Below are 144,179 nucleotides of genomic sequence, written 5' to 3'. Positions count from 1 at the left end.
CAACAACAACACATCAATACAGGACATCAACAAAATGAAAGATAAAAATCATCTGCATCATCATCTTGATAGATAAAGAAACTACATTTGACAAAATTCAACATATATTCATGATAATAACTCTCAAGAGTGTGGGTTTAATGGAAACTTCCTTAACAGAAAATATATAACAAGCCATTAGCTAACATCATATTCAATAATGAAAATCTGAAAACTTTCCCTATAACATCAGGAACAAGACAAGTATGCTCACTCTTCCCACTTTTATTCAACACATTACTGGAAGACCTATCCAGAGCACTTATGCAAAAGAAGGAAATAAAAGGTATCAAACTGAAAAAGAAAAAATTGTCCGTAGTTGCAGACAACATGATTTATATACGGAAACCCTAAAGACTCCTCCAAAAAAAAAAATAATAATAATAAATTCAATAAAATCTCAAGATACAAAATCAATATATAAAAACCAGTTGTGATTCTATACACTAATAAGAAACTATTAGAAGGAAAGATTAAGGAAACAATCCCATTTATAGCTGCATTAGAAATAATATCTAGGGATAAACTTAATCAAGAAGGTAAAAGACCTATACCCTGAAACCTGTAAGACAATGATGAAAGAAATTGAAGAAGACAGAAACAAATGAAAAGATATTCCATGCTAATGGATAGGAGGAATTACTACTGCTAAAATTTCCATATATTGCTGTAAAGCAATATACAGATTCAATGCAATCCCTATCGAAATTCCAATGGCATTTTTCACAGTAATAGGACAAGAAATCCTAAAAATTATGTGAAACTACACAAGACTCCAAATAGCCAAAGCAAACTTAAGAAAGAATAACAAATCTGGAGACATTACACTCCCTGATTCCAAACTATATTACAAAGATATAGTAATCAAGATAGCATGGTATTCACACAAAAACAGACACATAAATCAATGAAACAGAGTAAAAGGCCCAGGAATAAACCTACACACAAGGTCAATGAATTTACAACAAAGGAGGCAACAGATAACAATGGTGGAAAGACAGTCTTTTCAATAAATGGTGCTGGGTAAACTGAACAGTCATATGCAAAAGAATGACACTAGGCTACTATTTTATACCACAACCAAAAATTAACTCAAAATGGATTAAAGACTTGAATGTAAGGCCTAAAACCATAAAACTCTTAAAATAAAACACAAGAAATAAGATACTTGACTTCAGTCTTGATACATTCTTAGCTCTGACTCCAAAAGCAAAGACAACAAAAATAAAGTAAACAAGTGGGACTTCATCAAACTAAAATCTTTTCACAGAAAAAGGAACCACTAATACAATGAAAAGGCAACCTACTGAATAGGAGAAAATGTTTGCAAATCATATAAAGGGTTAATATCCAAAATATACAAAGAACTCATATAACTCCATAGTAAAAAATAAAAATCCAATTTAAAAATGGGCAAAATTGCTGAGCAGATTATTTTTTCAAAGAAATACAGATGCCCAACAGACACATGAAAAGATGCTCAATATCACTATTCATCAGGGAAATGTAAATCAAAACCAGAATGAGCTATCAGCTCATACCTGTTAGAATTACTATCATCAAAAAGGCAAGAAATAGCTAGTGTTGGCAAGGATGTGGAGAAAAAGGAACCCCAGTGTACCACTGGTGGGAATATAAATTGATGTAGCCACTAAGGACAGGGGTGCAGCTTTCTCAAAAAATTAAAAATAAAACTACCATATTCTAGTAATTCCACTTCTATATATTTAACTGAAGAAAATTAATTCAAAAAGTAATTAGAAAGGATATTTGAACCCTTGTGACACTGCAACTTATAATAGTCAAGATATAAAACATCCTAAGTGTCCATTGATGAATGAATAAAGAAGATGTGGTTTGTGTGTATACACACACACACACACACACACATACACACACACTGGAATATTATTCAGCCATAAAAAAGAATGTAAACTTGCATTTGTAACAACATGGATGAACCTAAGTAAATTAAGTTAGAGAAAGACAAATACTTTATGATTTCACCTGCATGCAGAATCTAAAAAAAAAAGAAATAACAACAAAAATCATTTTAAAAAAATCACATACAGAGACAAAAAGGTGGTTGCTAGAGTCCAGGAGTGGGTTTGGAAGTGGCTGAAATTGGGTCAAAAAGTATATACTTCTAGTTATAGAATAAATAATTCATGGGGATGTAATATATACCATGGTGACTATAATTAATAGTAGGTAGTTATAGTATATAGTTATAGTTAATAATACTCTACTGCATACTTGAAAGTTGTCAAGAGAGTAAATCCAAAAAGCTAACTTTCTTTATGTATGGTAACTAGATTTATTGTGGTGATAACTTCACAATATATACAAATATCAAATCATTATGTTGTACACCTAAAATCAATATAATGTATGTCAATTATATCTCAATAAAAACTTTTAAAAGAAGAAATGAAATATAAGACATAATTATCAGTGAAGAAGACATCAAGAATTGTAAAACAATACTAAGTACAACACAAATAGATTTTTAAAAATCCTAGAGGAAATGTTGGAATTCCTTTAAATATATAAACTTAACATTCTCAACCCTGAATACTCATTACAATCACTACATAGAATTTGGAACAAAATATTACCAATGTTTAGGCCCTACCACAGATCAATTAAATCAGGATATCTGGGAATGGAGCCCAGCTTTTTTAAAACTCCTCAGTTGGTACTGATGGATGCTGAAAATTGAAACCTTACATTTTCATCAGAAGATTCATTTCCTCTGTTCTCATATCCGTTGTCATTAATTTACTTCATATTCTCTTGCTGTAGAATATATTGAAAAGGAGGTTAAAAATACACCAATTAAAAGATACCAGAATCACATGAAATCACAGGTGAATTCCATTTAACTTTTTTTTCTTTCTAACTTTTAAAGTGAAAGGTGGAAAGTAATTTTTAATATTTTGTTTCAAGATGAAAAGCCTCCCAATTCATTCCATAATAACAGTAGAAACTTAAAACTAACACTTGATTAAAATAATAATAATACCCAAATAGAAAGTTTCCATATTCAAAAATGAGACCCAGGACCTATGCAGACAAATTAAAAGAATTAAGCAGCAAGAAGGCATCTAACCTAATTTTAACTGTCCTATTCAGGAGGAATTCCATCATGGCCTTTCTTTCATTAATAGAGAGCAGCCAGGGAGAGCTGCACTTTGGAAATAACCCCATGGAAAGAAATCTAACAGATTCTCCTGGTAACATTGGAAGCTAGCCTGTGTAAAAGGCCTTAAAGTCATTTTATCTAACCCTACTTTTTTCACATTTTGCCATTAAAATAATTTTTAGTAACTTTAGTTCCTTTTATTCATAATTATCCTGTGTTTCATTAAGACAGAATATTAATTTTATGTCAACAAATAGGAATTTGCATTATGGGACTCTACTAGATATCCAGATAGCTGGAGTCTCCTTATAAATGAACAAAAGAACAAACAAAAACATGTCCTTTTCCCTGTGTACATTACTATTATTATTTAAAATCTACACTAATTATTGCTCTAATTTTTCATTTGGTATTTTGTTTGTAGAGCTATAAAATTAGTTTTGTGCCTTTCTCCTTTGATCTTCACCCAAATGGTTCCTAAGAAGGCATCCTCAGATTGTGAATTTCTATATAATACATATCTGTGTACAACATATCTAGGCATAAGGAGATAAGACACAAACAGTGCCAAGAAAAAGATATTTTGCAAAGGTAACAAGGGAAGAACCTAATGCAAATTTGTCTCATTTAACAAATTACTCTAACCAGGCCTAGAATATAAACAAACGATACTTGTCTTTTTAACGGGCTTCTATGGTTTTTCAACACACAGAAAAATCACAATTACTTAATTGATACCATCACTGAAACTTTGAAGTTTTTACTGTTTTTAGTATTATGAATCCTATAGTGAGAAGGTCTTTTGGTTAGAATCAGTGAAGTGGGCAGATTTATGAACATAGTTAATCAGGTTTTTTTTGTGTGTGTATTGTCCAATCTCAATTCAAAGAAATGCAGCATTCTCAAAACATTCTCTACCACATTCAGTGTTGTCAATATTTTATCTAATATGCCAGTTTTCCTCTTTTAGTAATAATTCTATAAGTGACCTTTTCATATGCAAAAACTGTGGTGCTATTCAAAGCAACCAGAAAGCAAAAACTGTACATAGGCCATGACACTCGAAGTTCTCATTCCTATCAATGAGTACAAAGAGGTAAAAAGTTGACAAGTGTTATTTAGTAGAATGTTACATAAGTATGAACGTGAATGTCTATAGGGTCACAGACTTAAACAGATTCCTAGCCAGACATGAAAGGGAGACTGGGAGAAAAAAAAAATCTATTGTGGCAAATAATACTATATAAACGTTTCCTACAGCTTATCTCCTAACACACCTGCATATTTTAGAAGATATGAAAGGTTGTGTTTCAGGAGAGAAATTGAGAGAGTAGAAAACTAGTAATTTCAACAATGTATGTATTATTCTTGGGTTATGTTAGCCACATATTGTAGTAAGCTAGAGAACAAATATGAATAGGTTCATGAATATCTTCTTGATTTGAAGAGGGATAATGCAGCATTGAGTTATTGAGCAGAAATGAAACAGTAGATTAGGATAAACTGGTCTAGATTATCTGCATTTACAGATATTATTCTGTTTGAGCCAGCCTTGTATTGATTCCTGCAATTCCTATGAGGAGCAAAGGGAAATACATAAAGAACTGAAGCACTTGTTTATCTTGTGTTTAAACATCACATCAACAGTATTTTTAAATCTCTGAGTGAATTTAGTACCATTAAGTATGCTATCAAACATCCTATCTTGATTATTCCCTCAGCCTTCATAGGTAGCAGTGGCATTGTTGTCATAAGGTAGGACATAGGAAAAAGAAGTGGCTAGACTGAAGGCTCTTAAATGGAGGGATGAAGAGGCTGTGGTTGCTGGAGATACCAGAAATTCAGACGTCAAGAAACTAGAATATCAGGAGGGAAGATTCCTAAGGACAAAACTGGAAGTGACACATATGTCATATAGACCAGTTCATCAGTAAGTTTTTGAAGATAGATACAAGCGGGGAACAGATCAGTAATGTTAATATTCCAAACCAAGAAAAACCAGGGCAGAGATATATTAGTAACAATGTATTGAATAACTACAACTTATAAATAAACAAAATTAATGATGGCAATGTCATAAGGAAAAGGAAGGAGGAATTAGAAACACATAGTTTAAAGTATGTTTACACTCATGAAGTGATATATACTATTACTTGAGAGAGGGATTTAGTATTCCTGTAATGCATATTATAAACATTTAACTTGTATATATTATAAAGTATATTGTATAATATTCATTATATTATATAAAATATATGCCACGTGTTATATAAATGTGTATTGTAGCAATATATTGTGTATATTACTATGTAATGTAACACATTAATGTAAGCATACATTTAATTTATAGATCTTACAAAAACTTATTGTATAGTTGTAAATGTGTATTGCAAAATCTAGGGTAACCACTAATTTATTTTTATTTTTATTTTTTAAAGATGTTATCTATTTATTCATGAGAGATACAGAGAGAGAGGCAGAGACATAGGCAGAGGAGAAGCAGGCTCCCTGCAGGGAACCGGATGTGGGACTTGATCCTAAGATTCCAGGATCATGCCTTGAGTCAAAGGCAGATGCTTATCCACTGAGCCACTCAGGCTTCCCAAATTTTTTTAAAAGAAGTATAATCAATATGCTAACAGAGGGGAGAAAACTGAATCATATAAAATGCACAATTAAAATTGGAGAAGGCATAATAAGAGGTGAAAAAAGAAATTACTAGTATAATGAATAGAATATGATTAAAAATGGTAGCTATAAATCAACTATATCAAAATCACTTAAATGTGAATGTTCTAAATACACCAATTAAAATGGACTATCAGATCTGAATTTTTTTAATTTTTTTTTCTTTTTTATTTATTCATGATAGTTACAGAGAGAGAGAGAGGCAGAGACACAGGCAGAGGGAGAAGCAGGCTCCATGCACCGGGAGCCCGATGTGGGATTCGATCCCGGGTCTCCAGGATCGCGCCCTGGGCCAAAGGCAGGCGTCAAACCGCTGCGCCACCCAGGGATCCCCAGATCTGAATTTTTTATAAAAAAGATTCAAATATAGGTTGTCTGTAAGAAATCCACTTTAAAATAAAGACATAATAGGGGCTCCTGGGTGGTTCAATTGCAGTCACCTGTGGATTTCAGCTTGGGTCAGGATTTCAGGGTTGTGAGATTGAGCCCCCTTTCATTGGACTCTGCACTCAGCACAGAGTCTGCTTGTCCCTCTCCCACTGCTCCTCCCCAACATATACTGTCTCTCTCGAGTGAGAGCTCTATCTAGAATGGATGAATTAAATCTTTGAAAATAAATACATAAATAAATATGTAAATAAATAAATAAGACATAGATATGTCAACAATAAACAGATGGAAAAATATGCAACATGGTATCGTTAATCAAAAGGAAGCTGGAGTAGCCTATTAATTCCAGACAAAGGAGTTTTCAAGACAAGGAAAATACTCAGGGATAAAGAGAGGCAGTACATAGTGATACAGTCAATTCTGTAAGAATACAAAACAATGCTTAACATATATGCTCCTAAAATGAGGATCAAAGTATGTGAGGCAAAATCTCATAGAAATGCAAAGAGAAATAGATTAATCTGTTCTTATAGTTTGAGATTTTAACAATACTCTTTATTATTGGCAGATGAAACAGGCAGAAAATCATTAAGGATATAGTTGCCTTGTATAGTATCATCAATCAACTTGATTTATTTGACATTTATAGGATATCTAATCCAATGACATTACAATACACATTATTCTCAAGTTCATACAGAACATTCAGCAAGACAGATCACATTCTGAGCCATAAAACACACCTAAATTAATTCAAAAGAATAGAAATCATATAAAATATATGATAGGCCATAGTGGTATTATACTAGAAATCAATAAAAAGAAAGATAGATAGTAAACCCAAAATATTTGGAGATTAAACCACATACTAATAAATCAAATACAGGTCAGAGAAGAAGTCTCTGGAGGAATTTTAAAATATTTTGAGATAAATGAAAATAAAATGTGTTAGATGCAGTAGAAACAGAGTTTAGAAGGAATTTTAGAGCATTACATGCATTAGTAGAAAAAAGATAGTTCTAAAATCAATAATCTAAACCTCCATAAAACTAGAAAAAGTGTTTTCAACTTAAAGCTAGCAGAATAATTAATAAAAAATAAAGCATAAGTCAATAAAATTGAAAATAATCAATGCAGGAAAACAACACAACAGAAAGCTTGGTTTTTTGAAAAAGTGAATATAATTGACAAGTCACTATTATCTGGGCTAAGCAAGAAAAAAAAGAGAAAATAAGAATTATCACTATTAGAAAAGAGAGATCATCACTACTGATCCCACAGTCCTCAAAAGGGTAATAAAGGTATAGTATGAACAACTCTATGTTCACAAATCTGATAAATGAGTTGAAATGGACCAATTCCTTGAAAGACACAAATTCCTAAAACTTACACAAGGAGGAATAGGTCCTCTGAATAGAGCTAGTATCTATTAAAGATACTGATTTAGTAATTAATAACCTTACAAAAAAAGATACTATCAAACTCAAGTGATTTCCTGATGAATTCTGTCAAGAACCTAAGGAAGAATATACGACACTGTACACTTATCAAGATCCACAGATTTTTATAGCACAATAAATAAACCTTAATGGATGCATATTAAAAATATATATTTAGGAGTGTGAAAGAAATGCATACTGGGATAAGAGCAACCACCTGTATTACAAATGTATGAATGAATCTCACTGAAGTTAAGGGGGATGAAAAACGTCCTTCAGTGAGATTGGGAGTGGGGAGGAAAGGTGCTGACCTAAGTAATATTGGAATGAGTGAACTCTGTAAGGTGAGAGGCAAAAGAACTGTACTTTAGCTTATAAAGTGATCTCCCGGGGGGTTATGGGTTAACAATTCGGATGCTTCGGTTCAAGTGTACTGAAATACAACAATTAAATGACTGAATGGCAGAAGGTAGCAGTCAGATTTCACAGTTTTGGAGTAAAGATAAGCATGGGGAAGAAACAAGAATGATCCATGGGAGTAGATTAGATTTAGACACATCACTATGGACTTATGTTAATTTATTACATACAGATTGTTACATATAGGAATATTTAGAGATATGTCCACATGCACATAAAATAGTTGGTTATCTGAGAAATAAATGACACCCTTATAGTAAAGAACATGTCCAGTGTCTAGATATTGGTTTTGATACTATTCTATACCAATAATAGGAACAAGAACTCCTTGGAGAAATGGCTAATTCCAAGACCAGGGAAGGAAGTATGTAAGATGAGCCTGGAGTTTCTTACAGTGCTAACACATAAGGAAGTGTGTTAAAACTTCCACTTTGGAAGTGGAAAAAAACCCACTTTGATGAGTGCATGTCAAAGGTACACAAGAGCCAAGTGAAAGAGCTCCCAATGACCAACACCATAAAAATCTGGCAAATAAAATAGAATCATGTTGAATTTTAATCCAGAGTACAAAATAAGTACTGTTGCACTGATACATTTAAAAATAAATTACTGAATAAAAAAATAAGTGAAGAAGAAGAGATAAATTTCCCATGCAGAAAAGTTCCCAATAACCTACATAGATACTCCACCCTCAAGGAGGGGGAACATAATCCCATGCTTTAGGTATGGTCTGCACATAGAGATTCCCTTACAAAGAGTACAATATGGAATGAGGGAAAATAAAGATTAACTTTACATTGGAGAGGTCTCAGCAAAGGTGATCAAGGCCAACATCAACAGTCATAAATCATGCTGATAGTACATATACTTGGTGAAGTTACAGTTTGTTTCTGTGATCTTCCTTCCAATAACCCATAACACCAGTTTTACCATAAGAAAAACATCAAACAAACGCTAATAGTGGGGCAATCTACAAAACACCTGACGCATGTTCTCAAAACTGTCAAGGACATCAAAATCAGGGAAAGCCTGAGAAACTAAGGAGACATGTCTTAAGGAGACATGACAACTAAATGTTGTATGCTATTCTAGATGAGATGCTGTAACAGAAAAGGGACATTGGATTAAAAACAAAAGAAATCGGGGATCCCTGGGTGGCTCAGTGGTTCGGTGCCTGCCTTCAGCCCAGGGCGTGATCCTGGAGTCCTGGGATCAAGTCCCACATCAGGTTCCTTGCATGGAGCCTGCTTCTCCCTCTGCCTGTGTCTCTGCCTCTCTCTCTCTCTCTCTATCATGAATAAATAAAATCTTTAAAAACAAAAAAGGAAATCTAAGTGAACTATGGATATTATTTAATAATAATGTGTCAGTATTTGTTCATTAGTTGTTAATAAATATCCTAATCTAAGATGTTAATACTAGAGAAGGCTGAGGATGGGATAAGAACTCTCCTCCCAAATTTTCTGTAAATCTAAAACTATTCTAAAAGATCAAAACTTACTAAAAAGAAAAAAAGTTAAAACAAAACTAAAGGAATGAAATACTGACATGTGCTATAACCTGGATGAACCTTGAAAATGTGAAATAAACCAGGCACAGCAAGCTACTTAACATATGATTTCATTTGCATAAAACATCAAGAATAGGCACATCTGTAGAGATAGAAAATAGATCAGTGATTACTAAGATTTGGTATGAGGAGAACATTGGCTACTAATGGGAGTCATTGCGAAAGGTTATGGGGGCTCTTTGTAAAGATTTAAATGTTCCAGAATTACATAATGATGATCGATGCAGAATTTTGTAAACGTATTAAAAACCACTAGATTTTACACTTTAAGAAGATAAACCTTACTATATGTGAATTATGCTTTAAGAAAGCTATTAAAAAAATTCACTGCAAAGATTTGTTTCCAAAATAGGTTTGATTCTGGGTCCAGATTGTACTCTTGGTACTGCCAAAAATCTAATGACCAATAAAACTACCTGAAAACTATGAACCAGGAAAAAAAAAATTGTCACTAATCCTTATCAGATAATTAAATATATGAAAGTGTGTCTATACATAAAATAGTGCAATTATATGCTATATTTTATTATTAAGAAAACTGAGGCCAAGAGAAGTAAAATAACCTGTTTAATAATAATGAGACCATCAATTCTAGACCACGACTTTCTAGTAACCACAATTTCTCCTTGACCATGGTATTCATGTCTCCTAATTTTGCTTCTTGTCCTTTCCTTGAAAGAATACTTTGAAAAAAAAAAAAAAAAACTTTGGCAAAACTCTTCCCTTGCTTGTATGTGCAGTCTATAATGTGGTGCAAGGTTGTCACTTGCCAGTTTGCCTGCTTTAACTAACTAAGCTGCCTCTATTTGTGTGGCCTGCTCCAATTCTTTAAAGTGCAATGTGTTTCCTTTGGATATTATTAATATTATTTACACACTTGCTTAGCATATTGCTGTCAAATAAAATAGTGCTAATAAAAATAGGAATTTGATTATGTGTGAAACAAGAAAATGAGATCTGACAACGACTTATTGTCACATTTTATTTGGCAAAGATATAGAAAGTTAACAACTAAATTTACCTACTTTACAACTTTGCATGGTAATATATACCCTGATGTGTTTTAATAGAGGTGAAACCCATCACTCTACATTCTGGGTTTTTAAGTTAAAAAAATTCTTGTTCATCTCTTACAAAATTGATGATAATCACCACTACTTTAGTAATATACCCTTAATATTTTTTTAAAAAGATTTTATCCATTCAATCATGAGAGACACACACACAGAGAGAGGCAGAGACACACAGGCAGAGGGAGAAACAGGCTCCACGCAGGGAGCCCAATGTGGGACCCGATCCCAGGACCCAGGATCAGGCCCTGGGCAGAAGGTGGCGCTAAACCCTTGAGCCACTGGGGCGGCCCTACCCTTAATATTTGAATTCATACTGATTGATTAATCTATAGAGATACTATAATACAGCATGTGTGGGGTTGGGGAGTTTATAAAATAAGAAAATTACTTTCCAATAATTCAAAAAATAAATTACTTAAGTGTACAGATATTTTACTAGGAACTGAGTATAATATATTCAGTTAAGTGATTCAGCAATTTAAAGTGAAGAAAATATCCCGCACAAAAACCCAAAATATCTTAATGTAACTGCCTTTAAACTATTAAAACAGATTACATTGTATAAACCCGGTTAAAATTTAAATCCAGTGTAAAACAACAAAAAATGAAGTCTTAAAACGATATATAGTAAAATCAATATTGCTCTTTCAGAGTGGAAGTATTCTCTTGGAAATGCTCAGTAAACCATTAAGGTATCAGGACAAAAAATTTCGAGTAAAACTCCTGTAAATTTCAAGAGTTTAATTACTCAAATGCTACTCTTCATTCCGGAATCTTTCCAACCAATTTGGGAAGTAAGCTAAAGGAGAAAAATATCTCTACATCAATGACTATTCAAAATGTCTATGTTAAATCACACCACCAACACACAATATATATATATATATATATATATATATATATATATATATATAATAAAGCTATTTCCACCTAAAAACAATTGCATCAGGCCAGATAGCTTACAGTTACTCCAGTGGAGGCTTGGCTACTAGTAGGATCCAACTGCCTTTTTAGACTTGTGTCAGTATAAGCAAAATTATTGCAATTAAAAGAAAGGAAATAAATGAATGATTAAACTTGAGGAGAGTTTTTAAAAACAGTTTTGAGGTTTCTGAATCTGCAGTCAGGGGATATCAGACTTACAAACATGAGAGATTGCAGAAACTATCTTCTATCATGCATTATAGATAAGAACCTAATTTCAAAGTTTTATTTCATTTGTAGTAACTGTTTTTCAATGTGTCCATCTCTAACTAAACTTGTAAATAGCTTTTGTAGATAGATAAAATTATGCGCTCAATTAGAAATCTCTGATCATTATTTATTCTTCATTTATTGAAATAATAAATACAGTAGTGAAAGTTTGAATAGATGACTATGATGAGTTAAACTAGGTATTGTTACAGTTATGGGTAATGGTTATGGGTGTTTAAATACTGTCTCTGCAAAATCAGCAGGTATAAGTTTATGGGCTAGTCAACTTCTATATGCTTCACCAGTCTTACCTGGCAAATGGGGATGATGGTGGTGATGATGCATATAACAGTCATAATAACTTTGTTATTAAGCTTGTTATGAAGATCAAAAAATACTTGCAAGTTGCTTATCACAGTGACAAATTGAATAGGATAAATTTAGCCCCTCTGCCAGACTCATAGCAAGTATTTTAATAATTTAACAAGATATGCATTGTTGCAGGTTGTATTAATTAATAAGAATCAGCCCACAGAATGAAACACACCAGCAATTCATTTACTAAGATGTGTAGCTACTTGAAAATAAGTCTATAAAAATTTTACAAACTTTATTTTTTTTTAAATATTACAAACTTTATATGAAAAAACTGAAACGATTTGTGATGGCACGATAGGAGACTATTCAATTTATTTCTAGGCAGTGATAAATGAAAAACCAGTTGCAAATGATAAGAAGCATAGTGTTACAGGAACATTTGTATGTGTCCCTCTATAGCAATGCAAAATTCAAGAAGGACGTTTGCCTGAGAATTATACCCACACCTTCAAGTCTTTGAGATCAACTCAGTTACTATGGGCCATGAGGGATCTCAGATTCATTTAATTCAGGCTCAAGACCATTTTTTTTTTTAGATTTTTTGTATTTATTCATGAGAAATACAGAGAGAGAAGTAGGCTCCATGCAGGGAGCCCGATGTGGCACTCAATCCACATAGGCCGAGGCAGAAGTAGGCTCCCCACAGGGATGGAGGACTCAATCCCAGGATTCCAGGATCATGCCCTGAGCCAAAGGCAGATGCTCAACCACTGAGCCACCCAGGTGCCCCTGCTTTGTGTTTTATTTTTTTTTTATTTTTTTTTTTTTTTATTTTATGATAGTCACAGAGAGAGAGAGAGAGAGAGGCAGAGACACAGGCAGAGGGAGAAGCAGGCTCCATGCACCGGGAGCCCGACGTGGGATTCGATCCCGGGTCTCCAGGATCGCGCCCTGGGCCAAAGGCAGGCGCCAAACCGCTGCGCCACCCAGGGATCCCTGCTTTGTGTTTTAGAAAAAGAAAAAGGCTGGGATAAGGGAAGAAAGGACACAAAAGATTTTGGTTCTGTTACAGCCTGACCAATATCTTTTGTAGAATATTTACATATGAACAGATGAAAGTGGAGTTATTCCAATTAAGAAATTTAGGGCCTTGGCTACTTTGCTTCAAGACAACACATAGTGGTGACATAAGTCACTGCCACAGAATACTATTTCCCTGATAAAAATATTTGTAAACCACTGGATAGAGTCTAGGATTCTCTTCAGTTCTAATATTTCATGATTTCAAAATTTTTTTATTTGAAAAGAATCTTAGAGATCATCTAGATTCATTGTAAGACACATATTTTAAATAGAAAGATTAGAATTATCAGTGTTTTATAAACTAATGGAAGATTACATTCATTTGGGAACTCTTTAAATAAATTACACAAACAACACTCTCCTAGTTGTGAAGCAGTGAGTACGGTTTGAGGTACCAGAACCTGAATGTTTTTAAACCTATTAAGGGAGTCTAAAAATCACCAAAATGTGAGGACCAAAAAAAGAAAAAGTGAAAAAAAAAAAAAACCCTCCCTCCATTTTCAGTACTAAAAGACACTAGAGCATAAAGGACTATCTGCTTGACTCTTTTAGAGATAGTTTTAGAAAAAGCAACTGTGTGGGAAAAAACATTTTTGTTGGCTGAAGGAAAAAGAAAATAATAAAATAAAATGTGCAGAAAACATCAGATAGACTATATACCCCTCTTTATTTTTTTACTCAATTATTGCCATGGTATAATATGGTAATTCAATGATCATCTTTATAAATTATGAGATTTAGAGTCAGAATATCCACAGCAAAATTTGGCTCCACTATTTGTTTGTTTATAATTAAACAAATAATATTGAACAATTAGTCTCTTAACCTTTACTTCTAAGATGGGAATGGTAATAGACTCATGAAAGTGCTTTGTAAAATGTTAAACAAAAAATGAATATTTCTAAATAACAAAAAAAAAGACCTGAAATAAATTACTTAGGCTAAGTAATATTTTAGATTCAATTTAATTTCATTTTTTGTGCTATACAATGAGCTTCTCACATTGGAAAGCTGAAGTTTAGTGAAGTTCAATGAGTTGCCACAGTCAAAAATCTAATAAATGGTAGTTAGAATTTGAACACAGGTTTCTATATTTCCAGAGTCCAGGCTTTATAATCTATTGTACTTTATTATTTAGTAGTGTTTTAAAGAATATACAAGAAATAGATTTCTCCCCAATTTCATATAACTTGCATTTGCCTCAGTGTATCAACAAACAGAATATAAACAAGTGCTAAACCATTCTGAAAGCCTTCACAGCATATATTTACCTGCATAAAAGACTATCCAGAGAAACCTTAATAAACACTGGGAAAAGGAAAGATTCACACCCTAATATATATTCATGATCTATACCTTGATTTCATGTTGTTTACTGTGACAATAATGACTGAAAACTCTACACATGGTATAGATTTGCAAGCTTTCTAAAACTGACAACTAATAATATTTTTTAAGACTATTTCTATTCATGTAGTTTTAATACTTATTGTTTGGTCACATTAGCCCCTAAAAGATGTCATTAATTATTACACACTTAATTATTCACACTCTTTTTTTCCCCTATTATTGGGCTCTCCTTTCAGTTGTTATGGATCCCTTGAATACCATGCACGTAATGGGCGTACAAAATTGATATGTTCTGTTACCTGATGCTCATGTTATATACTATATGAGCTTTCAGGATCTGTCTCTCATTCTTCACTACAAGGTATGTGATTAATTTGCTTAAATTGTTTGTGCAAACAACGTGAAACTGCTTTATACTGAAAATCTGCTTGATTTTATGGAAAATATATAATAATATATAACTGATATTAGATGTCAATTGATTTTTATTACTTTGCAATTATATGTATTTCTATATAAATATTTATAAATCTATAGTGTAAATATTTGTAAACATATATATTTATATAGGTATGGACCATTTTATTAGATTCTTAAAGGTTTATAATTTTTATATTTGTGTAATGTATATTCCTTTTATTTTCATGCTGTGTCTCTTTTCTTTAGATTTTATTTATTTGAGAGAGTGAGTAGAGAAGAGCACAAGCAGGCAGTGGTAGAGGCACAGGGAGAAGGAGGCTCCCTCAGACATAGGGGACATAGGGCTGATCATCCTCAGACATAGGGGACATGGGGCTGATCATGACCTGAGCCAAAGGCAGACACTTAGCTGAATATGTGCCCCATGATGTGTCTTTTCTGCATTAAATTATATATTGTTATCTTACTATTTTTTATTATAACTTTTTCATTTACTTATTTCAAATTTTCTGTCAATTTTGTTTTTGGTATAGCACTCTTAAAATGACAAAACTACTTAATTTAAATCCAATTTTGGTTTTTTACTGTGGGCTTAGTAAATTTAATTGTTTAAAATATCATTACTAATAATACACTTTTAAGTGATCTTACCTTGTTTTACATTAACCAAGTGCTTTTTTCCCCTATCATTTCATATACTTTGTAAAGTTTAAAAATTTTTCAACATTTTTTTTGGCTTTATTTAGGTAATTGACATATAACTTTGTGTAAGTTTAATATGTACAATGTGATGGGGTATTATTCAACCATAAAAAAATAAGGCAATCCTGCTATTTGCATCTTCATTTCCTTTTTATCCTTTTTTGGTCTGAAAGCTATAAATTACTTACATGTTTCTTATTACATTGAATTGATTTGAAACCATATATAACTACAACTTTCCAATGTCGTGAAAAGTTTTTAGTAAATTTTAATTATCAATCATACAATTCTCTTCAGCCCTTGATCCCTGTAATTGCTCTCTGGAATATTACATCAACTATTTTTAAAACACTACTTACTTGTGATTATGTATGTATGTATGTATGTATGTATTTCAAAAATATTGCGAAGGTACTTATTGTCTAACCACGTGGTTTCCTAGTCCCCGTTTTCACCTCTCATTCATTCTCACTTCTCTTTTTACTGAAATATTTACTGCAGTAGTTCTCTTAGGAAAAAAGATTGGGACAGAAATTCTGCCCCATAATGTTTCTTACTCAGGCTATTTTGCTCATTTATATTGCTTTGTGGGCTTCACTAGTCATAGATTTCATTTATTCTAAGATACACTTCACATCTTAACTTTTCTTATCACATCTTTTCTTAGATTGAGATGAGTTTTACAGTTGATGAAATCTTACCATTGGGTCATAGTTTAATACCACAGTGTCTTAGTGGTAACTTAGAAAAATTGTTTATCTGGTTTAGGTTCCACAAGATATGGTATTGCATTTATTGAGGGCTTTATCCCAGGCATTACTTTTAGCTTTAAGTAATCTTTTTAAATTACTCCCAAATTCAAATAACTGGTAAATAAAGCAACGTTGGGATTCAAAACCTGTCTGATTCTAGAGCCAACTTTTTTAACAACTATAAAACATCTGTTGTTTGTGAGCCTGTTTTCCAACTTGATAGAATCTCTTACTCCTTAGTTTTCCAAACTCCCCTATGATAAACATCCCTTGGCAAAAATAATGCCAATTCAAACTCCTGCCTTTAAGGGTTACTGAAACAAAACCTTCAGAAGAAGGGCAGATATGCTGTGCTTTATCAAATGTTTCCAAGTGATTTGAATCTTCAGGCAAGAAAAAAAAATGTCATGACTCAATTATTCCGGGCTAGTTCCTTTTTTAGGCTTTAACTCCTGACCAATAAGCAAAGTACCAGCTACTGTGGACCATTGCTATTTACCTTGGGAGGAGATGAGTTTTTAATACCAGTTAACTGCCTCCCTGAAATCAAAACCAAAACCTACTTTGATCCTTCACTGTCAGGGAGGGATATTCCCATTTCTGTATCTTTGGAGTCATCAGGCCACCTCATAACTTTTTTTATTTTTATTTATTTTTTATTATATTTTATGATAGTCACAGAGAGAGAGAGAGAGAGAGAGGCAGAGACACAGGCAGAGGGAGAAGTAGGCTCCATGCACCGGGAGCCCGACGTGGGACTCGATCCCGGGTCTCCAGGATCGCGCCCTGGGCCAAAGGCAGGTGCCAAACCGCTGCGCCACCCAGGGATCCCCAGAACACCTCATAACTTATGTGTCACTTGGATCCCTAGTGAGAACTACTGATTTACTAACATGGATGATAGAATGCTGACTTTAAGCCACTTTGGGTTTTTGGTCTTTGAACTTGAAGGTCATCTGTTTATAAAATGTCATACAGTTCTAAAAACTATTTGATAAACATTGATCTCCTTCAAATACTTTTTTTTTCCTTCCTTTTCCCTACCCCTCCTCTCTCTCTTCTTTTTTGTGTGTATCCTGTGGCTCAAAGAGGAAAAGTGGCTTTTATATTTTATAAGTTAGTGTCAGACCTGGCAATAATACTCATGGAAGGACTCTCAAGTAGATTATTGCATTTTTTTCTGTACAATGGAATCTTTGCTATTTTAGTATATTACTTAAATGAATACATAATAGTTTCCACATTCAATTCTAAGCAGTGTATTGAGCTAAATGTATTAATATGAAAGACTGTGTCCGGTGGAACTCAGTTGAACTTTTAGGTTCATATCAAATTAATTTGAATGAAATCAAGTTTAGACTTTGATATGACCTTGATGTCAAGCAAGATTCTTTCAATTTGGCTGGAAAATTGTGCTTTCAAGAATCAAATTCATTTTTAGCTTTATTTCATTTCCCTCTTTCAACTCTATTTCCCTTAAGTCAAAATGAATCAAACCCAGCAGTGTCTTTATTATTTTAATTGGATGATATCAATTGACAGATTGTGTTTCAAAATTCTAGTTCCAATCTATTATATCTGAACACTGGAGAACTCCTTGGACAAAATCATCTAACAGAAAAGATTATTATTTATTTAAAAGAATGAAAAGGAGTACAGGTTTTAGTAGGTTTAGAAAAAATAAATACAATTTGAAAATTAGTAATAAAGGGGCACTTGGCTGGCTCACTCAGTAGAACATATGACTTGATCTCATGGTTGTGAGTTCGAGTCCCATATTGGATATAGAGCTTACTAAAAATAAAAAAAATAAAAATAATAATAATAATAATAATAATAATAAAAGAATATTCAGGGCAGCCCTGGTGGCTTAGCAGTTTACTGCTGCCTGTCCCTAGGGCATGATCCTGGAGACCCGGGATTGAGTCTTAATGTCGGGCTCCCTGCGTGAAGCCTGCTTCTCCTTCTGCCTGTTTCTCTCTCTCTCTCTCTCTCTCTCTGTCTCAAATAAATAGATACAGAAAGAAATAAAAATATTCAAAAATTAGTTATTAAGAGTCAAGGGTAAAAATCTGCCCTGGTATCTCAAAAGATCTCAGCTAACCTATATGTAAAATTAAGTAGTCAATATGATCTTCCTTTTAATATTCTTTATAAAGAAAAAAATTAGGAAAATGGGCCTTCAAATATAAAAGTGAATTAAAACATGTACTTTTCCTTCTACATAATGATCAACCAAATAAAATGTTAATTACATTCTAAGTTTGTGAAGAAATTTGAGGTTGTAAGATCCAGTTTTTTTTTATCAGATCTGGGGATCTGAATGATGGTAAGGGTGAAGGATTCAAGACTGTTATATCCTTAGTTTGTATACATTGTTTTGCTCATTTTAAAATCTCAAATTATATTTTCAATGTCAGTCTCTAGTAAAAACTTTAATATTCAATTTTCTTATATTTTTCCTAACTTTTCTTAAATATGCAAAATTTGGCTGAAATTGCCTTGTAAATTTTTTTTTTAAGAATTTATTTACCTCTTTTTTAAAGATTTTACTTATTTATTTATGAGAGACACAGAGAGAGAGGCACAGATACAGGGAGAAACAGGCTCCATGCAGAGCCTGACGTGGGACTCGATCCCAGGTCTCCAGGATCACACCCTAGGCTGAAGGCAGTGCTAAACCGCTGAGCCACACGGGCTGCCCGCCTTGTAAATTTTTAATAAACTTTGCACATACCTCTCTAATTCTTTGTGTTTTCTTTTCCTTTTGATTCAATACTCTTTACCTACACTGCTATTTACCTACATTTTACTTAGAAATCCCAGAAAATGACAACTTTGAAACATGCAGAGATAAATTTGGGTCTTTATATAGTGTACTGACACAACTCCTAGCCAAGACAGTAAAACTGATCATATCTTCAGTTTAACATTCATGCCTGAATTTTTCATTGTTTTAAATATTTTGACTGCTTTGTATTTGAGAACATTACCTTTATTAATTTTAATTTTTATTATCTCTATTTGATTTTTCAGACAGATTCTTGGCTATGGCCCATTACTTTTCCCAAATTTGATACTGTTAACTGTTATTTCACAGCATATCAAACCTTATTGTTTGATAGCCATAATCTTCTATATTTACTGTCAAATCATATCTAGGTATTATTTCCATGGATCTACTGATCTGCACTAATGTCCTTTTTAGTAATAGTGACAATGCTTTTGTGGGCTCTTTAACCATGCTTGGTAGCAGGACTACATTTACACTTTTTTGGAGTCATAGATTCTTCTTCTTCTTCCTCTTTTAGAAATTTCTCAACTAACTCTAAAATATTCTTCAATGGCACATTCAGATGAGGTTAGGAAAACTACAAAGTTAGAGGCCACAGTGACCTAAATAAACTACACTCACTTTGGACGCCAACTGCAAGTTTTGGGTTGGGGAAGAACTGGACCTAACCATCTTCAGGTTTGATAATTTGCTAGAATGACTCACAGAACTCAGTGAAGACTATTATTATTCATGCTTATGATTTAGCACAAGAAAAGGACATATACTAAAATCAGCCAAAAGAAGAAAAACATAAGGAGAGTCTGGGAAACTACCAAATGCAGGGCTTCTATTGTCCTTTTCCACCATTTATGTATGACAGTATGCATGGAGTATCATCAGCCTGGGAAGCTTACCTGACCCTTGGTATTCAGAGTTTTTATGGGGCCCTATTATATAGACATGATTGACTGTTCATACAGTTGATCTCAGGCTCCAACTTGACTTACTCTAGATTGACTCAAAACCCTGACCCTAAATCATAATCTTAATTTTTCTGGAATAGCCAGCTCCCACCCAAAATCACATTGTTTGGCTAGGCCTATTTGGCTAGGCCAAAGATCCAAGACAAATGAAGATTACCTCCCAGGAGATGAGAATAAAGACTAGATCTCTCTGTGCAAAGTTAAATTCTTTACTACACAGGCTTTCCTGTGTAGTTCTATAAAATAGAACAAGTCTATTTTATAGCAAAACAATTATATTTTTCTGGGCATCTACATTTAGTATATAGTGAATATAACAGACACAGCTATAGTAGGATTAATATGCCCATAGTTTGGATGAACCAGTGTTGGGTAGGAATAGATTTAAAGATAATAAACCAAAAAAAAAAATAATAAAGATAATAAACCTGTACTATAAGCCACTACACACATTTTCATATTTTTGTTTCCTGATCTACCACTGTTCATACTTTATGATTGATTACCTCTTACAGAACTATTTAGCATGATAATTATTAGCTAAATCTTGTTCTTCTTTAGGCCAGACATTTTCCATCAGCGTTGCATCATCATGAGTCTTTACTCAATTTCCCCATACATATGACCATCAATATCAGTACTGTAATTTTACCAACAATGCCAGTATTAGGCCAATATGAATATAGCAGTAGATATAACTTGAAAAATGAGTCAAAAGATATGCACATGCTAAAATCACACTTAGTCATTAACAATTAGTCTAGTCCATCATTATATTCTTTGACTAAAGTATCTTCCAGAGTAATGCCAGTCAAGTTTGCAGGCTTCCATTTTGCCTGGGCAGGTCCCAAAAAGCATAAGTGGCCTCAGTGAATATATGGTTTCATCCTTTCAAAAAACTAGTATAACTGAGGTCACAAATGGCATCTAGCTCTGAACCTCCTTTGAGGCATCAGTGTAACACCGGATTGTTCTCAGTGTATACCCCATTTATTTATTTTTACTCACAGTTACATTTCCTCTTTCTTTCCAGTTACATTCAAAATTTTCCACCTTTGGAAGGTGGATTAGGTTCAGCTACTGTGCTGGTTCAAACTGCCAGGAGCACTATTAGTCTAGCAAGTGCCTTCCCCTCAATCTACTCCTATTCATATAGGGTAGCATTACATAGAAGGCAGTATTGCTTGGATTTCCATAGTGGGCTATACTCATCACAAGACAGTAGAGCTGCATTCACTGCATGCCGTAACTTTGCCAGATGGAATGAGGGTAAAACTCACTTCCTCATGGCCCTTATTGATTCTAACAAAATTTAAAGATCTATTTACAGTTTCTTGCTTAGAAATTATCCAAGCTCTGGCACACACAGAGCTTGGGTCCTGGGACCACTGCATCACATAGGAAAAAAGAGAGCTGAAGTGATCTTTGGCGGCAGTGGTGGGGGATAGTATTGTCATACCAGCATCCTACCCTATCTCCTCATCCCCAGCTCTCCCAAAGTAGAGGAAACTATCTGGCGAGGATCCTCCTTGGCTCCCTCTCATATTGAGTGTAAGCATGTATTTGTCAAAGTATATAAACCACCCTTCATACTTTCGTCTCCCCTAGTTTTAGACAACAAATGTTTTAAATGCTCATTCAACTGCACTCATTAGTGTAAGGATAAAAAGGGGTTCCTTGCTCTGAGAAAATGTGATTCAGCTGTCTAAACTGGTAAGCTATCTTTTATAATATAGTGAGCATCTATCCCTGGGTTAGTAAAGCCCCATCCTGAGTATACCTGTCAGGTCTCATTTATAGTCTCTTTGGTACTACCAGCATGAGTTCAACCAGCCAGATATGTCTGGATCTTCCCCTTCCCTCAGCATTATTTGCCCATAGCTATCTCCAGTTTCTGTCTCGCCTGCTGATTGACAGAACAGATCTTATTGGTATTTTGTTCCCCCCAAAATGCAAGAGGAATATATCTAAATTCAGGTAATCTCTGTATTGTTACATCCTTGTGAACCCAAGTGCCCACCTCATGTGAGCACATCAAGATATCCACTCACCCGTTCTAATCAACTTCCAGTCCTGGATGTGATTCTTCATGTCATGTCCTACTTAAAGTCCTATTTTAATACAAACCTTAAATTTTCATAGTGATTTTCATAAGGCTGTCCCCCATATGAGCACCCCTTCGATAAGCCTGTTTTCTACTGCCCTTCTGCCTGACCATATGGCTAGACCAGTCAGCCACTGTCCATGAGTCAGTTAAAAACCTAAATATAGAGGCAAACCACATGCAATTCAGCTCACTTTACTGATTCTTCTTTACCTTCCCACTGACAAAAGCAACTCACTGGAGAGTTTTTACTGCCATTTATATGCAGGTGTCCACATCAGTCACTAAATCTTATTCCTAGGTGAATTTTACATTTATGCAAATGCCTAATTCTCTAAGAAGTAATATAACTTTATTTCCTGGAAAAGTGGTTAACATATTTAACAAGTCTGATGTACATAAAGGAGTACACTTTTCGCAGTCTTGAAAGCACACTTCCCAGGCATATGCTTTCTTTCTTATCCTCTGGGCAACAGGTACAGAGTCTTATTTGCACTCATGTTTTACTTTTCTTAGTATTTAAATATCATTATGTGTCATTCTCACTTTAAGCCTGTGAGGGTAACAGAGAATGTATCATTACATATACTTTGTAAATAGGAAAATAATACTCAGAGAAGACAGTTGATATGCTCGAATTAGCTAACAAATGGCATGTAAATCATCAAAACTTAAGTTCATTGTCTTGTTTTAATTTATGATATACCCATTTCTTTTATATATATATATTTTTAAATTTATTTATTCATGAGAGATACAGAGAGAGAGGCAGAGACACAGGCAGAGAGAGAGGCAGAGAAAGAGAGAAGCAGGCTCCACACAGGGAACCCAACGCAGGACTCGATACGGAGTCTCCAGGATCACACCCTGGGCCGAAGGCAGGCGCCAAACCGCTGAACCACCCAGGTGTCCCTGATATACCTATTTCTAAACCAAGACCTGCTTTATAAAAGGTTCTAGAGTTTTCCTAAACCTTCATTCTGTCTGTAATTCCACAATGGCATATTTCCTACAGATAATGTGCTAACTGTATAGAAACCAGGAAAGAGAATTAAATACAATATGGACCCTTGTGAAGCTTGGCACAAGTAATTGAGGTAATTCCTCATATAATATAAGATAAGGAGAAACCTATCTCTACTTGTAGAATTGAATTACCAGAATAATATATAAGAATATTTGAGCATTTTCTGATGGGTAATTGGGGGAGGGGTATGCTTATAAGATTGTAAATTGAAGAACACCAAAATAATACCTGTTGTCTCTTCCATATTATAATGGCAGAATGAACTGCAAAGATAGTGTAAGAAAAACTCCAACATTTAAAGAATGTTTTAACCCCAATATATTTTAAGAACTACCAAATCAGAATAGACAATTGAACAAAAAAAAATTTATCATCATTGTTATCAGAAAATATAAAACACTTGCCTTATTGGCATAGTATTTTTTGATGCCTGAGTATCATAAATAAATTCAAGTACCATCTCAAAGGAATTAGTAATAATTTTTTTCATGTTATATAAAAATGATTTTAAAAATCTGTGATGAAGTATCAGTATTGCACTGTACTTTACATTTTCTTGTTTAAATAAGGAATTCCTAGAATCTAGACACTTGGATTTTTAAGTCAATTCTTTTGATAGTTAACTGCTGATAGCCAATTTTTAAGTATTAAACACCACACCCAACAACCCCATGCAGCTAAATAAAATGTGCCTCTTTGCCGTATCTGGTGAGCTCTAATATGTGACCTCTATTCTGAATACAGTTTATTTAACAATGTGTAAAATACTAGATTTGTCCTCTCACCATAAATAATTGTAACAGGCTGTAAAAAAACAGTGTCTGTATGAATTAAAATTTACTAAATAGACAATGAAATTTGAAAATATAACTCATTAGCAGGAAAATAAGCAGTCCATAGAAACTGATTCTGAGATAATAGAATGCTGGAATTACCATAAAATAACTCTAATATAGCTATTTTAAACACTATCAGGGACTCAGAAGAAATATGATATTAACAAATGAGCAGATGAAGAATTTAAGTAGAGCAGTGGAAACTATAAAAGAAATTTAATTAGAAATTCTAGAAGCAAAAAGTAAATTCTCTATAATTAAATATTACTGGATAAGTTTAACAGAAGTATAGAAAGAGCAAGAAGAAAAATAACAGAACAATTTGGGGAAATGAACAAAATCTCAGTGAACCAAGGGAAATACATCTTCCAACATACATATTATTACTCCCAAAAAGAAAAAAAAAGGAAAGAATTGGGCCCCCCAAAACGTTTTTTCAAATGTTTAAAAATTCCTTAAAATTTTTTAGGAAAAAATTGAAAAAAAAAAAGACCTAATGGAAAAAATCAATGGCATACTGATGAACATTTATTTTTTTTTTCTTTTTCTGATGAACATTTAACTGTCAGTTTGTTGAGAATAAAAACTTATATTGTAGCATTTCCAACATCTCTGGTGTAAATATTCCAACCAATTTCAAGCAACTCATGTGATTTAACAAGATACCAACATTATATAACTAACATTTCTAATAGTAAAGCATTGGATACATTTTCCTCTAAGAGTGTGTATGTTTATTTATTATTGATTGATGATTTTGTTGTCTTATATCATCAGTTAGATCTTTTAATACTATATATATGTATATATAGTATTGGAAGTATATGTGTGTGTTTGTGTGTGTGTGTGTATCATATAGTATGGGAAGACTTAACTAATGATATAAGGCAACAAAATCATCAATAAGTGATAAATCCACTGGCTTGATTAAGTACACACAATATCACTCAGTGATCTTCCTGCCATAAACTATCAAACACAAATTGAGGTTCAGTGTTGAAAACAAAAAGCATACCTTCTTAAAGACAGTCAAGGTCCAGAAAAAGACAGGATATGCTATTGAATGTTCCTAGGTTAAAAAATTAAATTTTGAGATTAATGTAACTAGATGTTACACTTGACAATGAATTGGACCTCAGACCGCAGAAAAAATTAACAAAATAACTATTAAGGACATACTTGTCATGACTGTATGGACTTTGGATTTGATAATAACATTGAATCAATGTTAAATTTCTTCATTTTGATAGCTATTCTGAGTTTGTGTAATATAACAATATTGTTCTTAAGAAATAACAGTGAAAAATTTAGAAGTAAAGGGAATGATTGTTTCAACTTATTTTTAAATGGATCAGAAAAAAAATGATTTGTCATTCTACCAATATAACAATATATCATATACTGAAATACATAGAATGTATATACAAACATATGTAACCATTTATAAAGAAATTCAAACATAAATGATTGATAAATTTGGTTAAAAGTAATGGGACTTCTCTGACCTACTTCTGTACTATTTTTTTAATATTTGAAACTATATCAATACATAATATTATAAATTTCAAAATAAACAAACATATAACCAAAAATGTGGAGACACATGGTAAGCATTTCCTTGAGGTAATAATTATCTGAATTATTATTTGAATTCCATTAGCAGCAAGTCTCTTCCTATGAAAAGAAATTTTAACACTATCATCCATCATGTTTTCTGAACCATAAATGTGGTACTAGTTTTAATTACACCTAACTTATTTCACCCATTTATGTGCTTTACACCTAAAGGCAGAAGAGTCTGCAACACTTTGTTGGAAGTAAAGATTGCTATAGGCCAGAATAAATAATGTTCTAGATATAATATTTAACAATTAGTTCTCTGTGGTGAAAAAAGTTCATATTTGTAATATCTGCCAATATCCATAGTGTAAATGCTCCCACTATGGCCAATTTTAAGCAACCAACATGAAATCATAAAACAATGCTAGGAGGTGTTGCACAAACAGCTTTTATGAGCTTGTGCAAGCCAGTTGCAGCACATCACTGGCTAGAACAGCCAAACTTCCCAGATTTCCATAGTTTAACTTAAAGATCATGCAGACTTGAAGAAAGTATAATAGGGAAAGAGAAATTACATTGCCAGTGATGGACAGAATAATACTTATAATCTTGCGATGGGAATTTGTAAAATGGTATATATATATATATATATATATTTATATATATATGGAGGAAGAAAGTTTAGAACAGCAATTTAGAAAGTTTAGAACTACAGACTTTCCAATTTGAAGTATACTTAGCCTTCCTGAATATTTTAATCAGTTGAACTGTTATTTTTTTTCAACTTGCCATTTCAACATACTATTTTCTAAGGTGCATTTTATTTTCCCTTTTGCTTTCTCATTTACAAAACTTATCTAATTGCTTTCAAATACTTAAGTGGAGCTATGCTTTTTTCTGTTTTTGTTTAATTCTCTCCCATCTATTAAAAACAAACAAATTACAGACTAACCCCTATCTATTTGAAAGACAGTTTTTGGTTGAAGGCACTTAAAGCAATCCAGACTTGAGCTAATTTTCTCACTCTATGGGACTATAAGATTTTCCACTACCTTCTGTGATTAATGAGACACTATATAAATAAATAACTAAGCTTGTCAGAAAATAAGGTGGAATGCAGCAAAGGCCCTGAGAAAAACTGATACACTTATGCAAATTTATAATTGTAATTACATTCTTTATTATGTTGAGCTTCTTTGGTTTCAGTTCCTTAACCAGATTCATTGTCTTACTGTTACATAATATGGCATCTTAGTCCTGGTAGTTGGTAAATTAGTCTCCTTTCTTGGCCTAAATTACGTCCTTTTGTTTTCTAATATTTTGTTATATTCTGTCTCAAAATGTCTCACCTTGTGTAATTTCAGGGTTAAGCAGGTCAATAATTCTGTCAAGCATTGTAAATGGTTTAAAATTCTCCCTGTTTGCTGCTAATTGGTTAACCTCCCACAATTTCATAGAATCTGGCAGAAGACATGAGACTTGTGAGACAAGGAAAAGGCTTTATTACACCCAGCACACCACCCAACATGGGTTTCTTGTTTACCTTCTGCTCCTAAATCTCCTGAGGGTGACAGGATATAAGTTTCAAGTGCAGTGGCTTTGCCTCACAACTGAAGAATCCGGAGATTAGGGGGCCTTGATCTTTGATATTTGGCTTTAAGCAAACTTTCATAAATGCTCCAGTGCACCGCATAGCCCGTCTGGGCTTGAGGAACACAGGGCTTCTGTAGGCAGGGCATCCAAGGGTAGCTCATCTGAGGACTCTTTGTCCCCTCCCACAAGGGCTGTGAGTTCTTGGGAGGTTGGGCTGATGCGCTGGGAAGTGGTCCAAGCTGAGTACCAGCCTGTTTCCATCCTGCGCTGAGATGCCTCAGGCCCTTGCTGTCAACCCTGTCCCCATCCTTTTTGCTGCCCTCATGCCAGGCTGGGGTCACTCTGGAGTTCTGCCTATCATAGGGATCATTCTATTAGACCATGTAGGATAGTCTCCCTGTTAGAAAAACAAAACAAAACAAAACAAAACAAAACACTTTTGCCAAATAAAATAACCTAATCGCAGATGGGATGTCCCTTTATATTCACATATCACCCTCCCCTCTGGGGAAGAGTTACACAAGTGAATATGTCCTTGAGTTTCATTTTAGAATTCTGTTACCACACCTGTTGTACAGCGAAGTTGTAACTTTGTACAGTTGTAACTTAGTTAAAGTTTCTCATGAAACATCTGGAGTTTTACTTTTTAAACTAAGAATCAAAAAAGTAGTATTTTCTTTTATGATGAAGCTGTTTCATTTCTTTAGTAGCCAAAAGGACCTGCCAGGACACGTGAAACAATGATTCACAGCAGAAACGTGCAAATCCTCATTATTGTATAAAACTGTCTAGCATTTCAGAGTTTGTTGCCAATGAATAAGTAGAAGATATAATCCTTGTTCTTGAAAATATACATTGTTTTCTAGGAGAAGAGAGATGAATAGACAAGAATTTAAAGCTGGCATAAGAAAGGTTAGTGCATCAGTAAAGGTCATTAAGTATATTATTAACTGAAACTTGGGTTGAAATGACATTTTTTTATGGGGAGTACATTATATATTGCTGGGTAACAACATTACAACAAACTTGCAAGCTTAAAACAATGCACTTTTATCTCAGAGTTTCGGCAAGTCAGGACTATAGGTTCCTCCGCTTAGGTTCTCAGAATGTTGCAAAGTGCTGCATTCTCAACTGGTGGCTCAATTTGGGAAGAATCCACTTCTGAGCTCACTTGACTGTTGACAGGATTCATTTCCTCACAACTGTAGGACGGAAGGCCTCACCTTTTTCGTGGCTGCTGGCTAGAGGCTCTTAGAGGCTGGTGAAATTCCGTATCACATGGACTTCTCCAACATGACTGCTTACTTCAATTAGACAGTTGGGAGTCTGTAACATGAGTCTGAGAGCAAAACAGAATCTTATATAAAGTAATGTAATCACAAAAGTGATACCTCATCCCCTTTGATATATTCTACTAGTTAGAAGTCACAGGTACCACCCACAGTTAAGGACTATAGGTTATATAAAGGAATTAATGCCAAGATGTATGGATCATGGTGGGGAGCATTTTAGAGTCTTTCTGTCACTGTAAAACAAAGGTGGGCAGGTCCTTATAGGATAAAGATGGCTGAGAAGGAAAGAAAATAATGGTTTGGAAAGATAGATTTTGAGGTTTAAGGCATGAGTATTATTTTGAGCCCAGATTTACCAAGGAACACCAATGGTCTTTGCTTTAGAAAATGGTAATGTAGCAGCTCTATCAGATGAGTAATAAAATCAAACAGTGCTGATAGAGAAAACCTGCAAAATGTCAATATCAGAATAGTTATGTTCATGAGCAAGTGCACTAGAAGTCTGTCTCAGAAATGAGCTGAACTTCCTCATGTTCAACGAATCAGTCAGGTCTCAGAGATTGTAGAATTTAAACCCAAACCAACTTAAACACAAAAGTTTATTAACACAACTAATGAAGTCGATAGGTGGCTTAAGGAGTCTGCCAGGTTTCTGTGGCAAAACTAACACTGACTTTTTTTTTTTTTTTTTTGAAAGAGAGAGAGTGAGCAAGTAGGGAGGGAGAGGGAGAAAAAGAATCTTAAGCAGGCTCCATGCCCAGTGTGGAACCATTCTCAGGACTCTGAGATCATGACCTGAGCCAAAATCAAGAGTCAGACTCTTGGGGCACCTGGGTGGCTCAGTGGTTGAGCATCTGTTGTTGGCTCAGAGCGTGATCCCAGGATCCTGGGATCGAGTCCCATATTGGGATCCCCACAGGGAGACTGCTTCTCCCTTTGCCTATGTCTCTGTATCTCTCATGAATAAATAAATAAAATCTTAAAAAAAAAAAGAGGGAGAGAGAGATTGTTAAGTGATAAAGCCACCCAGGCACTCCAAAACTGACAGTATTTTATGAGAGAGAGAGAGAGTAGAAGCAGAAGGAGCAGCAGGCAGAGGGAGAGGGAGAGGGAGAAGCAGACTCCCCACTGAGTAGGAAGCCTGATGCAGGGCTCAATCCCAGGATCCTGGGGTCATGACCTGAGCTGAAGGCAGATGCTTAACTGACTGAGCTACCCAAGTTCTCCTCTTGTTTATCATTGGTAATTGGCTTTCTTTTTTAGGTTTCATTCTTAGATAATTTCTTCACATAGGGTAACAATGATGATTTGCATGTTCCTCAACTCTCATCACATCAAAATCAAAAGAAGAATCTCACTCTTCCAGAGACCAAAGTCTTCCCTGAAAAAATAATCACTGTGATTTATCCTTCATAGATAGGATAAATCAGGATTTATCCTTCTACACCAATGATCTTACCTTGTGGGATGGAGAACTATAATTGACCAGATAGCCTGCGTCATGTACTCTTTTTTGTGGCCGGAGGGCCCGATCATGTGATCAGCAACTTCAAAAGCTGAGAGAAAAATAAGTAAACTCCATATTTAAAAAAGAAAAGAAAAGAAAAAAAAATGACAACATTTCCTAAAAGTATAATAGATATTAAATTATGATAAAGTCATTGTAAGATTTACACATATTTGCACTAAATATTCCCACTTATATAACAAGTTAAATTTAAATATTCAGCAGAACAGTAATCATCAGGAACACTCAGCAGCATGTGAAAGTACCTCACAAAGTATAAAGTAGCCTAAATATGTTATTTTTATTAAATTTTTTTAAATTGAGAAATTTAAGGGTTTTTTTTCAACATTAAGGATAGTGATATAGAGTTCTATATGTGACTTTTAGATATAATTCAATGTAGTAAGTTCAATGTGACTTTTAGATACAATTTAATGTAATAACATGGATAACAGCAATGGACTTATTTTCACACAAATATCTTGAACTTGAACTATCTTGAACCTATCTTGAACTTCTTATCATAACTAACCATACTTCTCTCTGAAGAGCTGAACTAGTAACCCCCAGTATAATATCTAGTAGAGAGTATCTCCTGAACAATATTATTTGTTTTATACAGAACTCTCCAGAAGAAATCCTGCAGGACTTCCTATTCCAGGATGATTAAATAACAATATTAAAAATATGAGGAAGCTACCACAGTGAGCCAACATGTTAAATAAACTAAGTGAGATTTCATAGCAATAATGGCTTTTCAAGAGAATGAAACAAGACTTAATTTGGTAGTTATGGAGTACATTTTTATTTCTAAGCAGTACTGAATATATTGGGTGATCAAATAATCAGCATAACATAATATTTCATTTTTTCTCTCCCAATTTTTTGGTTTCTGTATAGCAGTCAGAAGAATCACTTTCTCTTAAATTGTCCCTGTCATAAATATTCTAATTAAATCTAGATAAATCAATATAAATTTATTGACTTATATACAAGGTATTCTATTTAAGGCCATCCACATAGATATATAGTGGGTAGGGCCACCATACCTTCTGTTTTAGCAGAGACATACTATATTTATGCATGTTGTCCCAGAAAAATTCCTAAAAGCTCCTCCTTTCACTTTCACTGTGTTGTATGAAAAGTTATATAGGCTCCCTAGCACTGCAAACCTACCATATGCTCTGAGATTGAAACTAGATTACTATTTTTTAAATCTTAAATGTCATATAATTTTATCTTTAACTCTTCTATAAGGACATTTGAAAATATCAACCATACTAGTAACACAACAAGAAAAATAATAATTCCTTAAAACCAATACATATCCAACCAGTGTTCAAAATATCTCAAATGTTTAATATGTTTATAGCTTGTTTTATTTAGGATCCAAATAGATTCATTACATCGCCATTAACTTTTATGTCCTTTTGCAGTAGCTCTCATCTATATTTATCTCCAGGGATGTCTGGGGCCATACTAATGACCATTGGTCAAGATAAGAAGGAAATGTCCTAGCTAGTTGAAATGCCCTCACTAGCTAAACAGTTGAACTGTTTACTGCCCTAACACTCACCTAGAAGGGCTCTGTGCCAGTTTATCCACATGATAGTTGATCTACATGATAATTGAAAGTGTATATATTGATGATCTGTGACCTGATTTATCTGGTTACACAGCTTGATTTTGGCTTTGTAACCAAGGAAGTATAGAAGATCCCTCAGTAAACATGTGGCTGAGTTTTCCTGAGACCAAATTATCTCACATATACCTTGGTTTGTAATCTAAAGAAATGAATCTGGTATACCTGAGAAAGGACATGGAAGCCCACACCTGAAAGTGTGCCTAGGCTTTCTTTCTCCTGGTATATTGAATTCCTTATCTCTATTAAAGCCTTAATTAAGTTCACCAGGGTAGGCCATTATAAGTCTTTTCAATTATTTGGGGTGATACATAATTACTACAGTAATAGTAGCTGCCATTGATGATTACTGCTTAACTCCATTATGTTGTTAAAAGCTAAAGAGGATTTTATTAAATTTTTTACATACCTTATTCATTTACTGGATAATGTACATCTGTAATTATTTTTCTTGATTTATTATTTAGTTACCATGAAGTACCATTGGTAATAAAAGATAAATGTTTGATATTTTTGCTTTATTAAACAGTTTTCTAACTTATGAATTATTTCTCTTGTGATTGCTTGTTGGCAGGATATAGGTTGTTAGACTGAGAGCTTCAGTTCCTCACTGGCCATTGGTCAGAGTTTTCTTTTAATTTCCTTCCCATTGACCCTCTCCAGTAAGGCAGCTTGCTTCATCAAAATGTGGAAGAAAACAGGGACAGTCAGCTAACAAGATGAAATTCAAAATCTTTTGAAACTGCATCATAGAAGTGATGTCCCATCGCCTTTATTGTTTTCTACTGGTTAGATGCAAAGTATTATAATCAGTGCATACTTAATTAGAGAGTATTAAACAAGACTTAAAAAACAGGATTTGGGTACTGTCTTAGAAATCTGCTTATCACATATGCATACACATATAGTCAGAGATTCAGAGAATATCTTGAGAATGAGAATGAGGAGTTAATACTCTAAGAGTTTATGAATAAATATTTTTAGAAGGAATGAATTCTATAAATCCATACAATCAGAAAAACACAACATGAAACAAGATAAATGTACTGAAAACCACAAGCCACGAAGAGACACAATGTAATCAAAACTGTAAAACACCAAAAATGAAGAGATTTTTCTTTAAGATTTTATTTGAGAGAGAGAGAAAAAACATGAGCAGGGGGAGGAGAAAGGGGAAAGAGACAAGCAGACTTCCCACTGAGCAAGTAGCCAGACTTGGACTGAAAAACTCGGGGCTGAATGACAAAGGGCTCCGTGACCTGAGTCAATGTCGTCAGATGCTTAACCAACTGACACACTCAAGTGCCCCAAAATTAGAGATTTTTAAAAAGTTTAAAGATGGACCGCCAACTGAGGATTAGTATTTATGCTGACAGTAGATATCACATCAGCAACAAAAAAGTTAGAAAAAAGTAAAAAAAATCTTCAAATAGATAAGCAGAATTTCAACTTAAGATTCTTTGTTGAATAAAACTATATTTCATGACAAATGGTGATATATTTCTTTTATTTACTAAAGGAATTTCTAATGTACATATTTCAAGAAAATTATTATTTCCCATTTAAATTTATTATTTCCAGTAAAAAGTTCAATAAAAATGTATAAGATGCAATGAAAAATATTAGCAAATTAGCTAGTAAATGTTGACATAAATCTAACAAATTTTTGTGTGAAATAATGACAGTTAAGTTTATGACACTAAAAAATAAGACTTGCTTGAGAAGAGCAAACAACTCAGGAAGAAGTCAATAAAAATATTCTTCTGAGATCCATGTATCAGTTGTGAGAAGATTTAAATACTGATTAATGTTACTTTGTTGCAAACATGGTAAAAAATTAAAGTAGCCATTAAAATAATGAAAATAAAGATGAAATTAGTATGAGAGGAAACAAAAGAAGATATTACAACAAGAAAAAAAACAATGGAAAAACAAAAATGCATGATATTAAATCATAATTATTTGCAAGGCATTAAAGTGCATTTAATCCCTCATTTAAGAGAAAGATCTCAGATTTCATATAAAAAAATTCAGCTAAGCTTTTATAGGTGGAACATATAAAACCTAATAATGGAAGTGATAAAAATAAATAATGGAAAAATATTTTCCAGGAAAATATGATAAGAATGAAACTAGTGTAGATGTAGTACTTTTAGTTAAATTAGACTTTGATATGAGAAGGATTATTAGGATTAAAGGTTGTCATTCTATAATGACAAATCAAGCCGTTCAAATCCTAGTCATCAGTAAGATATTACAATTTTAAACTTGTAGGTTCCTGAAAAAAATTAATAAATCAGAAATAAATACAAATTAATGGATAAAATGACAAAGCTATTATCATCATAAGAGAACAGGTCTTGATTATAAATCAAATATACTAGACATTAGTATCTATATGAAAAATAAAAGTAATAAGCTTGATAATGTAGGCATAAAGAAAATCCTGAACTGAACAACTGAAAAATGTAATCTTTCCAAGCTTGTACCGTTAATTGGTAATCATTGATTTTGTACATTATTATAAAGCAAGTACATTTAATTAAAACTATTTTTATTATAGAACCCATGTCTTTCATGACAAGGCTGTATATTATATCATACAGGAATAACAAAATGATACCTGAATGCCCACCACCATGACAAAGACTGATAATCTCCTACCAGTTTTCATTTTCCCCTTCTATTTTAAATAATGAATTATCACATAAATTTAGAAAAAGAGATAGATGCTCTGTGGAAGAATTGAGTGTGGCAATGTGGTCAGGTTCTTGTCAGAGAATTTTGAATGGAAATGATATGTGTAAACTCTACATCATTTCCATAAAAGAAAATTGCTTATTTTTTTGTTTTACAGTCTCCTACTTTTCATGGGTGCTGGTGAGCCAAGCCAGGACTGATCATTCAATGTAAGAAAACATGCAAGGTAATGAGAGTGCAATAATAACACAAACAAAAGACATGGGCGGGTGAATAATGGATGTAGCAAAACTTTCTACTGGTTCTGAACTGGCTATTTATCCCTAAATGTTAGGTGATAAGAAGTAAACCTCTACCTTATGTAAGCTATTGATTTGCAAATTATCTTTATATATTCTTGATACTAGTTAATTCTTTTCTCTGTATAATGGATTAACTTCTCTGAGTTTTTGGTTTTATATTTTATTTTGATGCACAGAAATTTGTAATTTAAAACTATATAGACATACCAATATTATCTTAATTTAGTTTTTTTGAGTCTTACTGATAAACTCATCTCTTAAGGTTATGAAAATATTACCTAATGTCTACATGACATTATATTAGGTACTAATATACCTAACTACCTCCTGAAAATTTAAAGTTGAGACTCACACTGTGGTCAATCCACTCCAGTTATTTTTATGTACTAGGAAAAATAAAGATGCAACTTTATTCACTTCAAATGTAGAGTCAGTTACTTACAAATGATATATTGACTGTCCTGACATTTTTGCATCTTTGTTATATGGGAGTCTAAAGGAATCACAACTTCAGGAATTAACACTGCATTATTTTGTAATCCTGATAAAGTACGTACTCTAGGACCCACAAACATTCTTCTAAGGCATATTATGTACAGAATTCTTGTAAAGTGAAGTATGAAATATTTTAGAAAGTTCATAGCAGTGTTGTTTATCATTATCAAAGAATGGAGAATTCAAACGTCAGTTAACAGGAGAAAAGTAAATATGATTTACTCATTTAAGTATGAGGAAGGTGGGAACTCAACATTAACAGGAACAGAATGTTACGTGACAAAATATAATATGAAACCATTTTTATTAAGTTATAGAAGTAATCAAAACTAAATAATTTACTAGCTTTATTGTTTAAGGTACACATATTATAAAACTGCTATAAAGAAAAATAAATGTTAAAAAATTTTGGAGAGTATGCATGTAGAAAGAAGCTTGACTCAGAATTTATTTTTCTTTTAGCAATTTTTATTTTGGTATAATTTTAAACTCAGAGAAAACTGGCAAAAATAACACAGAATAACTTCCACCTAGATTCAAGAATTGTTAATATTTTATGCAATTTTTTTTTGCCATTCTTTCTTTGCTGGTGTGTGTGTGTGTGTGTGTGTGTGTGTGTACACACAGAAATACACACATACACTATTATGTGTGTAAAATAATAAAAGTTTTGTCTGGATCCTTTACATTTCCATATACATTTATAAAAAGTTTGTCAGAAACTGTGAGCAGTTTATTGAAATTATGATTTGGAAGGCATTAGATCTATAGATCAACTAGTGGAGAACTGAGTTCCTGATGATGTTGAGACATTCATATTTTAAACATATCTCTTGGGATCCCTGGGTGGCGCAGCAGTTTGGCGCCTGCCTTTGGCCCAGGGCATGATCCTGGAGACTCGGGATCGAATCCCACGTCGGGCTCCCGGTGCATGGAGCCTGCTTCTCCCTCTGCCTGTGTCTCTGCCTCTCTCTCTCTCTCTCTCTCTCTCTCTCTGTTACTATCATAAATAAATAAAAATAATAATAATTAAAAAATAAATAAACATATCTCTTTTATTAAAATTTTCTCATTTTGTAGTTTTTATTGTAAAAATTTTGCATGTTTTTAATTTTATTCATATACATTGAGTGTTTTTTTTACTTTAAAAGGTAGTTTAGTTTTTATGTTATTTACCAATATTTGTTGCTACGATATAGAAAAAAATTAGTTTTATTTTTGACCATGTAGTCTGCATTCTTAGTAAATTAATTTCTTTGTAATTGTTTATTTCTTAAGGATTTCTTTATCCTTAATCATACCTTCTGAAAATGGAAATAGTTTTACTTTTTGCTTTTCAAACTTTATGCATTTTATTTATATTTTGGCCTTATTGCTAGTATACTCAATGCAAGGCTATACAGAAATAGAGAGAAAGGACACCACAGCCTTCCTTGTTCCTGAATTTAGGGGAAGCATTTAATATTCCACCTTTAAAAATGGCTGTAGGTATTTTAGCTTTAGGTATTTTGTGGATGTCTTATCATATTCAGAAGTTTCCTTCAATTCATAGTTTACTGAGATGTTTAAATAATAGATAGAAGCAGAGCTTTGCCAAATGATTTTTCTGTATATATTGAAACAATCCTATCTCCTTTGTATTCAATAGGTAAATTATTTTAAGTGATTTAAAAATTTAAGCCAATCTTCCACACTTGGAACAAATGCCACTTAGTGGTAAGTTATTTTACATTATATATACAGCTGGGTATATTTTGATATGTAGGAGTTTTAAATCTATTGTCATGATATATTATTTTTCTTATAATGTGTCAATTTGGCTTTCATATGAGGGTTTGCTGGCTTTATAAAAAGAATTCAAGTTTCTTTTCTATTTTCTGAAAAATGTGATATTTTATTATCCAGGAATGAGAGAGCTCAACGGTAAACTCTTAAGAACCTGTTTTTTGTGATGCTTCTGATAAAAACTGTAATTTCTTTAACTGATATAAGATGTCTTTATATCAGTTGTTAAATTGTTCTTCAAGGAATTTTCACAGGTGGTATAGAGTGGTAACGATATTCTTTTCTACATTGTTTCTTTTGGCCTATAGGATGATCAATATTGATATATTTCTTTTTATATCAGGAATTGGTAATTTTGTTCTCTGTCTCTGTTGCTCTTTTTCTCTCAATATGTTTTGCTAATATATCTTTTTACAAAAACCTTTTGTTATTTTTTAGGTTACTGTTCTGTTTTCTATGCTCTTATTTTTATTGTTTTGTTTTAATTATGTTACATTTAAATTACTTCTTTTTATTTCTTAAGGTAGAAGATCTTTACTTTTCTAATATAAGAATTTATATCTATAAATTTCCATCTAATCACTGCTTTAGTTGGATTCCACAAATGGATATATGTTGTAATTTTACTACCAATTGATTCAAAATATTTCATAATGACTCATGTGATTGTTTTTAGACACAAACTATTTTCTATTGCATTTTAAACTTTCCAAAAATATGATGCCTTTTAAAAACTTTATTATAAATATTAATTTAAAACTATTTTACTATTTTCAGAAAATACTATTTTCAGAAAATACCCTTTGTAATATTTCTATCTTTGCTGTTATTGAGATATATTTTATCTCCATTTATGTGGTCAACCTTAGTTAATACTCTATGTGTACTTGAACATAATGTATATTCTGGAATTACTGGGTGCAGTGTTTTATAAAAGTCAATTGATTCAGGTGATTGATAGTGTTGTTTAGTTCTTTTATATCCTAGCTGCCTTTTTGTCTGTTTATTAATCCCAGCAAAGGGTTTGTTACAATCTCCAACTATGATTTTGGATTTATCTCTAATTCCCTTTAGTTCTATGAGGTGGTTTTTAGCTTTTGTTTTTTAAGTTGTGTTATTAAGAGAATTTACTAGGAATTTACTAGGAAAATTTACTGATAGTTATCCTTTATAATTTGTCGTAGTATTCCTTATTTTGATACCTAATATTTTCCTCAATTTTTGTAATCATAGTTTTCTAATATTGCAGGATACATTTCATTTTTCATTACTTTGCTTTAATCCTGTCAGTTTGTAAATTCAAAGTATGGCCCTGCAAATAGCATATACTTCTCTAGCTTTTTTATCCATTCTAATTCTGCCTTTTATATTAAGTCTTCATACCCTTAAAAGTTCAAAAAATTAACATAAATTGTTGGATTGAGGTCTATTATTTTACTACTTGATTTCTATTTGTCCAATCCTCCTCCACCTAATCCTTCTTTTTCACCTTTATTAGGGTGAATCCATTGTTTTGTTTTGTTTTTACTATTCAAGTGTATTCCTTCTATTGACTCTGTAGCTATGCATTCTTACATTTTTTAGTTATTTCTCTAGAGGTTAAAAAAACACACCCTTACCCTATTACATAAAATCTAAGAACCTTGCCACAGATAGATATAATCCCCGTATTTTGTGCTCTTGTTTTCATGTATAATACATATACATATTACAAACCACAGAACACAGAGTTGTATATACCATTTTGAGTGCTTCTCATTACTTCCTATGCCAATGTTTCCATCTGGTTTTATTTCTCTTTATCTTAAATAACCTATTCACCATTATTTGCTGTGCAGTTCCACTAGCTGCATATTTATACTATTTTGTTTATCAAAAGAAGCCTTTATTTTGCCTTCATATAAAGGACAGTTCTGCTGGATTTGGAATTTTGAATTAACACGTTTTTGTTTTGTTTTGTTTTGTTTTTTTACAAACTATAAAGATTTGTTTTATTTTCATCTTTTATATTGTTCCTAAAAAAAATGTAGCTGCCTTTCTTATTTTAGTTCCCCTAAATGTAATATATTGCTTCTTTGGGGATGCTTTAATGATATTTTCTTTATTTTTGGATTTTGAAAATTTGACCCTGTCTACCTAGGTGTTATTTTCTTTGTATTTATAATGGTTGGGGTTTATTAAATTTCTTGGATGTAAAATCTATGCCAATCAAAAAATTTGGGGAGTTTGGGGACATTGATTCTTCAAATATATTTTCTACCTTTTTTTCTTCTTTCTCTAATTTCATTTCAACATATACTAGATGGTTTATATAATCACACAGGTCATTGGAAACTTCTAATTGAAAAAAAAATCTCTATTTTTTTGATAATTTCTGTTGGTCTACCTTCATTTAACTGACCTTTCTTCTGATTTTAATCTGTATTTAAATCATCCAGTAAAACTTTAACTTCATATTTTAATAAATTTAACTCTATAACTCCCTTTATTTTAAAATATATTTGCCTTTTTTTTGCAGGAATCTCCTATTTGTTTATTCATTATTACACAAATTTTCTGTAGGTTCTTCAACATATTTGCAAAAGCAATATCATAGTCTTTTTCCACTTATTTTAACATCTGCGTTATTTCTGTGTCAGTTTTTTTTAAAGATTTTTATTTATTCATGAGAGACAGAGAGAGTGTGTGTGTGTGAGAGAGAGAGAGGGACAGAGACACAGGCAGAGGGAGAAGCAGGCATCATGCAGGGAGCCTGACATGGGACTTGATCCCGGGTCTCCAGGATCACACCCTGGGCTGAAGGCGGCGCTAAACCGCTGAGCCACCCGGGCTGTCCTCTGTGTCAGTTTCAATTGTTGACCTTGTCTATTGAACATAGGTCACTATGTTTTTGTTTCTATTTATGTCTAATAATTTTTATTATGTAGATGACATTGTGAATTGATAAACTTTAGACATTTTGAAAAGTGTTGATTTTGTTCTAACAAATAATGAACTTGGCTGGAATTAACCTAAAAATATTTCTTCTTTTTACCTTATACCAGTCGTTGATTAGTTCTAGCCTTTCAGATTTTGCATCCCTTAGGAAGTTCTGGAAATTTCCCCATATGTTTAAGTTCAGAACTCAAAGTTTTTCAGTAAGGTTATACAAAGGTTTTGGAGTTCACTTTTCTGCATTTTCCTCCTTTCTAATATCCTCTTCTTTACTTTTCATCTCTTCAGGAAGCTCCAACTCTGTTCATGAGCAGTTATGCAGTTACATGACTTCATGCCAACCTCAACCAAACCATGTGGGGAGTTCCTTCTGGATAAAAGCCACAAAACACAGTTCCTGGCCATTACATAGCCCCTCATTCAGTCATCAACTGCCTTCTGGTTTCTGCCTGGTTTTGGAAATTTTCCAATGCCTTCATGTGATCGATTTCAAAATTTTGTTCAGATATATAAATTTTATTTGTAAGAGAATTAGTCTGATATGAGGTAGCCATTATTTGAAGCAGAACTGTGCTAGGTAGTTTTTCTTTAAATATGGATACTGTTTTCATATGTTTTTCATTTACTATTATTATTATTAAGCTTTATTTATGTATTTTAGAGAGAAATAGAGCATGAGTGGGAGGGGTAGAGGGAGAGGAAGAGAGAGAATCTCAAGCAGACCCCACACTGAACATGGAGCCCAACATCCCATCTCATGACCCCGAGATCATGACCTGAGCTAAAACCAAGAGTCAGATGCTTAACTGACAGTACCACCCATGTGTCCCTCCATTTATTATTATAATTACTAAAATAAATATTTTCTATATTTCACCATAAAACATAATTAGATTTTTGACACAATGATATAAAGAGATTTTTGAAATGGCATTGATTTTTTAAATTTATTTTTAAAGATAATTGCTTATTTGTACCTGTACTATTCTGTCCATGGAATTATGTTTCTTTCTCTTGACACTCCCATGAGTGGGAATTTTTTTGAAGTTTCTTGGAATTAATTTGTGTTAGGTTTGAAGCTGGAAACAATTACTTCAAGGTCAAAAGCAGAGACTTTATCTATAGACTGGGTGGAATTCTAGTATGGATATACATTTCTGTAGGAGTCCAAAGTCTACTTTGACAGTCCTAATTATTTTTTAGGATGTTACTTTTTTTTTTTTTTTTTTTTTTTTTTTTAAGTACTAGCCAGTATTTGATAATGCTGTGAAAATGTTGTGGTTCTCCTTTCTTCCACTTGGAGAATGGGTAAAGAAATGGCGGTGGTGAGATAAGAACTAAGAACGTAGGGATTAGACTGGCAGAGTAATTCAATATTCAGCATTTCAACAGCTACCATTCTCACTTCTCTTTGTGTTACATTTTTGTAATTCTTTTGGTTATCCAGAGAACCTCCCCAATTCACTGCAGTTGTCTTCTATGAGTACTGGTCTCTAGCTTTCTGGATTGACTTTATCCACATATAGGCAAAAACTTCTCACTGACAGTCTATCTCCCGTCTCATTTGTTTTTATGTGTTTATTTTTACTGTCATTTTATAAGATCATGAGAGCAAAGAGAAACAGACGTGTAGCCACCTTTGATTAATTCACAACCTTCATATGCATCTTTTTGTTGGTTTGAATTGATAACATGGTCAATACCAATGTTGGCCTTTTGAATCAAAACTTTTCAAATGAATCCCTCCTTTTTCAATCCTATGTGCTTGTTTTCTAAAATCCAAATCAAAATATTTTATATATGATCGTGTTAGATTTCATTTTAAGAATTTTAGATACTCTTGTTAACCTTTTAAAGTAATTTCTTACTCTATTTTGTCATTTGAAATAGCACAGCTCCCTCCTGCCAATATGCCATCTGTGATGACATATGGTGCTTTAACTTCTACAGCATGATTTGAAAAGGGTCATTGCATCACTGTCAGCCTGAATCTTACCTTAGATAACTAACCGGAGGCCCCTTTCCTGGTGCAGAGGCAATTTTCTTGCTTTTTTGAATTGTTTCCCTTGATACAATGAGATATTTGTTCAATAGGAAAGAAAGTAAATTTTAATGAATAAATGCCAACCATCTTAAGGTCATTATCTCTATTAAATCTCAAAGCTGTAAAGATATAATATTTTTCTTATATTATGGATGAAGACACTAAAGCAGAAGCAGTTTATGTAATTTTCTTAGGGTTACATAGACAGCAATTGAGAAGAATGAGATTTGAACTCATACTTTATGTCTTCAAAACTCATGATCTTTCCACTGCTGAACTTTAATTTTAGTGTAATCAAATAGCAGAGCTCAGTAATTCCAATTCTTCCTATATCCTGATCCTGGGATAGCCTTTAAGAGAAGTATCTCAATCTGACCTCATTTGTTGTAGTTTCAGAAAGGACTATGTTTACTACAATTAACAAGCTATAAGATTTCTGGAGGTTGACAGTGTTTATTTTAATTCAGTTTCACAAAAATACATAATAGATTCCTATGCTTCCTTTTAAGAAGCTTTTCCACTACCTTTCTCCATTGCCTAGACCTATGTCACACAGTCATATATGAATACAAGGAAGATGGCAACATCTTTTTTAATACTATTTTGTTCATATTCCCAACTTACATACAGCAACTCAACGACAATTTTTATTCTAAGGATTTAGTATATTTTCATTTGTGTATATATCACAATAAATATCTGGTACTTTAGGTTTAAAGGTATTTTAATTTAAATAAGTCATATGCCTTATTCTGTGTCTTCCGTTAACACACCAGCTTATGCTTGTGAGATCCATCTCTTCTTCAATGTTGCATCCTGTCCAGTATTCTGATCACTAAGATTTCATGATGTGTGTCCCACATATGTTCCATTTAAAATCCCTGTCCTTGGAGGAGGGGCAAGATGGCTGAAGAATAGGGTCCCCAAGTCACCTGTCCCCACCAACTTACCTAGATAACCTTCAAATCATCCTGAAAATCTACGAATTTGGCCTGAGATGTAAAGAGAGAACAGCTGGAATGCTACAGTGAGAAGAGTTCGCGCTTCTAACAAGGTAGGAAGACGGGGAAAAAGAAATAAAGAAACAAAAGGCCTCCAAGGGGGAGGGGCCCCGTAAGGAGCTGGGCTAAGGCCTAGGTGAGTGTCCCCAGGACAGGAGAGCCCCGTCCCAGAGAAGCAGGAGCTGCACCAACCTTCCGGGGGTAAAGGGGCTCGGAGCGAGTTGGAGCAGGACCCAGGAGGGCGGGGATGCCCTCGGGATCCCTGGGACACTAACAGACACTTGCGCCCCGGGGAGAGCCCCACACCCCGTGGCTGAGCTCCCTAAGGGCTGCAGCGTGCACGGTGGGACCGGAGCAGCTCGGGGGGCTCAGGCGGTGGCTCCATGGAGGGGGCTGCGGGGCGGGAGCAGCTCGGAGGGGCTCGGGCGGGCTCCGCGGAGGGGACTGCGCAGCCAGAGCACGAAACCAGCAGTGCAGGCTCCGGAGCACAGGGCGCCGGGACACAGCCCAGGATCCGGCCTACCCCCGGGAAAGGGAGAGGCCGGGAGGGCCCAGGACAGCAAGGACACTCCTGCCCCGAGCTGAGCAGATCAGCGGCCCCGCCCCGGAGCCTCCAGGCCCTGCAGACCGAGAGCTCCGGAGTTACTGCGGGGGCTGACTCCAGGGCTGCAGAGCTGGCCCCGCCACTAAGGCTGTTCCTCCAGGGGCCTCACGGGGTAAACAACCCCCACTGAGCCCTGCACCAGGTAGGGGGCAGAGCAGCTCCCCCAAGTGCTAACACCTGAAAATCAGCACAACAGGCCCCTCCCCCAGAAGACCAACTAGAAGGACAAGTTCCAGAGGAAGTCAAGGGACTTACAGTATACAGAATCAGAAGATACTCCCCCGTGGTTTTTCTTTTTTCTTTTTGATTTCTGATTGCTTCCACCATCCTTTTTTTCCTTTCTTTCTTTTTCTTTTCCTTTTTCCTTTTTTTCCTTTTTTCTTTTTTCTTTTTCTCTTTTCTTTCCTTCTTTCTCTCCTCTCTTTTTCTCCTTTTCCCAATACAACTTGTTTTTGGCCACTCTGCACTGTGCAAAATGACTAGAAGGAAAACCTCACCTCAGAAGAAAGAATCAGAAACAGTCCTCTCTCCCACAGAGTTACAAAATCTGGATTACAATTCAGTGTCAGAAAGCCAATTCAGAAGCACTATTATACAGGTACTGGTGGCTCTAGAAAAAAGCCTAAAGGACTCAAGAGACTTCATGACTGCAGAATTTAGATCTAATCAGGCAGAAATTAAAAATCAATTGAATGAAAAAAAAAATCAATTGAATGAAATGCAATCCAAAATAGAAGTCCTAACGGGGAGGGTTAAGGAGGTGGAAGAAGGAGGGAGTGAAATAGAAGACAAATTGATGGCAAAGAGGGAAACTGAGGAAAAAGACAAACAATTAAAAGAACATGAAGATAGATGAAGGGAAATAAACGACAGCCTGAGGAAGAAAACCTACATTTAATTGGGGCTCCTGAGGGCGCAGAAAGGGCCAGAGGGCCAGAATATGTATTGAACAAATCATAGTTGAAAACTTTCCTAATCTGGGAAGGGAAACAGGCATTCAGATCCAGGAAATAGAGAGATTCCCCCCCTAAAATCAATAATAAAAATAAAATAAAATAAAAATAAAAGCCGTTCAGCACCTCGACATTTAATAGTGAAGCTTGCAAATTCCAAAGATAAAGAGAAGATCCTACAGCAGCAAGAGACAAGAAATCCCTGACTTTTATGGGGAGGAGTATTAGGGTAACAGCAGACCTCTCCACAGAGACCTGGCAGGCCAGAAAGGGCTAGCAGGATATATTCAGGGCCCTAAATGAGAAGAACATGCAACCAACAATACTTTATCCAGCAAGACTCTCATTCAAAATAGAAGGAGAGAAAAAGAGCTTCCAAGACAGGCAGGAACTGAAGGAATATGTGACCTCCAAACCAGCTCTGCAAGAAATTTTAAGGGGGACTCTTAAAATTCCCCTTTAAGAAGAAGTTCAGTGGAACAATCCACAAAAACAAGGACTTAATAGACATCATGATGACACTAAACTCTTACCTTTCAATAGTAACTCTGAACGTGAACGGGCTTAATGACCCCATCAAAAGGCGCAGGGTTTCAGACTGGATAAAAAAGCAGGACCCATCTATTTGCTGTCTACAAGAGACTCATTTTAGACAGAAGGACACCTACAACCTGAAAATAAAACGTTGGAGAACCATTTACCACTCAAATGGTCCTCAAAAGAAAGCAGTGGTAGCCATCCTTATATCAGATAAACTAAAATTTACCCCGAAGACTGTAGTGAGAGATGAAGAGGGACACTATCTCATACTTAACGGATCTATCCAACAAGAGGACTTAACAATCCTCAATATATATGTCCCGAATGTGGGAGCTGCCAAATATATCAATCAAATAATAACCAAAGTGAAGAAATACTTAAATAATAATACTTATACTTGGTGACTTCAATCTAGCTCTTGCTATACTCGATAGGTCTTCTGAGCACAACATCTCCAAAAAAACAAGAGCTTTAAATGATACACTGGACCAGATGGATTTCACAGATATCTACAGAACTTTACATCCAAACTCAACTGAATACACATTCTTCTCAAGTGCACATGGAACTTACTCCAGAATAGACCACATACTGGGTCACAAATTCCATCTGAACCGATACCAAAGGATTGGGATCGTCCCCTGCATATTCTCAGACCATAATGCCCTGAAATTAGAAACAAATCACAACAAGAAGTTTGGAAGGACCTCAAACACGTGGAGGTTAAGGACCATCCTGCTAAAAGAGGAAAGGGTCAACCAGGAAATTAAGGAAGAATTAAAAAGATTCATGGAAACTAATGAGAATGAAGATACAACCGTTCAAAATCTTTGGGATGCAGCAAAAGCAGTCCTAAGGGGGAAATACATCGCAATACAAACATCCATTCAAACTCTGGAAAGAACTCAAATACAAAAGCTAACCTTACACTTAAAGGAGCTAGAGCAAAAACAGCAAATAGATCCTACACCCAGCAGAAGAAGAGAGTTAATTAATTTTCGAGCAGAACTCAACGAAATCGAGACCAGAAGAACTGTGGAACAGATCAACAGAACCAGGAGTTGGTTCTTTGAAAGAATTAATAAGATAGATAAACCATTAGCCAGCCTTATTAAAAAGAAGAGAGAGAAGACTCAAATTAATAAAATCATGAATGAGAAAGGAGAGATCACTACCAACACCAAGGAAATACAAACGATTTTAAAAACATATTATGAGCAGCTATACGCCAATAAATTAGGCAATCTAGAAGAAATGGACGCATCTTAAAAGCCATCTATGAAAAGCCCACAGCAAATATCATTCTCAATGGGAAAGCACTGGGAGCCTTTCCCCTAAGATCAGGAACAAGACAGGGATGTCCACACTCACCACTGCTATTCAACATAGTACTGGAAGTCCTAGCCTCAGCAATCAGACAACAAAAAGACATTAAGGCATTCAAATTGGCAAAGAAGAAGTCAAACTCTCCCTCTTCACCGATGACATGATACTCTACATAGAAAACCCAAAAGCCTCCACCCCAAGATTATTAGAACTCATACAGCAATTTGGTAGCATGGCATGATACACAATCAATCCCAGAAATCAGTGGCATTTCTATACACTAACGATGAGACTGAAGAAAGAGAAATTAAGGAGTCAATCCCATTTACAGTTGTACCCAAAAGCATAAGATACCTAGGAATAAACCTAATCAAAGAGGTAAAGGATCTATACCCTAAAAACTATAGAACACTTCTGAAAGAAATTGAGGAAGACACAAAGAGATGGAAAAATACTCCATGCTCATGGATTGGCAGAATTAATATTGTGAAAATGTCAATGTTACCCAGGGCAATTTACACGTTTAATGCAATCCCTATCAAAATACCATGGACTTTCTGCAGAGAGTTAGAACAAATTATTTTAAGATTTGTGTGGAATCAGAAAAGACCCGAATAGCCAGGGGAATTTTAAAAAAGAAAACCATAGCTGGGGGCATCACAATGCCAGATTTCAGGTTGTACTACAAAAGCTGTGGTCATCAAGACAGTGTGGTACTGGCACAAAAACAGACACATAGATCAGTGGAACAGAATAGAGAACCCAGAAGTGGACCCTGAACTTTATGGTCAACTAATATTCGATAAAGGAGGAAAGACTATCCATTGGAAGAAAGACAGTCTCTTCAATAAATTGTGCTGGGAAAATTGGACATCCACATGCAGAAGAATGAAACTAGACCACTCTCTTGCACCATACACAAAGATAAACTCAAAATGGATGAAAGATCTAAATGTGAGGTAAGAGTCCATCAAAATCCTAGAGGAGAACACAGGCAACACCCTTTTTTAACTCAGCCACAGCAACTTCTTGCAAGATACATCTATGAAGGCAAAGGAAACAAAACCAAAAATGAACTATTGGGACTTAATCAAGATAAAAAGCTTCTGCACAGCAAAGGATACAGTCAACAAAACTAAAAGACAACCTACAGAATGGGAGAAGATTTGCAAATGACATATCAGATAAAGGGCTAGTTTCCAAGATATAAAGAACTTATTAAACTCAACACCAAAGAAACAAACAATCCAATCTTGAAATGGGCAAAAGACATGAACAGAAATCTCACAGAGGAAGACATAGACATGGCCAACATGCACATGAGAAAATGCTCTGCATCACTTGCCATCAGGGAAATACAAATCAAAACCACAATGAGATACCACCTCACACCAGTGAGAATGGGGAAAATTAACAAGGCAGGAAACCACAAATGTTGGAGAGGATGCGGAGAAAAGGGAACCCTCTTACACTGTTGGTGGGAATGTGAACTGGTGTAGCCACTCTGGAAAACTGTGTGGAGGTTCCTCAAACAGTTAAAAATAGACCTGCCCTACGACCCAGCAATTGCACTGTTGGGGATTTACCCCAAAGATACAGATGCAATGAAACGCCGGGACACCTGCACCCCGATGTTTCTAGCAGCAATGTCCACAATAGCCAAACTGTGGAAGGAGCCTCGGTGTCCATCGAAAGATGAATGGATAAAGAAGATGTGGTTTATGTATACAATGGAATATTACTCAGGCATTAGAAACGACAAATACCCACCATTTGCTTCAAGGTGGATGGAACTGGAGGGTATTATGCTGAGTGAAGTAAGTCAATTGGAGAAGGACAAACATTATTTGGTCTAATTCATTTGGGGAATATAATTAATAGTGAAAGGGAATATAAGGGAGGGAGAAGAAATGTGTGGGAAGTATCAGAAAGGGAGACAGAACATAAAGACTCCTAACTCTGGGAAATGAACTAGGTGTGGTGGAAGGGGAGGAGGGCCGGGCGTGGGGGTGAATGGGTGACCGGCACTGAGGGGGGCACTTGACAGGATGAGCACCGGGTGTTATTCTGTATGTTGGTAAATTGAACACCAATAAAAAATAAATTTATTATAAAAAAATAATAAAAAAATAAAATAATATAAAATCCCTGTCCTCACAGAAGAACCAAACTGTATATATATTGTTGTACATACGTGCTTATTGACCCTTGTGAGAAATTCTTTGGAATACATATGCAGATGTAGAATACTTAATTTGACTAGTATCAGATTACTCTCCAGAATGGTAACATCAATATATAAACCTAAGCTGCAGAAGTTTCCCTATTGTCCGCATCATCTGTTGACTGTACCAAGTTTCTAAATTTTACAAGCTTGCTATTTTGGGCAGCCTGGGTGGCTCAGTAGTTTAGCGCTGCCTTCAGCCTAGGGTGTGATCCTGTAGACCCAGGATTGAGTCCCACACCTGGCTCCCTGCATGGAGCCTGCTTCTCCCTCTGCCTGTGTCTCTGCCTCTCTCTCTCTCTCTCTCTCTCTCTCTGTATCTCTCATGAATATAAATAAAATTTAAAAAAATCCTTTTTGCTATTTTAGGTTTAACACCCCCTGCTAATTAATTATGTTCTCCTCTTCATATGCTGTTTGTATTAGTCAGGGTTCTCCAGAAAAGGAGTATCAGTAATTTGTTGGATATATATTTATTATGAAAAATTGGCTCACATGATTATGAAGACTGCTAAGTCCCACATAATCTATAAGCCCTCTGCAAGGGTGGACACCCAGGAAAGCCAGTGGTATAATTCCTTCCAAGTTTGAAGTCCTGAGAACCAAGGGGGGAGCCAATTATGTAAATCCTAATCTAAAGGCCAACAAAGATGAGATGTCCCAATGCAAGCAGGAAGGCAGGAAGCAAAAAGTCATGAATTCCTCCCTCCTCCACCCTTTATACTATTCAGGCCCTCCCTCAATGGATTGTAGGATACACATTGTGAAAGGCTGTCTTCTTTCCTGAGTCCATCAATTCAAATGCTAATCTCACTGAGAAATATCCTCACAGATACACTCAGAAAAAAATCTAATCTAGGAACACCAAGGCCAATGAAGTTGATATATAAAATTAAGAATCACTGTCGGGATCCCTGGGTGGCGCAGCGGTTTGGCGCCTGCCTTTGGCCCGGGGCGCGATCCTGGAGACCCGGAATCAAATCCCACGTCGGGCTCCCGGTGCATGGAGCCTGCTTCTCCCTCTGCCTGTGTCTCTGCCTCATTCTCTCTCTCTCTCTGTGTGACTATCACAAATAAATAAAATAAATTAAAAAAAAAATTAAAAAAAAAAGAATCACTGTCTTTAACGTTTTGTTTTTTCTCTGAAGTTTTCAACTTCTGTCGATTTTCACTGATAGTCTTGCCTTTTTTAATTTTTAATTTGTTGATCTTTATATTTTCAGATGCTAGATATTTTCTTGTCAGATTTAGAAATGTAAATATATTCTCTAAAATTGTTTTTAATATGTTAATTTAACTGAAAGAAAGTACTTAATTTTAACATGACACTATTGAATAAAAATACTTAATAGTAATACCATCAAAGTCTTCCATCTATTTTGCTTTACAAATGTTATTTTGAGTTTTTTACTTAAAAAAATGTTTTTATACCCTTTCTTTTTTCCAGCTTCCAGAGTCTACTTGCATTTCTTGTTCATTGCTCATTCTTCATATAAAGTACTTTACTCCAATATCTGGTTTCATCTTCAACTCTTTTTTTGAAATGGATGTTCTGTATCTCTCTTATAAAAAGTCTTATGATTACATTGGCTTGACCTGAATAATCCAGGAATAATCTCTGAAATTCAGGATTCTTCATTAATCAAATTTGCACCATTACAATGTAAAGTATCATACTCACCAGTTCCAGATAATAGGCCATGGACATCTTCTCAGGACCATTATTCAGCCTACCATACATTTAGAGTAAAAGATTACAAAAAGTTTTATACTATAAAATGCCTAGCATAAGAAAGCTCAAGTCAATATTTTAATGCTATAAATGAGACTTCAGGAGAATAAATATTACCAGGGAGAAAAAAATGTTAAATCATAGAACAATCAATTTATGAAAAATATATAGCCCAAATGTATATGCACTCAATTATAGACCATTTCCAAACATGTGGAGTATGTGCTAACCAAACAAAAATTGGAAAGAAGCAAATTACCAATTATATTTAGGGATTTCAATATTTACTTCTAAGTAATTGGTATTAAAATTAAACAAATTTAAATTAATAAGGTAACTTAAGATATGGTTAATTTATGTTTACAATTATTTAAAATTTTCTTAACTTTAATTGCAATGAGAATTAATTAGGAAAAGTAGACTTAAAAGAATATCCACCAACTCAACCTAATTGATATTTATAGAACATCCCCATTTCAAAAATCAAGATCAGGTAGGAAATTCATTAAGGAATTTTATGCTTCAAACATTATAAATAAATGTTAAAGTATATGTAACTAAAGCTAATAAAAATATAATATTTTATGTAATAATTTAAAGTAGTGGTTAGAGAGAAATTTATAGCTTTAAAGCTTGTATTAGGAAAAATGTAAAGAATACGGTGATCTATATTTCTAGAAATTGGAAAAATGAAGTGAAATTAAGACCAAAGGAACTATATTTAAGGGGATTATCAAAATAAAAACAAAAATAGGAGAAATAATAAAGAGAATCAATGGCTTCTAAGTCATTTCTTCAAAAATACTAGTGCAATTTATGAACCCTACCCAAACTGACCAAGAAAAAAATGAGAAGACACAAATTACCAACACCAGGAAAGAAAGAGGAGAGGCATCAATATCAGTCTTACAAATACAATGATAATAAAGACATATTAATAACTTTATGTTGAAAAATTTACAAACATATATCAAATGGAGAATTTCTGTAAAAAAATCTAACTTCAAAGCTTTTTCAAGAATCGATCACCTGAATAGCCTTATATGCATTGAAGCAATTGTATTTGATGTTGTGTTTTTTTTTAAAGCGCCCAAAGAAAAATTCAGAATGAGGCAATTTCAGTTGTGATTTCTACCAGTGTTTAAAAAATTAATTTGAAATGGGGATCCCTGGGTGGCTCAACAGTTTGGCACCTGCCTTCAGCTCAGGGCGTGATCCTGGAGTCCTGAGATGGAGTCCCGGGATGGAGTCCCGGGATGGAGTCCCGGGATGGAGTCCCGAGATGGAGTCCCACATCGGGCTCCCTGCATGGAGCCTGCTTCTCCCTCTGCCTGTGTCTCTGCCCCCCTCTTCTCTCTCTCTCTGTATCTCTCATGAGTAAACAAAAGATTTTAAAAATTTTAATTTAAAAATAATTTTATACTAAAATGGAGGACAAAGGAAAATTCCACTCATTTTATGAGACCAGCATTTCTCTGAAACCAAAATTAAAGAAAAATAAAATCAGGCAGACACATGACAACAAAGATAACAAACCAACAAAACTTCATGACACTATCCCTCATGAACATATATTTTATTTTTTTAAATTTTTTATTTATTTATGATAGTCACAGAGAGAGAGAGAGAGAGAAAGAGAGAGAGAGAGAAAGAGAGGCAGAGACATAGGCAGAGGGAGAAGCAGGCTCCATGCACTGGGAGCCCGATGTGGGATTCGATCCCGGGTCTCCAGGATCGTGCCCTGGGCCAAAGGCAGGTGCCAAACCGCTGCGCCACCCAGGGATCCCTGAACATATATTTTAAAATAATTTTTTAAAGTTAGGAAATATAATCCAGCAACATAAGAAAAATAATACACTATGACCAAATGCAGGTTACTCCAAGATTAGATATTAGCCCATAATGTATTTCTATTACAATTCACCAGAATGGATAAAATGAAAGATACATTTCCAAGTATTGTTATGGAAGGTACAGTCATTTTGGAAAATTATTTTATGGTCTATTTTAAAATGAAACATGACCTGTATGAGATAGTATCTCGCTGCAGTTTTGATTTGCATTTCCTTAATGATGAGTGATATTGAGCATCTTTTCATATGTCTATTGGCTATTTGTATGCCTTCTTTGGAAAAAGGATTTATTGAGGTCCTTTGCTTGTTTGTTAATTAGATTTCTTGTTTTTTTTTTTTCTTTTTTATATAAGCTGTGTAAGTACTTTATATATTTTGGATTTTAACCTCTAACCAAATGTATGATTTGTAAATATCTTCTCACATTTGTTTTGGTGAGGATATAGAGAAAAAAGAACTTTCATATACTGTTGGCCGGAATGTAAATTGGTACAATCACTATAGAAAACAGTATAGAGTTTCCTGAAAAAAATAAAAATAGAACTACCAAATGATTCAACAATTCCACTTCTGGGTGGAAAGAACAAAAACATCAATTTGAAGAGTTAAGAGATAAATATACCCTATGTTTGATACAGCATTATTTACAAAACCAAGATATGGAAGGAATTTAAGTGTCCATTGGTAGATGAATGTATAAAGATGTGTATATATATAAAATGGAATATTACTCAACCATAAAAAGAACAAAATCTTGGCATTTGTGACAACATGGATGATGCCAGAAGATATCATTAAGTGAAATAAGTCAGGAAAAGATAGACAAATACTGTATGATTTCATTTATATGTGGAATCTAAAGCAAAACAAAGGAACAAACAAAACACACAAAAAACAGAAACAAACATACTCATAGATACAGGAAAATAAAACCTATTGACTTCTGAGCAAAATAAATGAAGGGGATTAAGAGGTACAAAATTCAGTTACAGAGTAAATAAACCACAGGAATGTAATGTATAGCATACAGAACAGTCAATAATATTGTAACAACTGTATGGTAACAGAAGGAAAATAGACTTAACATGAGGTCATTTTGTAATGTATAAAAATATCTAACCACTCTGATGTGCACCTGAAACTAATAGATATTGTACGTCAATTATACTTCAGTTAAAAAGCAAAACAAAACATTATTACTTATATGATCCAGCAATTCCATTCTTATATTTAAACAAGATAAATAAAAGAACAATGTGTTACACAAAGATTTGGAATTTAATTCCATAGAAATTTATTTTAAATTATATAAATTATATAAAAACGTAGGTGAATATATAAACACATTTTAGTATAACTGTACAATAGAATAGTACTCAGCAATAAAAATGAAAGATACCCTGATACTTGAAAGTACATGGATGAATCTCAAAACTATTATTCCAAGGAAACAAAGGTAGAGTAGACAATATATATTTTCACTTATATAAAACTCTAGAAATGAGAAACCTAATACACAGGGGAAGAAAACATATCAAACACTGACTTGGGCCATGAGTAGAATATTGACCAGAAGGGGCACAAGGAGATATTTTGGAGGTGATGGAAATATTCAACACAACCTTGGTAATGTTGTCAGTCACTCAGATTTATACATTTGCTAAAACTCACCAATGTAAAGAGTATTTTACTCACCAATGGAAAGTAAATTTTATCTAAAAAAAAGTTTGTATTTAAAAGATAACATCATTTTTTCCACTTTATAGTGTTCCTTTTCTCATTCAGGTTTTGGATCCATTTAGGCTTTATATGTTTTGTTTAGGTATGTCATTTGTTTAGGTCAGATTCAATTTTATTATCTCCTATATAGATCTTTTATATGCTGCATTGAGATCTTCCCTAGATATCTTACTGATCTGTAATTATTTGAATAATATCTAAATTTTTTCCATATTGTCTAAAATTACTTTTGTACAAAAATGAGTTATCTAAGTAAATCTTGTTCAATAAACTTATGGAATTTGGAAAAATGTGATGCTTATTTGTATTAAAGCATGTTTTAGTTTTCTACTCCTGATATAAAAATCATCAAAATCTTATTGGCCTAAAATAGTATCAGTTTATTAACTTATAGTTCTAGATGTCAAAGCCAAACTCCGTTTCCCTGGAGTAAAATAAAGGGTTTAGTGAAGAATCCATTCCTTAGCATTCCCCGGTTGTGGAAGCTGCCTGCATTCCTTGGTTTAAGGCCCTTTCTTCCATCTTCAAAGACGACAGTACAGCATTTTCTCTCACTCTGACCTATGCTTTCTTTTTTATATAATCTCTCATGCTCTGAATGAGACCATCCTTCCCTTTGATAACGACCCTTATGATTAAATTGAGCATACTCAGATAATCCAGGGTAAACTCTTCATCTTAATATTATTAACTTAATTCTATCTTCTAAGTTCCCTTTATCATGTCTAGTAGCATATTCATAGGTTTCCAGGGATTAGAAGTTGGACATTTTGTGGGGCCATTATTCATCTTAACCACATTTACATTGTAGTTAAATAATAAGAGTTGTAGTAAATCCATGTAGAACATAAATAAAAAGTTCTGTGAGTCATAAAAGTAGTTACTTCTCTTTCTTACTAGTTAAAAAAAATATTTTGAATTCATGAGTGTTATGTAACTACAGGGAAAGCTTCATAGCTATTTAATTATTTTTTAAAGTGAATATTTGGAAAACTCAGTACTTTGTAATCAGTGACTACCTTCTCTAAAACATGACCATAACTTTCATATCTTCTAGTTCCATGACACTGAGGTTGCTAAATGTGTAATCCTTTCTTAGCTCTCCATTTGCATCCTCCCATGCTTGAGGCATCCAGAATTTGTGTGTCATAAGAAATAAAAATATGTCAGAAAAATTTAAACTAAACTTTGGAAGGTTCTGACTACTAAATTACTAACTTATAATTACTTATACAAATCATACAATATCTATGATTTTCAGTTTCTTCACTGTGAAATTAGGATGATTTTTATGCCTAACTCTTACCATATATAAGAGAATCAATACATGATGATAATTTACAAAGTGCTCCTCAAATGCAAATTATTACTGATATAAAAATGAGCTTGTAGGCATATTTATGCTGCTGAAGAAACATATATACTGGTAAGAACTTTCTGAAGGGATGTTTGTTATTTTCCTTTTTGGCCACAGATATTGTAAGTAAAGTGGACAAATTCCTAGAAAAACGGAAATTATCAAAACTGGCTAAAGAAGAAATAGAAGATTTCAACAAATCTATAACAAGGAGATTGATTCCATCATAAAAACTTTCTGAAGGGTAAAATTCCAGAACCATTTAAACATTTAAAGAATTAAAAATTCTTATCAAATCCTTTCAAAAAATAGAAGAGGGAGAAACACTTCCTACCTTTTTTTCTATAAGGCCAGAATTACCCTGATATCAAAGGCAGAGATATCATAATAAAAGAAAATTATAGAATACAGAACCTTTATGAATACAGATTCAGCAATACTCAACAAAATGCTAGCATACCAAACCCAGCAGCATATTAAAAGAATTACATACCACAAACAACCGAGATTTACCACAGAGGTAATCTTCATGATTTTAGACTTTGCAATGTATTTTAAATACGACCAGAAAGCACAAGTGAGAAAAGAAACAATGCAGCTGGTAATTGTAATTGGGTTGACACAAACTTACCCAACACATCAATAGACTATATATATATCTCAAGTGGATTTTCACCTGTCACGTGGCAAACTCAAGGACCAGTATAAAAATGGAAAAACAGCTGAACCACATTCAGTGATTGGAAAGGTTAATTTTGGCTGATGGCTGCCTCAGTGATTTGGAACATCTGTGAAATTTATGCTATTAATGCTTTTGATGTGTCTGATTCCCAGGAGCACTCATAAATTAGGCAAAAGCCTAACATTATTTTTGATCTTGGAGTATAAGTTTTCTAAGAGTAAGGTAATTAAGAGCGCAAGCTGAAATCAACCTGTTTTATAATCCTTTCTGGTTTCACCAGCCATTGTGTGATCAGCTATTGTGTATTAGGCAATTACTGAAACACTGGGCTTCAGTGTCCAAGGAGATAACACCTCTCTTAACAGATTTGCTGTGAAGGATAGGAGTTATAAAAGCCTTGCTTAGTTACTGGCACAGAGTGAGCATGAGATTCAGTTCTGTTCTGAATGTACCTCTATCTACAAAATCAGGATAATAGTTCCTTTAATTGTTGTGATGGTAAAGATGACATAATCTACATGAAGGCACGTTACAAGGTTTTAACAGATTCAGAAATGGTAGCTCACACTTTTCAGCACCTACCATATTCATGTAGTTTAATGTATGAATCAATAATGTAACAATTTGTGAGTAGGAGTCTGAAAAGACAAATATTATCAATAGATTTTAGTGGTTGGAGAAGAACGTAAGACTAGACAAAACCTGAGCACATATGCTGATATTTGTGACTTGAGGTGATTATTACACATTTATTCCATGAACACATGGTTGATTTTCAAGATATATGTTTTGGAATTTGTGCAGGGATCAGTAGAGCAAGAACTGTGTCCTGATTATTTATGCATCCTTTGTTCTTGATGGGCTTCCTCAGAGATGCCTCAATCTTCTGACACAATTTTTTTTTGCTTGTATACTATACTTCAGCTTAGCACTGCTCTTGTTTTCCATTTTTCAGTAGTCATAGCCTAACTGCCATTAATGATAGCTAAATCGCTTTGTCAATCTCTTAGGTAGGTACACATACCATCTATTTAGTTCAATACATAACTTCTCTCCTTCTTGATTCCAACTCCACCTGTTCCAGCCAATCAAGAGCTCCATAGACTCCTTTCATTTATCTGAGTGAATGTTATAAAGTAAAATCAAGTTCTAGTAGGTTTCCTTCACACTCTTTCTCCAAAAAATTAACTTGATGGGATAGGGGAAGCATTTTTTGGTCTTCAATTATTTACTGATTTTGTGTTTCTTAAACCCTTCAGTTTACGTTTTTGTCGTAACAAAAAAGGCAGAAATACTGTACAACTTGAGAAAGTTATTTAACTTGTCTATGTTTCAATTTCCTCATATATAAAATGGGAAAAAATAATAGCTTTTACTTCTTAGTGTTGTTTTAAGTAATAAATGAGTTTATACTTATAATAGTTAAAATAATGATAGAGTCTAGTAAGCACTATGGAAGTGTAACTAATTATTATTATGACTTACCTTAGTATACTTCCTATGATGTCCTCTTCCCCAACTGCAGCCACCTATCTGTATACCATGTATGTGTGTGCATGTGCATGTATGTATGTTAAAACCACTAGATACAAATAGAAAAGATCCTCTCTTAATTACTCATTCATCTGAGAATGGGCTCATCAACCCTGCCCAAGTGAAGAGAGATATTGAAGGCTATTCAAAATCAATGTAAATGTCAACACACTTAGACAAATGGCCAACCTTCCTTGTGATAAGCACAATGAACAAATCAATGAAACCCATTAGAAGGTACTTAAGAATAATAAATTATAAGAGATAAATAACATGTCAGTAATGGTTTGGCCCTGAGACCTGGAACTGAAAGTGTCAGAATTGGAAACAACTCTGATATTCTCTGTATAATCTGAGCTTTGGCAAAATATATGAATCATTTTTAAAAGATCAAAACTTCTCTATAGGACGTGTATTCGTCAATTTGCAGGTAAGTATTCCTAACTGTAAACTTGCTTAAGCATGGGGTGAGAGCACTATCCTGTCTGCAAATGTGATCTCCCATCATTTCACCTCCTGTTTATAGTCCTAAATGAGAAAATACTGAGTCAGAAGACCCAAACTATATTACCAGAAATGTCTAAGCAACACAGAAAGTTGTCAAGACCTAGTGGTTGAGAAAAAGTTAGTATTTCATTTTAGAATACATGTTTACTCCTAGTTATTTTCCTATACCCATCTTTATCAGTGTGCTTATAGTAAAAGATCTATTAGAGTTTGGGGTCAATGGAGGACTGGCTACAACTTTGGCTGATTGGAAAGGACTTAAATAGTTATTCATACTTATCTTGTTAAAACCTCCAGGGGAAGTTGCATTTCAACAAGGGATGAAACTTAAATCACAGAAGTGAATCTGTAGTGTTATAAGTTGAGGCGTCGGAGAGCAAGTCAAGGAGAGGAAGGTCTGGCCACTTTCCCTGAAATCACATATTTTATTCAGGTAGCACTTTTTTTTCAATAAGGCTAGAGTAACTCTGTTTTTTGTATAAAAATGTTGTCAATCTGCACATAGCCTTCTGGAATTTTGTACCCAATTAAACCATCTGTTGATGCCCTGGAGCACACCCATCTACAAATTTCTGAGCTAATGATTTGCTCAGTGGTTTCAGTAAGATTTCTTCCTCAAGGACAGTGCCTTACGCAGTTAAAAAGCCTAAAAGAAACTGTTAGAGTGGAGAGAAGTGTAAAAATATGTATTTTTTATACTGTAGAAGGGTCAGTGTCAAAACAAGTGTAAGAAAAGTAGATTTGTTCAGCTCAGCAAGTGAATGTTCTCTTCATGGCATTTCCAAATTTACCAATTTAAGGAAAAAAATCAACACAGTCCTGAGATGGGATTCTCCATTTCATTGTAGAAGCTGCCTTCTCTGACAGTCATGAAGAAGAGGTCATGTAAAGGCATCTTCAAAAGTGGTCAGGTTCTGCTTATTGATATAAATTTATGATGCTCAGGAAGCAGGTGTATGATGGAGAAATTGTTCTTCAGCTTTTTTTGTGTATGAGTGTCCTGGAAAGACTTATTGAGAAAAATGGTGAGAGAGAGGGACAGGGAAGGTGTGAAAAGAAAAAGAAAAGAGAAAAAAGGTGAAAGAAAGGAGGATAGAAATAAAAATAGAAAGTAGAAGATATAGGGAAAAGACTAGGAAAAAAGAATTGCCCTTTTATCAAATTACTAATTTAAGTTCTTGTTGACCTAGGGATTGTAATATATTTGTTAAGATAACATTCATCTTCAATTTAGACTTAAGTACAATATCTTTTTTAAAAATTGAGGTATAGTTGACATACAATGGTGGATTACTATCAGGTGTACAATATAGTGCCTTGACAAGTTTATCCATTATGCTATGTTCACCACAAGTGTAGCTACCATCTGTCCCCATACAACACTATTGCGATACCATTGACTATATTTCCTATGTTGCACTTTCCTATGACTTACTTATTCCAAAACTGAAAGCATGTACCACCCATTCCCCCTCACTCATTTTGCCCATCTCCTTTGACAACAATATCTTTTCATAAATGTTTACAAGTATACACCCTTTTAACACACAATTAATTGCAGGAAATTACTTCTTAAAGACAGCTTTTCTATAAACCAACTATTTAGCCTTACTATTCTTTTTGCCAAGATTAATGATATCTGAAAGTCAGTTCATGGATTGATTCACTATTGCCATAGTTAGAAGAAAATTTTATCACCAAAGAAAAATTTTCAGCATCAAGTTAGAAACTTATATAGACATTTACATAGACTTAAGTTTACAAGTAAGTTTCAAAGCATATGCCAACTCTCAATAATAGGTAGTAGTTGCCTCAGTGTTGAGTTGAGAGGGAGCCTGAGGTCAAGGACAGGCACAGCAGAAATTAATGACAATTCTTCGATGAGCGTAAGTGGGGAGTTTTATCACAGGTCCCAGGTAATTGTGATATGTTCTAGCATTGCATTCTCCAAAAGAGTAGTCACTAACAACATGTGGTTATTAGGTGCTTGACATGTGGCTAGTCCAATTTGAGACAAGCTGTATGAGTCAAATACTCACTAGAATTCAGACCTAGTATTCAAATCATGTAAAATATCTCTTAAAATTTTTATAGTGATTACGGGTTTAAATGCTTTTTGAAAATGTGACTACTAGAAAATTTAAAACTACTGGCTCACATTATATTTCAATTGGGCAGGACTGGTCTAAAAAATCAACTCAAACGGTGGTCCTACTGCATGTCAAACACATACAAAACTAATATTCTTTCATTTTTTTATGTGGATACTATACAATAATATACTTTGTTAACTTTTTGTGTGCCAAGATTTGAGTACAGCATATAAAAAAAGATACTTAATATTTTCTAAGCACTTATGATGTCCCACAAAGTATATATCAAAATCCCATTGATAAATGAGGAATCGGGCTTAGTGTGCTTAAGGGAGTACCAAAGTTGACAGTCTAATAAGCAGTGAATATGTGATCTAAATCCTGGTAGTCTGTCATAACTGCTGGGCTAGTCTATGAAATGTGTATATGCATTCAATATTATAACTGACTCTAGTGAATTTTTAATTAAATATTTCAAAGTGGCACAACTCAAGTAAATCATGATTCTCATTATGTGGTATCTGGTTTGTAAAGGACTTTAGGATGTCGTACAAATACTTCACAAAGGACTATAAGAAATAAATTTCTGTTGTTTACAAGCCACTAAGTCTATGTGGTACTTTGTTGTAGTGCCTCAAACTGACTAAGACAATCACTAATGATTCTGGTTGAGTGCAGGCCTCTATAACCCTTGTTTTGGGTTAAATATAACATATAATTTACTGCTATAAAGAATTAAAACTTTTTTATTTTAAGCCTTTTCCCCCTAAAAGTTACCTCTAACTTTTCCTCTTACAGCATATCTCACTGATCATAATCTTCATAAGTAAGTTAAAATTTATAAGCATTAATTATTTAACTGCATTTGCATATAGGTGAGTCTTCAGGATCATCAAAATATATTAATGTTAGCATATTTGAGTGAAGGGACAAGTATCTTTGACAAAAGGCAATGGATGGGGCGTTCAGCTAACAGAACAGGCTAACATTCTATCTTCTCTTAGAGTGACAATCTCTAAATTTCTCTTCTCACCTCTCCCTCTCCCAACCACAAACACACAGAGGTAGTTCAGTTTGTATATCCTTCTTGTTCTTGCCTCAGATTTATTTTGAGTTGGTGCACATGTCCAGTGGGGCTCATGATTCAGTACTTTTTAGATAATAGTATATGTGTCAAAACTACAGTGGTTTAAACCCTAAAATAAACTATGTCACATTCGCTCACTCATTTTGAGGTAACTGCATGGTTAATAACCAGAGGTTTTTTTTTTTTTTTAAATTGCTTATTTACCACAGATTTATTAACTACAAAAGAAAATGTCCAATATAAAATATATCTACCTCATATAAGCTTCTTCTAACACACTAATTTGAGGTAGGGGAGAAAGGCCACAGTATGTATATTAAACTCCTAGGTGGGTCTCCATGATGGTCGTATAGACATAAATGCACATTGTCTCCCACAAAGTGGTCTAGGTCAACACTGCAGAGTAGACTCTTCAGCAAGATCACACCCTTCTTCCAGGACACTTAGAGAACTGGTGGGATATCACTGTAGTAGGAGTAAATGTCACAGAGCTATGAAAGTTCAGAGATTTAAAACTTGGAAAACTTGAATATGTTGATCTTAGATTGGTATGGTTTGGTGTTGATAAAGGTGCTACGGCTGCAGCTGGGAGTCAGACTCAAAATTCATCCACACAAACACTCTAAAATATCTAGACAATATTAACCTCTCTCCAGAAAAAAGTCCCATTCTGGTTGATTTTCTGTTCTTCTTCTTTTTTTTTTTTTTCTTTTTTTTTCTTTTTTTTTTCTTTTTTTACATTTTGCCATCTATCTTTTTCTCCCATTTTTCAATAGATCACACACTCTTTGAACAGTTTGCCCTCTTCAAAATCTCTAATTATTCTTATACCAGGTTCCTTTATTCTATATAATTGTTACTTAGGTTAGACTTGAAATATTATAAAACAAAACAGATAGTAAATCTATAATCCCAATAGGTTGTACAAAACTAAATTACTCAAATCCGTTACATGTCTGAAAATGTAGAGATGTCTCTATTCTTTATTGGTATATATTTTCCTCAATCCTCATTGTTAAAAATATTTTTATTTACCTCTGATGTTATAGGTATTTATATATGACGACTTAAACTTCAGTGTTCTCAGTAACTAGATTTCTGGAGAGTTCTACAAGAGAAAAACTAATCTAACTTTCAAAGGAACTAAACTATATTTGGATACAGTTTGATCTAAAAAAATTATTTATTTATTTATTTGTTTGTTTATTTATTTATTTGTTTATTTATTTATTTATTTATTTGTTTGTTTATTTATTTATTTAGAGAGTGTGGGGAAGGGTAGAGGGAGAAGAGAGAATCTCAAGCAGGCTCCATTGAAAGCACAAAGCCCAGGGCTCAATCTCACAACCCCAAGATCATGACCTGAGCTGAAACCAAGAGTTGGAGGCTCAATTGACTGATCCGCCCCCACTTTGACTTTTAGCACAGTTTGCAAAAGGAGATTATTTATCTGATGTTGGTGATTGTACATATTGTGTGGTTTGAGAAATACAAGGACAGAATTCCTCACCAAAAATAAAAAATGCCACTTTTATGCCATAATCTGAGGAATTATAGTATAAGTGATTTTTTTTTTTTTTTACAATTTATTTATTTTAGAGAAAGAGAGAGAAAGTGTGTGTGAGAGCAGGGGGAGGGGCAGAGGGAGAGGAAGAGAATCCCAAGCACACTCCCTACTGAGCATGGAGCCCAATTGGGTCTGGATCTTAAAACTCTGAGATTATGACCTGAGGCAAAATCAAGAGTCGCTTAACCAAGTGAGACACCCAAGTGCCCCCAAAGTGATTTCTCCACTTTGTGTTAAATATTACATTCTATGGACTCTAATTTTTTTTTAATTTTTTGTTTAATTTTTATTCATTTGTGATAGTCACAGAGAGAGAGAGAGAGAATGAGGCAGAGACACAGTCAGAGGGAGAAGCAGGCTCCATGTACCGGGAGCCCGACATGGGACTCGATCCCGGGTCTCCAGGATCCCGCCCTGGGCCAAAGGCAGGCACCAAACCGCTGCGCCACCCAGGGATCCCTATGGACTCTAATTTTGAAAACAAAATCATTTATCAGGTTAGGGGAGTTTGTTTTCTGTACAATAAGAAGATTCTAAAATGGATGAAAGTACTCTTGCATATCAGGAAAGGGAAGAAATAAATACATTTGGGAACTGAAAGGAGGTTCTAGGTCATTAAACATAATCTTCTCCATTTTGCATAAGGAAAGTAAAGATGAGTGAGGAAATGGTTTGCTCCACCTTATATATTTGCCCTAATACATGCCAAGAATGCATTGCTTTCTTGGGCTACTCTGGTCCTTTGCCACCTTAAATCTTAAAAAACGTGTCGAAAGTGGGGTGTTAGTAAGTATAACCTTTAGCTACCAGGGCCAGTATTTTTAAAGATCTTTCTAAAATATCAAATTGCAACTAATTGAGAAAAACATATAACTTTACATTTTCTTCAGTAATTTGTGTTGATAGGCTGCTTCCACTCCCCTTTAAGCGAACTGATTTATGCCTAAACTGTGACTATCATCATCAGCTATTTTTCCTTTCCTATGACCAGTTTTATCTTCACAGCACCCTTATGTTTAACTCCTCAGTAAACATAAAACAGCCATGGCCAGTTGGCTACAACCCTGCTATCTTATGCCTTAGCACCTAAAGAATTCTGTTTTCTTCAACTTTCATCTCTGCTGTAGATAAGAGAGTAGGAGGAGAGGAAGTAAGACAATAGTTATATCCATACTCCAAAAAAACATGATCACAAAAGAAGATGAAAACTTTGTGAGTTGACTTTCTATTCTTGCATGCAATTAGCTTAAAATTAAGTAATTTACTCTGTAATTACTATAAAACCAGATGGCCTTTAAAACTGAGGACACTCTTTTTTTAAAAAACACTTTATTTATTTGACAGAGAAAGCATAAGCAGGGAGAGGAAGAAGCAGACTCCCTGCTGAGCAGACAGCCAGATCTGGAGCTGGATGCTAGGACCCAGGATCATGACCTGAGTCAAAGGCAAACACTTGACTGACTAAGCCACGCAGGAGCCCCAACTGGGGACACTCTTAACATGAATGAGTTCCATTCAAATTTCTTTCCACTTGCAAAGTCTATATTAAATTTATACCAGAAATCAGATACTGTAATGGGAACCAAGGCTATAAAAAATAAAAAATTGAGTGCCTTCTTTCAAACTTTACACTTAATCTGTAGCCCAAATATGAAAAATGTTGGGCACACTCTCTAACACCTTGGAGAAGGGAAAAATGCATTTTCTGACACTCCCCACAGAGAGACATTTAAATTTTGTGTTCTGTATAGCCCACATAGAAAAGAAACTCACTTGTACGGAAAATCAAAGAAACCAATCACTATTTGACACAATTGGTTCAAATGGAGGTTTGGAGACATATCAGCCCTCAGGGTGTCTTAGTCTTCTCAAGCTGCTAAAACAAAACCATAAACTAGATGACTTAAAAAACAGACATTTATTTCTTACAATGTGGAGGCTTGGAAGTCCAAAATCAAGTTGCTGGCAGGTTCAGGTCTTAATGAGGACCCTCCTCTAGATTTGCAGTTGGTCACCTTCTCACAGTATCCTTACATGGGAGGAGGTATAAGAGGCAGGGAGAAGGACAGGATACTTTGGTCTCTTTCTCTTCTTATAAGGACACAAATCCCATCATGTGGGTTTTACCTTCAGGACCTCATCTAAACCTAGAACTTCTAAAAGGCCCCATATCCAAACACTATCACTTTGAGAATTGGGCTTCAACGTACAATTTTGGAGTGACAAAAATATTCAGTTCATAACAAAAGGGTCTACCTACAATATAAGGCAATCCTTAAGGTGCCACACTACAGTTAGATATAAAAAATATGTTTCTGCTAATTCAAAGGTAATTTAAATGATAATCCAAAGAAAATTTAAGAACTTATCCCTCTAGCCTCCTTATCCATCCTGAGAGTATCAAGTGATTGAAAGTTGAAAATCTGGAGAGGACTTATCCTGCCGCCTTCACATAAAACTTAGGGAGACAGCTTTAACAACTATGATGTGTAGACATGCATTTGACTATTTCAAGGAAACTGCAGTGATATTTTCCTGAAGAACGTGAAAAGCACCAGCTGGGGGTGAATGAGTAGGGAAGAGCTGGTTTAAATGTCTACAAAATCCAAAGAGAGCTCCAAACCTACATTACTAAAATCAATTTATTAAAAGCTTTCTTAAGAATATTCCTGCTCCCTTGAAGAGGTCACAGCCATAGTTAGCAAGACGTGGAAGGAAGAATAGAAGTACTAAGTGAGAAAGGAGCTCATCACCTGACCCTTCACTGAACTGAAGCTTTCCTTTAGCATCAGACTTAATTGGGGCGATAGAAGTTTCAACTTTAAATCAAGGTAAGATTTTGGATTATTCTGAGAAGACATTTTATTTAATGAGTTGAAACTGTGATTTGTACTTAAAGTGACCATAGAACTTTTATTGCTTAAGAATAAGTAGAGAAGGCATTGTTCCCAAGTAGGGAAAATTTATTCTTTTTCCTGTCTGTCTCTTATATTCTCACATGACTACCACACCCACAACATTTCTGATACCAGGTGTGTGAAGGTTTTTCCCCATTAAGCAATCCATAGTTTCCTACAATTTAATCCAATTCTGACACTGTCTGTGGGAGATAGCATCAGATTCCACAGGTTTAGGGCTCATTCCCATAACACTCCCCTACTTCAGATGCCAAATGCAAGTTCAGGTTGTAGCCTGTGCTTTGGAACAATTGGCTACAAATTGAGAATTTCTCATGATACCCTCCTAGGTTTAATTAATTTGGTAGAGCAGCTCACAGAATTTAAGGAAACAGTTTACCTACTCTTTACTGGTTATTGTAAAAAGATATAATAAAGGATACAGATGTACATCCGGATGAAAGAGATGTTTGGGACACGTTATGTGGGAAGGGCATGGAGCCTTCATGTCTTCTTCAAGTATACCACTTTCTTAACACCTCCATGTGGTCACCAACCCAGAAGCTTTTTGAACTCCATACTTCTTAGAGTTTTATCACATAGAGATGGTCAATCATTAGGTCCATTTCTAGCCCCTCTTCCCTCTGGGTAGGAGGGTACAGGGTAGTTGGGTACGAAAAGTTCCAAGCTACTAATCATGATTTGGTCTTTCTGGTGACCAGCACTCATGCAGTAGACCAAGAGTCACCTCATTAGAACAAAAGACATTCCTATCACCCAGGAAGTCCCAAGAGATTCAAGAGTCCCCATGTCAGGAATTAGGGTCAAAAACCAAATGTTAGAATAATAAACACTTCTAGTGGGCTTTTTAAATTTTTTTTAGATATTTTATTTATTTATTCATGAGAGAAACACAGAGAAAGGCAAAGACATAGGCAGAGGGAGAAGCAAGCTCCCTATGGGGTAATTTCCTTGGCAATAACCTGGGTTTTAGGAGTTCTGTGCCAGAAACCAGGGACAAAGAATAATATATTTTTTCTATTATTTCACAGCATTTTAATCAAGTTTTTATCCAGGGAATGATGAAAATCTAGTGCTGCTGACTGTATTCAAATGGAGAGCAGGAAATCACGATATACTCCTTAATAATTATGTCCCATAGATTGAGCTGATTAGATGTAATGGCTACATATTTGTTATTGCATCATTAAGTCTAAAGCAGGCTGACCACAGCATACCATTTGGTACAACTGATTTATTGAAGTCTCACAACTCTTCACAGGTTTAAGTGAGAAACCATTTGAATTTTCCCAATAACTGTTTAGCAATTCTATATAAACCCCTTTCTACTGATCTCTTTATAATTTGTGACTAGATTCCATAATGACAGTCACTTCACTTAATTCAAACCATCTTATTTCAGTTTCAAATCCAGTCCTGTTCATTTTAAAGTTTCATTTAACTTTACCCATATTTTAACCTCTACCTATATTTTAGGCTAGACTCTTCCATGGCTTTAGCAGCTTGGAGTCTTGAGGTGGGGTTGAAGTAGGGTAGGATCATTTCTTCACTATCCTGATCTATTTATCTTTCTACCATACATCCTTTCTGTTACTAGGCAAGGAAAGGGGAGAGTGAAATAGAATAAGTGAATGGGCACATTTCTTCCTTTGTAAAAAGAAGTAGCTGAATATATTGTATGTTTGGCAAAATGCTTGTGAGTTATTTTAAGGACCCTAGAATTCCAGGTTTCTTTGTCTGGCAGAGGCTGGGCTCTAGTCTCGGGGAAGAGATCCCTTAACAGGAATTATGGTTGAGATAAAGGAAGACAGTCACTGTCAAACCAGATATGGGAAGCATGGTTCTAGGGAATAAAGTCTCCTTATTTTCTCTTTCCCTACCTTCTTATAGCCTGTAGGTGCTTCTCATGTGATAACTCACTTGGACCCTAGAAGACAAGAGAGCCTGTGAGATTCACTATGTCATCTCTTAGAGCAGAGAAAAATTAAAAAGATATCTGGAGAAGTAAACAAAATACACATCTCAACCTTTTGCTTGTTTCCTTCATTCAATGAGTAGCTTTCTTGGTAAACTAAAGTAAGATGGCTCAAGTTCAGTTACTTCTAATGCTGTCCAACTGGTTCTAAGGAAAATCCATATATAAGCCAAATCAAAGAGTAATTGTGTGTGTTCTGTCTCTGAACTCCTCCATCTCTCTCTACCTCAGGAATATCAGGCATTCTGAAGACCCAGAAGTACAAATCCTTGGTTTATTACCATACACTGAGAGTGATGCTTCCCTGTTACTGGGGGAAAGAAAAGCCCTGCAAAAGGGGATATGATAAAGGGAATAACCTTTCTCTAGAAATCTGAACACATGCTCAACAAAATATTTGATTTCTGAGTGCTGTCCTTACATGAATTGAAGGATAATGGGGGTGGCATGGATGATGGAACACATTTTTCTAAATTGAGACCATTCAGTAAACACTGAAAAAGATATTCCTCCCTTGCTAATAATTCTCTGCATCCAAAATACAGGGACCATTATCCTTGTTGTTCAGGTAGAATTTGGGGCATCAGGAAAAAGGAACGTTTTGTAAGATGCCACATCTCTAGAGATAAGGAGAAATCTACAGGCTGATAGATTCAAGGGTGGAAGGTAGAGAAAGAGAAAAAGAGGTATACGAACTTAGAGCTTGGGACAGAAGCTAGTTTTTTTTCTACTGTATTCCATACTGCCTGCCATGTCTGAGGAGCCCTGATCTCACTGCTGTTGATACAATCATGTATTGGTAATTTGAGTGCCCTTAGAGATATTCTAGTCTAAACTATTTTTGAGAGAGAATTTTAGATAGAACTAAAAGTTTATAATTGCATAATTTCTCTGAAGCGGGTTCTTACTCTTACAGTAAATATTTTATGCCTTTTTCATATCTATCTATACCTTATATATCCAAGAATATTGTGAAATCCTTGAAGGGAGAACTTTTTTTTGTGTGAGTTCCATCAGCCTTAACCTCACTCTGGGGAGTAAATAAGTATTCAATAAAAGTTGTCCAACTGTAAATAACAGGCAGTGAGTTTATTAATGATTATTCCAGTTTCTAAGACTTTAAAGCTGTTTCTTATCAAAGTATCCTTATTACTAATAGCTCATATTGCCATACTTGATTCTAAGTTTTTCTGCTCTTAACTTGAGGTCAGAAAACATCCTTATATTATATATAAAACTCTGTATATTTGCCTGGTTTTGAGGGAAATAAATTTGCTTTGGTTCATTTTGTAATCAGGTTTCAAGGGGGTAGGTAAAACAAAATACACAACAACACAATTATCTAGTGAATGAAGATTTTAGAGGGGAATATTAAAGTTTGAGAGACTGAAAGCCTATAATTCTATACTGACACTGCAACTAATTACCTGTGATTTTTGCTATCTTTTGTTAAAAAAATAGCATCTCTCTTCCTTACTCTTTAGATGTCCTAACCTGTGTCACATCCTCCCAGGCATCACTAAGAAATTTACTTTAATGATTGTACACTCCTTTACACTGAAGGCATTGCCATTGCTATAATTGTATATGCTAAAATTGCTCACTCATAGACTAGCTCGGAGTTGATGCTTTGAACTTAATTTATACAGAATTTATGACATAGTAAAACTGAAACTTTTCCTGTGAGAATAATAGGTATATCAACATTGGTCTTCCTTGACATAACTCAAAGGAATCAGTACTGCAGAAGTTTCGAGTTCTAGGTCAGTCTATTTTAGTAACATGGATTCTGCTGTCAAAACACCTTCTCCATCTCCCAGCTCTGCCTTAACTAAGTGGAAACATGTCCAGCACTTTTAATATGTCTGCTTCAATTTGCCCTAACATAAAATTGAGATAATATTATCATGTAGTTTAGGTTTTGTAAGTTTTAAAAAAGTCAATACATGGGGATTATTTTGTTTTTGTTGGAGCTGTGATATGCTTGAGTTAATGAATGAATTAATTAATCCAGATGATTTCTTGAGTTATAACTGACAAATAGAAATTGTATACATTTAAGGTATAAAATATTAAGTTATGATGTATGTATACCCTGTGAAGTAATTATCATAATGAAGCTAATTAACATATCCATCAGCTCACATTTATTTTTTTATGTGGTAAGAACACATAAGATGTATTCCTTTAGCAAATTTTAATTATCCAATACAGTATTACTAACTTTAGTCATCATGCTGCTGTACCTTAGATCGTACTCATCCTGCATAGGTGTAACTGTACCCTTGACCAATTTCTCCTCATTTCCTCCACCCCTCAGATCCAGGCAACTACCATTTTACTTCCTGATTCTTGACTTTTTTAGGGAATCCTTATCCACTGTTGGTGGGGATCTAAACTGGTGTAGGCAGTATGGAAAATAGTATGGAAGTTCCGCAAAAAAATTAAAAAATAGAATTACCATATGATATAGCAATCTCACTTCTAGATATATATCCAAAGAAATGAAATCATTATCTTTTTAAAGAGGGTATTTATTTATTTATTTATTTATTCATTTATTTGAGAGAGCAAGCATGAGCAATGTGGGAGAAGCAGACGGAGAGGGAGAAGCAGAAGAGCCTAATTCGGGGCTTGATCCCAAGACCCTGTGATCATTACCTGAGCCAAAGGCAGATACTAAACTGACTGAGCTACCCTGGCTCCCAAAAATCAGTATCTCAAAGAAATGTCTATATTCCCATGTTTGCTGAAGTATTATTTATGGTAGCCAAGATTTAGAAACAAAGTAAGTGCTCACTGATAGATAAATGAATAAAGAAATTGTGGGATATACACATGCAGTGGAGTATTATTCAGCCTTAAAAAGGAGATCCTGTCATTTGAAACAACATAGATCGACCTAAAAGACATTATGGTTGGTGAAATAAGCCGGACAGAGAAAGACAAATACTGCATGATTTCACTTATTTCACTTATATTTGTAATCTTAAAAAAATCAGACATGTGACATATTATAAAAATTGTCATCACAAAGAAAATGCTCAATCAATTTTAGCAATAATCAGTTATAAAGCAAGGAGGTGTCTGGTCCCTAAGATAATTTACCATAGAAATAACCTTATCAAGCATGAGACTAGCTTGAAACATCTTGCAGCACCACAAAGAAGTGCTTATGAGAAGAGTTATACTGTAAGAGTAATAGTATTACTCTTGACTTGTACTCTTGACTTGTAAAGACTTGACTTTATTCCCAGCTTGACCACAAGGCTAGGTAATTTCAACCAACCACTTCCTCTCTTTGAATCAATATCTTGATCTTCAAGACAGTAATAGGAGTAAATAGTATTATTTCCCATTTTAGAGCTTATCCTGAGTTGTTACATCACCTTGGCATTTGTCTCTTTAATGTTTAGCCTCAGGCTTCTCACATAGTGGTGTGCATACTATACTTGTATTCGTCCTTATGGGGGGTTTAATCTGGTGATATCTGAATAGCAACGATTATCCAGACTTATTTCTAAATCTGAACTGCTTCTCCTCAATTCTGTGTCTAAAGTCAGAATGAGTGACTTCAATATTCTAGGCAGTAGGTTAGCTGCATCTCTTGGGTCTCTTAGAGCCTCTTTCCTCAAAATGAATAGGTTGTTCTTTCCCTTTCCCCTTGCCTGTTACTGTGCCACCATTTTCTTTTCTCATATCTTTCATGGGGAAACTGTACAAAAGGAGTATGTGCTTTCTCATCTTACATTTCTTTTCTGACGAACACAAATAGCACTTTAATTCAAGAGGTTCCCCACTCCCAACTAGTGACTATTTTACACATACTATCACTTTTAAATAAAATTCTAAGAGTTCCTGAACTCTATTTATAGGCTTCTTGTTCCCAAATGCATTTCTAAACAAAACTGCTTCAAGCTCTCTCTTTGCAAGCACTTTTTCCTTTATTTATTTTTTCCCTTTAATCTTCCATTATTTGTTTTATTTCTGCCCTTTTTAGCTCTTTCAAGCCTAGTTTTGGGCAAAAAAACATTAGGCAGAGAATCACACATAACCTTAAATGCACCTCCAGAAGCACCATTCAAGGAAATGTACAATACAAAGTCCAGGGACGACTTTATTCCCAGCTTGACCACAAGGCTAGGTACTTTCAACCAACCACTTCCTCTCTTTCAATCAATATCCTGATCTTCAAGACAGAAATAATGGAGAGGAAACATTAGAGAATAAGTAATACTAACACATTTTTTAAATGGACATCAGTCCACATTGCCCTCCATTTCTTATGCCTTGCTTAACCAAGCCATCAAGTTATTCTGTCCAGATGTAAGAAAATGTGGGGATAGTAGAGCATAGGTTCTTGGTCCTGTCTTTACCTCTCCTCTGTATCTGCATATTCTGTAAAATGCTTCCTTGTATTAAGTCAGGTAATAGTAGTATATATATATATATATATATATATATATATATAATATACATACTATATACACACACACACACACACACACACACATACACGCATATCCTCGTTTCCCACAACCTACCCCTAAGATGTAAAACTGAATAATACTACAATTTAGAAATTCAAAAGTGAGTAATTTTGTGTACAAATTATGTACAGTTAGGCATCTCTACTTTTTTTTTCAACTTTACTTTTTATGGTTTAGTTCAATTAGAGTGATAAGACCCTTTATTATTATTTTTTTTATTGGAGTTCAATTTGCCAACATGTAGCATATCACCCAGTGCTCATCCTGTCAAGTGCCTCCCTCAGTGCCTATCACCCAATCACTCCAACCCCCTGCCCACCTCCCTTTCCACTATCCCTTGTTTATTTCTCAGAGTTAGGAGTCTCTCAGTTCTGTCATCCTCCATGATATTTTCACTCATTTTCTCTCCTTTCCCCTTTATTCCCTTTTACTATTTTTTTATATTCTCCAAATGAATGGGACCATATAATGTTTGTCCTTTTCTGATTGACTTATTTCACTCAGCATAATACCCTCCAGTTCCATCCACGTCGAAGCAAATGGTGGGTATTTGTCATTTCTAATGGCTGAGTAATATTCCATTGTGTACATAGACCACATCTTCTTTATCCATTCATCTTTCGATGGACACTGAGGCTCCTTCCACAGTTTGGCTATTGTGGACATTGCTGCTAGAAACATTGGGGTGCAGGTGTCCTGGCATTTCATTGCATCTCTATCTTTGGGGCAAATCCCCAACATTGCAATTGCTGGGTCGTAGGGCAGTTCTATTTTTAACTCTTTGAGGAACCTCCACACAGTTTTCCAGAGTGGCTGCACCAGTTCACATTCCCACCAACAGTGCAAGAGGGTTCCCTTTTCTCCACATCCTCTCCAACATTTGTGGTTTCCTGCCTTGTTAATTTTCCCCATTCTCACTGGTGCGAGGTGGTATCTCATTGTGGTTTTGATTTGTATTTCCCTGATGGCAAGTGATGCAGAGCATTTACTCATGTGCTTATTGGCCGTGTCTATGTCTTCCTCTGTGAGATTTCTGTTCATGTCTTTGCCCATTTCATGATTCGATTGTTTCTTTGCTGTTGAGTTTAATAGATTCTTTATAGATCTTGGATACTAGCCCTTTATCTGTTATGTCATTTGAAAATATCTTCTCCCATTCTGTAGGTTGTCTTTTAGTTTTGTTGACTGTTTCTTTTGCTGTGCAGAAGCTTTTTCTCTTGATGAAGTCCCAATAATTCATTTTTTGTCTTTGTTTCCTTGCCTTCATAGATGTATCTTGCAAGAAGTCACTGTGGCCAAGTTCAAAAAGGATGTTGCCTGTGTTCTCCTCTAGGATTTTGATGGATTCTTGTCTCACATTTAGATCTTTCATCCATTTTGAGTTTATCTTTGTGTAGGGTGCAAGAGAGTGGTCTAGTTTCATTCTTCTGCATGTGGATGTCCAATTTCCCCAGCACCATTTATTGAAGAGACTGTCTTTCTTCCAGTGGATAGTCTTTCCTGCTTTGTTGAATATTAGTTGACCATAGAGTTGAGGGTCCACTTCTGGGTTCTCTATTCTGTTCCATTGATCTATGTGTCTATTTTGTGCCAGTACCACACTGTCCTGATGATCACAGCTTTGTAGTACAACCTGAAATCTGGCATTGTGATGCCCCCAGCTCTGACTTTCTTTTTTAATATTCCCCTGGCTCTTTGGGGTCTTTTCTGATTCCATACAAATCTTAAGATGATTTGTTCCAACTCTCTGAAGAAAGTCCATGGTATTTTGATAGGGATTGCATTAAATGTGTAAATTGCCCTGGGTTGCAAGGGTGATAAGACCCTTGACCAAACATCCCCTGGGTTATCTTCTACAAATCCAAGTTAATAGATATATCCTGACCATCAGCCATGGGTCTATATCTTTCTTGGCCTCTAATAAATTATAGCTCTGGATTCAATTTTTTAAAGGATGATTTTTAGGGTAAAAAGCTAAATATTACATATGGATATTATCTTTTAAAAAGTTCTCAAAAACTAATAAAATCTTAAAAATTAAAATCAATTAAATAAAATTTATTAATTAAATTTACTCTACTCCCAAAATACAAAAATATTATTTCAAAGGAATACATGAATACTTATGTTGACTTCAGCATTATTTACAATAGCCAAATTATGGAAGAAGTCCAAATATCTATGTACAAATGGATGGATAAAGATGTGGTCACACACACATAGACACAGCACACACAGACACACACTAGATTATTATTCAGCCATAAAAAAGAATGAAATCCTGCCATTTGAAACAACATGCATGGAACTAGAGAGCATAATGCTAAGTGAAATAAGTTAGAGAAAGGCAAATGTGATATGATAAAACTAACATGTGGAATTTAAGAAATAAAACAAATCAGCAAAGGGGGGAAAAACAGAGACAGAAACAAACCAAGAAACAGACTCATAACTGCAGAAAACAAACTGATGGTTACCAGAGGGGTGCTGGGTGGGGGTTGGATGAAATAGATGAAGAGGATTAAGAATACACTTATTACGATGAGCAGTGAGTAATATTTAGAATTGTTGAATCAGTATATTGTATACCTAAAACTAACATAACACTGTAGGTTAACTATACTTAAATAAAAATATACAACTTAATAAAAAAGAGAGGAAAATAAATCAATAAAATAAAATGTATATTAATTGCATTAATAGCACCTAAACTCAAAAACTAATAAAAAGTGAAATAAACCTAGTATGACATGAATCAAATTATGCATTTTTTTTCATGATTTTTATCATATATAACATTCCAGTCATGTCTCATTATATATAGATAGGTAGATAGATAGATAAAAGATTGTTAAATATAATGACCCACAAAACCAATTGAAAACATAGCAAACACAGAATGCTTAAAATGTTAAATTAATTTTACTTCAGTTTTGCAGAAGAAATAGAGGAATAAAGAAGTGATCGCTGGACCTCAGATAAATATCTCTTCTCGAGGCATATTGTATTCTAAAGTCTATCCCTAAGTTTAAGAAAAATGTTGCAGAACATAGCTAATATGTGTTTTAATTTTGAATAGAATTGACTGACTCCTTGTATGTTAGGTAGTAGAATGGTCTCTCAAAGATAACCCATGTCCTAAATCCTGTGGCTATGTTATTTTGCATGGCAAGAAGGTATTAAGTAGTAGATGAAATAAAGTTTGCTAAACAGTTGACCTTAAAATGGAAAATTATTTGGGCTTATCCAAATGAGTTCAGTCTAATGATGGGATGGATAAAAGTAGAAAAAGGAGGCAGGAGAGAAAGTCAGAGAGATGGGAGCATGAGAAGAACTTATCTCAATATTGCTGGCTTGGCAGATGGGGATTTGTCCATTTTTCTTATGATTAGAATAGGTAATGTGTTTCTAGAAAGGAAAACTTCAGAGGTAAAGTGCCACTTTCATTACTACATCATACCAAGGATAGATTCTACCAATATGACTTCTTTTTTATTTTGACTTTGATAGCTGAGATAGTATTTGCCTGGTTTCTCCACTATAAAGTTACAGTTTTCCCCCTCTATTTCCATAGTGGTCCCTTTGGAAGGAAGTCACCATATGTAGCCCTCAACTGAGGAGCTGGAAGTTAGTCTATCTCCTTAAAAGTGAAGTATCTACATATATTTGGAATAGTATATGGAAGATTTGTTGCTTGCCATTTTCTTTTTTTTTTTTTCAATCATTTACTTATGTCAGTATATACTCATGAATCGTTGTTCTATACTTTTGAGTTTTAATATGATACTATTTTATTTAGTTGCTCAAATTGTTCTAGCTTAGGAGCTCTTTCAGTTGACTTTTTTGATAAAGCCCTGTCAACATGTGTCTTGTTTTGCTTTTAGGACTCCCTTACCTACTTTTTTTTTTTTTTTTTTTTCAGCTTTCCTTTCATTTCTGTCACTGCAAGATATTGTATGCTCATCTTGTGTATTCTCTGACTCAGTCTTAGAACTAGCCATTTCTCCAAGAAGCCATGGTCCTTTTATTGGAGAATACTATTAAAAATCAAGATCTAGTGGTGCCTGAGTAGCTCTGTCAGTTCAGCATCCAACTCTTGATTTCAGCTCAGGTCATGATCTCAGGGTTGTGAGATTGAGCCCTGCATCAAGCTCCATACTCAGCATGGAGCCTGCTTAAGATTCTCTCTCTCCCTCTGTCCCTGCACCCCCTCCTCTAGTTTTTTTTAAATCAAGATTTAGAATACTATATGTGCTCATTATTTCTGAGGTGTCATTATTTGACCCTTTCAAGAGATAGAGAAATATTTGTGTAAATCAAACTGTATATATAAACATATCTATAAATATTTCTAGACATCTATAAAACTTTAACTCAAACTGATGTCTCTAACTGTAATCCAGAAATACACAGGTCATTTTAACCTTCCCACATCGGTTGATTGTAACCTCTCCCTCTAAAAATGAGAAACCTGGACCTCACCATCATCCATCATTCCTTGCTTAATGTACAGTTACACCATAAATGTATAGTGATTTCATATTTATTAACCTATACCCTAGTATGCAACACCCTTACCTATTAAAGTACTTATATATACTATCTTTTGCCTTTAGTCTCATGGTCTAAACTCACTTTTAACATTGCTTAGGTGAACAACTTTTTCCTATCTCCACTCAGTGAGATTATTTCCTATACTTATTATACAGTTTGATTATTGCTATGTAGTGTCTGAAGTCAGTTGAAATCATATTACTTATGTTTTGCTTTCTTTTCAGACAACCCCCTGACACATACTTCTAATTTTTTTTTTGATAAATATCTTAACCACAATATGTCTTCATGGTCATTTATGTATCAATTTACCTTACATCCCTCCAAAATTCAGATCTCTTTCCTTCATTATTTCAAGGAATTCCAATTTTATTATTACTGTGCAACATATGCTTCATGCCCTATTTACAACAAAGTATCTATAAACTCTAGTTACTAATCTCAAGTCAATACTGAAATTTTTACCATATTTCACTTAAAAACATTCTTTGTTTTATTTGTTATTATTTTATTAATTTCAATCTCTATTGTCCTTCTTTTCATGATTATATTCTACTTCTCATGATTGTCCATACATATTTATGTTGGTTTTTAGCTGCTCTCTGTACTAGGTGTTAATCTTTTGGCATAATTACTCTGTATAATTACAGAGTGGAAATGTCTGTCCTTTTCATTCAGCAATGACTTAATGATAATTTGGGCAATATCAGCTCGTGAATCCTTTGCATATCTTTAATAAAATGAGTCATATGTTAGAAAGCTCACAGCTGCATACCTCTGCTAGATAAAACTGAAAGCTTGCAAGCTCGGGGGATGAGATTAATGCTCTCATGTCCCACCTCTCTAGACATCCATTGTCCATCTGGCCTAATCCCATCTGTGACTCATTGTTTTACCACAGAATGTCTACCCTTGTTTAGTCATCTAAACTATTTATGCTATGGTTAATATTATTGTTATATCATTAAATGCAGTTGGGGTAATGTTCTAAGCAGTAAGTTGCTCACCTGAAATGACTTTTGTGGAGATATTACCTCAGCACAGTATCTGAGAATCCTGCATCAAAACGCCAACTATTAGGAGACTGTTTGTTATCTTTCACAACGTTTCAAGGCATATTTTCTTGTTTGCATACTGCCTCCTATGCAGTCATGCTTAATTTATTGGGCTAAGGAACATTTGACAAGTTATCATAAGATTAGCACCATCAATTACTTATACTTAATATTCATATATATATGCACACACAGAATATAGTAAGATATCCAAATATCTTTTAGACAATTAGGCATTAACCTTTACTTAAGAAAACCAGCATAAATCCTTCATTTTATGATCAATTTTGCTTAATGTAAGGTAAAAGATATGGACAGTTTGGGAAAAGAAAAAAATAGGCTGAATAAACTATGTAAGAGGCAAGAAATAAAGCATTTTAAAAAGACAGGAAGACTAGTTTGACTGGAGCAAAGAACTCATATAAGAAAAAATGACTTAGAAAAGCTTTATTTCTAAGAAATATGAACATTTTTATGGGCAAAAAGATCATTATAATTTTGGTTTTTGTGGAACAGAATGAATCCTGATACTGCTATGGATTCTTTCATTTCAATACCACCCTCTTCAAAAATTCTGAAACCTGCATATTATAGCTTTACTTTTCATAAAGTGTTTTCAGTTTCTTAATTTGATCTGATGCTTAAAACTCTGTCAGATAACAGGAATAGAAGAAAACTTAATTCTCCATTTGCAGATGAAGCATTTAAGATGCAGAGACTGGCTTGTGACAACTAAATCCTCAAGAAATGACCCTTTCTACCAGGCTGGCCACCCAACCTTCTCAATGGGATTCTTAAGTAATAGCTCTTCTTCTTTCACTACTTTCCAAACCTGGAAAAAGTTCACCTCTTCTAAAAAAAGTACATCATCATGCAGATCACTAGTCCATAAGCACTGAGCATTTAACATGTGCCAGACATATTTTATAACTACCTATCATACCTTCCTGTGACTTCTGTACACTGCTTGCTAGTATTCCACAATTTCTTTCTCATTACTTCAGTTTAGAGCAATGGCTATAACAAAATGACAATACCACTAGTAGAGTTAACCTATAAAACACTACCAGTCATTTACACATTTCCTTGACCCTATCCTGAAACCAGATGTAGATAAAAGGGTAAAAAAGAGAAGATGAATGTCCTAATCTAGTCTAAGTCATTCATGACCACTCTGCCCTCTTGCCCCTTAGAGGAAAGTCAGGGTGATGTTAATGTGTGCTTGCTTAGAAATGCCAGCTTGCTCCCTCCTCCCCACAGTTTGTTCCAGCTGTACCCAATTAAATTCAACAGTTCACAGGTGTTCAGAGAAATGCTTTCAACATAAAACCTCAGTTGTTTTTAGGGCTCTTCACTCTCCTTTGTACTCTTTAAATTTGAAATATACTTCCAACAAAACAAACCACATTTACAAATGAAGAAAAAAATGCAAGGAATGATGATGAGGATGCTAACAGTTATATTGTCAATAACCAAAAGGAAAGATTCTTTTGGCACCAGCCAGATTTCTAACACATTTAGCCCAAATCTGAAGAAAATACTCTTTTCTTGATTGAAATGGATGAAGGGTGAAAGTGGAATACCATCATTCTAGGTATATGATAAAGGTAAAAAAAGAAAATACATACTATCATATATATTTATTAGCTTTTTAAGTTTTTCTACAAATAACCTGCTTATACAAACATGTTTTATTTATTTAGCCCATAAGAAAGGTCAGCAGTTTTTTAAGTGCTTCAGATACATTAATTCATTTTGATTCTTGAAATAATTCTACAGATAATAAACTAAATATTTTCTAGAAGTCTGTGGTAGGATGAATAATGGTTCTCCACTGATATACAGATCGTGATCTCTGGAACCTGTAAATATGTTAAACTTACATGGGCGAGGGGGGGGGTAGGAAGACTTTGCTTATGTGATTAAGTTGAGGATCTTGATATTGGGATCTGATCCTCAATTTTCTGAGTGAGTTCAATGTAATCAAAAGGGTCCTTACAAGGAGGTAGCAGGGTCAGACGCAGAGAAGACAGTATGAAGCTAGAAGCAGAAGTTAATGAGCTATGGAATGCCAACAGTCCTAAGAATGTGGGAAAGGCAAGGAAATAGACTCTCCCTAGAGCTTCCAGATAGAATACAAGCTTTCCAACCCCTTTTGGACTTCTGACCTCAATAACCATATGATGATAAATCTGGGTTGTCTAAGCTACCAATTTTATGGTAATTTGTTACAGGCACACTAGGAAACTAATGTGGATTTTAGAACCTAGAAATGGGCTGCTTCTGTAACATATGCCTAAAAATATGAAAATGGCACTGGAATTGGGTAATGGGTAAAGGCTGGAAAAATCTCAAGGAGCATGATTGAAACTTCTTTATTTACTTTCCACAGACTGTTAGCAGAAATATGGATGTTAATGACTCTGCTAGTGAGGAGTCAAAAATATGAGGAGCAAAGGAGAGAAAGTCTATTTTGTCATAGAGAATAACTGAGTCATCACAAAGAGAATGTTGGTAGAAATATCATCAAAGGCACTGTCTGGGAAGATTTAGAAGTAAGTGAAGAATAAGTTATGGAAAAATAGAGGGAAGGAGATACTTGCTATTTAAATGCAGAAACTTAGTTAAATTGTGTCCTACAGTTATGTGGAAAGCAATGAACAACTGAAAGCAATAAACTTGGATATTATAGCTGAAGAGACTTCTAAGCAGTGTTGAGAGCATTGCCTTTTTTTTCTATACCCTACTTAATAGCAAAACAGGATAAACTGAAGAAACAACTTAAGCAAAAGGGAATCATGACTTGATGATTTGGGAAATGACTAGCCTAACAAGACTGTGAAAGATGCTAAAATGAAGAAATATACTGTCAGGAAAGCATACTCTGCAAAGAAAACCAAGAGCCAAGTACAAATTTTACCAGTACCTTGGAAAGATGGAAAACTTAGTCATATGGAGGATTCTTTGAAAATATTAGACATATGACTCATGGATCCCCTCAGTCACCTCACTAGAAGACAAAAATGGAGATGGGATACCTAGGAGAGACAGTCTAAAAGTGTCATATTCCTCGGTGACACTATATATGATATCTCTATTCACAATCAACAATCAATCAAAAAGCTATTATGTTTGGGATAGGTACTTTTTATTTATTCCTATTATGCAATTTGAAAAATAGGGAAGAAGAAAGAACTTGATGATTGGTTTCAAAGAAATGAAAAATTATTATAAATTACAAGTAATTTATAAATTATTTGAAGATTTAGACATTTTCAAATATAAAATAAAAATAGAGGAAACAAATAATATTAACTGTTTCACTGTGTGGTCTAACATTATAGGAGAAATTGAGCAAAGAGGGAGAATTTGAGTCTCTCAGCAGGGAGATATAATTTAAACTGGTCAAGGATGGATACTATTTTCATGATAAGCAGAGTGGGAGATGAGCAGTGAGTAAAGAAAGAACTTCACGGTAAAGATATAGATGGCTTAAATTAAAGATCTCATTTGGGATTTAGGGGAATTATGTTTATATGGGTAAAGTGTGGTCAGAATATATTGAAGATAAAGTTTAAGAATCCCTCTTTTATTAGGGAATCATTGAAAGGATGAAGTTACTGGAGGCTTGAATCAATCCTACTTGTGTTTGTTTGAGTTAAAAAGCTTATCTTTCATATTTCACAACCTACCATATTGAAGAAACAAATACATGAATTATTCAACTTATAAAAATATAAACAGAAGAAAGCAATCTTTTTTATAATCACAAACACATTTAATTCTTCTTATGTGATACATAATTATACATGAATGTATTTGTATTTGTGCACATAAAGCATTAACTGTGTAAAAATCCCAAGTCTATTTATCAAGGAGTGCAAATAAGTACGTTGAAGTTATTATACAGTAAATAAGTCAGTCTCTACCTAGAGGTGAAACGTGTCACAATTACAGGTTGTCTTTACTCTTGTTATGCTCCAATTAATTTTTTTTCCTATTCTTTTCTGTTTTTAACAGATTCTTTCTTCAAATTACGTGTTTTTTTCCAGAAGATTTATCTTTGCCCAATTATTTTATAATTACTCTGACTTATAAAAAAACTGTCTTAGATTCATAGACATTTTAAAGTATTTGAAACCCAACTTGCTAAATAGAGGCAGATAATAAGATCATTAAGCTTTGTTTCCCATTTGGGATAGAGGCATTATTATTGCTTTAAAATGTACTAATTAAGGCAGTTTCAGATCCTTAAGGAGTTAGAATCTGAATAATCTGATTTCATGGTCTTTGGTTTTCTGCCTTTTAGCCCACATCTGCATAAAATAGAGCAAATCATGTCAAGCATCATCTACTACTTTTACCTAATGTGTTACCCTACTACAACAACTTTAGTTTTGTTAGTCACACATTTATTACCACTTCTATTCCCATCTCTTTCCTTTGTTGACTTCACCGTGCCTGGATTACTGTCTACATCCTCTCTTCTACTTCATGTTCTCTAATATATCATATTCCCAAAAGTAACTGTAAAACTGCTCTCACTTCTTCCTGTGTGCTCTTTTAATCTATATATTAAAAAATATCAGACATATTGACAAATGTCTAAATAGTGAGTTGTCTTGTTGACTTACATTCTTTATGTAGCCTAAGATTGAAGCCTAAGGTTATTAGTCTTCAAATAAAATGTTATTTAAAAATAACTAACATATATAAAAGGTAATGCAATGAAATAAAATGAAGTGAAAAATTTTAGCTCTATAACAGAGCTAATTTATATTCCTTTTCCCCCACCACTACAATCCCATATAATGTTGGAATCAAATAATCCCATATAATGCTGAGGAGAAGAGCCGGGGTGGCCAGATAAAACATGTAGAGTATTAGTGAATACAAAAATTTCTGAAATTTTTTTAAAACTTTAAATCAATGAATTTTAAGCAATGACAAGAAAATCATCGAGTATTAAAATAAAGAAAGAAATCAGAGCCTTGGGATCCCTGGGTGGCGCAGCGGTTTGGCGCCTGCCTTTGGCCCAGGGCACGATCCTGGAGACCCCGGATCGAATCCCACATCGGGCTCCCGGTGCATGGAGCCTGTTTCTCCCTCTGCCTGTGTCTCTGCCTCTCTCTCTCTCTCACTGTGTGCCTATCATAAATAAATAAAAATTTAAAAAAAAAAAAAAAAAAAAGAAATCAGAGCCTGAAAAGTAAACAGACTGCTTCATGGTGTGCTAACTTACAGGACCAATAGACTTAGAGGATATTTGGGGCTATAGCTATATTGCTCACATGAATAAGGAAATCAGTTCTTGTCCCAGTGATAAGGAAAAGTAGAACTGAGACAACCATTCCATGCTAAAATTGCTCTGCCCACATGGAAAGGAGAAAAGAAAAAAATTGCCCTTCTTGGTGCCCAAGAAAGTATAAAAGATAATCTTATTTGACATAACTCTGAAAAGTGTTTTCTATGAGAAATCAAAACTATAGTTACAAACTTCTGCTTGTGACCAAGATGAAATAACAGAACTCAATTTTCTCTCCTGTCCTTAACAATTATAAAAACAGAAAAACAGACAAATATATGAAAGAATAGATTTTAGACAGTGAACAGCAAGTAGCAAATGATAGAGAACACTGAAAGAGGAAACAAATGAGGTGAGCCATCCGATTGCTCTAGTTCACTGACCAGAAGTTTCTAGACTGCAGCGCAGGAAGCAGAAAACACTTGAAGTCTGGCAGTCTCCCTAAGTTAAAAAGACAGATCTGGGAGTCCCACTAGATCAAAGTAGTCAGAGTACACAGGGCAGAGTACTGAAGAAGAGGGTGTAGTAAAGAGAGAATGAAAGCTTTGGAGATCTGCATAAGGTCCCCCTTGATGTTCAAGCTGAGCATTGATCAGCACATGCACATTTGGAAACGACCCAATGTCTGAAAAGACCTACCCAAAAGGAGCAGATAAAATAATTCCCAAGGATCACACAGTGCTGGAATTTTTCATGTTCCCACCAGGTAAAGGAAATTTTAATTCACTGGACATTGGGTTGGTAATAATGAGAAGGGAACTGCCCTAGTAGCAGAACAAAAGCAGTCCTAGATTAAAGTAGTTCTGTTTCTGTTCTTACCTAATAAAGCTTAAAAAGGAATCTTGAAAACAAATTAACTTGTTTCAAAGTAACTTAACTGTATCTCAAAACAAAGCTCCATAATTTTTATAGGAATGTGAAAATATCTAAGACCCAACAAAACAAATTCACAATATCTGGAACCTAATCAAATATTACTAAGTATGAAAAGAGGAAGGAAAATGTGATCCCTAACAAGATAAATACATCATTACAAAATGACACAGTAATGACACAGATTTTATAATTAACATACAAAGACATTGAAACTGTTGTAATTCTATTCTATGTTTTCAGGAGGATGAAGGGGGAAAAAGTGAGCATATAAAGTAGGACATAAAAGAAATTTAAAATAAGGCTCAAATTAAATTTCTATATATAAAAACCACAATATCTGATAGAAAAATACACTTGATCATATGAATGTCAGATGAGACAACACAGAAGAAAAGTTTAGTGAACATGAAAACACAACAGTAGAACTAACAAACCAAACATGCTGAGAAAAAAAGACATTAAAGAGATGAAGGAGCATCAGTGAAACGTTGAATAATCTCAAAAAGCCTAATAAGTGTATAATAAGAGTCACTAAACAGGAGAAGAGCAAGGGTGGTCAGATAAAACATTTAAAGTAAAAATGAATAAAAAAAATTCTGAAGTCTTATTAAAACTATAAACTCACATATCCAAGAAGTTCAAAGAATCCTAAGCACATTCTTGAAGAAGAAATTACAGAAAAAGCACATGATGCTGAATTCCTTGAAACCAGAGAAAAAGTAAATATTTTAGAATAGCCAGAAAGGAAAAAAAAGATATTTTACACACGGCAAAACAAACATAAGAATGACAATAGAGTTCAATTGGAAAAAATTATATGAGTCAGGAGACAATGAAACAGTTTCTTTAAAGTATTGGAAAAAACTCGATGTAGCAAAAATATCTTCCAAAAGCAAATAAAAACTTCCAGATATAATAAAGCTGAAGAATTTATCACCAGCAGCATTGTACTATGGAAATGCTAAAGCAATTCCTGTGGACAGAATGAAAATAATGTCAGATGGAAATCCACATCTAGCACCAAACAACAAAGAGTTATTTATGTGTAAATAAAAAGCAATGTTTTTATCTTGATTTTGAAATCTCTTTGAGGATACTGTTTCAAACAAAAACAATAATGACACAATGTAAAGTATATTAAAGTGCATTGTAATATTATAGCAATCTCCAGGAGGAAATATGGAATTGCACTGATGTGAGGTGGTTGTATTTTCATGAAGTAGTACATTGTTACTTTAAGGCGGAATGTGATTAAATTATAGATAGACACTGTAAACTGTAAAGCAACCATTAAAGATAAAAAAGTTACTATAGCTAATAAATCAAGTAAGAAGAAAAATGGATTAAAACATATACAACACATGGCAGAAAAGAAGAAATGAGGGAAAATGAACACATGAAACTAATAGAAATAAATAGCAATATAGTATCTTGAAACCCAAGTAAATCATAGCCACCTCAAATGAAAATAGTTTAAGCACTCCAATTAAGTGTCACATATAACACTAAAGAAAGATCTACTTTAAATATAACATATAATTAGATATAAGAGGATTTTTAAAAGAATTTATTTATTTATTAATGAGAGACACAGAGAAAGAGAGGGAGAGACATAGGCAGAGGGAGAAGCAGGCTCCATACAGGGAGCCATATTTGGACTCAATCCCAGGACCCCAGGATCACGTCCTGAGCCGAAGGCAAATGCTCAACCACTGAGCAACCCAGATATCCCAGTAAGAGAATTTGAAAAGGTATACCATTTTAACACTAATAAAAAATATGGATTAGTTATTTACATATTAAATACATTTTCATAGCTAAAAATATTACTAGAATGAAAAGGAATAATTTTTATCAGTAAAGGAATTAATTCATCAAAAAATATAGCAATCTTACATGTGTATGTTTCTAGTAATAGCACTTATAAACATGTAAAGCAAAGTTTAACTGAGCATATAAATGAAAAGAAATACACAAATACAGTTTTATTTGGGCGTTTTATATCTTACTGTCTATAATTAATACATGTAGGAGAAAGGTATAGAAGGCATAAACAACACTCAACTTTAAAACAATCCTTAAAAGGATTAACTTTATATACAATCTTTTCTTATCACAATGGAGTTAAATTAGAAGTAATAACAAAAAGATTCCTGGAAAATCTCCAAATATTAGAAATTAAACACCTAAATAGTGGTTGGACAAAAGAAAAAATCAAAGAGAAATTGAAAACTATTATGAACCAAGTGATAAGTGACACCAAAACATATCAAAATTTATGAATACTTTGTTGGAAATTTGTAGCCATTCATATAAGATATGTATGAATGGACATTAGAACATGTATAAGAAAAGTCTTAAATTAATTACCTAAATTTCCACATGAAACATTAGATTAAAATGTCAAATTAAATACAAAATAAGAATAACTTAAAAATGAAGATAATATTATAAATTAATAAAACAAAAAATAGGAGATAAAGAAAATCAAAACAGCCAAAAGTTGATTTACTTCAAGAGATCAGTATGACTTTAGCAAGACTTACCAGAGAGTGATAGTGGGAAAATACCTAAGTGACAAATGGGAGAGATAACACCAAAGCACTCTCAATAAGAAATTAATAACCTGAATACCTTATATGTATTAAATGATCTGTAGTTGAACAATTTCTCAAAAAGAAAATTCTAGACCCAGATGATTTCATTTTTTTCTATAAAAAAATTAAAGAAGAAAAATGCTAAAAATAACTAAATGCTAAAATACTAATTGTTACTAGCAAACTTGGGGGCTTTCTGGGTGAAATATGAACCCAGCCCCCACCCAGAGAATAGGGGGAAACCAAAGAAAGAAGCAAACCCCACTCTAGATTGGGAGGTGGATGATTTAATAAGCAAATGAACTTACTCTGTGAGGCTTGTTTTAGATGACTGCAAAAGGAATAGATGTGCATATCCTTTGGCCAGAATCTTAAAATTTTATATACAGGCCTTAACAGAGTTCAGGCATATATTCATCCATATGGTCTCAATAACACACTGCTTTCCCAAGGCTGCAATATTAAAATGGACTCTGGCTGTGGGATTGGTGGGCTGAACATACATTCCAAGGACAGGGCAGTAGTTAAAGAGCCTCTGATTGTCCGGGTCCAGCTCCCAGGTCAAGCAGTGGTCATTGTCCCCTGAATGACCACCTCTAACACTAATCTACCAAAATACAAATATAAAAGTACTAAGTACTTTTACTAAGTACTAAGTACTATTAAAAAATATGTTTTTGATGTTGCACGGCATACTAATAGGCAGAATCAGTATGGAAAACTTTAACATATTAAAAGATTTCAAATATTTATCAAATAGATAAAATTGCAATTAATTGAGATTATTTCATGCATCTAAGATTTAAAAAAAAAAATTATTCATGAGAAACACAGAATGAGAGAGAAAGAGGCAGAGGGACAGGCAGACTCCCTGTAGGGAGCCAGATGTGGGACTCAATCCCAGGACCCCAGGATCATGCCCTGAGCCAAAGGCAGACACTTAACCATTAAGCCACCCAGGTGCCCCTATTTCATACATCTAAATGTGCACTGTCACTGTTGAAATTCATTTATTTAGTTTAATAATTGTACTTTCTTTCCAAATGATCTCTTTAAAACATGCTTACAAATGGAAAGATAAAGTATATTTTTATCAATTTAATCTACATTAATCGAATTATTTGTATGAACAAAGTACATATATTCAAATAACTATGCTCTACTGCCATCTTAGTTGAAAATGTTTTAATAGATCCCTTTCCTCTAAGATAGATGGAAAAAATTCCAGGTATTTTGGAAAGTTTATATAAATTCCTAATAGGTATCCATACTGGAGAGTAAGATTTTATCTTTAAAATCAAGGGGGGGAAACAAGAAAATGATAATTAGGTTGCACATTCATTTCCAGAAGACTAAATGGTTTGTTTACTCCAATCTTCACTTCCTTACTGAATCCTATACATATATTTACTATGGTAAATGTTACTAGACATTTCTTTGTGGCAAATTGGGTGGTGACATCTAGTTCATTCAAAAGATAGCATCAGAAATTAGCCCATTAGGTCTGGAATCCTAATTTTCACTAGTCTTCTATCTTTGGACAAAAACTTTCACCAATAAAATAGGGATAGAAATAGATGTTACCTCAAAGATAGATTGTAAGTATTAAAGGAAATGCGTAAAGAACTTGAAGAGTCCCAGATAAATCTAAGCACTTAATAAATATTAGTTCTGATTGTGTCATCACGGCAGTAAAGTACATCTGTACCCTGATTCAGGCTTTGAGTCTATACTCTTTCTTGCTGATATCCAGTCTGCTAGTCTTATCCAGTAAAAATAGTAATACCAAAGAATTAGGATCAAAGGCCAAAGTTCTTAATGAAATTTCAAAAATGATCTTTTAAAAAAGTAAATATTCCTGAAACTTTTAGAGAAAATTCAAATATAGGCTTCAAATTTATATTGTTATTAAAATCATATTGGTTTTCTCAAGGTATCAGAACTCTTTCAGCTGAATCTCATCAAGATGAGAAGTTTATTATCATTATTATTATTATTGGCAAATGTGAAGCTGACATAGAAATCAAGTGAAACTTGCTCAAGAGGTTTACAAGTTTATTTGCTTCAGAAGCAGCAGACAGTGCAGTCTTTTTTTAATTAAGAAAATCTAGGTCAACAAACATATTTACACATATGATTTAGTGTAACTTTATCTATTTGGGGATTGTGTAGTGTACTTAATATACTTTATTATTATCTAATCCTTTCTAATTACCTACAAATTCCTTTGTGGAGTTTTTGCTGTCTTAGTTTATGTTTTCTATGCAATTGGGGATAGATATATAGCTTGCAGTAAATACTTAGTCAATTCTAAAATGTCTGTGTTCTTTGGACTGTATTCTTTTTATTCAATAGGTGTTTGGATGATGTCAAGATATTTACTTTAAAAACAATGAGCAGCCATGATGGAGTAAATGGTATTAAACTTGTCTTCCTACTATAAACAACAACTCAAAATATATGAAATGATTTTTTTCAGAAAAAGCACACCAGGCAGCACAACCTCTGATCCCCACAACATGGCAAACAAATTAAGTGAGCCCTGTTATCCCACTGGTTTCTGGCTTGCCCTTTCTTTCAAGACCATGAAGAAACAAGAATGGAGGTCTTGCTGAATTTGAGGAGACAGATAATAAGTCGAGCAAAGTTACAAGGCACAATATTGTGGAGGCTGAGAAAATTAAGGCCATTCCACCTTAAGTTCAGCGTTAGCACAAATACAGCCGCCCCGGCACCTGTGAATAAGAGCTGAACTTTACCTTACTTCAGTTACAGGAAAAAAACCAGCTTAACGCCCTTGAAAGCCCCATATTAGAATGAGAACAGAGCTCAACGCCTGTGGCAGAAAGCCCCATATCAGAATGTAAACAGAACTTAAGAAATTCCTCCACCCCTTCTGGAAATCCCCTAGACCAGCCTATAAAACTCAGCTGGAACCCACCTCGGGGTCCAAGTCCCTGCTCCACTTGGGCCCAAGCTCAAGCTTGTTAATAAACCCTCATGTACTTGCACCGGTGTCGGCTCCTTGGTGGTTTCTCGGATTCGCAATCTTGGGCACAACAAATATCATGGCTTCAGAAGTCTGCTTAGAGTTCCTCATAAGTTTTTGGTTGAATACTGACATGTACATGTTGGAGGTCAACTACACAAGGACCAGGTAAATAATTATTGGAGAAAGAACAACTACTAGGGAGCTGTACACTTACCAATTTTTAGAGCTCAATGATTTACATTTCCACTGAGAGGATATAACATTTGTGTTTCTGTATATTTTTGACAATATTTGTTATTTTGACAATTAAAAAAAATATGTTCATCTGATGAATGTGATACAGAGATATCATGTTGTCAGCCAGAGTGGGAAGATCCCATCAACCATCTTAGTAGCATGCCTTTAGTAGTTTAGTAGTGGCATTTAGTAGTATCTTCAAAAGAGCCATGCCTTAGTAGATGCAATTACAAGAAAAATACCTTTTAAAAATCCAATACAAATATATTCAAGGATTTAAGTAAAAACATAAACATACTATAAAAAGAAATGGAGGGATGCCTGGATGGCTCAGCAGTTGAGCATCTGCCTTCAGCTCAGGGTATGATCCTGGGGTCCTGGGATCAAGTCCCACATCAGTCTCCCTGCAGGGAGCCTGTTTCTCCCTCGGTCTCTCTCTCTCTCTCTCTCTCTCTCTCTCTCTCATGAATAAATAAATGAAATCCTTTAAAAAATGGAAATTATTAAAAGAACCCTAAAGAAATATCTATATCTAAAAACAATGCAAAAATTTTAGAAGCACATTCACAGAATGTCACGTAAGAGTTTGATGGATAGTAAACCAAATTTATAACATTAAAATGTAACAGAACTCCTCAATATCCTTCATTGTTTGTATTTTCCTCTACCCTGCAAATTTGGTATAATTCATGACTTTACTGCTTCTGTGCTTTGGTTTATATTTTGTGACACATATAACTTAAAAAAAAGTCTTTTATGCATGCTTCTACACTGTCTACAAAGTAAACATATTGTATATATTCTTTGGAATTTTCTTCCATTGAAGTATATTTTGTCTTTATATTGTGGTTCTTAATGTTCACATATACTATATAAGTCATACTAATAAAAGTTGGTTAAATGTATTACAATTATGTTTTTAGGGGATATAATTGTATTTTAATTTTTCTAGTTGCCATTAAATAAATTTTCACTCTAAATATAGTCAACTTGTCAACTTTCATTTATAAGTTGATTCTTCTGTGTTAATAGAACCTTTTCAGAAATTATCAGTATGATATTGCCTGTTTTATTCTAAATGTTTCAAGTTTCCTTATCATAGCTAATATTTAATTTACCTGTAACTGAATTATCTGCATGGTATGAGGCAAGAACCCAATCACATTATATTATCATCTCAGTAGTATTTATTGACCGGTTCACCCTACTCACAATGGTTTATGATGTCAGACACATAAACAGAATGTCTATCTCCAAGATCCTTATTCTGTTATTTCAGTGCATTCATTTAGCTGAGCACCACTTTTCTTTTGTGGGCCACATTAAGTTATCATTTTCTAGGGCTATCTGTGATGACACAGAGATTAATGCAAATCACAAATCTATGTGAGGGCAGGTAAATGCTTCTTAATTCTCAAATGATACATTTTTGAACACATAGCCCATTTTAAGATAGTCGAAGAACGTTGTCTCCCTTTGACAATATGATAATTTTTCCATCTTACTTTTTCACTAAGAATTTTATTGGATGAGTTCTAGTTTTAGGTGAGTGTCTCAATTTTCTTCTTTGAAGGAGACACAACCATGTTTCCTGCTGCCTGAACAACCACTAAAATATTCTCTTAGTTATCAGTGCCTGCATAGGCTCCCGAGTAACTTCAAATCTACACTGGCTTACCTCTGGTTTCTAGTTCTATTTTTCGTCAAGGACCTCTGAGATTTCTCTTATTTTCCAGCACAGTAAGGTGTGATTCAAAACAAAACAAAAAAACAAAAATAGAGAAACCAAATCAACCAACCAACCAATTTAAAAAAAAAAAAAAGTATTTGTTACAATATATTCAGTATTCATGAGTGTTATGTACTTGGAGTTTTTTTTTTTTTTCCTCTAGGGCACCTTATACACTGTAATACTAGATGCAAAAGTCCAGACAAATATTTCTAGGACTTTTGATATAAAGGATAGCATAAAAAAGAGCAATTGCTGGGCACCATTTTCCCTAAGCAAGTTATTTAATTTTTTTTATAGTGGAGTAAAAATCTCTGTAGATAAGGATGTGCTCTTCAGTTCTCTACAGTTCCACACTCTCTCCATTTTTTCACATACCACATACCTCTTTATGTTATCTTTCTGATGCCTAATGAAATGAAAACCTGCAATACCCAATTTAAGTATTTATTTATCTTTTCTATATTTATCCCACTCTTAATTTTGAAGAGCTTTGTACTTGTTGATGATAACAAAAGAAAAATTAGAATAGGACAGGTTCCTTTCTCTTTGACTTCTATTAAAATAAGAGCCCCTGCCTCAAGCAGGTTGAGCTCCCTCCCCTGTTTACCCTCTCACTGCAAACACTGCCTGAAGAACCACTTATACTCAACACTCTCAGGAGCCACAGCTTATTTTGAGCTCAGGTCTTCCTGACTCTTCTATGTTTTTGTCACATTCTTATATTCTTTCTTGTTTATATGTATCTCTCTTACCTCTTGTAATGAAGGAAGAAGAGAAGGGAGGAAGGGAGGAAGGAAGGATTAACAACTAGAATTTTGCAAAAGGTCTTTAGGCTTGCATGTTATATGGTTCTTATTTAATTTGCCTTTTTAAGGTTATTTGTGGGAATGTGATGAGGATCTTATTTTTAAGGTGCCAATTAATTTTGTCATATTGCTTTATACAGTTTCTGATCACTGGATCATTTTACAATTTAAATGTAATTTTTTCCCAAAACGTTATAAGTACTATCAAACTGTGCTGAATATTTTTTTCCTTTATCATCATAAGTTCCAAAATGGCCCAGTTACATCTACATCATGAATGTGTCATTCTTGTTGATGTTTTATTTTCTTCTCATAGTTCATGTGATTACATATATCAGAAAGTATTGTATAAGCAAAATGATACTATTAAAAAGTATTGAGATCAACAAGATTCTCCAAGCTACCTTATATTTTCTCTATGACAAAACATTTAGAAACTAGTAGGTGTTTGATAAATACCATTAATACTGAATTGAAACTAATACGAATTGGGGAATTTGGTCAGGGATATTCTAACCCACTAAGAACAATATCTTACAACCCTTCCTGTTACATCTCCAACTGTGTGGTAAGAGTCATCAGTGTTCAGAATAATGAGGATACTGAGAACTGTAAAACCAGAGTCTGATAAGTGATTTTGGTAAAGAGAAGCTGCTCATCTGGCCCCGTGACTTTAGACATTTTAGGAAAAATTCCTGTAAGAAAGCCTGTATTTGTTTTTGTTTCCTGGTTTGTTTTCTTTTTTGTGTGATTTTTGCTCCCTCCCCTCCCCCCCCCCAGTGAATTCATTTTCCTGGCTACTTGGACTTCTTTGGCTTTATGTGTGTGTGGGGGGGGTGGGGGGTATAGGTGCGCCCTACGCATTTTTAAAAAGTGTCAGCTCATCATCATTATTATATACGGTATTATATACATATAACCTTTAGGTTGTGCTTATATATATACACATACACACATAATCTGTTTTGAGGCACGAAAGTTTGGGGAAACTGAATCAACTACAGAGCTGTCTTTATAAATTAAATTACCAGGTAAATTATTTAACCTTTCACATTTTCTATTTATCCCTTAGCAAAAGACATTTTAAAAACACCACTTCATATGCAAATCTTCACATACAATAATTTTAGTGTTGGCTTTTCTTTTTAAATTTAAGGTTGAAAGGCTAGTTCTCACCAGTCTCTTATTTTTTTCCTACCTACTGAGCCCTTATAACATTAGATTTTGTTGCTCTGGATAAAAGTCACCAGATGAGTGGTAACAACTTATTCATGATTTTTAATGTCAAAGAGTGAGGCATTTCAAAGTTGATTAGCTGAGAATAAACTATTTTTCGCTCAATAGGTTAGGAAAGATGTCTAAAAGAAATCTTTTTAATTATACATGTTCAAGAATATTCTAATTTACTTGGAGTGATAGCAAACTCTTACTTGAAATAATAATCCTGAATACCCCTTACAAAGCAACATATATCTTAATTTTTCTTAGCTATGACATTTATTTCATGAAAAAGATAAGAAAAGCATAACTTAAATAGTATGAAGTTGAACTAAATTGACGTCTCACCTCCACTTTCCAGTAAATTCTTGACTGGCAGTTTCAGGCTTACAGGTGAATAGGTGCCCTGACTAATGGATGAAGGGCTATAGAATAGCCACCCTGGGAAATAGCAATTACCTATGTCTGAGATGAGCACTCTGAGGCAGGGAAAAGCAGAACAATAAACCCAGTAGTATGTCTCCCACAGCAGATGCCAGTGCTCCTTACTTGAAGCAGCCAGACTTCAGGGTTAGGATAGAGGGTCAGCCAGTGGGCAGCCCACTTCGAACAATTGTTGCCTGAAACAGTTTTATAACAATAGAGCAATTAGAAAGCCTTTGCTTATTAGATTTTCCACCAACTACAATTTCTTTTTCAGGTCACTGTCTTCAGAGAGTTTTGTTTACTTGGGGCAAGGGTGGGAGGCTGTTTCAGAAGAGGAGGATGGCTTTCTGACAGAAAAGTTTGTAGAACACATTCAAGCAAGGATTAGAGTTATTTGGCTAGGTAGTCTTTAGAGTTACAAGACATCTTAGGTTTTATGACCTGATGAGTCTGGATATCATTAGCTAGTTTTCCAATCAAAGCATTAAAGCCCATATGACTGAAACCCTAAATCTTGGGATACAGACTGTTATCAGTACTCACTGCTCCAGAATCACATCATATTTCTTCCACCAATAGTTGCTCAAATATATACATTCCAATGTCAGTAACACCAACATATGCCATCATTTTTGTCATCTGTCTCCCTCCTTGTCTATAACCAATGCTACCAACTCTACCTCATAAACTGAACTCAGATTTCTTCATCTCATAGTCATTAATTTAGAACAAGACAACATTATTTGAAAAAAATGGAATACAGCAAGCCTAAATAGTCTGTCAGTTACCAGTCTTGTACCAAATCTACTCCTTTCTCCAAAGTGGCCTGTTTCAGAAATACACAATGTATCATGGCACTCTCCAGCTTATAAGGTAGCCAATCACTTTATGGATTCTGAATATATCATGAGGCATACATGCAGGCTCCAGCTCTTGCTGAATTCTCCAGCATCAACTCCTCCTTTACTGTGCCCTCCAGCCCTCCAGTCACACAGCCATTATTTCTACTCCTAGTTTCTAAATAGGCCATAATCTCACATTCCTTCTGCCTTCCCACATGCTTCTCATTGATCAGGAATATTTCCTCACATTTTAGCACCTTAATCTTCCATTTTACTCATATTTTGCTTCCGTAGGCTGATGCCTTCTCACTTTTCAGTTGTTGGTTTAGGAGATATTTTTTTCCTAGTGCTAATTCTGGCTTCTCTTAACCTGGGAACAGAGACATTTTCCTGCAAAGGACCAAGAGCAAATATTTTAGTTGTGCAGACCATATAAGGTCTCTGTCACATATTCTTTGTTGTTGTTTTGTTTGTAACCCTTTAAAAGGTCAAAATATTCTGAGCTCTCAGGCCATCCCAAAATGGACCAGGGCAGTATTTGGGCTATAATTTAAGCCCAAAAATTAAATTATAGACTATAATTTGCCACCCCTTATTCTAGACACTTCTTCACCTGTGTTCTTAAGAGCACCCCTCTCTTTTCTTAAAATAGCACTTTCCAACACAGTAATTATTAAACATGTTTCTTTTTTAAGTGATTTTAAGTTTATAGAAGAGTAGAACCCTATACCCTTTACCTAGCTTCCCGTCATATTACCATATAACCATAGTACGTTTATTAAAACTAGGAAACTTAAAATGGAACAACATTGGTGATTAAATTTAAAACTTCACTTGGAATTCCTCACTAAGCAGTTTTTCCACTAACGTCTTTTTTTCGAGGATCCAATCAAGAAAAAAAAAAACTCCACATTTAGTTATTATCTTCTTTGTACTTTCCATTTTGTGACATTTTCTTTATTTTTCATAACTTTGATAGTTTTCAAGAACACTAGTCATTTTTTTATGTCTCTTAATTTGACTTTTTTCCCTTGATGTTTCTCATGATGAGACTGTGCTTATGGATTCTGAGGAAGAATATCACAGAGGTGAAGTTAACCTCCTCCTTACCACATATCAGGAGGTACACAATATTAATATGATTTATTCCTGATGATGTTAGCCTTGATCATTTGGCTAAGGTAGTGTTTATCAGGTTTATCCTCTATATAGTCCCTATTTTTCCTTTTTCATTCTTTATTCTTTGGAAGCAAGTCACTAGGTTTTGATAACCAGCCAGCCCTCTCTTAATAGAATGGGAAGTGTATATTTTGTTATTTGATTCCACTATTGAATCTAAAGAGCAGAATTTATTAGGCAGGAATCTAGGCATGAGCAACAGGAGGATGGACCTTAGACATTCTGACAGAGAGCCCAGCCAAGGACCCTCCAGGGACTACCTGACTCCACTCCTCTAGCAGTCAGCTTGCAGTTACAACATCCCAGGAGAGGAAGAGCCAAGCTTGTGCTTGTTGTACTTGTGCAGAAAGCAGCGCCTTGTCCTTACTTGATCTGTGTCCTTAGAATAGAAATTATGCTGTGGTTTCCTACCCCATGCGAGCATTTCAAATGCATCTTGGGAAAGGCCATGTGTCGTTGGGTAATCATTATATAATCCAGGCCTGTCACTCAAATGATGACCATAGGACCCTCTGGAAAAAAACAAAAATTGATATAAACAGGGTTGCTATCTCTCTTGACTGGCCTGCTCCACCTTTGCAGTAGACTTTTACTTTGCTCTGGTGATACTTTTCATTTCACTGTCCTGTAATTCTTTACTGTGGCAGTGAGGAGAACTGAGGTTTCTTTCTTTTTCTATTCAATTCTTGGTAATGAAATCATGTTTTGTATTATTTTTATAGACCCAGAATGTTATCAGGCATAGTGTTAATTAATTTATGTGGAGTAAATACCTTGTGACCATCTGCCTCTTCTTTCTAAAGTTTGCCATAGTTTATATGGTGGTAGGGCATAAAATATGAAGAAAGGAAGGAAAAATAATCACCAAGCAAATAAACAAACAAAAGCCTTAGCCTGGAGTTAGAAGTCATGAATTTTTAAAACCCTCTCCATGTATGAACTATATATTTGGGTAAGTAGTAACCACTTTAAATTTTTGAAATTTTTTTTGTTGCAAAAGGCAGGTAACAAGACTACAGCATTATCTAGTTTTAAGAGCATCAATGCTGGAACTCGACTGCATTGGTTCAAACTGACCAGCTGTGCAAGTTTCATCAGGTTACCAATCCTTCTCTGACTCTTCTTCCTCATCTCGAAAATAAGGATCAGAATAGTATTTCATAAATCCTATTATCTTCTTCATAAATTATCTACTTCATAAAATTATTTCTTACACTAAACACTCTAACATATATAAAACCCTTAAGAATCACTCTCAGATCTATAAATGCTAGCAGTTATTATTATTTATTAGAATCAGTTATACTCCAAGTACGAATTAGGCAATTTACACAAAAAAACTTTTAAGTTGCAAGGTCTAATAGAAATATACTATTAGTAAGATAGAAAAACACAATGTGGTTTTTTTTGAGAAAATTTCAAAATTCAAAATGATGGTTTCTTTGTAAATATCAGGGTCCAAGTTATAATTGCAGGGAATTCAGACAGAATGAGGGATACAAACATAAAGAAAAATATGAATGTGCCTTTAACTTTGTCTAATTTTTATAGTTAAAATATTGATTATATGTAAAATTAAACCTTTTTTAGAAATTAATCATTAGAACCATTATCCCTAAGAATAATAACTATAACAAATATAAATTATTATCTGTCTACTTTTTGTCAGGCCCCCTAGTTTAGGAGCTTAATATGTACTCTTTCCCATATTTTTTTTCCATAATTTTTATAAAACTTATAAAATTACTATTATTATTCCTATTTCATAGGTGAAATAGAAAGGCGAAAGAGGTTAAAATAATTTACCTGAGGTCTCACAGTTGGCATTTTCTAGAGCCAAAATTTGAATGTAGGCCTAACAGACTATATGGTTTATGCTATACTATATCTCACAGAGTGAAACAGAGGCTAAAGCCTTCTAATCCATAGTTTTTCCATAATTTCACCTTGTTAAGACTTTTGAATGAACATACTTTATTAACATTCCTGTCCCTTTGAAACATCCCCCAATCTAATGGGTCTTCTACATTGTTATCTGAATTGTCTTCAAATAATAAATGTCACATCACTTTCCTGTTTAAAAACTCTCCATTAACTCTGGCATATCCACACTTCTTAGTTTGAGAGAAAGGTAAGATATTTCCCATATGCCTGTGATCCTTTACATGTACGGCTTCCCCTATTGTCAGCATCACCCTCTGGAGTGGTACATTTGGTTACAAAGGATGAGCCTACACTGACACTCAAAGGCATAGTTACATGAGGATTCACTCTTGGTATTGTACATTCTATGGTTTGGACAAACGTATAATGATATATATCCATCATTATAGTACTGTAAAAACTCTCTTCACTTCCCTAATATCCACTGTGCTGTGCCTTTTCAACATCCCTCTCCCTACCTCACTGGAAACCATCTCTTTATTGTCTGCATAGTTTGGCCTTTTCTAGACTGTTATATGGTTGGACTCATACTATTAAGTCTTTTCAGACTGGCTTCTTCCACTTAGTTATAAGCATTTAAATTCCCTCCATGTTTTTTCATGACTTGATAGCTCACATTCTTTGTAGCACTGAATAATGTTCCATTGTCTAGTTGTACCACACTTTCATCTATTCATTCCCTTACTGGAGGATGTGCTGGTTCCTTCTAAGTTTTGTCAACTTTGAATAAATTAGCTATTATAAACAACCCTAAGCAGGTTTTTGTATGGACATTAGCTTTTAACTCCTTTGGGTAAATACACATGAGCATGACTGCTGAACCAATTTTAGGGTATATTTAGTTTTTTAAGAACCCATCCAACTGTCTTCTAAAGTGGTTGCACCATTTTGCATTCCTGTCAGCAATAAGTGAGAGTTCCTACTGCTCTACACCCACACAGCATTTGGTGTTGTTAATGTTCTGGATTTTGGCCATTCTAATAGGTTTGTATCTCATAGGGTTTTTGTTGTTGTTTTCTATTTTCTTTCTTTCTTTCTTTCTTTCTTTCTTTCTTTCTTTCTTTCTTTCTTTCTTTTTTCTTGAGAGAGAAAGAGCAAGCACAAGCTCAACAGAGGGCAGAGGGAGAGAGAGAATCCTAAGTAGGCTCCACGTTCAGCATGGAGCCTGACACAGAGCTTGATATCAAGTCTCTAAGATCATGACCTGAGTCAAAATCAACCCAACTGACTGAGCCAGCCAGGTGTCCCATGTTCATTGTTTTAATTTGTTTTTCCCCGATGATCTAATGTGTGGAACAGCTTTTCATTTGTTTATTTGCTATCTGTGTATCTTCTTTGGTGAAATCTATTAAGGTCCTTAGTCCCATTTTTTTAAACTGAGTTTTTTTTTCTTATTGTTGAGTTTTAAGAGTTCTTTGTATAGATTGGATAATAGTCCTTATCAGATGTGTTTCTGGCAAATATATTCTCCCAGGGTATTGTCTTCTCATTTTCTTAACATTGTCTTTCACAAAGCAGAGGCTTTTAATTTGAATGAAGTCCAGCTTATCAATTATTTCTTCCATGGATTTTGCTTTTAGTGTTGTATCTAAAGTAACCTTACCATACCCAAGGTTATCCAGGTTGTTTCCAATGCTATCTTCTAGTTTTATAATTTTGTATTTAATATTTAGGTCTGTGATCCACTTTGACTTAATTCTTGTGAAGTGTGTAAAGGTTTGTGTTTAGTTACATTTTTTTTTTTTTTTTGCATGTGGACGTTCAATTATTCCAGCACCATGTGTGGAAGAGACTTTGCCTTTGTTCCTTTATCAGAGATCAGTTGACAACTCGGATATTGAGAGGCATTTAGAAAGTAGTATTAATAAGAGTTGGTAATAAATTGTTTATGGAAGTGAGTGTTTGGTGGCTGGAGAGTAGAACACATTTTCATACATTCTATAAATAATATTCAGATTTTCCTGAATCAGCATTCAATGGAAGCAATTGTGGTCATTTCCTGAAGCAATATGTGGAGTTTCTTTGAGATTCTGGGCATCTTCTTTATAATCATTTATTTTTGATGGTGAGGTGTCAGACAAAAATCTCCAAGGTGCTTTATTTTTCAGGAGATTTGTGAAAAGAAATAAGTCTTTGTTTTCTACACATTTTTTCACTGAATTCATGACCAGAGTGAGTGATATTTCACAAAAAAAGTTTAATAAGGCTTTGCAGTTTCAGCATTCCGCAGCTATGAAAATATGGGGTTCACTTTAATGCTTCCTTTCTATCCATCTCTAAGGTCACAAGCAATCTATAGTATGCCTCTATTGTCACTTCAGAAATTGCTCAAGTTCTAAGTTCTGTCTTTCATTTGTAAACATTTCTCATATCTGGTTCTTAGCCTTTAATCTGTTAGCCTCATACTCAAATTCTTCCTCTCAGTTTAGTTCCTGTGTTTTGACAATTCCTCACTTATGATTTAGAATCTCAGCAAACTTATTCTTCTCAATTTTTTTCTTTTCTTTTTTAATTAGTAAACAAGAAATGGGAAGATGCTATGATGAAATTGTAATTCTGGGATACGTTAATTGAATTTGGACCTCAATAATACTGGCTTACATTGTTTTCCCCTAAATTTATAGATTAGAACCACTAAGAGAAGATTAATAGTGAGTATTCATTAGCATAGAATGTAAAGAGTGGAGGGACCCAGTCTTGCTGCAGCTCATGATTAGCCTTGAGCTATAGAGGAAAAGTAAAATTAACAAACATCCAGGTAAGTCATGCTTGAAAAATAGAGTGATAAGAATGATGGGACCCGTGTCCTGCAGATATTTCCTTTTTCTCTTCTTTTTGTTTTGAAAAGATAGTATAACATGGGAAAAGCTTAAGAATTTAGATTTTAGCAGGGCAGGCGGGTAGGTCTAGGTCTGAGTATGCGCACATTAAAAGCCTAAATGCAGATTCAGATGGAGACAACTACATGTATAAAAAGTATTGCAAATGGCCTTCAAGACTTGTATGATTAACCTAAGGGTTTTCAGTAAGTAAAACCATGTAGAACATGATATACTTCAAAATAAAAAGTACAAGTAATTCATGAAGAAAAAAACAACAGAAGGATTCTACTTTTTTTGTCAAATAAACTAAAATAAGACATTATTCCCTTTAAAATATCATCCGACCTATGCAACCTTCTAAAACACACCAGAATATACAGACAATGAAAGCACTTTACATCAGTGACAACTAAGGTGGATTTCTTTAGTCAGCACATCAGAGCAAGCTAAACTTGGTCTCACAGTGACAGCATCAGAGACTTTGTAATACTTCCTCTATATATTGTCTTCTCACAGACACAGACTCTCTTGCACTCTGGAAGTTAACTAGCCCTTTGTATACACTGTGGATGGTGAGTTTGGACTTGGTATACTACAATCACCCTCATCTTTTCAGCCTTTTCAGTGATAAAAAAAACACCTCTGAGAAAACTGTTAACCAAGAAAATAGGTGATAGACCAGTAATGGAGATATATTATTATCAAAAAAAAAAAGGAACTCACTGTTCAATTCCTTTATATAAAAACTATGACAAGACAGACTCAAATACCAGACCATACTGTAATGTTTCAGAAACTTCATCCTTTCAAAGTGTCAATGAACCAATTTAGAAGTGGAGCTAGAGGAAGGTATTAATTTTAACTTTTAAGGAAAACTGCAATAAAAAGAACATATAATAATTGGAAGCAGTTCAATATTTACAGAAAATGGACAAAGAGACCACAAGCAAAACAGTAATTTAAAATGGAACAATATTAAAGACCAAATTCTCGGAACTCAACTCACTAATCTGCAATATAGTAAGTAGAGGAACCAAGATACTTTAAAACACAGGAACAGGAGCACCTGGATGGTTCAGTCCGTTAAGCATCTGCCTTCAGCTCAGGAGATGATCCCAGAATCCTGGGACAGAGCCCTGTATAGGGCTCTCTACTCAGTTGGGAGTCTGCTTCTCCCTCTCCCTCTGCAGCTCCCCCTGCTTAATCTTGCTTGTGTGTGCATGCGTGCTCTCCTCTAGTAAATAAAATCTTAAAAAAAAAGAAAAATTAAACACAAACCTATGTAAACTCTCCCATCACACACAAATTTCCTTCTTAACTAAAGGGTAAAAGGAGAAAGTAAAACTCACATCACATAATATTTAGAACAAATTATTTAAAGCCCTAAAAATCCTGACCTAGTAGAGATGTTAAAGCTATAATGAAACCAACATTCATAACTTTGAATAACCATATTATTAGGCAGAAATAAGTAAATAAGCAGTAAGCTAGCAAGAATTAACTTGCCATGGTGACTGACAATATCTTTGGAAAGTTTGCCTTCAAAGTTTGCCTATCCAGGTCTACAGTCAACACTCAGGAAATTGTACTTGCTATCTGTCTTTGCACTGGTTAACTGGCTCTGGTAAGCAGGCAAGCACAAAACCAGAGTGTCCTGAAAAGTTGCACACTAGGGGAGAGGAAGAATAAAATATTCTTTGTGAAGAGGTGATGTCAAGTGTCTCGTGTCTATTTTTTTAGAAATAAGAAATCCTGAATGAATGGTGATAGACAAGAACATCAAAAAATGAAATTACTTAGGAGAACATAAAAGTCTTATTGGTGGAAGTGTAAAGGAAATATAAACACTTAACTGAAAATCAACTTTTCTCCACTGTACTGCAAAGATACCACCATTCTTTATTAAAGGACTATGCTTGTGTTTGATTCTGGAGTTTCTATTTTGTTCCATGGCTCTATTTGTATTTTCTTGCAGCAACATCCTGTCTAATGTCATGGAGTTTAAAATAACCCCTGGGGGATGCCTGGGTGGTTCAGTCAATTGAGCATCCAACTCTTGGTTTAGGCTCAGGTCATGATCTCAAGACCCTGGGACAGAGCCCCACTTCGGCCTCTGTGTTCAGTATAGAGTCTTCTTGTCTCTCTCCCTCATCCTCTGCTCCTCCCCACTCGTGTGTGCTCTCTCTCAAATAAATAAATGAAATCTTAAGAAAAAAATGACCCCTGTTATTCAGTAGATGCCTCCATCCTTATTGTCCATCAGTTTTTTTGTCTTGGCAATTTGTATGCTTCTATACAAATTTCAAATAATATCAATTCATACCCCAAAAGAAATCTCTCAAGATCCTGAGTAATTTCTATTGCTATTACATTGAATTTATTGACATAAGAATTACATCTTTATAACTTTCAATAACTTTCTATATCTTTCAATAATCAGTAATGACAGGACATTTTAGTTATTTAGATTTTCTTTAATTTCAGTATTGCCAACTAATGTTCTTTGTAAAGAGGTGGCACATCTTTTATAAAATTTATTTCTCTGTATTGGATATGTTTTAATGTTGTTATAAATGATATCATTAGAAGTTTCACATTCTATTTTTGTCACTAATATATAGAAATATGTGGTTTTTATATATAGGCCTGAATCCATAAACTTTGAAATACCAAATTATAACAATTTTCAGTAGATTATTTTGGAATTTCCATGTACAATCACATCACTTGTTTAAAAACACATATTCTTCCCTTTTTTCCATTGTCTTTCATGTTTTTTCCTTGTTGGAAACTTGTAGCATTATCTAGAATTCTTATGTGTTTCATTCCAATTCACAAGTGGAAAGGTTTTAATATTAACTACTTAAGATGATCTTTGTAGATTTTTGGATATGCCCGTACTTAGATTAAGGAAGTTTTCTTTTAATCTAGTTTTCAAAGTATTTTATCATGAATAGGCATGGAATTCAATTCCATCTCCTGGAGGGGGCAGTATTTACTTATATTATTTATAATTCTTCTGTAAGGAGGATGTGTCTTTTTTCCCCATTTATTTATTTGTTCAATAATTTATTTATATCAATATGGACTCGTGTATATTTGTTTTATACATTGTTTTTGTATCTAATATATTATGCATTTTATTGCTAAAATTGTTCCAGCTTTGACTATTAGTAGCTCTTTCAATTTGGCTTTCCTGTTCTTTTGACCTGCCCTTCCTTAGCTTTTTGAGCACTTATTTGCTTTCTGATACCAAAAGATTTTCTGGGCTCATTTGGTACAATAGCTTACTCAGCTATAGAACACCCATTTCTACAGAGCCCTGTCCTTTTCATTGAATCATGGCATTTAGAAACCAAAAACTACGTGCTGGGTGTGCTCTTAGCTATTGGATTGTTATTGCTTCTAGAATCTCTTAGAAAATTATCTAGGATATATATGCCTGCATACAACTAACCTGTATATACACATACCTATCATTAATTCTGTATCTATCCATAGGTACCTATGTTAAACTAAATATAACTTCATACTGATGTCTCATACTCTCATCCAGGCTAGTCATTTATTTTCTTTTTCTTTTCTATGTTTTCCCTGCCTAACAGTGACAAACCTGACCCCCAACCCACCATCCACTGACTTGTTAAACCTGAACAGACATATAATACAGGTTCAGAACAGTTATACCATACTATAAAATATCTCAGCATGGGAAACAATCACCAGCTGAAGTAAAGTGTTTATGCACAGTTCCACTTCCCTTCAGCTTTACAATTTTTAGTCTAAATGTAATTTTTTAGCATTGATTCAATCAATTTCTTTTTATCTCCACTGTGTGCAGTATGGTTATGTCACAATTTTTTTGTACAATTAGAGTCATTTGTCACAGTTTATATTACATTCTGGGATGCCAGGCAGCTGATAGATTTTTTTTTTAATTTGCATACATTGAAGCTCACCCTTTGAGATAGGTTTTGTTAAATTCATAAAGCCCTGTATCTACCATTCCAGTACTATAAAGATCGGTTCCATTACCTGCTAAATTCGTCCATGTGTCCATTCATCATCAGCCATCCTTTCCTTCATGACTGGCAAACATTCTTCTGTTTTCCATTCCTTATTTTTGCCTCTTTAGAATGTTAGATGACTGAAATAATATAATCTGTGGTCTTTTGAATCTAGCTTCTTCCACTCCACAAAATGCGTTTATCCATGAATTCCAATATTGGCTCAGAGAATTTCCAAATGAGGCTGAGATACTTTGTTTGTATGTATGTATGTATGTATGTATTTATATATTTTATTTATTTATTCATGAGAGACACAGAGAAAGAGAGAGAGGCCGAGACACAAGGCAGAGGGAGAAGCAGGCTCCCTGCAGGGAGCCTGACGTGGGACTCAATCCTGGGTTTCCAGGATCACATCCTGGTGCTAAACCGTTGAGCCACCTGGGCTTCCTGATACTTTGTTTTTATAAAGAAAAGATGTTTTTAAATATGTTTGGGACAGCATTTTAAAAAGTATTAAGAAGTTACCCTGAAGGAAAGGCCAAGCAGTAAAAATTTAAATATTAAATTTAAAGTATTTTCATTAATCTTAACCGGTGAAGTTTTTAAGGAACTATTAGGTCATGATGGTACTTAAAATGAACAAATAATATCAAATATACTAAGGAAAAATCATACTAACAAATGGAAGTGAAATTATTCATGCTACTCCTTACCAATAAGTGAGTTATTAAAATTTGTTTAATTCATATACCCTATATTCCCCAATAAGTTGTTCAAGTACTTGCTATAATAATAGTAATTAATACTAGTTTCTGTAACTAACTAGTAATTAATACTAGTTTCTGTCATTTTTCCTGAAATATGTAGACCTAGTATGTTTATACTCCAATTAAAATGAATCATAGTTAAGGAAACTAACCACAGAATGCAAACCAACCAACCTGGGCCTGCTGGACAATGCTCAATAGGGAATATTGATTTTAGATTCATCTAGTTTAAAAATATTCGTTGGGAATTTTTCATAGAGTCCATTTTTCCTATTGAGCTGAGAACCAAATTGTAATAGCCTCTAGGCTTATTGTATTGAGAGGTGACTTAATTTAGGAAATAAAAAATAAAAAGAGGAGGCGGGGCAAGATGGCAGAAGAGTAGGGTCCCCAAGTCACCTGTCCCCACCAACTTACCTAGATAACCTTCAAATCATCCTGAAAATCTACGAATTCGGCCTGAGATTTAAAGAGAGAACAGCTGGAATGCTACAGTGAGAAGAGTTCATGCTTCTATCAAGGTAGGAAGACGGGGAAAAAGAAATAAAGAAACAAAAGGCCTCCAAGGGGGAGGGGCCCCGCGAGGAGCCGGGCTGAGGCCGGGGCGAGTGTCCCCAGGACAGGAGAGCCCCGTCCCAGAGGAGCAGGAGCTGCACCAACCTTCCCGGGTGGAAAGAGGCTCGCAGGGAGGTGGAGCAGGACCCAGGAGGGCGGGGATGCCCTCGGGCTCCTGGGGACACTAACAGACACCTGCGCCCCGGGACAGTGCGCCGAGCTCCCTAAGGGCTGCAGCGCGCACGGCGGGACCTGGAGCAGCTCGGGGGGGGCTCGGGCGGCGGCTCCGCGGAGGGGGCTGCGGGGCGGGAGCAGCTCGGAGGGGCTCGGGCGGCAGCTCCGCGGAGGGGGCTGCAGGGTGGGAGCATGAATCCAACAGCGCAGACCGGGAGCACTGGGCGCCGGGACACAGCCCAGGATCCGGCCTCCCCCGGGACAGGCAGAGGCCGGGAGGGCCCAGGACAGCGAGGACGCTCCTGCCCCAGCTAAGCAGATCAGCGGCCCCGCCCGGAGCCTCCAGGCCCTGCAGATGGAGAGCTCTGGAGCTACTGCGGGGGCTGACTCCAGGGCTGCAGAGCTGGCCCTGCCACTGCGGTTGTTCCTCCTGGGGCCTCACGGGGTAAACAACCCTCACTGAGCCCTGCACCAGGCAGGGGCACAGCAGCTCCCCCAAGTGCTAACACCTGAAAATCAGCACAACAGGCCCCTCCCCCAGAAGACCAGCTGGACGGACAGGGGAAAAACAAATTATTGACCAAGCAGCACTGGAAAGCTCCAGGGGAAGTCGAAGGATTTAGAGTATACAGAATCAGAGGATACTCCCCCTTGTTTTTTGTTTTTGATTTCTGTTTGCCCCCCACTTTTTTTTTTCTTTTCTTCTCTCTTTTTTTCTTTTTTCCTTTATTTTCTTTTTTCTTTTTTTTTCTTTTTCTTTTCTTTTTTCTCTTCTTTCTTTTTCTCCTTTTCCCAATACAACTTGTTTTTGGCCACTCTGCACTGAGCAAAATGACTAGAAGGAAAACCTCACCTCAAAAGAAAGAATCAGAAACAGTCCTCTCTCCCACAGTTACAAAATTCGGATTATAATTCAGTGTCAGAAAGCCAATTCAGAAGCACTATTATAAAGCTACTGGTGGCTCTAGAGAAAAGCATAAAGGACTCAAGAGACTTCATGACTGCAGAATTTAGAGCTAATCAGGCAGAAATTAAAAATCAATTGAATGAGATGCAATCCAAACTGGAAGTCCTAACGACGAGGGTTAACGAGGTGGAAGAACGAGTGAGTGACATAGAAGACAAGTTGATAGCAAAGAGGGAAACTGAGGAAAAAAGAGACAAACAATTAAAAGACCATGAAGATAGATTAAGGGAAATAAACGACAGCCTGAGGAAGAAAAACCTACGTTTAATTGGTGTTCCCGAGGGCGCCGAAAGGGCCAGAGGGCCAGAATATGTATTTGAACAAATTCTAGCTGAAAACTTTCCTAATCTGGGAAGGGAAACAGGCATTCAGATCCAGGAAATAGAGAGATCCCCGCCCCCCTAAAAATCAATAAGAACCGCTCAACACCTCGACATTTAATAGTGAAGCTTACAAATTCCAAAGATAAAGAGAAGATCCTTAAAGCAGCAAGAGACAAGAAGTCTCTAACTTTTATGGGGAGAAATATTAGATTAACAGCAGACCTCTCCACAGAGACCTGGCAGGCCAGAAAGGGCTGGCAGGATATATCCAGGATCCTAAATGAGAAGAACATGCAGCCAAGAATACTTTATCCAGCAAGGCTCTCATTCAGAACAGAAGGAGAGATAAAGAGCTTCCAAGAAAGGCAGGAACTGAAAGAATATGTGACCACCAAACCAGCTCTGGAAGAAATTTTAAGGGGGGCTCTTAAAATTTCTCTTTAAGAAGTCCAATGGAACAATCCACAAATACAGGGACTGAATAGGTATCATGATGACACTAAACTCATATCTTTCAATAGTAACTCTGAATGTGAACGGGCTTAATGACCCCATCAAAAGGCGCAGGGTTTCAGACTGGATAAAAAAGCAGGACCCATCTATTTGCTGTCTACAAGAGACTCATTTTAGACAGAAGGACACCTACAGCCTGAAAATAAAAGGTTGGAGAACCATTTACCATTCAAATGGTCCTCAAAAGAAAGCAGGGGTAGCCATCCTTATATCAGATAAACTAAAATTTACCCCGAAGACTGTAGTGAGAGATGAAGGGGGACACTATCTCATACTTAAAAGATCTATCCAACAAGAGGACTTAACAATCCTCAATATATATGTCCTGAATGTGGGAGCTGCCAAATATATCAATCAATAAATAACCAAAGTTAAGACATACTTAGATAATATTAAACTTATACTTGGTGACGTCAATCTAGCATTTTCTACACTCAATAGGTCTTCTAAGCACAACATCTCCAAAGAAACGAGAGCTTTAAATGATACACTGGACCAGATGGATTTCACAGATATCTACAGAACTGTACATCCAAGCTCAACTGAATACACATTCTTCTCAAGTGCACATGGAACTTTCTCCAATAGACCACATACTGGGTCACAAATCAGGTCTTAACTGACACCAAAAGATTGGGATCGTCCCCTGCATATTCTCAGACCATAATGCCTTGAAATTAGAACTAAATCACAACAAGATGTTTGGAAGGACCTCAAACATGTGGAGGTTAAGGACCATCCTGCTAAAAGAGGAAAGGGTCAACCAGGAAATTAAGGAAGAATTAAAAAGATTCATGGAAACTAATGAGAATGAAAATACAACCATTCAAAATCTTTGGGATAGTGCAAAAGCAGTCCTGAGGGGGAAATACATCGCAGTACAAGCATCCATCCAAAAACTGGAATGAACTCAAATACAAAAGGTAACCTTACACATAAAGGAGCTGGAGAAAAAACAGCAAATAGATCCTACACCCAGCAGAAGAAGAGAGTTAATAAAGATTTGAGCAGAACTCAATGAAATCGAGACCAGAAGAAATGTGGAACAGATCAACAAAGCCAGGAGTTGATTCTTTGAAAGAATTAATAAGATAGATAAACCATTAGCCAGCCTTATTAAAAAGGAGAGAAGACTCAAATTAATAAAATCATGAATGAGAAAGGAGAGATCACCACCAACACCAAGGAAATACAAACGATTTTAAAAACATATTATGAACAGCTATACGCCAATAAATTAGGCAATCTAGAAGAAATGGATGCATTTCTGGAAAGCCACAAACTACCCAAACTGGAACTGGAAGAAATAGAAAACCTTAACAGGCCAATAACCAGGGAGGATATTGAAGCAGTCATCAAGAACCTCCCAAGACACAAAAATCCAGGGCCAGATGGCTTCCCTCGGGAATTCTATCAAACGTTTAAAGAAGAAACCTTACCTATTCTACTAAAGCTGTTTGGAAAGATAGAAAGAGATGGAGTATTTCTATGAGGCCAGCATCACCTTAATTCCAAAACCAGACAAAGACCCCCACCAAAAAGGAGAATTATAGACCAATATCCCTGATAAACATGGATGCAAAAATTCTCAACAAGATACTAGCCAATAGAATACAACCATACATTAAGATGATTATTCACCATGACCAAGTAGGATTTATCCCCAGGATGCAAGGCTAGTTCAACATGCGTAAAACAATCAATGTGATTCATCATATCAGCAAGAGAAGAAACAAGAACCATATGATCCTCTGAATAGATGTAGAGAAAGCATTTGACAAAATACAGCATTGATTCCTGATCAAAACTCTTCAGAGTGTAGGGATAGAGGGAACGTTCCTTGACATCTTAAAAGCCATCTACGAAAAGCCCACAGCAAAATATCATTCTCATTGGGGAAACACTGGGAGCCTTTCCCCTAAGATCAGGAACAAGACAGGGATGTCCACTCTCACCACTGCTATTCAACATAGTACTAGAAGTCCTAGCCTCAGCAATCAGACAACAAAATTAAATAAAAGGCATTCAAATTGGCAGAGAAGAAGTCAAACTCTCCCTCTTCACCAATGACGTGATACTGTACATAGAAAATCCAAAAGACTCCACCCCAAGATTGCTAGAACTCATACAGCAATTTGGCAGTTTGGCAGGATACAAAATCAATGCCCAGAAGTCAGTGGCATTTCTATACACTAACAATGAGACTGAAGAAAGAGAAATTAAGGAGTCAATCCCATTTACAATTGCACCCAAAAGCATAAGATGCCTAGGAATAAACCTAACCAGAGAGGTAAAGGATCTATACCCTAAAAACTATAGAACACTTCTGAATGAAATTGAGGAAGACACAAAGAGATGGAAAAATATTCCATGCTCATTGATTGGAAGAATTAACATTGTGAAAATGTCAATGTTACCCAGGGCAATTGACACGTTTAATGCAATCCCTATCAAAATACCATGGACTTTCTTCAGAGAGTTGGAATAAATCATCTTAAGATTTGTATGGAATCAGAAAAGACCCCGAATAGCCAGGGGAATTTGCAAAAAGAAAACCATAGCTGGGGGCATCACAATGCCAGATTTCAGGTTGTACTACAAAGCTGTGGTCATCAAGACAGTGTGGTCCTGGCACAAAAACAGACACATAGATCAATGGAACAGAATAGAGAATCCAGAAGTGGACTCTCAACTTTATGGGCAACTAATGTTCAACAAAGGAGGAAAGACTATCTACTGGAAGAAAGACAGTCTCTTCAATAAATGGTGCTGGAAAAATTGAACATCCACATGCAGAAGAATGAAACTAGACCACTCTCTTGCACCATACACAAAGATAAACTCAAAATGGATGAAAGATCTAAATGTAAGACAAGAATCCATCAAAATCCTAGAGGAGAACACAGGCAACACCCTTTTTGAACTTGGCCACAGCGACTTCTTGCAAGATACATCTATGAAGGCGAGAGAAACAAAAGCAAAAAATGAATTATTGGGACTTCATCAAGAGAAAAAGCTTCTGCACAGCAAAAGAAACAGTCAACAAAACTAAAAGACAACCTACAGAATGGGAGAAGATATTTGCAAATGACATATCAGATGAAGGACTAGTATCCAATATCTATAAAGAACTTATTAAACTCAACACCAAAGAAACAAACAATCCAATCATGAAATGGGCAAAAGACATGAACAGAAATCTCACAGAGGAAGACATAGACATGGCCAACACGCACATGAGAAAATGCTCTGCATCACTTGCCATCAGGGAAATACAAATCAAAACCACAATGAGATACCACCTCACACCAGTGAGAATGGGGAAAATTAACAAGGCAGGAAACCACAAGTATTGGAGAGGATGTGGAGAAAGGGGAACCCTCTTGCACTGCTGGTGGGATTGTGAACTGGAGTAGCCACTCTGGAAAACTGTGTGGAGGTTCCTCAAAGAGTTAAAAATAGACCTGCCCTACGACCCAGCAATTGCTCTGCTGGGAATTTACCCCAAAGATACAGATGCAATGAAATGCCTGAACACCTGCACCCCGATGTTTCTAGCAGCAATGTCCACAATAGCCAAACTGTGGAAGGAGCCTTGGTCTATCGAAAGATGAATGGATAAAGAAGATGTGGTTTATGTATACAATGGAAGATTACTCAGCCATTAGAAACGACAAATACCCACTATTTACTTCGATGTGGATGGAACTGTAGGGTATTATGCTGAGTGAAATAAGTCAATCGGAGAAGGACAAACATTATATGGTCTCATTCATTTGGGCAATATAAAAAATAGTGAAAGGGAATAAAGGGGAAAGGAGAAAAAATGAGTGGGAAATATCAGAAAGGGAGATAGAATATGAAAGACTCCTAACTCTGGGAAAGGAACTAGGGGTGGTGGAAGGGAGGTGGGCAGGGGGTGGGGGTGACTGGGTGATGGGCACCGAGGTGGGCACTTGATGGGATGAGCACTGGGTGTTATTCGATATGTTGGCAAATTGAACACCAATAAAAAATAAATTTATCAATTGGAAAAAAATAAAAATAAAATATAATGAAAATAAAAAATTAAAAATAAAGAAAAAGAAAATAGTTTTGAGCAAATATCAGAAAGGCTGGCACTGGGTATAATTCTCACTGTTGCTGGCAGTGTCAGCTCTCAAGCATTTCTGTATTAATTTTGGAGTTCATAGGGACTTCTATCTGTGTGTTTGTGCTACGTCATTTCTGCCTTTGGAAAATCATCTCTATAAGTCTTCATACATTTTACCATGAAAGTAATTTGTGTCTTCAAATTTTATCCTTCTTTCCTTCTTTTTTTTTTTTTTTAAATCTTTGTAGTAATCATACTGGAGGTAATTTTTGTTTGCCACAGAAACATTGTTTCAAGAAACAAAGACAATGAAAAATAAAACAAATATGAAGACAAGCAATGGCTAATATTTTAAAATTCTCAAAAATGACTGGCCAATCATAGCCTCACTACAAGGTAGAAAACCCAAACCTATTAAATATTCTTGAGGAATTTGAGGCAATTTTCTAAACACAAGACTTCTTCATATGTGACAGGTCCATATTGATTCACAGATGAATGTCTTTCAGCTAGTAAGAAACTAATAACTTTGATTTTATTTATCCCTAAGAAAGAGGGAAATTTTCTATTTTTTTTCAACTACCATCTTCTTTCATGAGGGAATTTTCTATTTTTTAAACCAGAAAGCCCATATATAAAAATACATGACAATGACTACAAAAGGTTTATACATATCATTTATTGAATATTAATATAAAATCTGATAGAAAATATTAGAAAGTGAAATTAAATGCATATTAGGAGAATAATCTACTGTTATTTTGCCAAAACAAGAATAGAACTTGATAAAGTCTATTAATATAATTCAAAGTTGAAAATAGTTTCCTTCATATACACTAAACTTTTAATATATAAGAACTATTCCTGATTTTTTAAATATTAGTTTATCTCAGTATACATAGATATTTTCTTAAAAGTAATCTTAAAGTAATACCAAAATTGGACTTAGTTGTGAACATGCAGAGTATTCTCATTAATGTCAGGGAGAAAAAAACTTTCCTGACTTCAATATATCTTTTTAGCATTCTTCTGTTGAGAATGTTAAGTTTTTCTGTGACGGACATATAGTAAATGCTCAATATATATGAATAAATAAATGAACTGCTCCATCAATGTTTTTTCGAACACTTGTCCATCCATTTAGAGAAAGCAAATCCAGTTTCTGATTTCATTCCATATTCAAAGAGAATCTATACAAATAAATGTAATATAAAATAATCAATTTGTATGTTATTAAAAAATATGTGGGGTGTTAGGAAAATGAAATTTTATAGAAAAGGACTGTGAATGACAAATGAGCAAAAGAAAATATGTTAAAGCTTTTTAATTAGGAAATGTAACTCAAAATTACAGATGTGTCATCTTTTACAGATAAGATTAAAATGTGATTAACATTTCTTAATACTCTGTTTAGAAAAAGGTGGGGAGAAGTAGGCACTCCCACACAGTGGTGACAAGAAGATAAATTAGCTAAACCTTATTGATGCAATTTGTTAATGTTTATCAATATTTTAAATGCATATACATATGACATACATATGTATAAGGGAAAAGATTTAAGATTTATATTAAGAGTTGAATGGAGGACGCCTGGTTGGCTCAGTGGTTGAGCACCTGCCCCTGGCTGGGGCGAGATCCGCAGTCTCAGGATTGAGTCCAACATCAGGCTCCCTGCATGGAGCCTGCTTCTCCCTCTGCCTGTTTCTCTGCCTCTCTCTCTCTGTGTCTTTCATGAATAAATAAATAAAATCTTTAAAACAAACAAAAAAAGTTGAATAGAAACAACTGAAAAGTACAATTAGAAAATGACTATTTAAATATGGTGCCTCTTGGGACACCTGGGTGGCTCCCCAGTTGAGCGTCTGCCTTTGGCTCAGCGCATGATCCTGGAGTTCCCAGATGGAGTCCGCATCAGGCTCCTGCGGGGAGCCTGCTTCTCCCTCTGCCTGTGTCTCTGCCTCTCACTCTGTTTCTCATGAATCAATCAATCAATCAATCAATCAATCTTTAAAAATAAATAAAGGTACCTCTTTACAATGAAATTAAAAGCATTATTATCTTTTATTTTGAGAATGTACCAAAATTAATAGTCCCTTTTTATTTAATAGTCCCTTTTAATCAAGAAAATTTGACTGGGGTGGGGGGCCCCTGGGTGACTCAGTCGGTTAAACTTTGGACTCTTGGTTTCTGCTCAGGTCCTCAGGGTCCTGGGGGATTCCCTGCTGAGATGGGAGCCTGCTTCCCTACCCCTGCACCCTCCCCATGTGCACTGCAGTGTGAACTCTCTAAAATAATAAATTAAAAATCTTAGAATAAAAAGTTGACTGGGAATATGTGGTTTCAATTTATTACTAACATAAATATTGAAGTATACAGAAAATTTGGGGAAAAATATAGAACTTTAACTACTATAGAGGGTAAAATTGGAAAAGTTGCAGATTAGAATTTTATATTTCCTTTTAGGAATAATCAGCTATGTATTTAAGGAAAATTAGTTTGGCAATATATATAGGATATACTGGAGAATGGGAAACTTTAGCGGGTAAAGATTGTAGATGTCACTTTCGGCAATAAGCTTAAGCAACGGAAACTTGGGCAAGTTAAAAGGGCCGACAGCCACCACTGAGCTGATGCAAAATAGGCTCATTAAGCAACCCACCTCGAAATAGCCAGAGGTCCTAACTGACGGGTTATAACCAGGCACAGTTCCTAAGATTAGCAAAAATGGGACAATTCCATACGGCCTATACTCCATCATTCCACGTTGTGGGCTCTCACCACTGCCTCCTCCAGTCTCTCCTTTGCTTTCTGCCCACTGCTCCCTTGCAGTGTATTCAATCAACTTTTATCTCTTTGGTTCTGTCTTGGTGAGTTCTTTCACCACCCAACCCACTTGCATCAACCTGATCTGCTCATGTGGTCACCCCACAAAGATGCTTGTGGAAAGATGCTCTATAGGGAAAGGAGGAGACATGAAACTCACACACAGTTTTAGTTCATTCTTGGAATGAACTCGGTAGTCTACTTTAAAAGTTTTACTTTTTATGATTTTATTTCAGTGCTCCCATTTAACTTATTTTGACAAGCTATTTAAAGTTCCCCCCAAATAATGAGTTTCTAAAATGCCTGGATCTGGGCAGCCCGGGTGGCTCAGCGATTTAGCGGCCCTCGGCCCAGGGTGTGATCCTGGAGTCCCTGGATCGAGTCCCACATCCAGCTCCCTGCATGGAGCCGCTTCTCCCTTTGCCTGTGTCTTTCTCTCTCTCTCTCCCCGTGTCTCGAATGAATGAATGAATGAATGAATAAATAAATAAATAAATAAATAAATAAATAAATAAATAAAATGCCTAGATCTGCAGTTTTTTTGGGGTTTGTATGCATTTATATCAAGTAAAAAGAAAATATTAATGTGGCTGTTAATTTCTCTCATTAGCCATAGTGCTTAGCAAAAGAATGTCAAGTAAATTCACATTAGCCACTATATATTTTTTCATCCATTTGGCATTCTGACCCCATTTTGACTTGTCCTTTTTACTTTCCCATCCTCCAGCTATAGTTTCATTTTGATCATTCTCAGCATTTTTTTAAAGTACAACTCCCATTGTTTTCTGCAAAACTCTGTTAGCCATAGAACCCTTGGATATGGTTTACAATCAAACATGTATTTGTTCGTGTATAAATATCAGGAATAGTCCTATCCACCACTGGTACCATGAAAATCATAAAAATTAAAAAAATGAAAAACCCAAAACACTGAAAACCTTCTCACCAGGTAGAACCTAGCAACTAGTTCAGCCACATGTGTTCAAAGTCATTTGGCTGTTTTTCAAGGTCCTAAGCAAAATGGTCCCTCTTTTCTTCTGTATGTTCACTTACCTAAAGCAAACAGAAAAATGTGATACTCCTTCCAAAGAATATTTATTGCTAAATTGGTTTTGGATGACCACAAATAAGATGTTTGTATGTTTTATTAAGCCATTAAAAGAAGGGAAGTGGAGGAGGGAGGTGAAAAACACCTGGCTCTCATTCAAATGTCGACTCCACTTGTTCAACTTTGGCCTCAGGTATTGAGGCAAAAGGACTAAGGAGCCCAGGGGAGATTTTAATGGAGATGTGCAGAGGAAGACATCAGATGCAAATTTTAGAAAAACAGTGGGAAGGCTAAAGATGCAATGCTTTAGGAAATATTAAGGGAGTAGAATTTACTGAACTTAGTAAATGACTGAATAAGATAAGTAACAGTGAACAACTGAGAGTCTGTGTTAGCTGCTGTCGTAAACTGGTTCTCTATCTACTACTACCAGTATCTACTGGCACCTTTCACTGTACTGGGGAATAGAAAAGAGGCATGTCTGGGGTCTAGACAATGAGTTGAACATGTTGTACTGAAGGCACCTGCAGGTGAGTTATGCAAAGATGTTTAAACTGCAGCTAAATACTGAGAGAGAATTCTACCATCATTTAAAGATTTAGAAATAATTAGTATTTGTGTTTCATCAAAATGGTGCTGTATATGAGGAGATCAAGTTTAAAAACAAAACCCTTGAAGAACAATCAGTAAGAAAAATAGGAATGGTTAGAAAGTTTAGAGGAGGACTAAAACAGTGCAAACCATGAAAGTGGTGGGTGTGGTAAATGTCAAATGTGGTTGATGTGGAGAGCAAACCAGAAGAAATGTAGGTGAAATTAAATTGCCTTATAAACTGCAGCCAACTGACAGATTCTTGGGATAGGCAGATTCCTCCAGCAACTCCCAGTTGTGTATGTACATATATATGTATGAATGTATTAGAGACACAGCATGTGGGGGAAGGGGCAAAGAGAAACTTCAGCAGACTCTGCTAACCCTAAGATCAAGACCCTAAGATCAGGACCTGAGATCAGGACCCTAAGATCAGGACCTGAGCGGAAACCAAGGGTCAGACTCTTTTTTTTTTTAATTTATTTTTTATTGGTGTTCAATTTACTAACATACAGAATAACCCCCAGTGCCCGTCACCCATTCACTCCCACCCCCCGCCCTCCTCCCCTTCTACCACCCCTAGTTCGTTTCCCAGAGTTAGCAGTCTTTACGTTCTGTCTCCCTTTCTGATATTTCCCACACTCTTAAAAGCTTAATCCACTGCACCACCCAGGCACACCTAGGAACTCCCAACTGTCTTTATGCTTTGCTAAAGGTTAAAACAACCTTAGTTTGACAATAGCTAGGCCTCCAGGGTCCAGTGAGTCTTCTTTAGCATATGAAAGTCTTTTGGGAAAGCTCCCTTTGTATTTACTTCCCCCCCAACTCCTATGAAATAATCAGCCACTCCTCACAACCCTATTGTAGCTCCTTCTGCCCCTGGGTCCTGTCCCTGTGCTTAAAAAAAAAAAAATCACAGTTTTTGCACTGAAGATATCTCAAGAATTCTTTCTTGGCTGTTGGTTCTGAACCCCAAGCTTCAAACCATATCAGTGGTTATCAGAAATGTGTGTTGAATATGCCCAAGGGATTGGGCAATTTAAAAAGTAAAGGCAAAGTTAACACAAGCAATCTATGTAGAAGAGTGAGAATCAGTTGAATTTGAAGAGGAAAAAGAAGGGTACCTTGTGCTATCATTTTGAGACTGCATGATAAAATCATGCTGAGTCATGATAAAGGAGATAAGCTAGATAAGATCATAGGTGCAACAGAATAATTAGTAAATATTCATTGGCAGCAAGAGAGGGTGACCACGGTATTGGACAGCAGGGTAAGCTGGACTTGCCCGGGTAAAGGGTGCCCAGAGGGCTATCCTGAGAGAAAGACAAGGAAGGAGAGATGAGACTTGGGTTTGGAAAACAGAAACAAATCTGCCTTATAGACTGCTTTCAGAGAGTAGGAGATGATATGTATTTAGATGTCAGAGGAAGCAAGACTGTAGAAAACTTTAAAAACTGTATAATAGAAATTAGATGAAATGCTGTAAAAAAAATTAGAGTTCTGGGGGAAAAATTAGAGTTCTGATGATTAAAAAGTCTTTCATTCAATTTTCTGAAAATATTGGTTTAAGAGGTAAAATTACTCAAAAATATCACATTATACTAAAATGTTTACCAGTCCTTCCTTTACTACAACCATATGTTAAAAGTATTTTCTTTATTCGCTTAACTGAGCTTTTAATGGATTAAATTGTTCAAAACATCACTATTATGCTTTTGGGCCTTTTAGTCATCACATAATTGCTATGTACTCTCTTCCAGCTGTATATTAACATAAAAATGCAAGCATTATTTTCACAAATATTGGATGCCAAGGCTGAAAATCTGGTTTGATAATAGGAAAAAAAAATGACAAAAATGCTCTAGAGCTAGGTACTGTTCATGTGATTTGATAGTTATTTGCATTTTTTAAATTTGAAGACCCAGATTTAATCCTGAATATCTAGCTATGGCTTAAAATATTTGCTAACTAAAAGGATGAAACCTAAGACTTAGATTAGATAAATTGGCATAAAAAACTGAGCTACAGCTTGACCAGCTTACTTCAGTTATCATTGCATGCACCAGTTTTAATATTTTTTAAGCATTTAGTATTCCCTATAGCACTGTATCCCTATGACTAGAAACAGGTACCGCATGGACCTTACGATGCCACAGGTCTCTCTCAGTTTCATGTAGCTCCTAATATCTTGTTCTGTTTCATCTCAGTACACATTTTGCTCACCTTGTTTTCTTCTCTTACGGTAGATACCATCGCATCTTCAGCCCCCTTTCTGCTTCTGAAAAAGACAAAATCTAGTAGCAGAGTTAAAGGTAATCTTAGTTACCACTTTTCTTAATCCCTGAAGACAACTACATGGACAATCTCCATTTTAAAGACTTTAAATCTAAGCCCTTTAGGGAAAGCCAAGGGAGTGGGCAATAAAAATCTAATTATAGGTAATGAGAAATGATTATTGCACACATTTTGTATGTCTCATATTCTTCATGTTCATGCAATCTTCACCACAGTCCTGTGGGGCAGGTCCTTTTTAAATTCTAATTTTGCAGGATGCCTGGGTGGCTCAGTGGTTGGGCCGCTGCCTTCCGCTCAGGGTGTGATTCTGGGATCTGGGATCCGTCAGCATCGGGCTCCTTGCAGGGAGCCTGCTTCTCCCTCTGCCTGTGTCTCTGCCTCTCTCTGTATCTCTCATGAATGAATAAATAAAATCTTTAAAAATAAATAAATAAATAAATAAATAAATAAATAAATAAATAAATTCTAATTCTGCAACTGAGAAAATTGAGTGGCAAGTAACTTGCTCCAAGCTACACAGCAGTAGTGGAATAGACATTTAATCCTAGGATATCTGATATCAGAGCCCCAAATCTTTCCTTCCATATTATAATGCATCAATACATAATTAAACATTTAAAATATCTTACTTAGCTCTCATAGATATGATTTATAACTCCCTCAGAAATGGTAACAGTAAATCTATTGCATAAACCATACCATCCCTTTGATTATTCTCTCAAAATACATGAAATCCTAGAGAGGAAGTGAAGTAAAAATAGTTTTCCCTGTGCTTTGAAGATTTCAAAGTATAATAACTTCTTCCTTAGTTTCTCTAACATTTCTAATCTCATAGTAGAGTTGTCCATACATTTGCCTCAAAAACTATGGAAGCAATTTCATCCTCATTTCACGATGCCAATAATGATCAGTAAAACTGAGAAGATACCATTGAATATTGACACTTAAGATTTCTCAGTCCCCAAATAGCAGATGAAAGGTATTATTCACATTATTATTTGTGGATCACAAATTTGCTTTGGCCCCTTGATAGGAAGCTGTCTTACCAGCAGATAATTGGCAGGAACTATTTTCCCAATAATTGAGAAAGATCTGCCTAAGCCAATCCTACATCATCTACAGGCCAGTGCCTTTTTTAACGAAATAGAGTTTGTTTACTCTATTGATTGATTCTTTTTATTCCAATAAGTTATTAGAGATACCCTTCATGCTCTCTGTAATAGATGTCAACTCCTATAGTCTTTGTTGCTGAATGAAATGTTTATAACTGCTGTGTCAGTCAGGAAAGCAGGGATAAGATATTGTAAATAGCATTCCAAAAGCATGTGTAATGTTTATATTCAGGAATGTATTCATTGAGGAAACAAGAGGAAAAAGAATCTTAAATGGTTACCAGTGGATGAAAGGAAGCAGTAAAATAAACAATCCAAACAGGCAGAAATGAAAAAGAGACTCAGAAAAAAAAATCACTAGGTCAATAATGAGAACACTTTTTTTGGCATTTAAAATTCCATTTTTCATGGTATTTTAGCTATGGAAGGTTGAGAAAGGGAATGTAGATAAGCAAAAGTAGTAGTCAGAGAATTCAACCACTTTTCTAAGAAGTTTAGCAGTCAAAAGAAATGAAAGGAATAAACAGAAAATTCAAGATAAATGGAAAAGTGCCATATATTCAGGAACACAGGGAAGTGAGCGGCATAAAAAAGAAACTGACAACAGTGAAGGCTAAAGAGGTTAACAGTAACGCAGCACATGAGGCCTGACTTCAAAGAACTCTCCTTAGGAGTGGAAATACATGTAGCTGGATGTCACATTTAGAGAACATAAAATTGCTTAATTTTGCTAAAAAGAACTCTGAGAAATAAGTAATCAGGGACTGCCATGGAATGCCAGTGAATGACTTCCCAGAAAGAGGGAAGTGTTCGTGTGAAATTTAAATAAGGTAAAAATTTCAAATAGTTAATTGAAAAGAGAAAGGTACTACAGGCAGGTTGTGTAGCATGAATGAAGGCTGGGAGCCATGGCAGAACAAGAGACAGACACTTGAGGATGAAAGGGAACCAGATGGAGAAAATGGTTGCTCGTGTCCAGCCTTTCCTGGCTAGGAGTACACTCTCAATTAGTCGTTATTTAATTTCTCTGAAAAGCGAAGTGTTAAATTTTTACTTTTTTTTTTTTCTCTCCACATATTATTTTTGTATTTTATATCTAGAGAACTTCACATTTCTTCTTAGAAAGTTGCTTCTCCTATCTAGACTGCCAAGGTCTAATGGCATCCAAAAAAAATCTAAATGTACAGATGCAAAATTGGTCATCTAGCTGATTCCAAACACAGATAATTATTTGACTATTTTTTCCACATTTATTTTCCTTTTTTTTTTTGAAAATTGTGTTTTTTATTTAGATATCTGTCCAAACCTAGAAAAGACAACAAATATGGGTACTTTTAGGTAGAATTTCAGTCTCTCTGATGAGAACCAACTCCCAAGTCTTATCCTGTTTAGCCACTGATAAATAGAGTAGAAAAAGAAGCAAATTTTAGTCTATTTCAAAAAAGAGCAGAAGATTTGAATAGGCAGACTCTAACTTTAATGTGATAAATATTAGACTAAAAGTTGGGTTAAAATAAATATGCATTTCCACAGCAGACTTTGAAAAAAATCTAGAAGATTGTTAAAAATAAGCAATTCTTCTCTATAAGTGTCCCCGGCTAATATATGGACAGCAGTGGCAGATAACTTAGGGAGAATATTATCGAGTATCACTTTTTTCCTACACTAGTTATTCCAAAGTGGACCAAAACCAAGGCAGATCAAAAAGCATAATCTGCTTGCTTCTACATTAATCCTAAACTGAAATCCTGGATCTTGCTTTTTATTAGGATAGATATATGAACCAATGAAAAGACCTGATGAAAATATCCAAGACCGGCCTTGACAATGAGATGGAACAGTCCTACTTAGGCTTCCATGGACCTTTTCTTTTTTCTTTTCTTTTAATTTAGTTTGGGACAAAGAGGAGTGAAGTTCACAAGCAGGTGTCTGCTAATTCTAGCTCCTGTGTATCCATTTTAAGTCAATATCAATTGACTGGTTTTCTGCTGCTGATGGGTGGCATGTTTTCCTGCTTCTATGCAGTCTAGTAATGTCTGATTTGACGTAAATTTTACTTTTTTGGGTCCTGGGTGTTTTTATATTCCTACAAATATTCTTTTTTTAAACAGTGATTTTATTTATTTTATTTGAGAAAGGGGGCGGGGGAGAGCATGAGCATGAGCAGGGGGCAGGGCAGAGGAAGAGGCAAAAGCAAACTCCTTGCTGAGCAGGGAGCCTGACATGGGGCTTGATCCCAGGACAGGGGATCATGACCTGAGCTGAAGGCAGATGCTTAAACGACTGAGCTACCCAGGCATCCACCTACAAATATTCTCGAGGTTTGTTTTGTGATGCCCTCATTTGGAAAATGGTAGTCTTAAGTCTCACTCCTAAGATCTGTCAGGTGGAACCAGAGCTGGGTCATTATTGCAGCAAAAGCAGCCTTCTGATTAGTCTACTCAGTGTCCCATGGATGATGAGGTTTATCATTCTGAGTGGTAGAAATAAGACCTCTTTTCCACTCTGAGTATTGGATACTATTTCCTCCTTCAAATGGCTCTTTCCTTGGTCTCAGGTAGTTTTCAAATATGCATGTGGTGATTACTACTCTGAGTTCTCTGCCCATCTCTGGAGTTCTACCTCCCACATTTCCAGAATTATCTCTCTATGCTGCTCTTTCTTTTCTGCTGCACTATCCTTCAAATCTATCTTCCTTGGTCTCCCTGGATTCTCAATTCTATATCCTCAATTCTGTCGGTCTATGAGACTTTTCTTGAGTTCTATTTTCTTATGTTGTGCCCAAAAAACTCTCAAAGTAGTGAATTTGGACAATCTTAGGGCTCTCCTTCTTTGTTTGCTGTATCTCAGAAAACACGGTCCTTTGCTTCTACATATCTTTTGCTTTGAAGATTGTTGTTTCATAATAATATTCTCATTTTTTCCTTTTGTTTTAGGCAATAGTCCCTAGTACAGCATTTTGGGTTGGAAACCTCCTTTATCCTTTAAAGGTGAAAATAATTTCTACCATTCTCTCTGGGATAGGATATTGTTTCTGATTTACAATTTGATTGGCAATGGAAGGTGGTAGTTACAGAGGCTTCCACTTTTATAATAGCTCTTGTGCAGGCCAAGTAGCCAATCTCTGAGTTCTGCCAACACTTATATCAGCTCATCTCAAATATACCTTTGGGCACTTGGAAGATAATTACTGGGTGGGCCTGTGGAGACAACAGACACAGTGAGACCCCAAATGTGCCAAAAATTCATGTATTATCTTTCCCCTCATAAGCTTCTACCAGAGGTCCTAATGACTCTTTTGATCTATACGCAATAATATTATCTTGATTTCTGTGTCCAGTAGTCTTCAAAATATTTGTGCATTCCCTTTCTCCGGTATGCAGTTACCTGAGTAAATAGCTGTAGGTCTATATGGTGAAGGACTATGGAAATCATTATATCATACATTGCCAGTGGCATTGCAATATCTTTCCCCCAGGATATTCAATGCTCCCTCAATCATTGGGTTCTGGATCTGGAAAACTGACCTCTATCTAGAAATTAATCCAGGAATTAAGACTTGTTTGGAAACGGCTGCCCTCAATCTCTTGATCCATCCTTGATTTACTTTGTTTTGGTCTGCCTTATTCCTATAAGAGGGTTTTTCACTCTCAGAACTATGGACATTGCATGTGGCTGGGTAATTCTTTCTTGTGGGGTGTTGTCCTGTATATTGTAGAATGTTTAGCAGCATGCCTGGTCTCTGCCACCTTGATGCCAGTAGCATCACTCTTCCATTTGTGACAGCCAAAAATATCCCTGAACATTGCCAAATGTTTCCTGAGGGACAAAATTCCTCCTGGTTGAAAACCACTTCCCTATGAATTTCAAGTATGTTTAAACATCTTGATAGGTTCTTCTGATATTCCTTAGATTGTATCACATATTCCCCAGCTACTTCTCAGATAATCCTACCTAATATTATGAAAATGATTGCACATTCTGTCCAATATCCTGTTTCCTATTTTTTCATAATCTTAATTAACCGTATAGCCATTTAGAAGCACATGCTGTATGAGCATCTCTTACTGCCAGTACCATTTGGCAGAAGACAACCTCTGAGCTGCTCAAAAATGCTTGTGCCTTTATGACCAGTTCATCTCATCATTCGTGTAAACCAAGTATCATCTAGTCCCTCTACTGGTGAGTCTTTCAATCCCATGTTGTTTGCATTTCTCTATCATTTAGCATGGACCACCACCTTCTCTAAGCTTCCAAAAACAATCTTTGCATGTCAGCAGTATTTCCAAATACTTTGCCAGGATGTCTAATCCTGTGTTATGGTAGGGTGCTCCCATAGCCATAAACTCTTCTTTCAACTTTATGTTCTCTCCTTAATCCAGCATCCTCCAAAGCTAATCCTATGAAGATTCCTCTGATCCCTAATGGTGAATATTGACTGAGCCCAGCAGGCAATTCAGGATATAGTTCCCTGAGGATGTAGTCCTGCACTTCCTCAGCTTGGTTATGTCGTAACCTAATCCTAGTTACTGATCTTGTAGACTGCAGAGGTGGTGTGGATAGATCCCGACTAGGGTACTTGCTTTCTTGCAAGATACTCACACCTACAATGATTTCAAGCAAGGGAGGAGTGCTAGCATTTAACAGAGACCCATGGACCTCTGAAATGGGCCCTAAATCTTCAGAAGTGTTTGAGCAATTCGTATTTTAGACTGCATTTATCCAGATAACCCTGTAACATACTTCTAGGTCCTATTCCTTCCTTATTAGAATCCTGATCTTAGCAAGGTAGATGTTCCAAATCTGAACATTTAAACTACTCTATAGCTTTGCTACTATTTTACTTAAGTCTTATGCTTTATCCTAAGCTTTTTCCTGTCCTCTAGCTATAGCAAAAGTGAATTTTTGTATATGCTACTAAGACAATGCTACTAAGGAGGCCCTCTAGCCTTCATTCTTAGCTTTTTGTTAGTGATTAATCATCCTCTGCCTTTTGATTTCTTTATCCAAAGTGTTGATAGCCTCTAATAATGAGACAGAGAAACTGAAGAGACTCCATGGGAAAAAAAAATGTTTTTATTTTATTTTCTTCTTTTTCTGCTTCTGTTCTTGCTAGGAACTATACTCCCTCCTAACACATGCCTTAATGTATGTCCTCCTTGTAAAGGTCAAGAGTTAATGTTGTCTTTGCAGTCTTCCAGAAGAATACATAACATCTAAGGAATGATCAGGTGAGCTTGTCATGTATGTTTTCCAAGACCCCTGACACCAGATGCCTTGGTGCTAAGATCCCTGGCTCTGGGGCATAACTGACTTATGGAGGACACCTGAGCACTGGTCCTTGTTTGACCAATTTCTGGATGCCTGAGAGGACATGTACACTAGACTATCATCCTCAATAAAAACTCCAGACCCTAAGCAAAGATAAAATTTATTCTCCTTTTTCTTTCCAAGTCTCCCACACTCTGTCTAATTCTATGTTCTCTGTACACCTTCAATTAACTCTGCTTTCACTTCTTGCTGACTTGGGTTTGATTTCTATCCTGTGTGTAGCCAAGGACCCTCTTTGTTGGTCCTGTGGGACCCCTCTGGGTCCCTGGACCCAGCCTGCATGCACCAGTAAGAATCATTCCACTCTACTTTCCTAATTTTATTACTTACACAGAATTTCTTAAATACCTGAGATATGCCCCTACTAGGGCATATGGCCCTTCAGGGTTTGCCAGAGCCAAGTTCTCAACAATTAACACTGCAAAGCAAATACAAGGCACTAACAATGTTCAACATTCTACCAGTCAGTTCTCATTGCCAGCTGAATACTGGCTGATTCAGCTCCAAATTTCCAAAGTCATCTTCCTTGGGCATTCTTGACACCAACTATCTTAGGTCAGGTTCCCCAGGGAAGATTCTGAGGCCAAGATTTTGGGCAAAAGGTTAATCGAGGAGTGCCCTGGGGGATCAAAAATGCTAGAACAGTGAAGGAAACAGGGTAGGGGAAAGGAGTCAGTGAACTGGGATGTAGTTACTACAGAGCCTACAGCTAGTTCCATGGGGGAATTCTGGCGTTGGAATAATCTTATAGAGTTATTTACTTAAAGCAAAGAGGCAAAGCTCTTAATTCCCTCAACTGACCCATCACTGGATATAGGCTGCTCCTCATAAGGGAGCCTAACTTTGGGCAAGTCAGTACTCTTCTAAAGAGTGCAATTTCCAGAGAGGTTCTCAGTTAAAACTTTGATGCTATTTCCAAAAACTAAGAGAATGAGATCTCAGTCCTAAAGAGTGAAATGGCATCTCTCTGGTATCTCACAGACTCCATTAGGCTGCTTAAAGCAAAAAATAAAGATGTGATTGGAGATCCTGGCTTGCAGCTTAAGTGAACTAGAAGGAGGAAATATTCTAGCAGAGGAAGGGTGGTTTTTTTGGCCTCAAGGCACATACTTTTTTTTCCTTATGGCTTAGGCACAGCCCTGTTTAAAGATAATTTCCAGATCTGAACAACTAACTCAGTAGTGCTAGCAAGAAAGATCATTGGCTGCCCCTGCCATAACCACATTACTTTTGTTCTTTATCCCATTCTAGAGATTGCAATCAGTCATGTTTCTTTCACTGGCTGGTGTAAATCATCACTTCCCTAAGCAATAGCTCAAGAACTTTTCACTTTAAAGTGACCTGAAAGGCAATAATGGGAGCTTGAGTAATATATTCTATATTGTTATGTCCCTGAGAATTTGCTATCAAATATAATATATGCTACAGTCTTCTACATTGACTGTAAATTATTAAGTGGTATGTGATACTTCTGAATTTAAATAGTACTAACTAGCCCCAATAAAATGAATATGTGCACGTCATGTGTGTGCACACAACATACATGCACACACTTTTCTAATAACACGTTATTTCTGCAATAGAAAACAATGCAGTAGTGGTAGATGGATTTAGATTTTAAAAGCATTCTATTTAATAATAACTTATAAGAAAGGCTTATTTTAATTTTTTGAGAAAAAAATTTTAAGATTTTTTTTTTTATTAGAGAGAGAGAGCACGCACATGAGCAGGAGGGAGAGGCAACGGAAGAGGGAGAGGGAGAAGCAAACTCCCTGCTGAGCAGGGAGCCTGATATGGGCCTCTGGATCCCAGGACCCTAGGGTCATGACATGAGCCAAAGGCAGATGCTTAACCAATTGAGCCACACGGGAGCCACGAGAAACACTTTTTTTTAAGCAAAAGTTCCTTTAAATGTCACATGTTACCATTTGCAATTTTATTGACACTCCTTTTCTGTCCAATGCAGATTAATGTTTATTTTCATTTTCTTTTAGGCACTAATAATTTAAAGCAGACCTGGAATACATTATTTTACATGCCAGTATTTTGTATTAGTTCTGCTCCAGTGGGCCAGGTCATGACTAATTACTGATTTTGTTGTTGTTTCTAATTTGATTCTTTCTCTTCCATTAAACCCACATTTTTCTCTCACGCATGCCTCTTTTCACAAAATTCCATTTGTCCATTTGCCTTAATGGACTGAATAACAGGACAAAGTATTTAACACATCTGCATCACTGTAGTGAAATTATGTATAAGATATTCTTGGCAATACAAATAATTTTATCTATTTCTAGGGTTATGCTCACAAAGCACATACTGTCCACAAATTCCCTGAAATTATAAAAAGTAAACAAACCCATATGCAATAGTTACCTTTTTATATTTTCCTCTTCTATAAAATTGCTGACTTTAGATGAAAATTTATCATACTATAATTATGGAATATTTTCTCACCTGAGAGATGCCTGCATATTCCATAGCTTCCATCCACTGAAGCAACAAGAAACAGATCATTCACGTTGTCTGATAAAATGCCATCATCATACAGTCATATCTCAGTCTCACATTTTTCACTCGATATCCCCAAATCCCTATATGTTTTCCTGGCAAATTGTTCCAGTTATTGTTTTATCCATATACCATGCCCATGAGAGTTTTACACCTTAGTCATTTGGTCTTCACTCAAATTTCCTGCCTCCTTTTTTCTTCCTAAAGAAAATTTACTTTGTCTATTCGATAATCTCAGGTGTCACCTGTTGCAAGCTGAAGAACGATTATTCCTTGTCTGTACTTCTTCCACAATGTTTTTTATGTTCTCCCACTATAGCAGTTCATTTTTTTCTTTTATTATACTCGTTATTTTATGGTCTAATTTTTGCACAAGAAATGTGTCCTTTCATCACATGTGTCATAATATTTTGTGGAAATTATTGGCAAATGGAATTTTGGCTTTAAATTAGGGACAAAAGGTGACTGGGAATGGGAAACTCCGCTGAAATGATGCTTTGATTTTGAGAGATGCATGGTATAGAAGAAGAGATTGGAGTGGTCAGTTGAATGAGATCTGGATCTGGGATTAGTATAAGTTGATTATGGAGGTTTTTCTAATACCCTCATGCTACATAATGCTGAATTTGCTGCATTAGTCCTTTGTGCCTCATTTTCTTTATTGCTCAACATAAATAGTAATGCCCTTCTCTTCCTGCTTCCTTTTGATTTCCTGTTTGACTTACTACTCAGAAGTAGTAATTATAAGATTGTAGCCACTAGTAAAGTGGATGAGAAAAAAACAGCACAGTGGTTCAGAGCACAGGCTTCATACATATGTGAGTTTGTATCCATTCTCTGTTACCTATCCTGGGCAATGACCTTGGATACTTTTACTAACTTTGCTGAATTCTAGTTTCCTTAAAATAGCAATAATATACTCTCTACAGATTGTTCTAAGAAATGAATGAGATGATGAATACAAAACACTCGTGGAAGTGCTACCATATAGTAACTGCTCAATAAATTATGGTGGTTACAAAAACATGTGGTACTAGGGGGCAAGTTATGTCACATGACATCTGGCATCAAGGTCATAATATGGACACTGGCTAGTGACAGCAGCACCCTATGTCTATAATGTCATGTATAAAGCACCCACATTTCCATTATAGTCATATTTATATAAAGATTAACCTGCTTTTGACTTTGCTTTTAATTAGAAATAGGATTTTATTAGGACACCTGGGTGGCTCAGTGGTTGAATGTACTTTGGCTCGGGTCATGATCCCAGGGTCTTGGGATCAAGTCTCACATCAGGCTCCCTGCATGGAGGCTGCTTCTCCCTCTGTCTGTGTCTCTGCCTCTCTCTCTGTGTGTGTCTCTCATGAATAAATAAATAAAATCTTAAAAAAAATAGAATTTTATTGAATTGCATATTAAATCAGTGCATATATACTAAAATAATCTTCACAAAAATATTTTTAAAACAAATTTAAGAACAATAATCGGTACATTTTCACAAATCTTAAAACATCAAACTTTCTCAAATTACCTGTTTTGATACAAAGAGTGAAACTATTGGCTCTTTTCACTCATTATTTCATTTCACATAAACACTCTGAGGTTTTATCTCTGAAGTGTTTTCCACAAATGAGGCCTTTCCATTATCAGAGATTGATCTCAAAACAGAAAGATAGGAAAGTGGTAGAAAATTATCCTATTTTATGGAGCCACCTGTTAGCTACTCTTAATTGTCTCATGTTTTGCTCTAACATCAAAAATTGAATGGTGTGTGTGTGTGTGTGTGTGTGTGTTTTAATTTGTTTCTGCATCAGTATCATAAACTCTGCCCTTCTCTTTGCCCAATAAGGAAAAAAAAAAGATTATGTTTTAGGGAAATCTCAGGTTGGTGAAAGTCTTAGTAGAAAGGAGGTCAGTTTAAATTTTTGAGCCATGTATCTATAAAAACCTAGCCCTTAAGGTCATGTTTTATTTAATGAGATGAACTAGCAACAGATGTTGATACCCACAGTATTTTATGACTTGCCACCAATGTTCATAACCAGGTAGAGAGGTAAAACTGAAAATAAAGTCACTGTATCTCACACAACTAAGGAACATCTACTTATGGATTCATATTCAGATTATAAAATAACTTAAAGGGATGCCTTGGTGGATCAGTGGTTGAGGGTCTGCCTTTGGCTCAGGTTGTGATCCTGGGGTCCTGGGGTCATGCTCCCCTCAGGGAGCTTGCTTCTCCCTCTGCCTATGTCTCTGCCTCTCTCTGTGTGTCTCATGAATAAATAAATAAAATCTTAACAATAAAATAAAATAAAAAGTAAAAGCTGGAAAGGCCAGAGGACTGATACAAGGAAATTTAAGGCATGATATCAATCCAGTGGCAGACATTATTTGGGACAAAATTTGTTTTTCAAAATCCTTAATTAGATGCTATGTAAGAAGTTAGTATTTCTTCATAAAATGTCATGAGCAAGAATGTGACAAACATATCCTCTTTTTTCTAGTCTGAATAATCTTAATACAAATGGATGTGAATTGAGGATAAATACAGTCTGGTTGGGACGCCTGGGTGGCTCAGCAGTTGAGCATCTATCTGCCTTTGGCTCAGGGCGTGATGATCCCGGGTCCTGGGATCGAGTTCTATATCTGGCTCCCTGCATGGAGCCTGCTTCTCCCTCTGCCTATGTCTCTGCCTCTCTCTTTGTGTCTCTCATGAAGAAATAAAATCTTTAACAAACAAACAAAAAAATACAGTATGGTCCATGTGGAGTATCAACAGTATTTAGCTAAGCCTGTATATTTTAAGACATGTCATCCAAAGGAGAAGTTGGAGTACTGATTGTAGGGATAAACACTGAATTTTTTAGGTGATGAATACTATTTATATTTCATGATATGCTAGATGACATTGTGGACATCATGTTTATATTTTATTAGCCAAATTGTTTTTAATTTCAATACTTTTCCTTAAGGAAAAGTCATGCCAGTTTACTCAAAATTTCATAATTTAAGGGTCCTTTTCAGGTAATCACTAAGCAGAATTTTATATGCATCTATAATTCCATAATCACATATTTTTTAGAAAAATGAAGTTGAATGTTTTCTACTGGGCCATGGATTTTTATATTAGCTGAAATAACAGAAGGAAATCTTGAGCTGGCATTAAAATGCATGGGGGTAAGCATTAGTGGGTTGGATTGACAAGAAAATGTTTAAAGATAATGGTTTATATGCCAGCGTCTCTCAATGTATCTTCTGCCATTGGCCTAGGATGTCATAAATATAGCATCTGTAGCAGCTGAAATAATACCTTAAAACTCTGATAATTTTCTCATGACTTAAGGATGGACACATAAAAGAGAAGTCATACCAGATATTCATCAAGTGTTTCCACTATCATTTTATAATGTATCAATTGAATTTTATTAAATTATCTCCCCTTGAATTTGTAAAGCAAAGGCAGTTACATGGAATTATTTACATTTTGGTTTTTGGTATTGAGTTTTTATTCATTATTGCTCACCTGGCTTCTAAAATAGAGCTTAGGGGTAGATTGACCTTTTCTGTCTTCTCTTTACAACTTCCTCTGTCTCTTGCACAGGAAATGATACACAATCAACACGTTGGCAGTTGTTAAAATGGGAGTGCACAGAAAAGGGTTAACTCTGTAGCCTGAGTTGCTCAAAGCCTCCAAATTCCCAGGAAAGGCCCCTTTTCAGGTCTGGCCCTTGGCTGGCTCCTGGGAGCTGAGCTCCTAGAGTTTTCCATTTGATGAGAATGTTTCTGCATGCCTTTTGCCTTGGGCCACACTACACTAGTTTTCAAGATAGTTTATATTAACAATGTGATTTATGGTGAACACTTACTTTGTCTCAGGGTCTGGAGCTTGTGAAACTGAGGTCAGTCACACAGTGCTGAATGCCCATATAACTGATCCCAACAAAAACTCTGGGCACCTCGACTAGCAGGAGATTTCCTGGTTGGCAATATTTTGTGTTGTCATACAACATTCTTGGGAGAATGAAATGCATTCTACATGATTCTACTAGATGTGGACACTCAAAAGCTTGCATTTAGAATTCCGAAGACTTTGTCTCCTGTACCTTTTTCCTCTGCCGATTATAATCTGTATTATTTTGCTCCAATAAAGAGTAAAGATAAATATAACAACTTCAGAGTCCTCCTAGGAAACCATCTGACCTGAGGTGGTACTGAGGACCCTTAACACAGCTGGCTACTCCCCAGGTTAAGCTATAGCAGTGTGGATCCAATGTGGATCTCAGTGACTGCTAGTTTCTGATTTCTATGGTGCTTCTCCTCCTTTTCCTCCTTTTTTCTTGAATCAGGTAAGCCTCTTCTCAGTTCCTTATTTTTCTATTATTCTATTGTGCTCTAGAGAAAGAGAAATTAAGGCTACAAAAAGAATTTTGAGAAAAGACTGGATTCAATGGAGTACTCCAAATCGGTCATTGTTAATGATGTCCACTTTTGTCCCCATTTATCTTTGCCAGTCTTTCTACTAGCTCTCTATTTCCACTAAATCAGATTGAAATTCCTTTACCTGGCTCTCAAGATCACAAAAAATCTAGTTTTCCGTCACCCAACCTTTCTTTTTAAAAACAATTCTCCAAATTAGGACTCTTTCCTGTGAGTAACCTAGATTTTCCCAAACTACCTTCATGCATTACCTCAATTATATATTCAAACACTCTCCTAATGAAAATCCATTTGTTGCATAACTTTATCGTGCCATAAACACTGTTAGACATTATAGATACACAGATGTAAAGACAGATCTCTTTCATGGTGTTCACAGACAGATATTGAATGAACACACAAATGACTGCTTGCATTTATGGGAATTCTTTAACAAAGAAGCACAGCTTCATTTAAACCTCCTTATATAAGTATTGAATATGTATGTACATATATATTCAATATCCTCCCACCTACACTCATGGAATTATCAGCTATTGATAGATGTGATATTTGAAATTATTCCAAAAAAATGCCATAAAACATAGACAGTTCTGGGCAGTATAATTAGTTCTCACATATTTAGCAAAGTGGGGAATAAAGTGAAGGTCTTTTAAAGAGGCACAGGTATTTTTTAAGACACCTTCTTCACTGTGGGATATCTCCTCCCAATTTTCTTCCACATCACATTTAGCACAGGCTAGAAAATGCTCCTATCCACTGATCTTCTTAGAAATAAGATAAAATATGAACCACAATGTTTTGCTCCATCTATGTTAACTAAAGCAACTAAAATGTATTTTTTATTTTTTACTGCACTTTTGAAACAAAGTACCATTGTTATTGTTTCACTGAGATTTATTGCTTTGTGCTTATACTTAATGACACCTTATTTTTGATATGACATCAAAATTATTAAATATGTATTATTCTGCAACTCATAATCTGCTGCACACACTGATAATAAATATAGTATGACTAAATTGAAAATTCAGGTTAGAATCCACAATCCTAATTTGTGAATAGGTTCCCTTTGAATCTAAAGGATTTCTATATTTTCTCTCTTTAAATACAAAGCCAACAACAGTAGCAAAATAACAATAATAAAGACACATTATAGTTCATACCCCTATTTTTAAAGTTTACTTTGCAATAATAGGGCAACATTATCAGATGAGGAAATTTTATTCCTTTAACAGATGAGAAAACTGGCACTCTATTCAGTGGCTCTGACTGTCATGCCCAACGTCATATTGAGAGGAATTAGATCACTCAATCTTTCTATTTCTTACAGTTCTCAGAATATTTGTACTGACCTGCATTATCTCTTTAACTCTGTTCTAGGAATAGTGACCAAATGAACTGTTGTCAATTTCTAATGGGATTTTTCTCAGTTCACCGAACCATTCTATTAATAATTATTGATGGGTTGACTATTTAAAATTCTTAGTTATATTATTTCTTCTTTCATAAATAATTTGAGATGGCTTAAAGATACACAGACAATAACATGAGATGACAGGAAGGGAAAACTAAATTATGAACTACTAACAGATAAAAGAAAATCTGCTTGCAATCTTTCTAGCCATTAAAGTAAGGAAGATGTAATAAATTGAATGTTTTTTAAAGAGGTATAATATTCATTCATATACTTACACTGCAGTAGTTAAGGACTTGGGTTTTGAAGGCAGAGAATTCATGTTCAAAGTAGATTATCAATCACTACCTAGTTCAGGGACTTGAGCAAGTCAATAAACATCTATAACCTTCAGTGAAGTATCTGAAAAGAAGAAACAGTATATTGTGAGGATAAAATGAGATAATGAATGTAAGTTGTTTAACTTAGCCGACTACCTACTCTATAGTAAGAACTCAATAAAGATTAGTGCTTCTTTTGAAAAAGTCATATACAGATTCAAACTTAATAAGAGTATTTATTATGTGCACTGTACAATTCAGACCTCAAAGAATATTCTTAACTCTTCTGCTCAGTTTATCATTCATACAAGGGCAATAAAGTAATTTATACATAAATTCCTAGTTTTTATTAGTGCCCATTTGGAGACATATAACTTTGTATTTACTATGATAAATTTACATTAGTAATCTTTTCTGGCTAAATTAAATGTCATGAACAAACGTTGACATTAGTCAAGTAACATTTTACTTTATTACACATTTTATGGTAGTTCCTAATCACTTTGTGAAGAGCAGGAGTGGGAGAAGACATAACTGCAAATGACTGAGGCTGGTGAGAAATCCTGCCCAATTCTGTAAATCAGAGAACTGATGGTATCTCAGCAGGACCTGGGATATGTTGCTTTGGTATGCTGAATCACAATGATCAATGGGGTGACCCACTATTGACCAAGGTCAGGTTTCAGAACCTACTGGCTAGCAGTTGCTAGCAATTGACTGGAGCCTCTCCTATAGTGTTACCCAGAGACAGAAACTAAATATACTATCACATTATAAACTCATTCTAAAAAAATAAGTCTCAAAAATCAAAGATGTAATGTAGTACTACCTCCCCTTGTAATGAGCAAAATCACTCAATTAATGTAATGACATCCAACATAAAGTTATTTTAAAACTTCTGGTATTACATAAAATCAAGAAAACTAATTGTTCTTAACATATATTGTTCCATTTACTGGTAGTATACAAAGGCCCTGTGCTAAAATCTGTGGATCTACAGATGAATTAGATAAGATCCAAAATTCAAGGGGCTCGTAATCTTGTAAGATTGTAAGCTCTCTGTGGAGCTCTCTGCCCACATCTGGAAGGACTAAAGTCTGGGTAGAGGGCTTGGATTCATTTTCCTACCCCTGGGGGTGCCTGAGGTAGCCCTAGTCCTTGTCTGCCTGTCTGTGCCTACTGCCTCTGCCCACAGGATGAGATGGCCCAGCCTCTGGTGGCACCGTCTGCCCTATTCTGTCCCAATCAGGAAGCCAGTCCTGCAGGAGGACCAAAGGGCTGAGCTATCCGGTGTGTTGTGTCCTGGGATGCTGCGGTGGTGGAACCTGGTATCTAGTGGATGCCAGTAAAATCCTCAAGTGACGTCTGGCCACAAGCTACGTCACATCTTCCTTTGGCTCTCTTTCCATCCACCACTTTTTAAACAAATCTACACAAGCTGTGTTTTCTATGATACCTATCTGTGACTTTCTGGAGCTTGGGGTCCCCCTACCTCCTTTACCTGATGTTAAACTTTTCTTTTTTTACCAATGGATCTGGGCCCAAGACACTAACCCACACTGGAAGGGGATTTCTATAATAAATGTGTAAACTGAAAAAAAAAAAAAAACCAATAAACAATACCAGTTTAATAAGTTCAATGATACAGCACTCATCACATATTTAGAAAGAAAGTCATTCTGCTTAAGGAGTGGTGGAAAGATGCCTTGCAATCATGTAAATATAGGGAAAGACGAAGATTTAAATTTTAGTGGGAGGTAGCACAGGTATAATCACAAAGAAGTACATTTAGCACAAAGGAAAAGATTTAAGGAAGGAAGAGTACTCCAAAAAATGTCAAGGGACTCTTTAGCTAAGAGAGAAATATTCAAATTGGCGATAGTCACAGCAAATATTAATAGTGTTGTTCCAATGTATTTCACCTTCAATATCTTATTCCAAGTTGGGTCCAATTCCTGATGAGTTAAAATTTCATATTTGATTTTCTCATTCAGATTAGGGTATTTTAATGCAAGCATATAATGTAAATCTACCCTGCTTCATTTAAAAATAAGTAATGTATTCACAAGCAATGTATGGTTGAACAATCATTGGTAATAAATAATTTAAACCCCACCCACAGTTTAACATATCAACCTATTAACATAACCGATGACACCATTGTGCAGAGTACAGATTGTACATCAAGTGACACGGTCAGGGATAGAGGTCAATGTGAGGAGTGGCTTTTTGGGTTGTCTTTCTAACTTAAAGACTGCATACTCTCTAAATGGCTCTACTCTTAAAGGTCTAATGTGTATTTTTCAAGTTTTCCTATATATCTATGTATAAATTGTTTTTCACTGCCATGCTCACTAATAAAATGCTTTCACATGAAAAATTATGCAATTTTAAGGTGCTTTGATATCCCTCTACATTGGGTCTTAGAAAGGAGAAACATACAATGACTCCTATTCTAGTATAAATTTTCAAAATCATACACAGTAAGTGAATTGATCTGGCAAATTCCCCTATGAAATCCACTCCTCAGAGTACTCATTAGCTCTTCAAATTTCTGTAGTGATTCAGCTTCTTCTCTTTTTAAAGAGCAGCTCCCTTAGGGTTCAACTAATATATATATTTTTCAATTTTTTTTTCTTTAGGGGTTTGGTGGCTGCCTTAGGCCCAGGGCATAATCCTGGAGTCCCGGGGTCCAGTCCCATGTCAGGCACCCTGCATGGAGCCTGCTTCTCCCTCTGCCTGTGTCTCTGCCTCTCTCGTGAATAAATAAATTCAGACAGAGGGAGGAGAAGCAGATGCCATTCAGGAGAATTATGCGGGACTCGATGCAGGAGTCGATTCTGGAACTCCAGGATCACGACCTGAGCCAAAGGCAGACACTCAACCACTTGAGCCAGCCAGGTGTCCCTATATTCTTCAATTCTTAAACTGCTTTAACAAGATTTGAGGATGATAACTACTGAAAGTCTAGCCCATCTTGGTAACAGAGGCTGACAATATTAACTTACCTCTTTTTGAAGACAGGGACATAACATTTGCTATTGTAATTAAGGTTCTGCACATTTCCTCCCTTTGACTTATTCTCATCCCTTATAGAAACCTTGTAGTTCTTGTCTATCACACTCATTCATAGTTTTTATTTATTATCTTTCAACAGTAAATCTCTGCTACATGCTATTTTGCTATTTTGGTAGTGTTGTCATATCAATAAATAGACTGTTTTCAGTTATCTTCTACCCTGAATTTTGATTTCATATTTATTAGAATTTATGCCAATACTTCTAGGGATCTAAGAATTGTATAATACAGAGAATATACTCATGTTTAATCTGAAATTGATGATGATAATGATAGTGAAAATAGAACATGGCTTTGTGACAAATCTAATGAATAAGACTAAATGTTAGCTACAAACCATGTGTTCTTTAGTATAAACAAGAAATATTTTGAAAATCCTTCACATTTCAGGGGAGTACAAAGCATCTAATATACAAATCTTGACCTTGGATATTTATTTATTTATTTATTTATTTATTTATTTATTTATTTAGATTTTATTTATTTATTTGAAAGAGAGAGAAAGTGAGCAAGGGTAGAGCATAAGGGGAGGGAGGGGACAAGTAGACTCTATGCAGAGCACAGAGTCCTATACGGGGCTCAATTTCTCAACCCTGAGATCATGACCTGAGCTGCCAAAACCGAGTGGGATCCTCAACTGACTGAGCCACCCAGGTACCCCTTGACCCTGGACTTTTAATGGTAGCAAACTGCACTTTCTGGAGATCCCAAGAACAAAACAAAATACAAATACAACAGAAACAAAAAACACTGAAATAAGAGGAGGTCATGATTTGGAAGTCATGTCTCCATCTGCTACAAACTCATGAGTAGTCCATATATGTCTTTGCCTCCCTCAGAGCTCACCATGGGAATACAAGGTTTTGTAGCTGAGGGGGGAATTTAAGGTGTGTTACTAAATATGTCTTAACTGGCCATGTGAAAATTTGAGTATACTGCCACAAAGTGCATCCAGAATACTCAGAAGATTTTTTAATAGCTTGAGTGACCATAATGCAGAAGTCAAAATGACAACAAAAAATGATACATGGATTGATGTGAAATATAACATTGGTACAGGATGTTTCCTAGAAAGACTGCCCAAAAAGTGAACAATCACTTAAAATAGTGCAGATGTTACTATAATTTACATCATTTAATAATTATATATGTATAATTATAAATCCATAAAAATATATAATAATTATATATGTATGACACATATACATCACACATATAGCTACTTTCAATGCAAGATCTTACACTGGTGGTGTGTTAGCTTACATATGCATTATCATACAGACTCATAAGAGCCGAACTTCAGTAGTTCTGCAAGACAGAACAAATATTACTATTATTCCAAATTTATAGAAGAAGAAATTGAAAATGAGAAAAAATTATTTTCTATAGTGAATGCAGTTCTCCAGAATGAGTTGTAGCCTTTCACTTGTATATAAAAGTGCCTTTAATAACGTAGTGCAGTCATTTATTTCTACCAATTGCTAATGGCTCTTCAAATGTCACTGCACCTATAGGAATCAGCATGTGTATGGGTAAATTAGATGTACTTCCTCAGAGAGACTATGATCAGAAAACCTTGTCGTCTTATTTTTTCATTTTGTGTATATTCAGTTTTCCAAATTATTACTGTTTTGAAATGTTCGATTAATACTATTCTAGTATTCTTTTTATATTTTTATGATTTTATTCATTTCTGTGCTTAGCCAAATAAGGGAATTTATCTCCTAGCTAATCTCTGAATGGACATTAAGTTTAACATCCAAAACCTTTGGAAAACAGCTTTACTTATTCCTCTTAATATAAATTTCCTTCAAATTATATGAACCAGGGTTGAAGTTCATAGGATTAGACAAATCTATAACATGGAATACTGCAGCTTGGTTAAAAAGAATCAGTTGAAATTTTATATACTGGTAGTAAAGATACTCATTATCTGAATTATTTGGAAAATATATATTTATAAATGATAAATTATGCACATTATTTTTATAAGGATACATTTGTGTATACACATACACAAACACACAGATGAACAGACTTCATGTAAGTAGAATAAAGGACACAGGACTGGGAAAGTACGCACAAAACATTTAACAACAGTCATGGGGCTAGGCTGTAAAAGTTGAAGGATGGCAATTCTTTCATATTTTACTTTACATATTTCTGTTTTGAAGATTTTTTAAAAGTATAACTTCAAAAAAAAAAAAGTATAACTTCAGGGGTACCTCGGTGGCTCAGTTGGTTAAGCATCCAACTTGATTCCAGCTCAGGTCATGATCTCAGAGTCGTGAGATCAAGCACCGCACTGGGCTCCACATTGAGCACAGAGCCTGGTTAACATTCTCTTTTTCTCTCTCTCCTTTTGCCTCTCACTCTCACCCCTGGCTAACACGTGCTCTCCCTCTATCTCTCAAAAAAATTATATATATTTATATTATATTATACATATATAATATAATGTGTATATAACTTCAATGCGCATTGTGTATCACATTTGTATTTAAAAATTACACAATGGGAAAATTATTAAAATGCACTAAAATATTTTCATAAGTATCCTCTGACCCAACAACTAGATTTCACAAATTGGAAAAAAATAGTTCAACAATAAGGATTATATAGGAAGTATATTATATAAAACATGCTCTTTAAAATAATAAGGATGGAGAGATTTGTTCAAAATATATTGTTATAAAAAACACATTGAAAAATGGGGAAGCATAATCCATTTTTATTTGTTTACGAATATATCTACATAGAACACTACATGGAAAGATACACATGTGTCTACAATAGTTGTCTCAGACTGTTGTAACTTTGGATAATTATATGTACTTTTAATGTGTGTGTTTACCTTCTTTTCTTACATATAATTTCTACCTTTGATAGACTATGTAATGTTGTAATTTTATTTTTTTTAAGATTTTATTTATTTATTTGAGAGAGAGAAAGAGAGAACATGAGCAGGGTTAGGGGCAGAGGAAGAAGCAGACTCACTGAGCAGAGAGCCAGATGTGGGGCCCGATTCCAGTACCCTGAGAGAATGACCTGAGCCAAAGGCAGATGATTAACTGAGCACACAGGAGCCCCTGTAATTTTCTTTTTTAATCCAAGTAAATACTAAATATGTAAAAGTTCTAATTGGACTTCGCAATTGGAGATTCTCCTGAAATCTAAATGGACTTTGCATTTAGCCATTTTCTTTTGCAGATCATATTCTCCCTCCCTTAAGGCTTAAGCTTCCTGACTTTATAATTGCTAGCCTAGTCATCCTCCATGTTATTGTTCATGCATTTCCTTTTGTCTTTTTTCAGGTAATGAACTCCATCTCCTTGAAGACCTTCTGAAATCTGCTGATGAATGAGGTTTGCCACCCTTTCTTTGTGTCCCATGCATGTTGTTCATATGCTGATACATCATTAATCATAATATGGGAAATCTGTTGGATTTCAGCCACTTGATAATACAGTGAGCTCCTGAGTGCTGGAATTATGGCTTATGTGTGGAATAGAATAGTTCTAGGGCAGTATCTAAGAAAGCATCTAATATGTAATACATGTTCACTGAAATTAGTCTTTGTATTCTTCTCAGCGGCTTGCACATCAATGACATTTGTTGAATGTTTTTCTTGATTGACTGACAACAAACAACCTTACTAAGACAGCTAGGGGAAGAAAAGAGCTGTGCAATTCTATGCATTAGGTTCCTTGATATAGATCCACTTTGTAAGGAAAGAGCAAATAGTCACCTTTGTTTTTCTTGATGTGTCAAATATTCTGGAAGTAAGCATAAAAATAAATGCCCCTAATTTGTCTTCTAAGAAGAACATAAAGAAATTCAAGACTTATTCAATCACATTAAGAAAACAAAACAAAACAACAAAAAACAGAACAGCCACCACTGCTGCCATTACCACCCCTGCCAATACCACCACTGCCACTGCTACTGCTACCATTACTGCCACCACCACTGCTACCACCACAAACTAATAATTTACTGGGCTCTTTCCCCTATTGTCAAAGCAAGGAAATTTGTCATTCCAAAAGTCAGGCACAGTGATGGGAATAAACAGTTGTGTAAATTCACAGGTTACAGGAAACACTTCAAGAATATTCAACCTACTGTTTTTTTGAAGGAAAGTTCAGTTTTGTTGGCTCACAGTTGAATGCAAATCTCTTCAGTTTATCATCGTGATAGTTGCCATGGGCAGTAAAGGGGGGGGGGGGGCGCGGAGAACAAATTCATGAAAAGAAGATCAACTCTGCAAAAGAGTAAATGAAAGTTGCAGGGAAGTAGGCTGCATGACTGAAAGGTCAATGGGAGAAAACGGTGAAGGAAAGGATTGTTATAAGGGAACAAATTGGAAACAGTCTCGAAGGCCAAGTTACCACTAATTTCTCTTTTTCTTCATTGTGCATCCCACTGCCAAGCCTGGAAGGCCAAATAGATAAGACTCCTGCTGTGAATTTTTTTTTTTTTTTAATCTCAACTTTCCCTTGGTTATTGCCATCAGGATAACCAGGATTAGCAGGAATGGCCAGGGTCATTAGAGGGAGACTGAAAGAGGGCATTAGGAATATATAACCAGCACCTCTACCCAAGACTGAATACAGCTTTGATTCCCTCTGTGGATACTGTGCACGTGGAAAGCTATAATCAATGCAAGAATCATTTTGAGTATGGCTCTGAGATAAGTGAAATTTTAACATTTGACTTTATGGAAGGAATGGATATAAAAGAAATCCTGGTATCAGGAAACTCAGAGAAATGCAGGGCTGCTCAAACAACATTGGGATTGATGATAAATTAATATTCATATGGATGACTTACATAACGGGCTCTGGTCCTCATTTTGTAATTTTTGTTCAGCTATCCTTTGCTTCAGCCACCCACACTACGGCCTAAGTAATATGGGTCAACTCTGTCCCCTTGTCTCCAATTGCCAGAACACAGTCTCCTGATGGACATGGTAGAGGTGCAGGAGAGCAGCACAGTCAAACAGGCACATGCTTAAGCCTGTCAAGGTCTATTAAGAGCCCATGAAACAAGTCAACAGATCAAACTCAAATTTATGAAGTAGGAAATACATTCCATTTTCAATAGGAGAGACTGCAAAGTCAAATGTAAATTGCTGTAGATAGAGGAAGCAGTACAGAAATGGAGCCAATATGCAATTTGCTGTATATATTAGGGTTCTTTAGAGAAAGAGAAGCAAAACCAATGTATGTACAAAGATAAGAGGAGAGAGCGGGAGGGAGAGAAGGGGAAAGAGAGATTGACTGAGATTTATTTTAAGGAATTGGCTCATGAGATTGTGGAGGCTGGCAAGTCCATAATCTACGGGGCAGGCTGACAGGCTGGAGACCGAGAGTTTATTTTGCAGCTCAATTCTTCAGGCAATCTGGAGCAGAATTCCCTTTTCTTTGGGAGATCTCAGTCTTTTTTCTCTTTAGGTCTTTAATTGGATGAGACCCACCCATGTTATGGAGGTTAATCTGCTTTATTCACAGTCTACTGATTTAAGGGTTAATCCTATCTAAAAAACACCCCCATGGAGACCTCCAGATGGGTGTTTGACCAAATATCCGGGTACAGGGTCTATCTAAGTTGATACAGAAAATCACCCACCACACCACAGTTATCAAAGACAGAGAAAAAGATTTGGAAATTAGTAAAAAATAAATCATCCACCTAAAATATTTTATTTACACAGCATCCCCTATTTATCCAAAAGTTCAACTATTCTCTCCTTTTGGCTATTTTCTTCCTGTATGTGAATATATTCAGCCTCTATTAAAAATCAGTTTGTTTAAAAATCAGTGTTGCAGTCTGCATTGAGAAAGGAGATTTACAGGTGTTAGGACATTTATAAATTAGGTTACAGAGGTAAATGCTAACAGATTCAGTGGCTTCATTGCTTCCTTCTGTGGATGACAATGAATGGCTGTATATTCTAGGTTTTCCTCTTAAATATTACTGAGTATCTGTTGAATAAGTATTAACAAAATTTTCCTAGCAACAATGCAATGAAAAGTCATGTTCCATCTGTTACCTACAATTAAGGCTCAGTTGGTTAAATGGCTGCGTTTGGCTCAGGTCATGATCCTGGGGTCCTGGGATTGAGTCCCCAGTCAGGCTCCCTGCTCAGTGGGGAGCCTGCTTCTCCCTCTACCCCTCCCCTTACTTGTTCTCTCTCTCTCTCTCTCTCCACCTCCAAATAAATAAATAAATAAATAAATAAATAAATAAATAAATAAAAATAAATAAATATCTAAAATTAAAAAAAAAAATCCAACTAAGTTCCCTCATACATACATTCTCCTTTAGGTTTTATTTTCACTTTTCAGGCTGCCAGTAATACCAAAGCCACAGAATGTGGCTGGCATGACCTGGCACAAAATAGACCTTCAATAATGATTGTCTATTTTTATAGTTCTCCTTTTTATCTTTTCTTCTTTATTTTTGAGAAATCATTATAAAAGATTACATATTTTTTTCCAGATTGTCATTCAACTGTGTCGAAATCTTGGACTTTAATTTTGCACTTTATTGCTGACTGTTACTCCTTGTGGAAATTTTTATTCGTTTTTTTGGGGGGGATTTTGGTTTTTGTTTTAGTTCAACTTTGGAAAAGTCCCTTTTGCATCCCTACTTGTGGAGATATTCCTACAATGCTTTTGCCAGGAGCCCCAGGAGTATCAACAATTTAGGGCAGATATTCTTGCTAGTATTTCTGATTATAATTTTCTGCTCAAGGCTTTAGAATAAATTTAAATCCCAATTTTGTGTGATACGTAGAGTCTAAATTCTCTGAGAAGATCACCTCCAACAGCAATTCTTAAATTTGGCTGCACTTTGAAATTGCCTGTGGAGCTTTAAAT

General features: G+C 35.2%; 1 long non-coding RNA gene across 7 annotated transcripts; it reads right to left on the bottom strand.

Moving 5' to 3' along the window:
• Positions 1 to 28,488: 28,488 nt before the first annotated feature.
• Positions 28,489 to 91,163, bottom strand: LOC112664290 (uncharacterized). 7 transcript variants are annotated; one of them, XR_003139626.3, is made up of 7 exons: positions 91,080 to 91,163; positions 86,682 to 86,705; positions 77,907 to 77,955; positions 50,493 to 50,541; positions 42,116 to 42,184; positions 30,214 to 30,310; positions 28,489 to 28,801 (listed from the first exon to the last, which is right to left on the bottom strand). It is a non-coding gene; the product is annotated as an uncharacterized LOC112664290 (long non-coding RNA). The 7 variants fall into 7 exon arrangements; XR_004806165.2 differs by having other exon boundaries at positions 77,907 to 78,067; positions 91,080 to 91,140; XR_003139630.3 differs by lacking the exon at positions 42,116 to 42,184.
• Between the last annotated feature and the right edge of the window lie 53,016 nt (positions 91,164 to 144,179).

The sequence above is a fragment of the Canis lupus genome, chromosome 17, assembly GCF_003254725.2.
Source record: "Canis lupus dingo isolate Sandy chromosome 17, ASM325472v2, whole genome shotgun sequence".
In the NCBI taxonomy this organism is placed as follows: domain Eukaryota; kingdom Metazoa; phylum Chordata; class Mammalia; order Carnivora; family Canidae; genus Canis; species Canis lupus.
Note: the sequence above shows the minus strand (reverse complement) of the source record. Positions and strands in the feature narration are given on the sequence as shown.